The following is a 144,179-nucleotide window of genomic DNA, read 5'->3' as shown; positions in this document are numbered from 1 at the left end:
GGTTCTTCCATCAGCACCCACATGGACAATCTAGACCCCATTCTGAATAAGCCAATCCTCAAGCAGCTCAAGAGCATAGAGACCAACACGGGCCACCTCCTCCACAGTATCTGTTCGGACCGTTGCAGTGTAATGGTAGACAGATTTATTTTACCTAGGAGTCAAACAGAATGTTTCCACAGATAATGTTTACCTTATGCTATGAGGGTTTTTAACATGAACACTTAGCAGCACATACAGTACCAGTCAAAAGTTTGGACACACCTACTCATTCCAGGGTTTTTCTTTATTTCTACTATTTTCTACATCATGTAGGAACCAAAAAAGTGTAAAACAAATCAAAATATATTTTATTTTTGATATTCTTCAAAGTAGCAACCCTTTGCCTTGATGACAGCTTTGCACACTCACACTACTTATTTTTCACCATAATTTGCAAATAAATTCATTAAAAATCCTACAATGTGATTTTCTGGATTTTTTTTCTCTCATTTTGTCTGTCATGGTTGAAGTGTACCTATGATGAAAATTACAGGCCTCTCTCATATTTTTAAGTGGGAAAACTTGCACAATTGGTGGCTGACTAAATACTTTTTTGCCCACTGTATAACACTTTTTCTGTTACTACATGATTCCATGTGTTATTTCGAAGTTTGGAAAAATAGTAAAAATAAAGAAAAACCCTTGAATGAGTAGGTGTGTCCAAACTTTTGACTGGTACTGTATGTGCTGCTTTTAGTGTGTTTTTAGTTGTGTTTTATTGTGTATTTATTGGCGTTCTCTGTATTGGCTGGTGCAATCAACATTTCCCTTCTGGGGGATTAATAAAGTACTATCTTATCTGTAATGGCCTTACGATCTCTCATCATACAATAAAGTATCTACAGCAACAATGGCTAATCACCCAACAACAATATTCTTATAATACATGTTTTGTTTCCCTGTAACACAGGATTTGGTCAAGTAATTATGGATTTTGCAAACTGATGTTTTTATTTTTAACACTATCTTATGTGATGAAACAAAGCACTTGCACTCCTTTACATTCATACCCAAAGTTCGAGCAAACATCTTGTGTCTTTTAACAGGAAGTGAACATCAAGATTATAGGCCTATGGCAGACGATTTGCCTCAGTAACTACTGTAGGGATAATAATATTTAACAATCTACATTTAATACATCTTACTATCTGACTCCATTTAATATAGTAAAACCATGTGCAATAAGATTAAGAAATGGTAATGAGAAGATAATCCAAGGTATTAGTTAGTTCTTCTCAATGAACAACTTTCAAATAGATAACAAACATGGATGCTATGGTATTATTCTCACACATTCCAATAGTCAGTCCGCTGGATACTGTAGAGAGGGAGAGATACATTTTGGCCCCTCAAAAGGGGGAAGGGCTGTTTTAGGGCAAATTCCCATGCAGCCCCAGGTGACAGAGAGCACATAAGTTTGAGGCAGGGCCTACACTTCCACTCTGCTGAAGTCATCTGTCCCTTCATCTGGACGTTCAATAGAAGGCAGCATCTTTCTCTATTTCTGGTGTCCTTTTCTGCACACCCATGGTCCATTTCTGGCCACCTCAAATGCTCTGTCCAAGTCACTGTCCTCAGTAGCATCTTTAAGCGACTGCATCACAAGGGCATTTCTCCTCCTTGTATCCTCCATTCTCACTGGGTTAGCTTCAGGGAAATGTTGAATTAATTCCTTCTTCCTTTCTTCTCCTGGGGAAATCACTGAAAACATTGTATATCCAACACCTAGTGCACCGACCAGCGCTTTGGATACCAGGATAGTGACTCTGCTCATAGTATTACTTGGTCCGTTCGGTTTTGCACATTTGTTTTCTATGTTATCAATCACTGTTGTGTTTTTCCTTCAGCAGTGCACAATGTCCACCCAGAGGTTTTGTAAGTGGCTTTATTTTGGTCTGTTGACAGTCACAATGCATTCTGGGATGGGAACAGAACGGAAGCTGCCTGGCACAAAAAGCATTGACTGTCAGCTGTGTGATCCAAGCAAGAGTAAGAAGAACTAGCAAGAACAAGAATGTGATCGCTGTGATTCCCTTTCAAAATAAAAGTCCTGAGATGAAACTTGTACAAAATGTTACAAATTGTCAAAATTCATACCAAAGATGTAGTAGCAAATGGCATAAGCTTCACAGAGTTGGAATATTCTTAAACATGATCAACAAAGTAATTATTTAATTAATTTTACAATTATTATTTTGGGATTGGTTCTACATGTTCCATATGCATATCAGTGAGAAATAAACATAAGAGGATCTGAACCATGTAGATGTTTTTCAATCTGTAGAGAGGTTGAATGTCGGTAATGTAATTAAAGAGATTCTTCAGTACTTTTGCATACTTTTTAGCCAGTAGTTCTGAAAGTAGTGCTCACAAGCCAAAAAGTGGTCCCCGAAATCGCGTACTATGTTACATGCAGATATGTGCACCACGTCATTGGTCTCTCTGTCTCACTCTGCTGTGTGTGCATCTTGCTAGCTGTCACTCTAATGTCGAGGAGCTAAGCTCATTGGCTATGAACACGAATTGTTAGGGGGCTGGCCCAGGTGGGGAACAATGTTGGGAAAATGTCCAGAAAAATAGTAACTTTCAAAATAGAGATTTCGTGGCTAATTGAGGTAATACAATAATTCTGCTCATAGATTATGCATACATGAACTGCACATTGACACATCCAGCCCAAAGCGGGTGGTTTAATGGACCCATCTTGCACACATAATTTATGGTAATTAGGTTTGACATTTCACTCAAGAGCCTCAAAAACCCTTTTTAACATGGTAACCAGGGTACCATTAATGTGTGGCGGACCTCTCCAAATGCCTTTCTGATAAGCAAAGAGAGACTGAAAGGAAAGGCTGCTTTTCAAGGCTACTTTTCAAGTATGTCCATATTCATGTCCATTCTTTATGTGTGAGAGCAGCCCATCTACATTGTATTGTATTCACTGCAGATTCTACAGTATATGCCACCTAAACCTGCTTTTCCACTGAGCAAGCAAGGTCTTATACGTTATTATGTTTTAGTTCAATAATCACTGACATGCAACGTCCCACCACACGTACACTGACTGTACAAAACATTAAGAACACCAGCTCTTTCCATGACATAGACTGACCAGGTGAAAGCTTTGATCCCCATTAAATCCACTTCAATCAGTGTAGATGAAGGGGAGGAGACAGGTTAAAGAAGGATTTTTAAGCCTTGAGACAATTGAGACATGGATTGTGTATGTGTGCCATTCAAAGGGTGAATAGGCAAGACAAACGATATAAGTGCCTTTGAACGGGGTATGGTAGTATGTGCCAGGTGCACCAGTTTGAGTGTGTCAAGAACTGCAACACTGCAGGGTTTTTCGTGCTCAACAATTTCCATGGTCCACCACCCGAAGGACATCCAGCCAACTGGACACAGCTGTGGGAAGCATTTGCATCAACATTGGGGCTAGTATCCCTGTGGAACGCTTTCAACACCTTGTAGAGTCCATGCCCCGACGAATTGAAGCTGTTCAGAGCACAAAGGTGCAACTCAATATTAGGAAGGTGTTCCTAATGTTTTGTACACTTAGTGTACATAGAGTATACGACACATATGATGTAAAATATACATCTGATGAATCTGTGGACTGTGGAAAGAAGTTCAAGGCATGCTTGATCTAGACTTTTCTGGCACATTGTTCCAGGGGATTTTTATTTTATCTTTTAGATTATTATGATTATTTTTCTCTTTTCTCTGGTGAAGAACCTACTCATTGGATTGGTGAGCCTTAAAGAGTGGTTCTGGCAGCCGTCCTTGAGCTTTATTCTTGTATAACAACTCCACGGCCCTCCCAGAATCTTCTTGACTTTTTCAATCATCATCTTCAGATACTGTTATTGGCACATGAACAATGTGCCAATAACAGTGCTTGTTACTGTTATTGTTAATAACAGTGCTGGCCACCGTGCTTGTGGCTGTACAAATAGGATAACTGTTTTTTGGTTCCAGCAAGAACTCTTTGGGTTCCGTGTAGAACCCTCCGTGGAAAGGATCCAAAAGGATTCTACCTGAAACCAAAAAGGGTTCTTCAAAGGGTTCTCTTGTGAGGACAGCCAAAGAACCCTTTTAGCCCTTACAGAATAACCACATGAACACGTTTTCATGCGATCACATGTGACCTTATATGATAACATGTGACATGCAAAGTGATAACATGAAACTACACATGTGAAAACGTGATCACGTGAAGTGTTCAGAAATCATTTTTTTCATGTGACTTTACACATGTGAAAGCATGTTTTTTTCTGTAGGTTCTAGATATCACCTTTTTTTCTAAGAGTGCATTGTCTATGGAAGAAGCATAACCCATGGGTGAATCATGCCCTGTTCTGTGTTTACCAAAGGAGGCAAGCGGACATAGAGTGTCTATGGAAGAGTAGACCGGTCAAGGGGAGGAGAGCTAGGGCTGGAAATTATACCACTGGGAGAGAGAGGAGAACCACAGGGGGATTTGGTGGGATGGGATAGGAGCAGGAGACCACACCCGTCACCTCTGTCTCGCATCCTCATCTCCTCCTCCAGTTTCTTGGGATCTTTTCAATACCCATTCTATTTTATCTCTCAAAACATTGTATTTTGAGCCTGTGTATATGTGAATGACTGATTGAACAAGTTAAATAGTTCATGTAACATAGTCCTATTTAGGAAGAATAGTTTATCAACTGTGTTTGATGGTAATGTGCAGCTGTTCTCTTTGTCTGCTACTTAAAAAAAAATGCCACAGCTTCTATCATGTTTTAGGGAAGACCCAGATGCAGACAGTGTCAAAGTAACAAAAGTTTTTTACTAGAACAGGGTGCAGGCAAAACGACAGGTCAAGGGCAGGCAGAGGTCAGTAATCCAGATCAGAGTCCAAAGGTGCAGAAAGGCAGGCAGTCTCAGGGTAGGCAAAGGTCAATAATCCAGTGTGGTGGGGCAAGGTACAGGACAGCAGGCAGGCTCAAGGTTAGGGAAGGCAGAATGGACAAAACAGGAAGTAGAAACAGACAGGAGCAAGGGGAAAAACTCTGGTAGGCTTGACGAACAAAAGTAACTGGCAGACAAACAGAGAACACGGGTATAAACACAGGTATGTATGTGTGGGGTACAGAGATTAGGTAGGGGTTCAAAAATCTTTGCCTCCCAGGTGGCGCAGTGGTACTGCATCGCAGCGCTAGCTGTGCCACCAGAGACTCTGGGTTCGCGCCCAGGCTCTGTCGTAGCCGTCTGTGGGGTGACGTACAATTGGCCTAGCATCGTCAGGGCCGGTAGGGATGTCCCTGTCTCATCGCGCACCAGCGACACCCTTTCTTGCTTGGATTTTAATTTCTTCCCATTCTGACTCCGTGTATTAGTCTTTAGGCCTAGTGGAATATATGTAAGAAGAAATTGAAGTTGGAAAAGCCAATTATTGTTATTATATGCCTAACAATATTTGGTTATTCCAGTTCAATTTTGATGACAATATCCTTGATGAATGTTGTGTATATAATGTTATGGTAGCATGATATAACATGTACTTTTTTTCAGGTTTGAATGAGACAAAATATTCCCATAACCGTATTCTTTAAATAAAGTTATTGTTTTATTATTATTATTATATTACTTGTTTATCTCTTTCCTTATCAAAAGTAAGACCAAATGCCATTTGTAATGTAACTTCATCTGCCTGATAGATGAAAAGATAATTAGCATTTTTGTTCAGATATGTAACATTTTAATTAGGTATTAGAGTAATAAAGCAACTGAGGAAAAACTTGACTGAACTAAAATATAAACGCAACATGTCTAGTGTTGGTCCCATGTTTCATGTGCTGAAACAAAAGAACCCAGAAATGTTCTACACACACAAAAAGCTTATTTCGCTCAAATTTGGTGCACACATTTGTTTATGTCCCTGTTAGTGAGCATTTCTCCTTTGCCAAGACAATCCATCCAACTGAAAGGTGTGGCATGTCAATCATTACACCTTGTGCTGGGGACAATAAAAGGCAGTTTTGTCACACAACACAACACACTCTTCACAGATAAATCCCGGTTTCAACTGTAGATGGCATCGTGTGGGCGAGCTGTTTGCTGATGTCACCGTTGTGAACAGAGTGCCCCATGGTGGCGGTGGGGTTATGGTATGGGCAGCATAAGCTATGGACAACAAACGCAATTGCATTTTATCGATGGCAATTTGAATGCACAGAGATACCGCGACTAGCTCCTAAGGCCCATTGTTGTGCCACTCATCCACCGCCATCACCTTGTGTTTCAGAATGATAATGCACGGGCTAATGGCACAAGGATCTGTACACAATTCCTGCAAGCTGAAAATGTCCCACTTCTTCAATGGCCTGCATACTCACCAGACCTGTCACCCATGGAGCATGTTTGGGATGCTCTGTATTGATGTGTATGACAGCAACTTGGCATAGCCATTGAAGAGGAGTGGGACAACATTCCACAGGCCACAATCAACAGCCTGAGCAACTTTATGGGAATGAAATGTTTTGCATTGCATGAGGCAAATGTTGGTCACACCAGATATTGACTCGTTTTCTGATCTACGCCCCTACCTTTTTTTTAAGGTATCTGTGACCAACAGATGTATATCTTAATTCCCAAATTGAATGATAAATTGAATAATTTCCTTATATGAACTGTAACTCTCTACAATCTTTGAAGTTGTTGCATGTTGGGTTTTACATTTTTGTTCAGTGTAAATTGCTACTGTTTATACCACTTGAAAGGAAGAAAAATGCATTTTTTTGTTGACTCCGTAAAGCATGAACTCCGTCAGATTTTTGTCTAACGTCAACTCTGTCAGACTGCTGAAAGACCTGATATGTTAGGGGCAAAAATGGCACTGATGGCTAACCCCCTTAAACATGGGGGGCGGGGAGTAAATATTCGGAAAAAAATATTGTACTCACTGTTCTGGAACATACTTTAACAATTTAAGTATTTGCTTAGCTTGACATAGATGGGCATCTATGATAGGGGTGAGGGCCACAAAAAAAAGGAACTTGTCATGAGGGGCTGCAGTGGATCATGGGTATGTGTACCCACATCCATGCCCCATTTCCCACCTTGCGAGCAAAACAGTTTGAGGCCCCCCTCCTGACAGCAATTCTGCACATTTTGCCACGGGACAGAGAAGATTTAGCAATTTTATAAAAATGTCATGCAATTCTACGCATTTTGCCATGTGGTGGAGAAAAATGTTTGCAGTTTTTAACCATTGTGTTGTCTTAAGGGTCAAAAAAGACCCGCCACTATGTTTAACAACAGAGAAAAGCCCCTAAATTATGATTACTTTTCCTAGAGTGACCACAACATTAGAAAAAGTGAAACATTTACTTTGTTCATATTTCCATGAAAGCTGTACACCACCAGGGTACAAAGATTGTCTTGATCTGGCAGTTATAAAATAATTTACACGCCACAAAAACCACAAAGATACACACATACACACACACAATGAGAAATTCAGATTATATGTGCTACTGATTGAACTCAGACAAAACTAAAATGTTCTTGTGCATGTGCAGCATCTGGCCTCCATGACTCCACACATGACTCAAGTTCACAGACAAAATGTAAAAACATTTCAGACAAAATAAACAACATTTCTGACAAAATAAACAACATTTATGACAAAATAAACATTTCTTGAAAGCATTGTTTACTAATGGGGAATGCAGTCAGATGCTATAAAGGTGCTGCAGATGACAGCCCCCCCCCCAGATCTCTCTTTGCTGAAGCCATGAGTGCATGTTTCAGTGCCCAACAGGTCGTGGATCTGATTTTTTCAGATGTCCCGGAGGAACAAGAGAACAATGATTTAGAAGAGGAGGAGTTATCTGAAGAAGAAGATGGGGAAGAATTACAACCCAGAGCACGATGCATCATCTTCAGATGAAGAAGAAATCCCCCAAGCTGAAAGAGAGACATTTTTGTCAAAGAACAACAAAATAACATGGCCCTTGTCACCATATGACAACCAAGGTCGGACGGCAGCACAAAATGTCATAAGGATGACCCCATGGCCCACAAGACATGCAGTTGCCCATGCCCAGGACATCGCCTCAACATTCTACATGTTCATCACACCAGCCATCAAAAATATAATCCTGGAGATTACAAATTTGGAGGGTTTCTGTAAATATGGAGACAACTAGAAAATGATATATGAGATTGACCTGCGTGCCTACATAGGGCTGCTAATCTTAGCGGGTGTGTATAGGTCTCGAGGCGAGGTTACATGTAGTCTCTGGGATGCAGAGAGTGGAAGGGCAATTTTTCGTGCCACGATGCCACTGAAAGTCTTTCAACACTTTCTCAATAATGCTACGATTTGATAACCATGAGTCAAGACCTGCGAGACATGTGAGAGACAAACTGGCAGCCAAAAGAGAGGTCTCGGAGAAGTGGGTGGAGCGTCTGCCATAGTTCTACAACCCTGGGCCTGAAGTAACAGTGGATTAGCAACTGGTTCCATTCAGAGGTGCATTTTTATTTTCATATCTGTAATGTAAGTGATTTTCACTGTTAATTTTATTATGTATTGCTGTAATATCATTTATTTATGTCATTGTTTTCTGTGACACTGATACTAATTACTGATACTAATTTCTTTTGACAAAATATCACTGTCCTTTCTGGCAGTATATGCCCAGCAAGCCAGCAAGGTATGGCATCAAGATATGGGTGGCCTGTGACACACAATCCAGCTACACTTGGAAGATGCAAGTCTACAAAGGGAAGCCGACCAGTGGAGGCCCAGAGAAGAACCAGGGGATGCGGGTTGTGCTTGATGTGACAGATGGACTGAGGGGGCACAACTCAGCCTGCAGCTCCTGAAGAGGAAGATCACCATGGTTGGCACAGTTAGAAAGAACAAGCCTGAGCTTCCCCCTCCACTCCTCGCAACAAGGGGGAGATAGGCCTTCTCATCAAAGTTTGCATTCACCCCACCACCACTTTAGTTTATTACCTCCCAAAGAATGTGGTCCTCCTGAGGACACTGTACAGAACGTCTGAGATCAGTGATCGTCATCATCCTGGACTACAACCGCAACAAAGAAGGCATGGACAACCTGAACAAGGTGATTGGAACTTACAGCAGGAGGATGACTGCCCGCTGTTCCCTGGTCATCTTCAATTACATCATTGATGTGTCCTCATTCAATGCCTTCATGATAAGGAACAAGATCAACCCTACCTGGATACCTGATAAGCGGAACAAGAGGAGGGTGTTCCTGGAGCAGCTGGGAAAGGCACTTTTAACCCCACACATTCAAAGAAGGGAGCGCCTCCCCTGCACAGAAGCCTCTGCAGCGCTTGTGAAAGCTGTTCAGGGGGCAGAATCTTGAGGCTGCAGGAGGAGATGCCAATTCTGCCCCCAAAGAAGGACTGTAAAACAAATACTATGTGCTGCACATGTGAGAAATACATCTGCAAAGTCCATGCACACACTTGCGTGCTGTCCTACATGTGCTAATTAGAGTTTTTGTTTTGAATCTGTATTATCTTATTTTATTCTTATTTATTGATGTTGTTTACACACCTTGTGGGTGGGGGCAACGGTAAAAGAAATGGGTGAAGACTAATATTTTGTAGTTGAATTCCTCGTTGTACAGTATATAAGAATATATCACTATGTTGCCAAATAAATTCAAGACTGCTGTTGTTTCCCTTCAATAAAATGCATTCAAAACTACTTTCTGAACATTTCTGCTACTTTCTTAGGCTATACAAGTGCTATCTCTTGCTAAAAAATGTATGTTTACACTTATGGAGTACCATTAGCAACCTCTACTTTAGTAAAGAAAACAATTATGACAGGTGTTGTAATAAAAACAAGTGTTGTCCACTGATTAAATGCAGTCTTTCTGCATTGTGAAGAAGGAAAACCCAGATATTCACAAAGTTTGATGAATGACAGGTTGGTTCTTCATCCTAAATTGACTTGGGGTTTAAAATTCAATTAAGCTGCTTTATTTTAGGGATTTAGAGAAAGCTGGTCTTTTACCCTTAGGACAAGGGGAGTATACAGAATGTTAAGATTACACAAGGGTTGATATGATAACTGATGATCAATGGGCCCCACACCGGTTGGTAATTTGAAACATGCTTACTACAAGTTTATATAGCTGGCCGCTAGAATAATTTACCAATCTAAAAAAAATCTGACATGGGCTAACCAAATTTTGAAATCGCATCTTGTGTATTCTATTATTCCAGCCCGACTGGGTTGAAAATAAAATCAATTATTATTATTATTCGTCCTACAAAAGGGGGGATTAGATTGAGATTTTGTGTCACTGATCTACACACACACACACACAATACCCCATAATGTTAAAGTGGAATTTTGTTTGAAGAATTATTTTTCAAATTAAGATTTTTTTTTAAGCTGAAATGTCTTGCGTCAAGTATTCAACCCCTTTCTTATGGCAAACGTTGCACAATCCAGGTGTGTAAAGCTCTTTGTCATGTATACTCCCTCTCTGGCCTCTAGATCACCAGACTGCTGATTATTAAGCACACCTGTCACCATCGTCATGCGCACCAGCGCTTATTGACACTCACCTGGACTCCATCACCTCCTTGATTACCAAATCTATTTATGTCACTTCCTTTTGGTTCCTTCCCCAGGCGTAATTGTTTTTGTTTCATGTTGGTGCTCTGTTCATTTATTAAATGTATTCACTCCCTGAACTTGCTTCACACCTGCCAAAGTGAAGCATAAGGAAATGTTGTTTGTTTTGTTTTGGAGGTGACGTCGGGTCTGGGTTCCGCTGTCGGAGCAACCGAGGATGCCTCAGCCGACTCTTCAGGCTTTCATGCCTTAGCTAGCTTGTCAGGTTTTCAAGCCTCGGCAGGCTCGGCAGGCTCCTGTGCCTTAGCTGGCTTGCTAGGCTCTTGTGCTTCAGGCTGCTCATCAGGTTCATGTGCTTCTACGGAGGCGACCGGTTCGCTCCTGATTCCTGGGAATGTCCCTCTGGTTGGCTTCCTGCGACTGGAGCCGTGGGGGTGCCCGTTAGCGTTACACTCTTTGAGACTTACCCAGAAAGACTCACAGCTGTAATGGCTGCCAAAGGTGATTCTAACATGTATTGACTTAGGGGTGTGAATACATATGTAAATTAGATATTTCTGTATTTAATTTTCAATAAATATGCAGAAATGTCTAAACATTTTCACTTTATCATGTGTGTGTATGTGTGTGTGTAGCTGGGTGAGGAAAAACATACTTAATCCAGTATGAATACTTTCTGGATGCACTGCAAATAGAATAACGTTCCCTGGAGTATTTAATAGTGTTATAATTCTAAACAAAAATAAGTTTGTAGAATTAGAAAAATCTAATGTTAGCATTACATACAATGCCTTTAAACAGTTGTTGGACAAAAAAATAATAATTAAATGAATTTTATGGTGTCTGACGGAGTTTATATAAATCCTGGTGCATTCTAAGAAAATCAAACAAATTAGGTTCTTCTTTTTTAAATGGTCTCATAGTTTAAACATTGGTCTATCAAAATGTACACTGAGTGCACAAATATTAAGAACACCTTCCTAATAGTGAGTTGCACCCCTTTTTGCCATCAGAATAGCCTCAATTTGTTGGATCGTTGACCCTACAAGGTGTCGAAAGCATTCCACAGGGATGCTGGCCCATGTTGACTCCAATGCTTCCCACAGTTGTGAAGTTGGCTGGATAACTTTTTGGGTGGTGGATAATTCTTGATACACACAGGAAACTGTTGGGTGTGAAAAACCCAGCAGTGTTGCAGTTATTGACACACTCAAACCAGTGAGCCTGGCACCTTCCATCATACCCTGTTCAAAGGCGCTTAAATCTGATGTCTTGCCCATTCACATTCTGAATGGCCCACATACACAAGACATGCCTCAATTGTCTCAAGACTTTTTAACTTCTTATGGCTGGGGGCAGTATTGAGTAGCTTGGATGAATAAGGTGCCCAGAGGTGCCCAGAGTAAACTGCCTGCTCCTCAGTCCAAGTTGCTAATATATGCAAATTATTATTAGTATTGTTCTAAAACTGTTTGAATGATGTCTGTGAGTATAACAGAACTCATATGGCAGGCAAAAACCTGAGAAAAAATCCAACCAGGAAGTGGGAAATCTGAGGTTGGTCGATTTTCAACTCAGCTCCTATTGAAGATACAGTGGGATATTGGTCATGTGTCACTTCCTAAGGCTACCACTAGATGCCAACCGTCTTTAGAAACTTGTTTGAGGCTTCTACTGTAAAGGGGGGCTGAATTAGAGGGGAATGAGTCAGAGGTCTGCCAGCAGTCACGAGCTGGTCACACGCATTCACATGAGAGGTATCTCCCATTCCATTTGCTTTTCTTAAGACAAATTAATTTTCCGGTTGGAACATTATTGAAGATTTATGTTAAAAACATTCTAAAGATTGATTCTATACAACGTTTGACATGTTTCTACGGACTGTAACGGAACTTTTTGACATTTCGTCTGCAACTAGTGAACGCGCTTCGTGAGTTTTGATTTGTTCACCAAACTCGCTAACAAAAGTAGCTATTTGTACATAAATGATGGATATTATCGAACAAATCATTTATTGTGGAACTGGGATTCCTGGGAGTGCATTCTGATGAAGATCATCAAAGGTAAGTGAATATTTATAATGTTATTTCTGACTTCTTGATATCTTTTTGGCTTGTTGGGTCTCTGAGCACCGTACTCAGATTATTGCATGGTTTGCTTTTTCCTTAAAGCTTCTTGAAATCTGACACAGCGGTTGCATTAAGGAGAAGATTATCTATACTTCCATGTATAACACTTGTATTTTCATAAACATTTATGATGAGCATTTCTGTAAATTGATGTGGCTCTCTGCAATATCACTGGATGTTTTTGGAACTACTGAACATAACGCACCAATGTTTACTGAGATTTTTTTATATAACTATGAACTTTATCGAACAAAACATACATGTATTGTGTAACATGAAGTCCTATGAGTGTCATCTGATGAAGATCATCAAAGGTTAGTGATTAATTCTCTCTCTATTTCTGATTTTTGTGACTCCACTCTTTGGCTGTAAAAATGACTGTTTTTCTGTGACTTGGCTCTGACCTAACATAATCGTTTGAGGTGCTTTCGCTGTAAAGCCTATTTTAAATCAGACACTGTGGTCGGATTAACAACAAGATTACCTTTAAAATGTTACAAGATATTTGTATGTTTGAGGAATTTTAATTATGAGATTTCTGTTGTTTTGAATTTGGCGACCTGCACTTTCACTGGCTGTTGTCATATCGATCCCGTTAACGGGATTTCAGCCCTAAGACGTTTTTAACCTGTCTCTTCCCATTTATTTACACTGATTTGAAGTGGATTTAACAAGTGACATCAATAAAAGATAATAGCTTTCGCTTGGTGCATTCAGTATAGTTTTGAGGATCAGAGAAGTGAAGATGTTGTTTCTCACCTTTACCACCTGGGGGGCGGCCAGTCAGGTCCAGTACCCAGTTTTACAGGGGGGGTTGAAACCCAGGTCCTCAAGCTTAAATATGAGCTTGGAGGGTACTATGGTGTTGAATGCTGAGTTATAGTCAATGAACAGCATTCTTACATGGGTATTCCTCTTGTCCAGATGGGATAGGGCAGTGTGCAGTGTGATGGCGATTGCATTGTCTGTGGACCTATTGGGACGGTAAGCAAATTTAAGTGGGTCTAGGGTGACAGGTAAGGTGGAGGTGATATGATCCTTGACTAGTCTCTCAAAGCACTTCATGATGACCGAAGTGAATGCTACGGGGCGATAGTCATTTAGTTCAGTTACCTTTGCATTCTTGGGTACAGGAACAATGGTGGCCATCTTGAAGCATGTGGGGACAGCAGCCTGGGATAGGGAGAGACTGAATATGTCTGTAAACACACCAGCCAACTGGTCTGTGCATGCTCTGAGGACGCGACTATGGATGCCGTCTGGGCCAGCAGCCTTGTGAGGGTTAACATATCAAATGTCTTTCTCAAGTCGGCCACGGAGAAGGAGAGCTCACAGACCTTGGTAGGGGGCTGCGTCGGTGGCACTGTATTATCCTCAACGCGGGCAAAGAAGAAAATTAGCTCTCTTACGAGTCGACGTGTGAATTTTGATTTTGACTATTTACATCAGATGCGATCAGGACATTTGGGGGCAGGCCGAACCACATAAACATTCATGGACATTTAGTTAACTAGCTGTTGTTAGCTAGTTTGACCTGGGGGATGAACATTAGGGTTGTTATTTTACTTGAAATGCATATGGTCATTTTCTAAATATTATTAAATGTATTGTTTCTCTAATGATTTAACCACAGATTAAATGGGAATCCTAGTTAGATGCTTGGTGATGCGCACTTGCAGGATGAAATTATTGACTACCATGGGTTCGTGTTATTGTACAGGTAAATTCAGATTTAAAACATTGTTTGTTTTGTTCCTCCTGAACACAACCCTGGATGAACTCATTGAAATGGTCATGTTATAACTCCATAATGCAGCTTATTGACACTTTATGCAAAGTGAAATCCTCTTCATGCTAGCCTGGCTTACAGTACCTGTGTTAAATGCTGAAGGTTAGCCCACTGCTTTCTCTCATTGATCGTTATTGTTGACTATCTTGGACCTGTCAGGACACAGCAGGAAAGGAGAGGTTCAGGACCCTGACGCTCAGCTACTAGCACGGTGCACAAGGAGTTGTACTGGTGAACCCTAGTCTGAGGTGCTGAGCACTCTTGACTAGTCAGGATCGAGGGAAAGATCAACTGAGCAAATTACAGAGAGATCCTAGATGAAAACCTGATCCAGACCGCTCAGGACCTCAGACTGGGTTTCACCATCCAACAGGACAAAGCCCCTAAGCACACAGCCAAGAAAATGCAGGAGTGGCTTCGGGACAAGTCTCTGAATGTCCTTAACTGGCCAAGTTGCATGGTGCACAGCTATTTTTACGTTTCTCCAGAGATGCTTGATCAGGTTCAAGTCCGGGCTCTGGCTGCGCCGCTTAACCTCTCCAGGGTATGTGGGACGCTAGCGTCCCATCTGGCCAACATCCAGTGAGGTTGCAGAGCGCCAAATTAAATTACAAAAATGCTCATTATAAAAATTCAGAAAAAAAACATATTTTACATAGGTTTAAATATTAACTTATTGTTAAACCAACCACAGTGTCATATTTATAAAATGCTTTTCGGCGAAAGCATACCTAGCCCAGAACATACCTAGCCCAGAACATAGCCCAGTTGACAAATTATTACAAACAGTAACCAGCCAAGCAGAAGCGTTACAAAACTCAGAAATAGAGATAAAATGAATCCCTTACCTTTGATGATCTTCATATGGTGGCAATCAGAAGACATTAATTTACTCAATAAATGTTCCTTTTGTTCGATGAAGTCTCTTTATATATATATTATATATATATATATACAAAAACCTCAGTTTTGTTAGTGCGTTTTCTTCAGTAATCCACATGCTCAAACTCAGTCAAAACAATGTATCCGTAAAGTTCACAGAAACATGTCAAACGATGTTTATATTCAATCCTCAGGTTGTTTTTTAGCCTACATGATCTATAATATTTCAACCGGACAATAACGTTGTCAACAAAACCCTGCGCCCGTGCATCGACTACCAGGGCCTCAACGACATCACGGTGAAGAACCGCTACCCGTTACTACTCATCTCCTCAGCCTTCGAGTCGCTCCAGGGGGCCACCGCGTTCTCCAAGCTGGACTTAACAGAACGTATACCACCTGGTGTGGATACGGGAAGGGGACGAGTGAAAGACTGCCTTCAACATGGTCAGCGGTCACTACGAGTATCTGATCATGCCATTTAGCCTTACCAACACCCCTGTTGTGTTCCAGGCTCTGGTGAATGATGTTCTCCGCGACATGTTGAACTGGTTCGTCTTTGTCTACCTCGACTTCCTTGTTTTCTCCTGCTCAGCCCAAGAACATGTGCTCCATGTCCAATAGGTTCTCCAAAGCCTCGTGGAGAACCAGCTTTTTGTGAAAGCAGAGAAGTGCAAATTCCATCACTCCACCATCCCCTTCTTGGGTTACATTATCACTGCAGGGAGTGTACAGATGGATCCCAGGAAGGTGAGATAAGTGGTGGATTGGCCCCAGCCTACGTCCAGAGTGCAACTGTAACATTTCCTGGGATTCGACAACTTCTATTGATGCTTTATCCGGGGTTACAGCACCCTGGCATCCCGCCTGTCTGCATTCACCTCTCCCAAGGTGCCGTTCACGCGGTCCCCAGATGCTGACTGGGCGTTCCGGGATCTCAAACTGTTTCACCACAGCTCCCATCTTGGTTCATCGTGATCCGTCCCGCCAGTTCGTGGTGGAGACCAATGCTTCGGATGTCGGAGATGGGGCTGTCCTGTCCCAGCGTTCTGCCCTGGATACATCCCTGCGCCTTCTTCTCCTATCGCCTCAATGCCACTAGGAGGGAAAAAATGTGGGGAATCATGAGCTTCTCTCTGTGAAGATGGTGTTGGATGAGTGGAGGCACTTGCTGGAGGGGGTGGATCATCCATTAATTGTGTGGACAGACCACAAGAACCTAGAATATCTCCGCACCACTAAGCATCTTAATTTCAGGCATGCTAGGTGGTCCCTGCATTTCACCTGGTTCAACTTCTCCCTCTCATACCGACCGGGATCCAAGAATGTCAAGCCGGAGGCGCTGTCACGCCACTATAGCCCCACGGCTACACCCCTGGTACCCGAGACCATCTTCCCACCTCGTGCCTCGTGACGCTCTCAGCTGGGGAATAGGGAAGCAGTGTTACCAGCCCAACCCCGGGAGGGGGGCCTACAAGCTTGCCTGCCACTCGGGCTCTATCGGACCCTGACCTTTGTGCGACAAAGCTTTTGGTGGCCTGCCATGGTTCCTAACGTCTCCATGTTCATCGCCGCATGCACGATCTGTACCCAAAACAAAACTCCCCGGCAAGCTCCGGCTAATCTCCTTCAACCTCTGCCTGTTCCTCACCATCCCTGGTCTCACATCTGGACTTTGTCATAGATCTCCCCCCGTCTAATGGCAACACTGCCATCCCCACTTCATTCCTCTCCCCGAGCTACCCTCCGCCAAAGAGAAGGCCATGCTCATGGTGCAGCACATCTTCCGGATCCATGGACTCCCAGTGGACATGGTCTCCGACCGGGCTCCTCAGTTCTCGTCACAGTTCCGGAAGGCATTCTGCACACTCACTGGGTCGTCGGCCAGCCTGTCCTCTGGGTTCCACCCCCAGTCCAGCGGCCAGTCGGAGAAAGCCAACCAAGACCTAGAGACAATGCTTGCTGCCTGGTTTCCGCCAACCCCACCACCTGGAGCCAGCAACTAGTGTGGGCCAAATATGCCCGCAACACCCAGCTCCCCCGTATCGTCTCGGGCAGAGGTTATGGCTGTCCACTTGAGATCTGCCCCTCTGGGTGGAGTCCCCAATCTTTCCCCCCTGTTTATCAGCCCTTTCCCCATCTCCAAGATCATTAGCCCATCTGCTGTTCGTCTTCTGTTGCCCCGTACCCTCCGTATACATCCCACTCTTCATGTGTCTAGGATCCAGCCCATATCACACCCCTTTGTCTCCCTTTTCCCCCTCTCCCCCGTCTCATCAACGGCCAACCAGCGTACACTGTGAGGCGTCATCTGAAGGGTTGGCCTCGGGGCAGGGGATTCCAGTACCTGGTTGACTGGGAGGGTTATGGCCCGGAGGAGAGGTGCTGGGTTCCCGCCAGGGACATCCTGGACCCAGGCCTCATCACTGATTTCCAACGCCGGTACCGCGGTCAACCAGGTATGCACCCAGGTAGGACACCAGGTGGCGCCCCTAGAGAGGGGGGGGTACTGTCACACCCTGATCTGTTTTACCTGTCTTTGGGCTTGACTCCACCCCCTTCCAGGTGTCGCCCATCTTCCTCAGTATCCCCAGCGTATTTATACCTGTGTTGTCTGTTGTCAGCTAGCCAGCTGGAGTTTGATGGCTGGCTTGCTAACTAACATTGAACCTATTAGGTTAACTTTAGCTTGCTATGACAATCGGTTTGTATTGCTAGTAATGCTACTCTATCGATTTGGATTATAGTTAATTTTTTAGCTAGATAACTAACGTTAACGTGACATGTCTTAACAAAAGACCCCAAGTTAAAGCTTGCTGTTAGCTAGCTAACATTAGCTGATGTTAGGTGGCTGGCTTGCTAGCTAACATTAACTTATGTGTATGAAGTGTGTGTAATGTTAGTGATGTTTTCTCAGAATTCCATTTCGTATTGCTAGTTATAGCCTAATGTTAGCTAGCTAACTAGCTAACATTGAACCTATTGGTTAACTTTAGCTAGCTATGACAATCAGTTTGTATTGCTAGTTAAAGCTTGCTGTTAGCTAGCCAGCTGAAGTTAGATGGCTGGCTAGCTACGGTAGCTAACATTACCTGTATGAACTGTTTGTAGTGACGTTATCTCAGAATGCCTTTCGCATCTAATGTATAATAATGCTAAAATATTTATATCTGGATTTTTTTGTCTTTCAGCATCAATCAGTAGAACACATCTGACTCTAATCCACCAGTAATACAGTCATCAAAAAGAGAGCTGGCCCTGGCAAGCAAAGGCAGCAGCGCAGTCATGCACCATTTTTTTACCAACTACGGAGTTGGGAAAATACGTGTGGACCTGAATTGTGATAACTGCAGTGGCCAAAACAAGAACAAGTTACTCTTATCTAAACTTTTAGTCTTAATCTTTATTACACTACTCACAGTTTAGCACGTGTCCTCACATGTGAATCCTTAGAGGGTATGAGCAATGCTGAATGTTTTTCCTCCTAATCCTGGACTATCGGACCACCATTTTATTACATTTGCAATCGAAACAAATAATCTGCTCAGACCCCAACCAAGGATCAGCATCAATCAGTAGAACACATCTGACCCTAAACCAAGGATCATCAAAAGCTGTCCTATAAATTCTCAGACAACCCAAAGATTCCTAGACTCCTTCCACCTACCCAAGGACATCAGAGTACAAAAATCAGTTAACCACCTAACTGAGGAACTCAATTTAACCTTGCGTAATAACCTATATGAAGTCGCACCCCTATAAACAAAAAACATTTGTCATAAGAAACTAGCTCCCTGGTATACAGAAAATACCTGAACTTTGAAGAAAGCTTCCAGAAACTTGGAACGAAAATGGCGGTACATCAAACTGGAAATCTTCCAACTAGCTTGGAACGACAGTACAGTATAGAAGAGCCCTCACTGCTGCTCGACTATCCTATTTTTCCAACTTAAATTGAGGAAAATAAAAACAATCTTTCGCAAAGCTAACTAAAAAGCAAAATTCCCCAAGAGAGGATGGCTTTCACTTCAGCAGTGATGAATTCATGAACTTCTTTGATGAAAAGATCATGATCATTAGAAAGCAAATGATGGACTCCTCTTTAAATCTGCAAATTCCTCCAAAGCTCAGTTGTCCTGAGTCTGCTCAACTCTGTCCGGACCTAGGATCAAGGGAGGCACTCAAGTTTTTATATATTATATCTCTTGACACATTGATGAAAATAATCATGGCCTCCGAACCTTCAAGCTGCATACTGGACCCTATTCCAACTAAACTACTGAAAGAGCTGCTTCCTGTGCTTGGACCTCCTATATTGAACATAATAAATGGCTCTCTATCCATCAGATGTGTAACAAACTCACTAAATGTGGCAGTAATAAAGCCTTCCTTGAAAAAGCCAAACCTTGACCCAGAAAATTTAAAATCCTATCGGTCTATATCGAATCTCCCATTCCTCTCACAAATGTTTGAAAAAGCTGTTTTTGATACCATCGATCACCACATTCTTTTGGAAAGATTGGAAACCCAAATTGGTCTACACGGGCAAGTTCTTGCATTGCTTAGATCTTATCTGTCAGAAAGATATCAGTGTGTCTCTGTATATAGTTTGTCCTCTGACAAATCAACTGTAAATGCCGGTGTTCCTCAAGGCTCCGTTTTAGGACCACTATTGTTTTCACTATATATTTTAACTCTTGGTGATGTCATTAGGAAACATAATGTTAACTTTCACTGCTATACGGACGACACACAGCTGTAAATTTCGATGAAACATGGTGAAGCCCCAAAATTGCCCCCCTTGGAAGCCTGTGTTTCAGACATAAGGAAGTGGATGGCGGCAAATGTTCTACTTTTAAATTCGGACAAAACAGATGCTAATTCTAGGTCCCAAGAAACAAAGAGATCTTCTGATGAATCTTACAATTAGTCTTGATGGTTGGCTCAAAGAAAACTGTGAAGGACCTTGGCGTTACCCTGGATCCTGATCTCTCTTTTGACGAACATATCAAGACTGTTTCAAGGACAGCTTTTTTCCATCTACGTAACATTGCAAAACTCAGAAATTTTCTCTCCAAAATGCTCTACTTTCCGGCTAACAGGATAAAGCACTAAATAAACTTCAGTTAGTGCTAAATACAGCTGCTAGAATCTTGACTAGAACAAAAAAAAATGTATCATATTACTCCAGTGCTAGCTTCTCTACACTGGCTTCCTGTTAAGACAAGGGCTGTTTTCAAGGTTTTCCCGCTAACCTACAAAGCAATTCATGGGCTTTCTCCTACATATCGTTCCAATTTGGTCCTGCCGTACCGCCTTACTGTCCCTAGAATTTCTAAGCAAACAGCTGGAGGCAGGGGACTGGAGTCACTGGCTTACTGGTGCTCTTCCGACTCTTTACTGGTGCTCTTAAGAGCACTTTACTGATGCTCTTCCGACTCTTCTTTTGAGTCGCTGACGTGATCTTCCTGTCCGGGTGGACAACCCCCTTGGATTTGTGCTGTGGGGGAGATCTTCGTGGGCTTTACTCGGCCATGTCTCAGGATGGTAAGTTGGTGGTTGAAGATATTACCCTCTAGTGGTGGGGGGGATGTGCTTTGGCAAAGTGGGTGGGGTTATATCCTGCCTGTGTGGCCCTGTACGGGGGTATCGTCGGACAGTGTCTCCCGACCCCTCCTGTCTCAGCCTCCAGTATTTATGCTGCAATGGTTTATGTCTCGGGGGCTAGGGTCAGTCTGTTACATTTGGAGTATTTCTCCTGTCTTATCCGGTGTCCTGTGTGAATTTAAGTATGCTCTAATTATCTCTCTTTTTCTATCTTTCTTTCTTGCTCTCTTTCTCTCTTTCTTTCTTTCTTTCTCTCTCTCTTTCTTTCTTTCTTTCTTTGCTGGTCATCTATGAACATTTTAACATCTTGGCCATGTTCTGTTATAGTCCGGCACAGCCAGAAGAGGACTGGCCACCTTTCATAGCCTGGTTCCTCTCTAGGTTTCTTCCTGGGTTTACGGCCTTTCTAGGGAGTCTTTCCTAGCCACCGTGCATCTACACCTGCATTGCTTGCTGTTTGGGGTTTTAGGCTGGGTTTCTGTACAACACTTTGTGACATCAGCTGATGTAAAAAGGGCTTTATAAATACATTCGATTGATTGATTGATTGAAAGGGTGTAGACAAAGGAGAGCTCTCCAGTGGGTACCAAAACTTTCAAAGGCCCTTTTCTCAAAAGTGAGATTAAAAGTTTATCAACTTTCAAAGCAGAATTACTTTCCCGTTGTTCCTAAAAAAATGCAGTGTACGATATACAATTTTGTAGCTCTGAATCTCTACTTTTATCCAATATAAAAAACCCAATTTCAAATTTTGCTACATAAAACCGATTTGAGCTGGTCAGTCACATATTGTCACGGGTATTGTAAGGGAAGACCCCCCTAAAATGGACAAAAATGAATGCAAACATATTGGCACCGTACAAAACATATACATGATGTCCAATACTACTCAAATGGACGGCATTTCATTCAAAGCTTATGGCAAATGCCAAGTGTCAAACAGCAAAAATCCAAAAGATGGCGAGTGCTCCACAGTAGATTTTCATATTGCAAATGCACATCTAGTCAAGACCCAAGAGTCAATTTGTATAAATTTGCAAAACAAAAAAATGTATCATCCTGTAAAAAAGTGCTTTCTGGACCGTTTTTCGAAATTCTTTCAATTTAAGAACTGTATGAACATACCTTTGTCATATTTTATTGTCACATTTTTTTCTTGTCCATAAGGCATATGTTTTGTCCATTTACAATATGATTTCATAGGAAGTCTAAAGTCGAAGTCAAAAGTCAGTGAACCATTTCCAAATGCCATAAGAAGTGTCCAAATGTAATATGAAAGTATTGAAAGTACCAAATCAGGATGTTATGTCCATTTGCCATGTACGATCATAGGAATTCAGTTTCCAAACCCAAAATTCAGTGAACCATGTCCAAATGGCATTTATACTGCCCAAATGATATATATGTTAAACCATGAATCAGCCTAGATGGTCTATTTGTCATGTATGATGAGGGAGAAGTGGGACTGTTGTCTTTTAATGATTTTTTTTAAAAACATCCGAAATGACCAGGGGCGCCCTCTATTGGATGAGCACGGGTGGTGGGTGCTCCCTTCCCAACCGTTGCTCCCTTCCCAATGTGCTTCTGGTAACCCATTCCAATCACCAGGTGCATGGCTTTCCATTTGCAATATGTTTCAATGGGCATTTACCATCACGAATTTGACACACTCCAAAAATACTGCAGAAATGCAAAATTGACTGGCCCGATGAGCTTGGGATGGCCGGGCACTGATAGTGGTTCCTCTGCATCGCTCGTTGGTGTTGATTTTAGAATGTCAATTTGGTAATGGTCTATCACTGCTTAAACATATTGCAATTAGACAAAGTCAGCCAGCAAGTCACCGTCCATCAGTTAATTAGATATCATTCTGACACCAAACTGATACAAACTGACACCACAACCACTTTTTCCCACTCGTTTAGAAGCCAACTATCACATATTTCAGAGCAGGCCCATAATTCACAGCGCCTTCTGTTTAAACCATAATAAAAACGTAAAACACATAGTTACGTTCTAGCTGCGGGTCCAGTTCTGACATTATGTGTAGGCCTAGCTGAGGCGACCCTGAATCCCAAGTTTCGGCTCAATAGGTCATTTGGAGCCCGAGAAGCTACCTTAATTGGGGCTGAAAATCCAAATTTTCCGTGCGTTGCTACAGGGTCCTTGAGTAAGCTATCGGACAGAAACGTTAGGGTCCGCCTCTATGGGCCGAGGCGGTTTCAAAGCACCCAGTCTTGCGACTCCGGGACTTTTCTAAATGTGATAATTTTCATGATGGTTAAAATGAATTTAAGTTATTGCAAATGTAAGAGGCTGTTTCTCGGTCTGAGAACATTCTAGAGCCACATAACTCACCGTGCACTATCGACTTGAGCTCTAGAACAGGTTCCTAAAGTTTCAGAGCTCTAGGTCTGATGGTTCTTTGATAGTTTGAACAAAGGTAACTATTGCAGGCTCTGTGTGTCTGTTAGCCCCACACGATGTCACTCCGTCCTTGCTGTGTATGTGAGAGAGCTTTTCTTGGAAATCTGATGGGAGGAATGACTGATTTACAGTTCATGAGGGTTACCTAGTCACACATATGAAGTTTTGGAAAGATGTGACTTTTTTAACCCTTCGAAACAGCCCCTGTGACCCCAATTTAAGGCACGTCCGGTTGGCACAGGAAGCTTAAAGTAAACACATATCCTCATTGGGGTAGGCTTTTACAGAATCCTGAGTTTAAAGTCTTAATTTAAGAATTTACTGATTTACACAGGGTTGAATGCAGTGATTTTCACAAACTGCAGTTTTGGTTTATCAAAACACCTTTAGGGTGAATTTAACCACTACCGGTTGCTCCAGGAAGTTTAGAATCAACACAGGTAGACCTCATAGTGGCCCGATGGATTGTCATCGAAGACAGGTTCATAAGGCCTTCATAACCCACATATGCTTCAGGTTAAATTTAGGGGAAAAGGCAATGTATTTCTATGGGGATAGAAGTCATTGCAAACTGTTTGATGTAAACACATTATTTTCACTGTTAAGTGTTAATGCCACACGGTCAAGGTTTGCACAGATCGGGAGGACCTCAGGAATTGTGCTTCTAACACTAACGGTTCTCCCGCTGTCACCCAAAAGCACCTGAAATTTATGGCCAGGCTTCATTTTGGGCCTACTTCTTTTCACGGTCACTGCGCTCAGACCGAAGTGGGGCATCTCGTTGAACTCGGCACAGCCTAGAGATTATGGTAATGCCATTGCAGGATCTGTGTGTCTTTAACTTGTTGCGTCGAGCAAACCCGTATCCGGTAGCGTAATCATAGCCTCAAGCTCATTACCATGCATAGTCAAGCATCTTTTCGTGACAAAATATCTTGTTTAAAACGGGAATGTTTTTTTATCCAAAAATTAAAAGAGCGCCCCCTATATCCAAGAAGTTAAGCCCCGCACTGTGTCACTCCATCCTTTATGTGTGTGTATGTGTACGTTTTTTCTTCGACATCTGTTGGGAGAAATGACTGATTTACAGTTCACGAGGGTTGCCTAATCACACATTTGAAGTTTTGGAACGATCTGACCTTTTTAACCCTTCCAAACAGCCCCTATGACCCCAATTTAAGGTACTTCCGGTTGACACAGGAAGCTGAAAGGGAACACATACACAAATTTGAGTTTTAAGTCTTTACGTTAAGAACTGACTTATTTACAGAGGGTTGAATGAGTGAGTGTTATTTCAGAAAATCACGGAAATCACGTAGAGTTTCAACACCCACCTTAACAGATTCGTCTGAACATGCCGCAAAAATACATTTCTTTGACCATCACCGATTGTACATTGTACGATTTCTCAAAAATTAGGATAGATAAATGGCTGGTCCTTTTTTCCTGACACCGAAGGTTCATGTACTTTGACGTAAGGCGGTCAAATTAGCGCTCTATTTTCATTTTTGACCTTTAACTTCTTGGAACTCTGGGGGCGCTATTTCATTATTGGATAAAAAAACATTCCCGTTTTAAGCGCGATATTTTGTCACGAAAAGATGCTCGACTATGCATATAATTGAAATATAAAAGAAAACACTCTGACGTTTCCAAATCTGCAAATATATTGTCTGTGAGTGCCCCAGAACTGATGCTACAGGCGAAACCATGATGAAATTTCAAACAGGAAGTGGACCCAGATTTTGAAGGCGCTGTGTTTCAATGAGTCCTTATATGGCTGTGTATGGGTCACGAATGAGCTTAAACTTTCTGTCGTTTCCCCATAGTGTCGACAGCATTGTGACGTATTTGTAGGCATATCATTGGAAGATTGACCATTTTACACTACATATACCAGGTGGCCGCTTGGTGTCCTCCGTCGCAATTATTGCGTAATCTCCAGGTGCATGTATTTTTCTGTTTGCTTCCGAGGAGAAACCCAACTGCCACAAATGATTTATCATCGAATAGATATGTGAAAACACCTTGAGGATTGATTCTAAACAACGTTTGCCATGTTTCTGTCGATATTATGGAGTTAATTTGGAAAAAAGTTTGGCGTTGTAATGACTGAATTTTCTGGGGTTTTTCTTAGCCAAACGTGATGAACAAAACGGAGCGATTTCTCCTACACAAATAATATTTTTGGAAAAACTGAACATTTGCGATCTAACTAAAATGTTGCCTGCTGAATGCTAGGCTTAATGCTATGCTAGCTATCAATACTCTTACACAAATGCTTGTGTAGCTATGGTTGAAAAGCATATTTTGAAAATCTGAGATGACAGTGTTGTTAACAAAAGGCTAAGCTTGTGAGTCAATATATTTCTTTCATTTCATTTGCGATTTTCATGAATAGTTAACCTCTTGGATCTCTAGGGGCGCTATTTCATTTTTGGATAAAAAACGTTCCCGTTTTAAGCGCAATATTTTGTCACAAAAAGATGCTCGACTATGCATATTATTGACCGTTTTGGAAAGAAAACACTCTGAAGTTTCAGAATATGCAAAGATATTGTCTGTAAGTGCCCCAGAACTCATTCTACAGGCGAAACCAAGATGATACGTCAACCAGGAAATGAGCAGAATCTCTGAAGCTCTGTTTTCCATTGTCTCCTTATATGGCTGTGATTGCGCAAGGAATGAGCCTACACTTTCTGTCGTTTCCCCAAGGTGTTTGCAGCATTGTGACGTATTTGTAGGCATTTCATTGGAAGATTGACCATAAGAGACTACATTTTCCAAGTGTCCGCCTGGTGTCCCTGCGTCGAAATTGGAGCGTAAAGCCAGGTGCAATTATTTTTCCATTTGAGAGCAAGGAGAAACCAGGCTTCCACGAAGGATATATCATCGAAGAGATATGTGGAAAAACACCTTGAGGATTGATTCTAAACCACGTTTGCCATGTTTCAGTCGATATTATGGAGTTAATTTGGAAAAAAGTTCGCGTTTTGAGGGCTGAATTTTCATTTTTTTTTTTTTTTTTTTTTGGTAGCCAAATGTGATGTACAAAACGGAGCTATTTCTAATACACAAAGAATCTTTTTGGAAAAACTGAGCATCTGCTATCTAACTGAGAGTCTCCTCATTGAAAACATCAGAAGTTCTTCAAAGGTAAGTTATTTTATTTGAAGGCTTTACTTGTTTTTGTGATAGTTGCCTGCTAAATGCTAACGCTAATGCTAACGCTAAATGCTACGCTAGCTAGCTACTGTTACACAAATGATTGTTTTCCTATTGTTGAAAAGCATTTTTTGAAAATCTGAGATGGAAACCGAATGTCTGAGAGACTTCGTTCGATGACTTCCCGGAAGATCTGGCCCCGGTGCACGGCCCGACACCGTCAGCGAATGTTAAACACATTCGGGGACGTCTAGTAAGGGACAGTACATTTGCAATATGGAGATTCTCATCGATCATACAGCAAATGCAGAAAAGTGCCCTTCAGGTATGTTAGGCCTGAGACAAAGTTAATAGTCGACCGTGCCACTATACCCTCCAGACATTGGCTTCGAGGGCATTATCACTTGGTTTTCATGGATTTCATGGATTTCACCATGAGACCAATGGTGACTTTCAAACAGTTAGAGTTTAATGGGTGTTATAGGAAAAATCTGAGGATGGATCAACAACATTGTTGTTACTCCTTCATTACTAACCTAAATGAAAGAGTGAAAAGAAGGAAGCCTTTAGAATGAAAATATTCCAAAACATGCATCCTGTTTGCAACAAGGCACTAAAGTAAAACTTTATGTCCTCAATACAAAGTGTTATGTTTGGGGCAATTCCAACAAAAAACCATCACTGAGTACCACTCCTCGTATTTTCAATCATGGTGGTGTTTGCATCATGTTATGGGTATGCTTGTCATCGACAAGGACTAGGGAGTTTTATAGGATTAAAAGAATAAGAATATAGCTAAGTACAGGCAAAATCCTAGAGGAAAACCTGTCTGTCTACTTTCCAACAGACACTAGGAGACAAATTCACCTTTCAGCAGGACAATAACCTAAAACACAAGGCCAAATATTGACTGGAATTGCTTACCAAGACGACATTGAATGTTCCTGAGTTGTCTAGTTATAGTTTTGACATAAATTGGCTTGAAAATCTATGGCAAGACTTGAAAATGGCTGTCTAGCAATGATCAACAACCAACTTGACAGAACTTGAAGAAGACATGAAATTGTTGATCGACAGTGCTGTAGCAGTATTGTTTAATAATGTGCTATTGAAATCATCAAGAGTGATAGAGTGCTGCATCAGATGACTTGGCCTCCACAATCCCCTGACCTCAACCAAATTAAGATGGTTTGGGATGAGTCAGACTGCAGAGGAAAAGCAGCCAACAAGTGCTCAGCATATGTGGGAACTCATACAAGACTGTTGGAAAAACATTCCTGGTGAAGCTGGTTGAGAGAATGCCAAGAGTGTGCAAAGGATCTCAAATATAACATATTTTGATTTGTTTAACACTTTTTTGGTTACTACATGATTCCATGTGTTAATTCATAGTTTTGATGTCTTCACTATTATTCTACAATGTAGAAAATAGTAAAAATAAAGAAATACCCTTGAATTAGTAGGTGTTCTAAAACTTTTGACCGGTAGTGTATGTCCACAAGCCTACCTCAACATTCAAGACTGAGAACACACTTCTCAAGATGTCACCAAAGCAGGTTCCAGCCTTTCTAGGGAGTTTTTCATAGCCACCGTCATTCTACATCTGCATTGCTTGCTGTTTGGGGTTTTAGGCTGGGTTTCTGTATAGCACTTTGTAACACCGGCTGATGGTAAAAAGGGCTTTATAAATACATTTGATTGATTGATTGATTGATTGATTGATTGAGAAAGGGACCAGTGGAAAATACTACTAAGCTATGTTTTAGGGAATCGTCTCAGAGCCCAGTGTATGATTATGTGCTTATGTTCAGTGTCAGGAGAATTTTCCCAAATAGAACACGATAAGTCCGCTCTGTCAGATGTCAAAGGCTTCCCATGTCCTTCATCCAGCCAATACTAGCAGATGTTATATGGTTGTGCAGCCTTAAAACTGATTCTATAAGACCAAGACACAAGTGGTTTTTGAGCAAAGAACAAAATGCATGTTTCATCATTTTTTGTGACATATAGTAAGATAGGATTAACAAGAGTTAAGTTAAGTATTTATTCAAATAGCTGCAGTTCATTCAAAGTATTTCCACCTCTACGTTGTGATAATAGTTTTGCCTAGGATACAAATCCAGTCTCCTAAAGTTAATATAAATTAAGTCATTGAGAAAAAAATGAAAATGGTTATACAGTATATACAGTATATAGTGAAAAATATAGTTCTCATGTAATCAAACAAATATCATGGTTACAAATAGAAAAATACACACATTGACCCAAAATGTGTCACCATCTACCAGGCGATTGAAATAGTGACTCAGAAGAATACTGTAAGGCATAGCGTGTTTAATGGAAAGAACTATGATCTTTTCGGCAGGTTCAATATATGTTTTCTTGTAAGCTTCTGGCTTAATGTAGGTTATCTTGTTGGTTTCTGGTTTCTGGATGAAAAACCCCTAGCCAGCAGCATTCTAAAGAAACAAGAATCAACACTGTGTCTACTGCACTTTTAAGCAAATGTAAAGCTATGTGGTTACTTGGGCAATGTTAACTGCGAGAAACGAAGCAAAACAGTGTTACCCAGACCATGAGGTGAGACTACCAAAGGAAACGTTTCCAAAACGGGTATTTAGTGTTATAAAATCCTCAGTTCTGTTTTTACTCTGAAATATGCTGCTATATTCTTTAATGATTTCAAGAGCACATTATTATGCATTACTGCTACAGAACTATTGATCTAATAATTACATTTACATCATGGTAACCATTTGTCCTTTCAGATTTCTCTTTCACAACAAGATTTCTCTTTCACAACTCTTAAATTATTAAAATTAACACTGTCTATTGCCCCACAATACATGTTCAAAATGGCAATATGTAACTTTTTTGGGCTACTCAACCAAATTCACATAAAAATGTTACTGAGTTACTGTATCTGTAATTTCATTGAAAGCAAGTCTAAGAAGCAGTATATCTGTTGTATGTGCACTATTTCTATGCTTCCGGTTAAGTTGAGCTTTTGCATCTTTTACTTTCAGTGTTGTACAAACTTCAAACATCTGAAAATACAATACTTTTGGATATGGAAAATATATTTCACAGCGGTTTAGATGGTACAATGATTCTCTACACTATAATTGCTTGTTTTGTCACAAACTGAAATTAGGTGAAGTTTTAGTGCACTTTTAACATTTTCAGAGTTTATGTAACTCTGGCCAACACTGGTTATTATTGCCTTCACTCTACATTGGTGTTAAGTGTTAAATCGATTCCATCTTAGTATTTTATATATTTTTTCCCTACTACCATTTAACATGAGGGTGTAAACACTTCTTATATAAATTATATGTAATTCAAGGGACCAGAGCGGCCCTGGTCCAGATGATGAAGGGTAAAGTTGTCCCTAGATGCTGATCTTGGGTCAGTTTTGAGTTTTCCCCACTAATGGTTAAGGTTATGATTGGCGGAGGGGAAGGCTAGATCAAGAGAAACTTCACCTCGGAGTGGTCTAGACATTGTTTGGCACGGACACTTTGACAGTCTTTATTTCTGAGATGTGGGAGGACTTTTGGATGATGCAGCTGGTGGTGGTAGTCCCTGTGGCGCAGCACTGCCCCTGGGCCAAGTTAGTCAGAGCAATGGCAGCGTGGATCTCTCTCCACTCTGCCTCCTCCCTCCTCTGGCCTCTCTCACTCTTCCCCTCACTGCGAATGACATAAAGGAGAGATTTAGAGATTTAGAGCCTAGACCGTATCATTAATGCACACTACCCAAGATGAAATCATCATTCACAACAGGGAGACTTCCTACTAACAGACAACAGCCATAGAAATGCATCTGCCTAGACTGCCATTATTTGCTCATCCCAATGTGGGTGTGCCACAACGAAAGGTTGCATTATTACATGTTTATGAATAATACTAAATCTTTATGCTGGACTGTGAAGTGAATATGTCTTCTTTCTTATGCATCTAGAGCGCTTATACTCGCTATAAAGAATGGTACACTGGATAGAAGGGGTCCATAAACAAACAAACAAACATACTCTTACCTGTCACATCTAGTTGATGCATAGTTCACTGTGTCTGAAAACATGGATAGAAAAAAGCCAGACTTACATTTATCGTACAGGAAAGGCCAATTAATGATAAAGTGTGGAGTTTTCTGGAACCTATACTTCGCAAATATTTATTTACATACAGTACCAGTCAAAAGTTTGCACACATATAATAGAATAATAGTGAAGACATCATAACTATGAAATAACACATATGGAATGATGTAGTAACCAATGAGTAGGTGTGTCCAAACTTTTGACTGGTACTATGTATGAGTGTTTTTTGGCATTGTGTTCTCTATTCATATTTTTCAGTTTCTGTGTGCATTACAGTATTTGCATGTGTGTATGTGTGTGTGTGTGTGTGTGTGTGTGTGTGTGTGTGTGTGTTTGTGTGTGTGCACATGTGCACTTTAACTGCGCCAGAGGGCCTTAACTCACTGAAGTATTCCAGTCTGGCTGCTCATAAGCACTCCGGCCAAAACAAATGCAATTATGTTTCTCCTGTGCCTTTTCAGATGGAAAAATACAATATCTGTGCAGTGTCATGAACGCAGACACTCTGTTTCCAGGTCTCCAGAGCTTGTTTGCATCCATAAAGTTATTTCACTGTTTTTCAATCCACCCTCTGCCCTCTCCCTTTATGTTTGGCTGAGGACTGCAGATCATCATACATCATAGAAATGTGTATAGGAGTATTGTGTGAATGAGCGACATGTACTGTAATACTCCCTCTATGGATCTTTAGTGGCAGTGTCTCACCTTCTGGGTGTCTTTGGTTCCACTAAACATATTGATTTGAGCTCAAATGTTGGTTTATCAATCTACAAAATTCACTTTGTTTATAGTTTGGGTGTTATCATCATTTTTTATGATTCGGTTTATAAATGAGTAAGAAATAGTGTGTTGGTTTGCATGTTTGCTCACACGTTTTTCATGTGAACACAGCAGTAGGGCTATCTGTTTTGTTGAGACAAGTCAGACGGACCAAAATATATTTCTCTTCAGGGAGCTATGAGCAGGAAAATTAGAGGCCAATTGCGAGCATACAAAATGCCGCTTTCAATATTCGCTGTCTGAAACATCTCAGACTCCTATTTCTATAACAAGGCCCAGGCCAAGAGCAATTATAGGCAGACAATAAATCATTTGACGCCGCTCACATTTTGCTACTGAATGTCTCTACTCTTTTTTGGTGGTTCTGACATTTATGTTTTAAAAAACAACAACAGTACTTTCTGGAAACCTATTACTAAATAAAAATGCACATGTAAATCATTATGGGGAAATTGTACTCTGCTGTGTTTGTCTCTGCGTCATTCATGTTTTACAAGAATTATCCATTCATTTGACTGAAATAGTGTTTTGTACAAGACCTTAAAAATCATGTTAGCATCTCTCAGACCAAGTCTGACCTGGGACATCAACTACAACAAATATTCAATTCCTTGGCTTACTCTGAAAATAACGTTACCATTCTGATCATAGAAGTCATGAACTCATAAAGTAGTGTTGCACAACCCTGGACTTCAAGGGGATGCAGGGCAGAGAGTTTTCACTTGCCCTCAAAAGTTAGTCAGAGCTGGATTGGCACTACAGATCGAAATCAGTTGCTAATTGAGAGAGATTGAAACCAAGCTACCAAGAAGTATAACTGTTCATCTAGGGTATCAGAAAACGAGGAACTTCTGTCTCACCATGAATGTTTTCATTTTGCAACAAACTAGGTAAAAAAAAAAGTGTGCAGTGTCCTCACTCCATATAAAACATGAATCCAGTAAGATGTATTAGTCTCTGGCTCCTTGAAGGGAAAGACCACTTGTTATAGTTTAACAGCATATTTCAACGTCAAGATCCCCAGTGTGTAGACGCTTTCTGAAGACTTTCACTTGGCAGGCAGATTTAGTGTTTGATGACCTGTCGTTATATTGGACATCCAAGAAACAACACTAATTAGCATGTCCCAGATAGGCGTAGTGACTCTTTTACCCCTCCCCAGTGCAGTGTAAAAAAGCGTTAACGTTCTGAGTTCTTTCGAGACTGCATCAAGGTTCAGCACTGCTCTCCACTCCCATTCCAGAGAAGCTCTAAGCACCCTCTAAATACTCCAGGGACACACCAAAAAAATCTGCTGTGTGCCTGTATAGAAATCTGAAATGTTTCTTGATATCTGAATGTAATGTTCAGTTCTACCAATGTTCTGTTGGTAGCCTACCCTAAAAATAGGTATTTTGTGACATAGGCTAATGAGGTAAGAAATGTATGTGATATATACTGTAATGTTTTTATAAACCAATTTGAGAAACTGTACTTGCAACTTTGAGTGTGGATATAATTATTTGAACTTCCAGAAGCAAGTCTGTGGTGCTTTAGTAACAGGGTCTAAGCAAAAATCCACATTGAAACGCCATTTGTACCAGAAACTTTGGCAAAGGTCCTCATGTCTCACCTTGGGGACAATAAAATCTCAGACATTCTGTAATTGACCCTGAGATCTGCTATTTTCCACCATGGCAAGGAAACAACACACTAGAATATGGATCATGGAAATCATTGGACCAATGAAGTAGTCTACTACTTTGTCTTTGGCTAAACAAGATCAAGGATTTTATAAGCAATGTATTTAGATGTCAGCACAAGTTCTTATTAGCTGTTGCTTTGGTTCCAGGACCTTTCTGGAGTTTAGAGTTGTCAACCTGATTTAGGGCAGTGCTCCTAACTTCAGGTCCTGAAGTGCACCCAAGTGTCAAACATATCTCCCTCTAACCTAGTTGTGTCTTGTCAAAGCTTTCAACATTGACCGATAAGACCAACTGAATGAACAGAAGTTCTGCAAACCTAAAGCGGCAAATCTTAAAAGCTGCAATATAACTTTTTGGGCGACAAAACCATATTTACGTAGAAATGTGAGTTATAGATATGTCATTCTCATTGAAAGCAAGTCTATGAAGCGGTAGATCTGTTCTATGTATGCTATATCTGTGCTTTTTGTTTCTCAAAATAATTTTCACTTGGTTAATAATACAAATCGGAATAAAAATGATAAACATCTAAAAGTTAAAATGCCACCAATGCGAGAGCACCAACCTCTGCAATATGGACACATTGGTTCACCATGAGCCATTGGCAGCTAAATAAATGAGACAGCCTAGGCCAATGTAGCAGTAGGCCTATAACTTCTATTGTTAACTAAGTAAAAATACATAAATCTGACAAATAAAAACGTAAAATATCCGGATGAAAATGCAGGTACTTTTATCTCTCTATACTCCGCCTGTCTGTCACCTTTCTATCTGTCTTACTGGATCCAGCCCAATGACTGCATATGAAGGTCCAGCCCTAAGCTTGCAAACTTTATATCAACTAGCCTATTCTGGACCCTAAGAGTTTCCACACCAGTGAGCTCTGGACAGACACAGCTGTTTTTGCGCAAAAGGAAACGTGTTCAGGTAGGCTAATTTATGAGGTTTCCACTGGATATATGGGATACTCAGAGCATGACGTTTTGGTCTTTCAAAGCGAAGCCTGGTGATTATTGAGGGGGAGAGTGTTGGAAAGATTTTTCAAATACTGTGAGGAAATATTGTTCACAATGGATGCATTTTTTTTAAACTAACTTTATTTAAAAAATTACTGAGAAGCTCAGCTTTTTAGCGGTGGTGAGTTAAGACAATCAGAAATCAGACATCCAGTTAGCCTATGTGTGCTAATGCTCGCACGCTAGAACAACATTAAGAGGATAGAAAAAACAGATATGTGCTCATTGCTCACATGGAGCGCTTCAAACAAAATGCAATGAAAACATTGACAAAACTCGTAAATCATGGAATGAAATAAAACAAAACTTGTTTCTCAGAAGTGTAGCAGGTTGTGACGCTTTCACTCCAACTTCACAGTAAATGACTGTAGGCCTAAATAAAACCTCTTTAGGATAGGGGGCAGCATTTTCACTTTTGGATAAATAGCGTGCCCAATTACAACTTCCTGCTACTCATGCCAAGAATATAAGATATGCAAATTATTAGTAGATTTGGATAGAAAACACTGAACTTTCTAAAACTGTTTAAATCATGTCTGTGAGTATAACATAACTTATGTAGCAGGCAAAACCCTGAGGACTAACCATTCAGAATTATTTATTTTTGAGGTCACTGTCTGTTCATTGGGTTCGCATGGGGAAACGATATTTCTTAGGCAATTGTTTGCAGTTCCTACTGCTTCCACTGGATGTCACCAGTCTTTGGAATTTGGTTGAGGTTATTCCTTTGTGCAATGAAGAAATACGGCCATCTTGGAAAAGGGTAACGCTGTTGAGAGTTGGGCAAGACTTGAAAAGTAGCGTTAGTTTCCTCTCGTCCTCTATTGAAAACAGATAGACCCGTCTTCAATTTGATCGATTATTAACTTTTAAAAATACCTAAAGTTGTATTACAAAAGTATTTTTAAATGTTTTGGCAAAGTTTACAGGTAACTTTTGAGATATTTTGTAGTGACTTTGTGCAAATTGGAAGCTGTTTTTTTCTGGATCAAAAGCGCCAAATAAATGGACATTGTGGATATATATGGATGGAATTAATCAAACAAAAGGACCATTTGTGATGTTTATGGGACATATTGGAGTGCCAACAAAAGAAGCTCGTCAAAGGTAAGGCATGATTTCTATTTTATTTCTGCGTTTTGTGTAGCACCTGCAGGGTTGAAATATGCTACTCTCTTTGTTTACTGTTGTGCTGTCATCAGATAGTAGCATCTTATGCTTTCGCCGAAAAGCCTTTTAAAAATCTGACATGTTGGCTGGATTCACAACGAGTGTAGCTTTAATTTAGTATCTTACATGTGTGATTTAATGAAAGTTCGATTTTTATATAATTTTATTTGAATCTGGCGCTCTGCATTTTCCCTGGCTTTTGGTCAAGTGAGATGCGACTGTCCCACTATCCTAGAGAGGTTTAATCCATGCATTAACAGAAATTAATCTAACAAATTACGGGGATTAACGATAAATTTACTACTGGTGACGTGTGATGGGGAATTTATGAAAATAAACATTCAAAGGGAAAACAATTAGCAAAAAACAATATTGTGCAAGAACTGTCAGGAGACAGCTGAGCCATTCTGGAGAGACACTTGCCTATATCTTTGCCACACACACCCCTCCCCTTCTTCTTGTCTCAACATTTCCAATTATACTGAAGACACATTATCTTCACATATTTTAGATGCATTGTGTTTCACTGACAGCCGCATCTCAATAATCAGCTAGACCTATTGCCACTCGCGCTGCCCAAATTGAGGTCCTCTAGGCATAGGCCTACACGCTTGAGGTTTGAAACAATAAAGCTTTAAAATAAGCTAATGAAGTCATGCTCTCTGGTGAAGTATTTTGAATAATTTTATTTCTGTACACAGTAGGCAGGAGTAATTCTATATTTTTGGCAAATGTAATTCCATTTACTCTAGGCTGCAGTGATACTGTTACCAAATCTTTTCCTATGCTTAGGCTACTCCTCAGAGCACCCTCCTATGCACAATATCTTCCCATGGCTATGCCTCCGCCTCAAAATGTGCAAAATTGCATAAAATTTGTTATAAAATTGCTAAATCTTCTCTCCGCCCCATAGCAAAATGTGTAGAAATGCAGCAAACTTGCTGTAAAATAGCTAAATGTTCTCTAAACTCCATGGCAAATTGTGCAGAATTGTACAAAATTAACTGATGTTGCCCATCCCTGGTTTAGACGATACAATGATTCTCTACATAATGACTGCTTGTTTTGTCACGTAAACTAAAATTAGCCAAACTATTCGAATTTTAGCAACCAGGAAATGGTGGAGCTATTTCTGCATATTCTACCATTAACCCTTGAAGTAAGCTAGTGCCATGTCACTGATCCACAACCGAGTCCAGTCGTTGTAAAGCTACAGTACGTTAGCTAGTATGTCTGCATATGACATCTCTTATATCCTGCATATGGCAGCGTTCTGTAGACTTTGTTCAGCATTTCAAGTAAAGTGTCTCCAAAGAATAAGAAATCCCTTACCCATATGGTAGAGAGAGTTTGTCTCTGCCTCAGAGGAAGAAGGCGATACGAGTTCGTCGTCACACTCGTTGGAGCTGAACGACCCTGAGTGGTTTCTCAGGTGGGACTTTGTGACGTCATCAGGGGTTGCCATCACGTGTCGTAGGGTGTCGTTAATGTACCGGTTCAGCAAGCTGCTCTTGTACTTGGGGGGTGGAGCGACATTGTCGTCACTGAAGGCAGGATCAGTCCTGTTCTCCTGTTTGATGACACTCTTAAGTGAGGGCCTGGAGAGCTCTGGTTGGCTAGCTGGAGTTTGTAAGTGACACTCATCATCTGCAACAAACAAAAAAAAATATATAATAATAATGTTGGTCCTCCATCAACTGCCTTTGGTCTCCAAAAGAGGCTGAACATCTCAAACATACATTTTTAAGTTTCAACTGCAGTGTTAAAAGGTCAGCAACTCTATTAGTAAAAAAAATACACAGAGAGTTCATTTCGCATAACATAAATTCAGTGGTGTAAAGTACCTAAGTAAAAATACTTTAAAGTACTACTTACGTATTTTTGGGGGTATCTGTACTTTACTTTACTATTTATATTTCTGGCAACTTTTACTTTTACTTCACTCCATTCTGAAATAAAATATTGTACTTTTTACTCCAAATATTTTCCCTGACACTCAAAAGTACTCGTTACATTTTGAAAGGAAAATTGTTAAATTCACACACTTATCAAGAGAATGTCCCTGGTCATCCCTACTGCATCTGATCTGGCAGACTCACTAAACACAAATTCTTTGTTTGTAAAATATGTCTGAGTGAGTGTGACCCTGGCTATCCATCAATAAAATAAAGAACATTGTGCTGTCTGGTTTGCTTAATATAAGGAATTTGAAATAGTTTATACTTTTACTTTTGATACTTAAGTACATTTTAGCAATTCCATTTACTTTTGATACTTAAGAATTTTTAAAACCAAATACTTTTAGACTTTTACTCAATTAGTATTTTACTGGGTGAGTTTTACTTTTACTTGAGTCATTTTCTATTAAGGTATCTTTACTTTTACTCAAGTATGACAACTTAGTACTTTTTCCACCACTGCATAAATTCACACCCTTCAGTGTTATTGTAGAGTGAATTTTTTGTTGAATGGCTGGTGTTCATTTTCTACTTTTTCAGAGTTACAGAAATGAAAAAAGTGTAACATTAACTCTGTGTGGTATGGGACACTATAGACACTTGGGGAGTGTTAAAACAAACACTTAGAATGTTTGAGGTTACATCCCCAGCTATAACCCTGCTTAGCCTACCCTCAGTCTCTCTTACCCTCAGAGTTGGTGTCTTCACTGCTGACACTCATTCTCTCAGCGTTGCCCTGGATGTATTTATTGTAGAGTTTGATCCGTAGAGCCCAACTTAAGTCTGGCTGACTCACTGTGTTCTTCAACCTCCGCCGGGCATTGGCAAACCAGTTTGAGACCTGCAACATAAGCATAAAAAAAATGAAAAAAGGAACATTAATTTGATGAATTTCAGAACTTCAACTTGTCAGCTAACAAAATGTCTGACTAGCTTCTGCTTTTTTCGTCCATGGTAGTATCCATGTGACCAAACCCATACCTTGCTTTGAGGGGTGTGTGGTTTGCCTCCGCTCACCTGTACTAAAGTCATGTGGGACCCCAGGGCGAGCAGGACCTTCTCTGTCTTGGTGGGGTAGGGGTTTTCCTTGTGTTTGTACAGCCACTGCTTAAGAGGCCTCGCCATGTCCTGAAGCGCCTGGCGCTTGTGGCAAACTTTGACCCCGCCCAGACAAGACCTGTGTGTAAGGTGAAATATGATAGAACTATGCTTAATTTTCTGATGGGAGAGGAGTTGTCATCATTTCCTGGTTTATTACAAGGATAGGGTTGCTATACCTGATATTTCAGGAATAGACTAGGACCAAAAATCATAGCACTAACTTTGCTGAATTAAAAAATGTACTTTCTACGAATGTGATATGTAGTTGTCTCTTAGTTGTCTCTTAAGATTCATGCACTAACTGTAAGTCGCTCTGGATAAAAGTGTCTGCTAAATTACTAAAATGTAAAGGTTATGTAAATGTATTTTTGGTGGGAATCCATAGATGTCACTGTTGGGCTGTGTAAGCAATCTAAAGTTTGCACATACCCAATTATTTTGAACATTCTTTTTGATCATGATCATATCCGTCATCTCCTTGCAATTTGAATAAGTAATGTCTAACATACACAACACTTACAATTTATTTTCCATATGACAACATTTTTGCAGCATTACAGACAATGTTCAATATATTTCATAAAATATAAAGTGTTGTTTTTTTGTGTGAAAAAAAACATATAAATGCAAATATGGGGCTGCACTGGAGATATTTAAGCTGTGCAAAAATACATCTGATCAATTATCACGTTTCCATCCACAGTTTTTATGAGAGTATAGTCATATGGTATATAACAAATCACGACAGCTGTGATGGAAACAGGAGATGTCGGTACAATTTTAGAAATGCTGACAGAGAATTTGTTTGTTCGACATGATGGGATCTTTTTGTGTCTGTAAAATTAGTTCATGTGAGAAATGGTGGTGGAATTTATGCGCACATATTGATATAATAACAAGAAGTAAACTTGGAGTCACTCGATGATGTGGTGTGTGTTCCACTACGACTCAGGAAACCGTGCAGTTTATTAGGCTACAGATTAAATCAATTATGGTGATGGAGCTTGATGCTCCTTTACAATAAATATTTAGGGTCTTATTCTGGTGACAGGACGGTCGATACTTGACTACCATTTGACAAATATAAATATTCTCGCTCTTATCCATAATATTCTCATCAGTATCTGTATCCGCGAGCTGTTGGCTAGAGTGCACGTGCCAAGACCAGTCTTGGCCATTTGCCATTTAACTCGAACAGTTTTTGTGACAGAACTTTCGTTAGAGTTGAACATGCACAGGAAATATGGTGAACTTTATATTTTTATTCGGTACATGAAAACTTAAGCGAAAAAGTACATTTTATGGGCACTACATTTAGTGGAAACCCACCACTGGTAGGAAAATGTGCATAATTGGACGGAAACCTAGGTACAGGTTTTTTTTATATTGCCCTTTGTAAATTGCGATGTATATCACCCAAAAAATTTAAATTGTGCTTACCCATACCTCCTATACTTAACAACAGGGTTGTCTTCTATTGCCTGTTGGCATGGTTGTGAGTCTGTATGCTGTCTATCTGTTACCAAACAGTCCACACCGTTTCTCCTGCGCTCCTCCAAAATATTTAGTTGATTTGACCTCTTCACAACAATGTTGTTCATCTTTTGATTGCTCGTTTTATCCAAACAACATCAGACGCAACTGCAGAAGTTCAAATCCGAATACATGTAGTAGCTTTCCATCCTCACTGTGACATATACAAGCAGAGAAGTAACCCAGAGGTCTCGGTGCGCTCAGGACTCAGGCCACCTGTCCAAAAGACAGCTCATCTGGAGGAGCCCCTTGGAACCAGACCTTTACAAACCAGACACTGATGCCAGTCTTGCCTTTACCAATGAGAGAGTGCTTTTCTGGGTAGTTCAAGTAACCTGCTCTCCTGTGTCTAACTGGCTGGCTATGGCTCTTTCAACATCCAATTAAAGTCAACAGATTTCTCTGCTCTGTGGAAGTAGCTGTTCACTGTATGTAGTACCAAGACTTGGGATGAATACCATGCCACAAGAACGCCAATAGATGAACTAGGGTGTATGGATTGTGCACATCTTGAGCACTTTACCAAGCTTTTTTGACGTTTGTAAGCATTAAGAATGTAGGCTATCATACATTCTTAAGTCGTCTGACACATGCTCCCGATATTTACTTCACAAGGATCACGAAACCTTGTGTTTTTCCTCAACTGCCATGTCTACAGATAATATACTTTTTACGAAGGGATTCTGGAAATGTATAGGTGTAATGACACGGTTTCTAATGTCCACTGAAACCCCTCAGCTCTGTTTTGTATGAGCTCAACTGGGTCTATAACTGGAGATCAACATAAATCATCATAAGAGTGAGAGGTAGTTATGTTAGGCGCTCACGATGAAGACAGTAGAAAAATAACCGTTTTATGGGACACTTGACATTAAGTTGCCCTTACACCTGTGCATTAACACTGTAATTGCACAAGAAACAATTTGTAACATGTTGTTAGATGGTACCAAAGTAGTTACATAGTAATAGAGTTGAGCGGTTGTTGTAAGAGTAATAGGGGATGGTTCCTAATTTCAAATGTAACTAAAGTACCATGTAAGATCAGTGTTACTGTAATATCAGCATTACTACACAGGGGTAAGAGTAACTTAATGTAGTGTTACCAGACATTTGAAAAATATATATACTTTATTTTACAACATCGGTGCACCGACCCCACCCCAAGCATTAGTGCAGAGTGAGTGAGATAGAGAAGAGTGAGTGTAAATATAGTGGTGAGCACACTTATGTGTAAAAAAAAAAAAGGAAGCAGCACTATAATTGATAGTCAGCTGTGTGGTGATGAAAACTCGCTCTAACAGAGACATTTCACTGTTCATAAGTTACTTTATGACAACCTTCAGGCTCTGTGCCCAGCAACATGTTGGGCACTTAACTTTTACAGTAATCCCTCAAATGAAAAATAATCAAATAAAGGCTTCCAAATACTCCCAACACAAGCAAAAAATGTGTTTTTCTCAATCTCAATCTGTATTGCAGACAGCGCATACCTTCCACTGCAGTTTGACGCTAAAATAAAGTTTTGTACCCTATTGAAGACCAGATTACCAAAACACTATACGGTCCCTGTCTCTGCACTAGGCTACTTGTCACACACACTTGGAATGATAGGGCAGCTTGTACCAAAGTACAGGTAGACTTCTCATGACACCCATAATTCAGCAACAACAGGGAAGGTTCGGTTTAAACATCTCAAAGCTGAAAAACACATGCTGCATCTCCCATCATGGTACCATACATTTCACACATGCATTCCTTAGCGGTAGTCCGAGAATATTACATGGCATAACAGCTCATAAAGTCCTGTCCCTTAGCGATACATTAGACTGCTCTTTCTTCATTCAGTAGCTTGGAGACCTGTGGAATAAACACATTGGGAATTGACTTTGTCTCTTTTAGGTAGCTTGGAGCTGTTATGTTCCACAATAAAACGAAGCAGATTGGTTACCGTAATTTTTTTAACTGTCTGTATGCTTTGAGAGCGTTAAGGGCCTATCCTGCCTGACATGGTTACATTATTGAGTCTACAAGGGTCAGAGTCAATTCCATTTCAACTCGTTCAATTCTGAAAATGTAACTAAATGTAACTGTTACTGTAATTTAATTATGCCTATGTGTTTTCATCAATTGAAAGCCCTTAATCTATTTTATGAGAATTTGGAAGATTTCTTGTTTGCATAAAATAGACGCAGACCAGTCTTTCAATAATAGGTCATAGAATTTATTCTCGGAGCGCGCTCCCACTTAATCACGTGCAGCAGTTTATATACAGATCATGACGTCATTTCATTGCTTTAACAGAATCCCCTCCTCTCGACCGGGACAAAGTAAGGTGAATAGTTCATTCTAACTTACTAACACACTCCCAGATAACTTTTGACCCCTCAACATTATCGATCACCACTGAACTGACAGTTTTAATTAACAGAAAGCCTAGGAATGCACTCACTGCCTTATCTAAAAACCCCAGAGCTAAGTTTCTGTAGGGTCAACCATAGACTAACGACCTTATCTGTTTTCACAGTCCACAACCCATTAGTTTTATTCCTAGTTGGAATGGTGTTCATTAACTTTTTATTACTCCTTGTCCGTGTCACACAATCCCTTCTTATGAACTCATATTGTTAATCACTTATAAAACAGAGTATAAGTTTACTTAGTTACAATTCTATTTCAAATGGGATATTGTTTATTCATTTATCCATAATAAATTCAACAGTAATGTGTCCAAGTGCCCTCTATTCTTAGTTAGGATCCTCAAAGAAGCATCGTATACTTTTAGCTTGTAAAATATTTCACGTTTACAAAATAGGAATCGATCATATCACTGTGTATATTTAACTGTACTGAAATCAATGGTTCTAATGACCAGTCTACTTTATAGAGGCATTGTAAAGGCTCATACACCCTTACAACAAGTTATAAAGCATTATACATGGATGCTTAAAGTAAAGTATTGCCCTGGACATTCCTTTGTCCTCTAAAATAGATCATAGGTGAACTGCAAGCCACTGTAAACAAAGAATAGAAGGATTTTCATTGGATCATTACACTCTTTTTAATAGGATTGTTATGATGTCAGAGAGTGCCTGTGGATGCTCAATGTGGTTATAAAATTATATTGCCACGCTCAGATGGATCCATGGCTAGTGTCTAGCAGCAAGGCTGCCACGGACAGTGTCCAAAAGTCTGGTATTAGACGGTCTGCAAGATTAGGAACCATACACCACTATTTCCTCATCAAATAATTTCGCCGTTGAAAACATCCAACAGTAAGCCTGTATCTTTAACTTAGCAATATTTACATGAAATCACATGATTTCCATTGTAATAGTTGCCTTGTAATAGTTGACTTGATGGCAAGACAACACATTTTCTCTTAATATTTTTATTTCAACGCTTCTGGACGATTCAGACATATTTTCATCAAACAATCAACAATCTTATACAATTACTAAATTCCTAACTCCTAAGTGAGCAGGACCAATTACAGTAAGGTCCGTGATTTGGTAATCTCAGTCTAATTCTACTTGTCGAGACTCCACATCCAATAAAGTATGGCTTTTTATGTTCCTAAAAACTCTTACATGCTGACCACACAGCTAGCTTTGCAAAATACATGCTATTAAATCATTGCACCAACACTGCTCGTGCAAGTCAATAAGTGTCTGCGTAGTCAGGTGCTAAAATAGAACTTAGTTATATTTGTGACTCTTGGCGCGATACGAGTCCCACCTCTCCAATCTCCTCATTGGTTTTTAGGAGCATATATCCACCTGGGTGATTGAAAGATGAACTGAAGTCCACACTCCAGCCCAGTTGGTGGTTGTAATGCACCTTAAAGTTGGTTGCCAACCATCATATAAAGTCCAAAGAAGAAGAAGCCTGAAGGAGGAGAGATTACTAAACGCAGCAAAAAAAGAAACAACCCCTTTTCAGGATACTGTCCTTCAAAGATAATTCATAAAAATCCAAATAACTTCACAAATCTTCATTGTAAAGGGTTTAAACACTGTTTCCCATGCTTCTTCAGTGAACCATAAACAATTAATGAACATGCACCTGTGGAACGGTCGTTAAGACACTAACAGCTTACAGACAGAAGGCAATTAAGTTCACAGTTAAAACTTAGGACAAAAAAGAGGCCTTTCTACTGACTCTGAAAAACACCAAAAGAAATATGCCCAGGGTCCCTGCTCAATGTGCTCTGTGTGATTTTGCCTTAGGCATGCTGCCAGGAGGCATAAGGACTGCAGATGTGGCCAGTGAGACGCCTAAGACAGCACTACAGGGAGACAGGATGGACAGCTGATCGTCCTCGCAGTGGCAGACAATGTGTAACAACACAGGATCGGTACATCCGAACATCACACCTGCGGGACAGGTACAGGATGGCAACAACAACTGCCCGAGTTACACCAGGAACGTGCAATCCCTCCATCAGTGCTCAGACTGTAGGCTGAGAGAGGCTGGACTGAAGGCTTTTAGGCCTGTTGTAAGGCAGGTTCTCACCAGACATCACCGGCAACAATGGGCACAAACCCACCGTCGCTGGACCAGACAGGACTGGCAAAAAGTGCTCTTCACTGACGAGTCGCGGTTTTGTCTCACCAGGGGTGATGGTTGGATTCGCATTTATCGTTGAAGGAATGAGCGTTACACTGAGGCCTGCACTCTGGAGCGTGGAGGGTCCGTCATGGTGGAGGGTCCGTCATGGTCTGGGGCGATGTGTCACAGCATCATCGGACTGAGCTGGTTGTCATTTCAGACAATCTCAATGCTGTGAGTAACAGGGCAGACATCCTCCTCCCTCATGTGGTACCCTTCCTGCAGGCTCATCCTGACATGACCCTCTAGCATGACAATGCCACCAGCCATACTGCTCGTTCTGTGCGTGATTTCCTGCAAGAGAGGAATGTCAGTGTTCTGCCATGGCCAGCGAAGAGCCCGGATCTCAATCCCATTGAGTACGTCTGGGACCTGTTGGATCGGAGGGTGAGGGCTAGGGCCATTCCCCCCAGAAATGTCCTGGAACTTGCAGCTGCCTTGGTGGAAGAGTGGGGTAACATCTCAGAGAAATAACTGGCAAATCTGGTGCAGTCCATGAGGAGGAGATGCACTGCAGTACTTAATGCAGCTGGTGGCCACACCAGATACTGACTGTTACTTTTGATTTTGACCCCCCCCCCCCTTTGTTCAAGGACACATTATTCCATTTCTGTTAGTCACATCTGTGGAACTTGTTCAGCTTATGTCTCAGTTGTTGAATCTTGTTATGTTCATACAAATATTTACACATATTAAGTTTGCTGAAAATAAATGCAGTTAATAGTGAGAGGACGTTTCTTTTTTTGCTGCGTTTAGAAACAAACTCGGTTTACCCTTTTATCTGTGGATTAATTGTCGGAGTACAGGACCATTTCTGGTAAAATAACAACCCAATGTTCATATGCTAGGACAAATTAGCTAGCAACAGCAAGCTAGCTAGCTAAATTGCTATAAATGTTTAATGCTTTTCGACCTGTCCCCAAACTAATATTACTTTGATATTTCAACCAGCGTGTCCTGATCGCGTCTGGTGTGGGTGGACAAAATCAAAATGCTCGCGATGGCGCATGCAGACGCAAGTGCGCTCGAGTGGTGTGGTCAGCATGTTAAGTGGCTCGAGAGCCTAAATCACAAAACTGACTACACATGAGGGTGGTTTCGTCTTTAAGACATGATGGACACATTTACACTCTTTCACACCCAATTGACAGCATCATCCAAAAGAGGAAGGAAATCCCCCTGTACTCACAGGAATGCATCCATTAAATGGAATCACTTAAAGATTTACTGGGCCTGTTGTGTGCTGTATGTCATTCTCCTCATTAACCGTGAAATATGGAATTGTTGAATGGAAATGTTTGTCAATGATGTCACTTATGACAATTTTCTGACATTGTCTGTAATTATGAACTGTTGACAAGTGCACACTTTACAACTTTGAAATCATACTTATTAACTTTACACATGAATAGAAACAAATTTGAATGAGTCTATCTTACAACGTAATCCTTTCACATTCAACCACTCCTCCCACAATGTCTGTACAATTCATTTTTTATTACCATTTCAGCAACAAAAGCAATGAATCTGCTTCATCTTGTCCATGTTCCCTTGTTAACCTTTCCCTGTCAAAATATCTTCAATTCGTTTAGTTTCACCAACACTTTTTTAATATATTTTGTTAAGTATTGACTATGCTTGTGTGCACTGTTTCCTTGTTCTAAATGCAACTTGCTGTTAGTGTTGGTGAGTGTCTGGGCTGGGTAATATTTGCTCTGGGATACATTACCGTTAATTGAGGTATTGCAGCTGTCAAAGTAATTACATGCTCGTGTTTGTAACTTGGCAGGGGGAAGGTCTGTGTGACCACAAGCTTTTGGAGGTTTTTTATGTTTCGTCCCTAATTGCCAATGTAGAAATGCGAACTCGTAGAAAAGAAAAGCTGGCACGTAGGCGGCAGGGACCAAATAACACTGTTTTGGACATGTAAGTACTATGGTCAGACAGGAGGCGTAGGGACTTGGATTCCTATAGTTCTTTAAGAGCCGTGCTCTGTGACTAACTTGAAGTTGGGACTAGTTATTTCTCATGAAGGCTGTCTAGACTCTGTCTACATATTACACATATAAATAATGATTATAGTATTTTGGATCTAGTCAAAGTTTGTACATTATTTTCTCTGCCTTGAGTGGTTCCCCTTACACTTCTGTATTCCTTTAGGGGTGTGACCATGTTCCTTGACATTTCCTCTGTTTTGGCAGAAGAGTCCTTTTCCAGTTTAAAAGAGGAAATCTAGGATTCAAACAACAACGAAGTGGTCACCCCACAGGTAAGGGATGGGACTTGAGAAATGTAACCACTCTCAATTTTGACTAAAAACAGTTGACGGCCATGTGTAATCTATCAGTTTTTTTGATGTGCGTCAAAAGATGAAGTAAATTGAACTTATGGAGGAAAAAATGGATGTGCAATTCTCTCTCCCTGCATTTCTTCAGTCACTGTTGCCTGAATCACACTATAGGGCCAAGCCTAGCTATACTAGGTTGGCCTGGTTATGCATCCATCAAAGTGGCTGGAACTGTGCTGTAAAGGAAAATGTGAAAACAAAATATCTGACCCCACACAGTACGGTTTGACACTATAGTGTGAACACAGGTGGCCGGTGGCAGCTTAATTGGGGAGGACCGGCTCATAGTAATGGCTGGAACGGAATAAATGGAATGGTATCGAACACATCAAACACTTGGTTTCCATGTATTTGATATCATTCCATTAATTCCATTCCAGCCATTATTAGTAGCCATCCTCCCCTCAGCAGCCTCCTGTGAGTGTGAATGAGACATGCATAACCAGCCTCCTAGTGTGTTCAGCACACACTCTCTGTGTTCTGTTTGGTGTGACTGGTCCACTCCACAGGAATCCACTGAGGCGCCTCCGTCTCAAGCTTTTCCAGCTCCGCCCTCAGTTTGTTGAATGCCATGGCAAAATCGCCATTGACGACGACCATCTCAAACAGGTGGCCGTACTGGCTATCCATGGCTTCTGCTGAGCTAATCATATCTTCAAAGTCCTCTTCCTGTGAGAAACAGGAAGTACATGTGTGAATTCTGAGTTCATACATTCAACAGCTGAATTCTCACCTGTAGGCCAATTGTAGGTCATGCTTTGGAAAGATGGTAGTACGGGTATTTCCATCCAAAAACATGACCTTTATCACTCATTGTCAGGGGATCCTGCCTTAAGCTGCAAAGGGGTTTATGTTGAAAACATCACATCACGTGGCCAATAATGACCAGCATCACATAAGGCAGGGATGGGCAACTTTGATGGCGGTGCGGGCCACATAAAACATAACCCATCATGTGTACCCACATTTCATGCAATTCTACTCATTTTGCCTTGGGGCGGAGAGAAAAATGAGCAGTCTTGCAGTTAATTTCCTGCAATTCAACACATTCTGCCATAGGATTGAGACAAATGTTTGCCGTTTTTAATATGATAACTTATGATCAAATGGGCCCTACCTCAGTCGATAATTCAACCATGCTTACTACAAGTTTAGATAACTGGCCGCTAGACTGACTTACAAATCAAAAGAAAATTAGCTGACATGGGATAATTGACTGACTGCTGATGAACAACCACATTTTTAAATGACATCTAAGTTGTATATTAATTATGCACCCTTGTTTTCAGTACTCCAGCACCCTCCCCTTGTGAGGATGACAAAATAGCATTTTTCTAAACTGTTTTATGAGATTGGAGAACACATTTTGAGGGACCTTAGACCATTCCCCCATACAGAATCATTCCAGATCCTTGATATCCTTCGTCTGTGCTTACGGACTGTCTTTTTCAATTCAAACCACAGGTATTTAATGGGGTTCAAGTCAGGAGACTGAGATGGCCAATGCAAAATGTTGATTTTGTGGTCAATTAACCATTTCTTTGTGGATTATGATGTGTTCTTGGGGTTATTGTCTTGCGGCCAAGTGTCAGCGTCCTGGCAGAAAAATGTAAAATGTCCTACAATATACAGTCTTTTTTGCTCATCTTTATCAAGGATTCCAATCATTTTGGACTCCACTGTATATGAAGCCCACCCCGCAGCCATTTTATTTGTGACCTTTTGGCCACTGGCTACACTTGTAAGTCAGAGGGTCAACCATGTTTAAACTGAGTTATGTGTAACCTCACACCACCTGATGCTGCCATGTTACAAGACCTGGGACACAAACACGTTTGATCATGTGTGTGTATACAACAAGTGAGAACAGATCATTTTTTTCCAGTATTCCCCTCCACCTCAATGATGATGTGTAGGAAAACTACATTGCAGCAAAAACAAAGAACTGTTTCCATTCAAACATATGTAATCAAAAAATAAAATAAAAAAAACTGGGTAAAACATTTATTATGCATTTAAACAATTTGAGCACCATTTATTAATCATTGTAAATGTTAGTAAGCGAGTTATTTACAACGACTAGGATTTTTTTTTAGAAGGATCTATATTTAACATCTTATGATTGATCTTAGGAATTATTAATGCATGTGCGAATAACTAGCTTTCAAAGTGAAGGGAAACCCGTACATTTACAAATGTAGGAGTAATGATTAATAAATGATGTAAATTATTTATAAATGTCTTATAAATGGTTTGTTACTGAAAGTTGTTATAAACTGTTACCAAAAACAGTTTCACCCAGCCTTGACATTACCGAAAATGTCTTTGTCAGTTTCGTCATATCTTGGGTGGAAATTAATGTAGCTTTCCTCCGGCTAAAACGTAGCTCCTGAATCGATGGTGGCTTCACAAAAACAACACATGGTTTGAACTCGGTTGTGTGTAAGCGCTGTACAGTCTGTGCTATCGAAAAGAGGGAGAAAGAGCCAGGCAGAGGGAGAGAGAGAGACAAATAGAGATGTAAATTCAATTAGAGTTAAGCACACAAATTAGGCCCCATGTCACCATTTTCATGATGTGATCATTAGAAGACCAATAAATCTAATAAATCAAATCATTGGCTCCTTGTCATTTACTGATCTGGGACTGTGATTGGCCTGCTGGCCCGTCACTCACATTAGGCTGCACATCCAGTAGGCACACCTTGTCCTCCCCTATGACCTTGTGCACTGACTCCAGACTGGTCCCGTAGTAGTTCCCTCTGTGCTCCCCATACTCTAAAAACCTGAGACAAAACCGTACAGAAACACTAGTTAAAATTGAGCCAAACAAATATGAACTTAATGGAATACTTTCATACAGTTGAAGTCGGAAGATTACATACACCTTAGCCAAATATATTTAATACAATTCCTGACATTTTATCCTAGTAAAAATGCCCTGTCTTAGGTCAGTTAGGATCACCACTTTATTTTAAGAATGTGAAATGTCAGAATAATAATAGAGAGAATTATTCATTTCAGCTTTTATTTCTTTCATCACATTCCCAGTGGGTCAGAAGTTTACATACACTCAATTAGTATTTGGTAGCATTGCCTTTAAATTGTTTAACTTGGGTCAAACGTTTTGGGTAGCCTTCCACAAGCTTCCCACAATAACTTGGGTGAATTTTGGCTCATTCCTCCTGACAGAGCTGGTGTAACTGAGTCAAGTTTGTAGGCCTCCTTGCTTTGTAGGCCACACTTTTTCAGTTCTGCCTACAAACTTTCTATATGATTGAGGTCAGGGCTTTGTGATGGCTACTCCAATACCTGGACTTTGTTGTCCTTAAGCCATTTTGCCACAATTTTGGAAGTATGCTTGGGGTCATTGTCCATTTGCAACCAAGCTTTAACTTCCTGACTGAGGTCTTGAGATGTTGCTTCAATATATCCACATAATTTTCCGTCCTCATGATGCCATCTATTTTGTGAAGGGCACCAGTCCCTCCTGCAGCAAAGCACTTCCACAACATGATGCTGCCACCCCCTTGTTTCACAGTTGGGATGGTGTTCTTCGGATTGCAAGCCTCCCCCTTTTTCCTCCAAGCATAACAATGGTCATTATGGCCAAACAGTTCTATTTTTGTTTCTCCAAAAAGTAAGATATTTGTCTCCATGTGCAGTTGCAAACCGTAATCTGGCTGTTATATGGCGGTTTTGGAGCAGTGGCTTCTTCCTTGCTGAGCGGCCTTTCAGGTAATGTCGATATAGGACTCGTTTTACTGTGGATATAGATACTTTTGTACCTGTTTCCTCCAGAATCTTCACAAGGTCCTTTGCTGTTGTTCTGGGATTGATTTGCACTTTACGCACCAAAGTACGTTCATCCCTAGGAGACAGAACGGGTCTCCTTCCTGAGTGGTTGGAAGCTGTGTCGTCCCTGTGTTTATACTTGCGTACTATTGTTTGTACAGATGAACATGGTACCTTCAGGCATTTGGAAATTGCTCCCAAGGATGAACCAGACTTGTGAAGGTCTACAAAAAAATATGAGGTTTTGGCTGATTTCTTTTGATTTTCCCATGATGTCAAGCAAAGAGGCACTGAGGCACAGTCAACTTCGTGTATGTAAACTTCTGACTCACTGGAATTGTGATACAGTGAATTATAAGTGAAATAATCTGTCTGTTAAAATAACAATTGTTGGAAAAATGACTTGTGTCATGCACAAAGTAGATGTCCTAAAAGACTTGCCAAAACTATAGTTTGTAAACAAGAAATTTGTGGAGTGGTTGAAAAATGAGTTTTAATGACTCCAACCTAACTGTATGTAAACTTCTGACTTCAAATGTACATGCTAAACAGAGGACACTTACATGGGGAATTGATCCAAAATGCTAATGTCCTTCTTTGTTCATAGACAGCTTTCAAAATAAACCAAATATGTAAAATCGCTGAACTATCCCTTTAACTATTGGAATTTTATTTAATAACATGTCATTCCCAATTAAGAAAAAATCCCAAATTCTCGTTCCTTGTCGCTTGCTACCAGTTTTGGTTGTAATGAACTATCAATCCTTATACATGCCTTATACTTGCCTACATTGATGTCTTTGCATTAAAATACACATAAAAGAAGGATGAGAAAACGGGAATCCATCCCAGGGCATTACTGGAATGCCACGTCTTACCTCCTTTCTTCATCTCCTGTCCTGGTTCAGCATTAGAGATAGTAAATGCCATGAAAACATCGGAATATCAGGCTCACTAATTGTCTTTGAGCAATGGCCTAAACTCACCAAAGGCGAGCATGCAAGGCATGTGTGCGATTTATTTTAGAATGTGTTGTTTTGAATTATAATGACCTAACCGAAATAAGGTGGGCGGGATGTCCGCTTTGACGCATCCCTCAATTAGAACGTGTCTCTATTTTTGCATTTTTATCGCTATACAAATGATGAAGGTAGGTAAGGGTTGAGTGTCACGGCTGTTGAAGTTTGAGGACCAAGGTGCAGCGTGGTGAGCGTACAATTTCTTTATTTTAAGCAAAATGACGCCAAACAAAACAATAAACACTACAAAAACAAACCGTGAAGCTCACAAGCAAAGTGCTCTAAACAGAGACAACCTCCCCCACACACAGGTGGGAAAAGGGTACCTAAGCATGGTTCCCAATCAGAGGTTGTCTCTATAGACAGCTGTCCCTGATTGAGAACCATACCTGGCCAAACACAAAGAAATAGAAAACATAGAACACAAAACATAGAATGCCCACCCCAACTCACGCCCTGACCAAACCAAAACAGAGACATAAAAAGGATCTAAGGTCAGGGTGTGACATTGAGGCTTACCATAAATGCTAAATTAGAACAATTCATCCACTTGAGGAAACACAACATTGCAAAGATGATTGGAGATTTTGACTATCCTGCTAGCATACTGTCACTGCTCTGCCTGTCCAATCCACCTCACTCTGCTTGCTCTGCCAACCTGCTTCTGGTGAGTTTTTTCGTTTAAGAGTCCTGACTGTTCCAAATATCTTAGAATGTTTGCGTTTCAGCTGATCTCCCTTGTTGCATATTAAATGGGAACCACCTGCTTGTTTATTTGTTCAATGACTAGATGCCTGGATGTGTCTTATCCAAGGCTCTAGTGAAATGGAATGCCAACAAATGAAATGCTTGTGTGGTAGCAATGCACTCAACATGCAAATATGCATCGTTGGTTAACACCTTACTCAAAAGGGTATAACTGGGGCCTCCCGAGTGGCGCATCGGTCTCGGGCACTGCATCACAGTGCTAGAGGCATCCCTACAGATCCGGGTTCAATCCTGGGCCCAGCGTTGTCCGGGTTAGGGAAGGATTTGGCCAGCTGGGATGCTCTAGCGATTCCTTGTGGCAGCCGGGCACATTCACAGCTGTACAGTGTTTCCTCCGACACATTGGTGCGGCTGGCTTCCGGGTTAAGCGAGCAGTGTGTCAAGAAGCAGCGCGGCTTACGGAGTCGTGTTTTCAGAGGACGTATCGCTCACGACCTTTGCCTCTCCCATGTCCATATGGGAGTTTCAGTGATAAGACTAACTATCAATTGGATATCACGAGATTGGGGAGAAAAAAAGGGGTAAAAAGTACCACCATTTTGTGTTGAAAAAGGGTATGACTCATTAACAATATACTAATGTAGTAACTGCCTTTAAACATATGGTGATCACTGCCTAATGAACAGCATAATCAGTAAAGGTCACTGGCTACTTTCACTCCCATCAAGAAATACGTACTTGTGGTTGACGATGTCCATTTCAAACGTCTGCCTTGAGACAAAGTGGTACTCTACCCCATCTTTCTCCTGCTTCCTCTTCTCTCTGGTGGTGTCTAAAAAGGGAGTACTTTGTAATTTACATTGTGGAGTAATGTTGTAAAAAAAGCATCACCGTGGGGAAGAAATAGAGCGGAATCAGCTCGCCATACCCCAATTCATCGTGACCATTAGGAGAGCAAAAACAACCCTGACCCTAGATCCTGAATTAGAAGCAGTAGAGGGAAACATGGTTTAGGATCCAGAGTTTTTACAGATCAAAAAGGTCAGGAAAACTTCTGGGCCCTAACGTGGTTTAATAAATCCCCCCTAGAGTTGATGTCCGCGCCTGCAGTGGAAAGTGGCAGACCAGGAGACATCTCAAAAATCTGTCTTTTCACAAAAACGTCTGTAGAGTCCGAACCGTTTGGGCTACAAACTCATATGATCCCTCTATGGGACTCTCACGAACTCGATGGTCTTCTCTGTTTTGCTCTACGAGCCCATCAAGCATCATTTGATTTGATTTGGATTTGGACTCATCTGAAGTCGGTACTGCCTGTCTACCAACTTCTGTCTGTAGCGTACGAAAAGTTTGGGCTACACAGTAATATGACCCCACCAGCAAAAGGTGAGACTCTCACGAACACGTACAGTACCAGTCTAAAGTTTGCACTAACCTATTAATTCAAGGGTTTTTCTTTATTTTTACTATTTACTACATTTTAGAATAATAGTGAATACATTAAAACTATGAAATTACACATATGGAATAATGTACTAAGCAAAAAAGTGCATTTTAGATTTCAGATTCTTCAAAGTAGCCACCCTTTGTTTCAGGACAGCTTTGCACACTCCTGGCATTCTCTCAACCAGCTTCACCTGCAATTATTTCCAACAGTCTTGTTGGTCAAATAGCCCTTACACAGCCTGGAGGTGTGTTTTGCGTCATTGTCCTGTTGAAAAACAAACGGTAGTGGGACTAAGCACAAACCAGATGGGATGGTGTATCGCTGCAGAATGCTGTGGTAGCCATGCTGGTTAAATGTGCCTGGAATTCAAAATAAATCACTGACAGTGTCACCAGCATAGCACCCCCACACCGTCACACCTCCTCCTCCATGCTTCACAGTGGGAACTACACTGAGATCATCTGTTCGCCTACTCTGCGTCTCACCAAAGGACAGATATCCACCGGTCTAATGTCCATTGCTCGTGTTCCTTGGCCCTAGCAAGTCTCTTCTTATTGGTGTCCTTTAGTAGTGGTTTGTTTGCAGAAATTCAACCATGAAGGCCTGATTCATGCAGTTTCCTCTGAACAGTTGATGTTGGCATGTGTCTGTTACTTGAACTCTGTGAAGCATTTATTTGGACTGCAATCAGAGTTGCAGTTAATTCTAATGAACCTATCCTCTGCAGCAGAGGTAACTCTGGGTCTTCCTTTCCTATGTCGGTCCTCATGAGAGACAGTTTCATCATAGCGCTTGATGGTTTTTGCGACTGCACTTGAAGAACCAGATTGACGGAACTTCATGTCTTAAAGTAATGATGGACTGTCATTTCTCTTTGCTGATTTGAGATGTTCTTGCCATAATATGCACTTGGTCTTTTACCAAATAGGGATATCTTCTGTATACCACCCCTACCTTGTCACAACACAACTGATTGGCTCCAACGCATTAAGAAGGAAATCAATTCCACTAATTAACTTTTAACAAGGCACACCTGTTAATTGAAATACATTCCAGGTGTAGCTGGTTGAGAGAATGCCAAAAGTGTGCAAAGCTGTCATCAAGGCAAAGGGTTGCTACTTTGAAGAATCTCAAATATAAAATATATTTTGATTTGTTTAACACTTTTTTGGTTACAACATGATTCCATCTGTTATTTCATAGTTTTGATGTCTTCACTAGAATTCTACAATGTAGAAAATAGTAAAAATAAAGAAAAACCCTTGAATGAGTAGGTGTGTGCAATCTTTTGACTGGTACTGTACATGTCAGCTGTTTTGCTCTAGGCCGCCAACATGACTCACAAGACTCGTCTGAACTCGCCCAGTACTAGTTAATGGAAATTAATGGAAGTACAGTATATGGAAATAGTTTAGTTCCAGAAAAAGGTGTTAAATATGGGTAAAAAAACATAATAATTTCCTGCTCTTTCTTATATCGCTCAGATATAGAGTTGGACAGACACTTCAAAACAAACTTCCTTTTGACTATCTGTTTTGCCATGTATGAATGTTATTCAATGTGTTTCTATGGGCTAATAGCAATAAAGTCAAGTTCAATAAAATAAAAATGTGATATTTATTTTTGCCTACAGAGGTCAAAAAATTCTAAATCAAATAGCAAAATGAGGCACGATATGATCATCTTAAAATAATTCCATATGTTAGCTTAGTATAACCCCTCCCCCCAAATCCAAAAGGCTCAGATTTTTAGGTGTTTTAACTCACGTGGAACAGTGACACCATAGTGGTCAGGGTCAGAGAGCAGGAGTCTCCTCTTCATCTCACTCAGCCCAACTCCACTGGGACCTAAAGGGTTAACCACAACACATTAAAGGTGAGCAGCTTCATTGGGCCATAATAAAGTGTTAATTACCACAACACATTATATCAACAGCACTTAACAACAACAGTCAGCATAATCTGTACAAAAACGCTCTCAAGTCTCTACCTTTCATATTGTCAACCTGCACTTTTCCTCCACAATACCACCCTCTTAAATTGCAAAGTGATCTTTCATTCACATAAAAACATCAGAATGAACCCTCCAGAAGAAATAAGTCCATAATATCAATGTCATGGCACGTCTTTGGACAGGATTACATACACGCACATGCAGCATCTGGGAACATCTTTAGGGATCTGGGTTGCGCTCAGGAAAGTAGTAGAGTGCAACATACTGAGCATTTCTGTCACAGATCCCCCAGGTACTGCTGCTCATTCTGTTCACCAGTTCCAGAGGTCGACATCACCGGCCTTCTAGGCTGCACTGAACTGTGTCATTACGCACACCTGGTTCCAATTCCTCACGGATTGTGTTTGTATAAATGTGCCCTTTGTTCCGGCATAGGGCTGTCGATTATTGTTCCCATGTCTGTTTGTCGTGTGAGTACCTTTGCATTGTGAATTACGGGTCTAGTCCTGTGTTGTTCTATGAGGTTTACCTTAGCTCTTTTGTTTGGGTACATCCCAGTATTTTGTATATGTGTTTGTTTTGGGTGTATTAAAAACCCAGATGTATTCCTGCGCCTGTCTCCAAATCCTTTATACCAGTGTGACAATTTCAGATAGAAATGCCATGAATTTACAGTAGCTGCCATGATAACCTACCTCAACAATGTCAGAGAGGCATGACTGTTTTATGTAACGTATTTCTATCTGATAGTTGTGCTCTACTGAACATTGCAGATAGAAAAACCATGAATAAAGCTGACATGATTTCTTACTGTACATGTTTGAGAGGCATGTCTGTTCTATGTAAATATTTATATCTCAGCTCTCTACAACACTGTGCCCTACTGAATGCTACCCAGGTCGAAGTCACCGAGTGGTGTCTCAAAGTAAGATTCCAGAAATACATGCCATCTCGATCACCCGTTGCATGACTTCAGCACACGCAGTCTTAAGTTTGCAGATCAGTTTAAGGTTTTTATTATGCTTTTCACAACCGCTTAAAAAGGTGGTGGAACCACAAGCATGGAAAATATACTTTACTCCTCCCTCACATATCTGATTCATAGTAACATGATCTTGTCTGTTATGAAAAACTATAGCACCAAGCAATGAGGGAACTAGATTATTTGGCCTCCCTCGGGTGGGAGGAGTTTGCACCAGGTGCATTCATTTTCAAAGGGCGCTCCTCCCTCAACACTTTTGCCCGTTCACATCATGGGCCATAGACCGGAGCATCGCGGTTCAGCTTAATCGAACGCTGCCATTTATTTTGGAAGCTAGAAAGATTTAAAAAGTGAGAGCATGCTTGTGTATGCACGTGTGCATGTATCTGCTCATAAATATCTAAATGAAACAAATGGCAAAACGTCCACCTAATTAGCAAATCTGATCCATCAATAAATGTGTCACTTGTGGATTAGTGGCCAGGCAAGGTCTCCCCACTCATAAGAGATACAGTGCCTTGCGAAAGTATTCGGCCCCCTTGAACTTTGCGACCTTTTGCCACATTTCAGGCTTCAAACATAAAGATATAAAACTGTATTTTTTTGTGAAGAATCAACAACAAGTGGGACACAATCATGAAGTGGAACGACATTTATTGGATATTTCAAACTTTTTTAACAAATCAAAAACTGAAAAATTGGGCGTGCAAAATTATTCAGCCCCTTTACTTTCAGTGCAGCAAACTATCTCCAGAAGTTCAGTGAGGATCTCTGAATGATCCAATGTTGACCTAAATGACTAATGATGATAAATACAATCCACCTGTGTGTAATCAAGTCTCCGTATAAATGCACCTGCACTGTGATAGTCTCAGAGGTCCGTTAAAAGCGCAGAGAGCATCATGAAGAACAAGGAACACACCAGGCAGGTCCGAGATACTGTTGTGAAGAAGTTTAAAGCCGGATTTGGATACAAAAAGATTTCCCAAGCTTTAAACATCCCAAGGAGCACTGTGCAAGCGATAATATTGAAATGGAAGGAGTATCAGACCACTGCAAATCTACCAAGACCTGGCCGTCCCTCTAAACTTTCAGCTCATACAAGGAGAAGACTGATCAGAGATGCAGCCAAGAGGCCCATGATCACTCTGGATGAACTGCAGAGATCTACAGCTGAGGTGGGAGACTCTGTCCATAGGACAACAATCAGTCGTATATTGCACAAATCTGGCCTTTATGGAAGAGTGGCAAGAAGAAAGCCATTTCTTAAAGATATCCATAAAAAGTGTTGTTTAAAGTTTGCCACAAGCCACCTGGGAGACACACCAAACATGTGGAAGAAGGTGCTCTGGTCAGATGAAACCAAAATTGAACTTTTTGGCAACAATGCAAAACGTTATGTTTGGCGTAAAAGAAACACAGCTGAACACACCATCCCCACTGTCAAACATGGTGGTGGCAGCATCATGGTTTGGGCCTGCTTTTCTTCAGCAGGGACAGGGAAGATGGTTAAAATTGATGGGAAGATGGATGGAGCCAAATACAGGACCATTCTGGAAGAAAATCTGATGGAGTCTGCAAAAGACCTGAGACTGGGACGGAGATTTGTCTTCCAACAAGACAATGATCCAAAACATAAAGCAAAATCTACAATGGAATGGTTCAAAAATAAACATATCCAGGTGTTAGAATGGCCAAGTCAAAGTCCAGAACTGAATCCAATCGAGAATCTGTGGAAAGAACTGAAAACTGCTGTTCACAAATGCTCTCCATCCAACCTCACTGAGCTCGAGCTGTTTTGCAAGGAGGAATGGGAAAAATTGTCAGTCTCTCGATGTGCAAAACTGATAGAGACATACCCCAAGCGACTTACAGCTGTAATCGCAGCAAAAGGTGGCGCTACAAAGTATTAACTTAAGGGGGCTGAATAATTTTGCACGCCCAATTTTTCAGTTTTTGATTTGTTAAAAAAGTTTTAAATATCCAATAAATGTCGTTCCACTTCATGATTGTGTCCCACTTGTTGTTGATTCTTCACAAAAAAATACAGTTTTATATCTTTATCTTTGAAGCCTGAAATGTGGCAAAAGGTCGCAAAGTTCAAGGGGGCCAAATACTTTCGCAAGGCACTGTATATATGGCTCATATATCTCTATATCTCCCTCCCCAATGATGACTTTTGGTAATGGTGGATGGAGACTACATGACATCAAACAGAAACCGGCGGTGGAGTTGGTCCAACTCAATTACAGGGTGAAATTGGATTAACATTTTTTTGATTTTCTTTACATCCCTTACTGTATGTCTGGATGATGAGCTTGTCTGTCATTATCTGTGATCCTATTCACAGTCCAGCCCAGACCTGGGTTCAAATAGCATTTGTTTTCTTACAGAAACTGAGCTCGATTGAGCTTGTCTGGCACAATGGAACCAATGGAATAGTCCCAAAAGTGGCGCTCCAGACAGGCTCAAAGTAAATTATTCTGTAGGTGACGCAAAATAATATTCCCTCTTCAGTTACAACCAGAGGTTGCCAATAGAGATTACATTACAAAGAGCTCTCAGCAAAGCCTAGGTCTGAACCCCATAGAGAGAGACATAGTAAAAGATACATACACCAGACTAGATTCCTTGGCCGTAGGAAAGTCCTGAAGGTGAGTTCCAAATATAATCTGTCTGAGAATATTTACATTAGTATGAAAGGAGAGAATTGGAGTGCTTTCTGACAAAGACCATGCATTTGGTTGCCTAGATTTTATTGATTGAGTCATTAAATAGACATTAAATAAACATCTGATCAGAGCCAGAAGTATATATATATACATATATATGAGTGTAATTTAAGAATGATGACAGCCATAGATCAGACAGGAAACAGTTATCCACACCAAGATTATGGCAAGGCCAATGCGAGACTAAAAACCAAGGATGACCGTAAAGGCATTCTAAATAAGTGAAAACATTAAGTAACGTTCCTCAACATTTCCTTATGGTTTATATTTTACATTATGTAAAAAAAATATATTTAAAAATGTTTTAACTTCTTGGTACTTGGTCTGAATTGCTTAGCTACACCAACACATTTAGCAAACCTAGCACTCTCCAAATTTGGAGAGTTGCCCTATTGTTACACAGAACCAGCAACCCATTCTTTAGACCAGGGTTTTCAAACATACAGCCCGGCCCGCGAGTTTTAACAAAAAAATATCTATATATGTGACTAAATGTTTTTGGCAGAAATGCCTTCTGGAACACGTGAGCTTTCCTGTGTCGTATTAACAAACTTGTATGCCATCTGTAAATACAAATACAATTCTTAAATTACGGGCCTAGTTGGTTTAGCCACGGAAAAAGGAAGAAACATTACCCCTAGCCATGAGCTACAACATGAGCTGGTCAGTATGCGCAGGTAATCCTTTCTAGCGCTGATTTTCTTAAAGATATCACATAGTAGAACTGCATAAGTGTTGCTCTCCACTTTCTGGAGGAACAAGTTTTTAAATCAATGGAATTAGAGTATGATAGCTAGGAGATGGAGAAAATTCTGCTATTTGATTGCAAATATGCAGATGGAGTCGAAAAGAGAACACACAGAAGGCTGTTGTATAAAACACCTGTTTACGGATTACATATTTAAACTATGGGCAACCATGGCATCTGTGACAGAGAGGGAGAAGCGTCCATCCATGTATACAGGTAAGATAGTCTAGCTAGCTACATTTTCAGATATTATACATTTCTAATTTGGTCAGAAAATGGTTAGAGTGAGCTGTTCACTCATTTGTGCCTGGAAATAGCTAGCAAGCTATCCAACCTTAGCCAGTTAGCTTGGGTAACTGCTGTTGTTAGGTCAGAATGCTCGGATCAACTCTACTCCTTGGTCAGAGCATTCAGTGTGCGTGTTACGTCTACTCCATTACGCACACCTGGCAATCAATCATTACGCACACCTGCACACCATCCACACACACTCCCCTATATCTGGCACTCCCTTAGGTTCTTTCCCCAGTCAGTATTGTTCCTGTGTTTATGTGATGACGATACTGTTATGTTGTCTCATTCCATGTTTGTTGTTTTATTAAACGTTGCACCCGCTTCTCGACTCTCAGCGTCTCCGTTACAGAATACTGACTCCAACAATGGAAGCAGCAGGAAAACAGAATATCTACCAGATGGTCGACGAGCAGGGATACCTTCTAAGTCAACAACATGACCAGCTGGCACAACTGGGGACGGCTATGGAAGAGGTTCTTCGCAGTGTGCAATGTCTCAAACATACCCGGGAGGCGTTGCCGTCAACTAGCGGAGGATACTCAGTTGAACCAGCACAAAAGCCCATTCAGCAACCCTCTCAGGTCAGCAATGCCTGTTTGTCTCTCCCGGATAAATATGACCGCACCCCATCTAAATGCTGTGGCTTCCTACTTCAGTGCTCCCTCTTCTTTACGCACCAGATGGGAGCCCCCACCATGAGAGGTCCAATTGGAATGGGCCACGGCCGTCTGGGAGAGAGGAGAGGAGGAGCTAGATTCATATGAGGGGTTCATGACTCTGTTCAAATGCATATTCGATCATCCCCCAGAGGGCAGAGAGGGTGGTGAGCACCTACTCCAATTATGTCTCGGACTAGACAGCTGCCGAGTACGCACTCACCTTCCGGACAGTAGCAGAATCCAGTGGATGGAACGAGAGGTCTGCGCGAGGAGGTCCAGAGGGAACTGGCCAGTCAAGATGACAACCTCTCCTTGAATGCACTCATTGTGATGGCCATCATTTTGGATAACCTACTTCGGGAGCATCGGTACTCTCATCGCATCTCTCCCTCAGTGAACACTCTGGATCAGAGCCTGAACCAATGGAGGTAGGGATCATACGCCTCCCCGCAGTGGAGCAACGCAGATGGAGTCAGCTGGGGCTCTGTCTGTATTGTGCTCAAGGAGGGCACCAGCTCCAGCGGTGTACGGCACTTCCTAATCCGGGATCTACAAGAGCAAAGGGATGTTCACGTGATCTTCCACCTCCTGGGGCAGGAGTGAGTATTCCATCTTCATGTGGTTCCATGTCAATTGAGAGTCTTGTGGTTGCCCTTCAGCCCAACATCCCGGAGGTAAACCAAGAACTGCGGGAGGTATTCTCCAAGACCCACGCCACCTGTCTTACTCATCATCACCCTTGGGACTGTGCCATCGGCTTAATGGCAGGGTCTTGCGCTTCCGTGCAGACACATCTACCCTCTGCTGGTGGCTGAGACCCAGGCCATGGAGGATTAGAGAAGAGAAGCTCTAACAAGGTTTCATCCGCACTTCCACTTCTCCTGCATCGACTGGTTTCTTCTTCGTAGCCAAGAAGGATGGAGGGTTACGTCCATGTATTGATTACAGAGGACTCAATGAAATCACCATGAGGTACCGTTACCCTCTCCCGAACAGCTACGACAGGCCCGGTTCTTTACCAAACTGGACCTGTGGAGTGCATACAATCTCATCCGCATCCGGGAGGGGGGTGAGTGGAAGACTGCATTTAGCACGATGTCTGGCCACTACGAGTAATTGGTGATGCCATTTGGCATAGCCAAATGCTCCATCAGTGTTCCAGGCATTCATTAATGAGGTGTTCAGGGACATGCTTGGATACCAGGTGGTCATCTATATCAATGACATCCTGGTCTACTCGGCTACCCTGGATGATCACATCACTCATGTTTGAGCAGTCCTGGAACGCCTCCTGTTTAACCACCTGTTCATCAACGCTGAAAATTGCAATTTCATCAGAGGGCTGTCTCCTTCTTAAGCTACCGAATCAGCCCGCAGGGAGTGACGATTGACGACAAGAAGGTAGATGCGGTCAGGTCATGGCCAGTCCCAACCACCATAAACGGTATACAATGGTTTTTGGGGTTTGCCAACTTCTACCGCCATTTAATCAGGAACTTCAGCTCCGTCGCCGCCCCTCTCACCTCTCTCCTCAAGGGTTCAAGGTTGGTGTGGAGCCCAGCATTCGACAAGGCCTTCCACCTACTCAAGGGACGATTCACCTCCACCCCATTGCTCAAACACCCAGATCCCTTGCAGAAAGGAATTACGACGTCAGTGATCGAGAGCTCCTGGTGGTGAAGTTGGCATTAGAGAAGTGAAGACACTGGCTGGAGGGCGCCAAGGAACCATTTGTCATCCTCACCAACCACCGGAACCTGGAGTACATACGGACAGCGAGGAGGCTGAATCTGCACCAAGCAAGGTGGGCCCTTTCCTTTACAAGTTTCGACTTCACACGACGTATCGCCCAGGTTTAAAAAAAACATGAAGGCCGATGCCCTGTACCGTCTCTACGATTCTAGAGAGGGTCCTGTCCGGAATACACCTATAATCCCATCCTCCCGAGTCGTAGCACCTGTGGTCTGGGACGTAGATGTGGACATTCACCAGGCTCTGGAGATGGAGCCCACACCCACTAACTGTCTTCCGGAACGCATCTACGTTCCCAGGGGATAAGGGATCGGCTGCTTACCTGGGCACACACAGCGGTCGACGCTGGACATCCAGGTATTCTCACACTAACCAATCCATCTCTTAGAGGTACTGGTGGTCCACCTTGGCGCAGGACGTCACTCACGACGTCAAGTCCTGTTCCGTATGTGCCCAAACCAAATCCGCCCGGAACGCTCCAGCAGGGAAACTCCTTCCCCTTCCTGTGCCTCAGCGTCCCTGGTCCCATCTATCCATTGACTTTGGTACTGATCTCCCCTCTGACAGTTTTACCATCATTTTGGTGGTTGTGGATAGATTTTCAAAATTATGTCGTTTAATCCCTCTTTCTGGTCTCCCTACAGCTCTCCAGGTCGCTGGGGCACTATTCCAGCATTATGGCCTTCTGGAGGACATCGTCTCTGACCGTGTCCCCCAATTCACATCACGGGTCTGAAGAGCCTTTATGGAGAAGCTCGGTGTTAAGGTTAGCCTCACATCTGGGTATAGGTGGAGAGGAGGGACCAGGAGCTGAGGAGGTTCCTGAGGAGTCATTGTCAGGACCAGCAGGGAGCATGGGCTCGATTCCTTCCATGGGCGGGGGAGTATTCCCAGAACTCGCTTCGTCACTCATCTACTGGGTTAACCCACAACACACTGGAAGAGGGTCTTCAGCCGGTCCTGGCTCCGTGGACCCCGGACCAGACCGGTTGGTTCAGGCGCGCAGAAGAAGTGTGACTCCAGTGTGCCATCCACCTTCAAAAGGATACCACACGTGTACCACACTGGGGATCATGTCTGGCTCTCTACCAGGAACCTCCCAACCTCCCAACCTCTGCCTGCCCTGCAAGAAGCTGAGCCCCCGGTTTGTGGGGCCATTCAAGGTTTTCAGATTCAGAAAACTTTAATGTCCTCAAAGAGGCAATTCATCTTGCAGCAGTCATAAAACATATAACATCTAAAAATAAAAAATAATTAGCAAAGGATATTTACAAACAAATAGGCAGGGTAAGTGCAATTTCATAGTTCAAGTGCAATTAGTCCAACATTCGTTCAGTTGCAGAATTGCATTCGGAGTACTTGGCCCTATTTTTTTTAACCTTAGGTAGTCTGTACCTGCATCCAGAGGGAAGGAGATGGAATTCAGGGTGGAGTGGATGGGAAGAGTCAACCTCTATTTTATTGGCTGTCCCCAGGTAGAGAGATGACAGTTCTTGCTGCTGTCCTGACTATCTTTCCCAACCAATATTTCTGTGCAAACTTGATATTCCCAAACCAGCAGGTCAAGCTACTGTTTGACATAATGCCCCCAATGAATGATTTATAAAAGAGAACCATGATGGTTAGATAAATGTTATAAAAGTGCAGTTCCTTTTTAGGAAATACAGTCTCTGTTGGCCTTTCTTAAAAATAGTGTCAGTACACTGATCCCAGTGATTGTTTATTAACTTTCAGAGCAGAATTACAACTGCTCAAAAAAATAAAGGGAACACTTAAACAACACAATGTAACTCCAAGTCAATCACACTTCTGTGAAATCAAACTGTCCACTTAGGAAGCAACACTGTTTGACAATAGATTTCACATGCTGTTGTGCAAATGGAATAGACAACAGGTGGAAATTATAGCCAATAAGAAAGACACCCCCAATAAAGGAGTGGTTCTGCAGGTGATAACCACAGACCACTTCTCAGTTCCTATGCTTCCTGGCTGATGTTTTGGTCACTTTTGAATGCTGGCGGTGCTTTCACTCTAGTGGTAACATGAGACAGAGTCTACAACCCACACAAGTGGCTCAGGTAGTGCAGCTCATCCAGGATGGCACATCAATGCGAGCTGTGGCAAGAAGGTTTGCTGTGTCTGTCAGCGTAGTGTCCAGAGCATGGAGGCGCTACCAGGAGACAGGCCAGTACATCAGGAGATGTGGAGGAGGCCATAGGAGGGGCAACAACCCAGCAGCAGGACCGCTACCTCCGCCTTTGTGCAAGGAGAAGCAGGAGGAACACTGCCAGAGCCCTGCAAAATGACCTCCAGCAGGCCACAAATATGCACGTGTCTGCTCAAACGGTCAGAAACAGACTCCATGAGGGTGGTATGAGGGCCCGACGTCCACAGGTGGGGGTTGTGCTTACAGCCCAACACCGTGCAGGACGTTTGGCATTTGCCAGAGAACACCAAGATTGGCCAATTCGCCAATGGCGCCCTGTGCTCTTCACAGATGAAAGCAGGTTCACACTGAGCACATGTGACAGAGTCTGCAACATCCTCCAGCATGACCGGTTTGGCGGTGGGTCAGTCATGGTGTGGGGTGGCATTTCTTTGGGGGGCCGCACAGCCCTCCATGTGCTCGCCAGAGGTAGCCTGACTGCCATTAGGTACCGAGATGAGATCCTCAGACCCCTTGTGAGACCATATGCTGGTGCGGTTGGCCCTGGGTTCCTCCTAATGGAAGACAATGCTAGCTAGACCTCATGTGGCTGGAGTGTGTCAGCAGTTTCTGCAAGAGGAAGGCATTGATGCAATGGACTGGCCCGCCCGTTCCCCAGACCTGAATCCAATTGAGCACATCTGGGACATCATGTCTCGCTCCATCCACCAACGCCACGTTGCACCACAGACTGTCCAGGAGTTGGCGGATGCTTTAGTCCAGGTCTGGGAGGAGATCCCTCAGGAGACCATCCGCCACCTCATCAGGAGCATGCCAAGGCATTGTAGGGAGGTCATACAGGCACGTGGAGGCCACACACACTACTGAGCCTCATTTTGACTTGTTTTAAGGACATTACAAAGTTGGATCAGCCTGTAGTGTGGTTTTTCACTTTAATTTTGAGCTCAACTCCAAATCCAGACCTCCATGGGTTGATAAATTTGATTTCCATTGATAATTTTTGTGTGATTTTGTTGTCAGCACATTCAACTATGTAAAGAAAAAAGTATTTAATAAGAATATTTCATTCATTCAGATCTAGGATGTGTTATTTTAGTGTTCCCTTTATTTTTTTGAGCAGTGTACGTTCCCATTGTTCCTCAACTCTAGTGTATGATATACCATTTTCTAGCTCTGAATCTCTACTTTTATCCACTTTAAAAAATGGCATTTCAAATTTTGCTACATTAGACCGAATATAGCCGGGTGGTCACTGAAATTGGTCTTATGTAGCAAATTTGTCAAATTTTTATTTTTTACAATGGATAAAAGTAGACTCAGAGCTACACAATGGTATATCATACACTACAGTTGAACAATTGGAAAGTAACTTTGCTTTGAAAGTTGGTAGACTAAGAAAATGGCCTTTGAATGTTTTGGTACTACTACTGGAGAGTCCTTTGTCTACACCCATTCTGCATCGTTCACACCATCTTAAGCTTTAACCCCACTCATCCCTTTAAGGGTGTACTAACAGCAGTCAAGCACCCAAGCTAACTTGCTAGCTACTTCCAGACATCTAAGTGAGAGAGAGAACAGCTCACTGAACATAACTCGTCCTAGCAGAGCTGGTTAGGCTTTTATGTTATCCAGAGCGTTGATGACTGCAACTGTGCTGTCAGATTGTCTGTTTGTAAATTCACTGGACGCTTTGGCCGACGAGTAGGGTTGATCCGAATGTTCTGACCTCACAACGGCAGTCAAGCACCCAAGTTAACACTGGCTTGCTTGCTAGCTAATTCCAGACACATAATGAGAGAACTCCCCACTCTGATCATTTTACTCACCCTAGCAGAGCTGGTTAGGCTGTTTTCATGTTATCCAGAGCATTGGTTACTAGAACTGTGCTGCTGGCAACAATTTAACATTTACTGACACTTGCCATATTCAACGGATGTTGAGCGTTCGTAAATTAAGTTGTTCTGCGCTCTCTTGCACACTCAGATGAGGGTGCTCTGAAATTGGAGTAGATCGCCAGACTGAATTTACGAACGCACCGAAAATGGTTACTTGCATAGTGGTGTCTTTTGTTAAAACATGTAGCTAGCTAGCTAAACAATGAAGCATAATCCCAACTCATGACGTTACTACCCTGCATTAATATGCGGGTAGCTAACCAACCAGGTGCAATGTTAGCTAACTAACATTAGGCTATAGCTAGCTAAGCAAATGGCTCTGAGATACGTTTAATAAGGTCATACATGTAACGTTAGCAAGCAAGCCATAATCACAACTCATGACATTACTACCCTGCATGAATCTGCAGGTAGCTAACCACCAGGTTCAATGTTAGCTAGCTAACATTAGGCTATAGCTAGCCAAGCAAATGTCTCTTTCTGTCAAAATTAGAAACGTGTAATACCTGAAAATGTAGGTAGCTAGACTATTTTACCTGTATACATCATTCGTGGTGGACACATCTCCTGTCGGATGCCATGGTTGCCCTCAGTTTGAAGATGTAATCCGGAGACCGGTGTTTTCTCAATCTCCTTAGCTATCATACTCGAATTCCACTGATTTCAAAATGTGGTCCTCCAGAAAGTGGAGAGCAACACTTAAGTTAATACACAATACAATAAAAAAGCAGTGTTAGACAGGATTACCTAGACATACTGACCAGCTCAAATAGACAGAAGCATGCTACAGTGGCAAGAAAAAGTGTGAACCCTTTGGAGTTAGCTGGAATTCTGCATAAATTGGTCATAAAATTGTATCTGATATTTATCTAAGTCAAACAGTGTGCTTAAACTAATAACACACAAATTATTGTATTTTACTTGTCTATATTGAATACATAATTTAAACATTCACAGTGTAGGTTGGAAAAAGTATGTGAACCCCTACGCTAATGACTTCTCCAAAAGCTAATTGGAGTCAAGAGTCAGCTAACCTGGAGTCCAATCAATGAGACTAGATTGTGAGTTTTTTTAATAGGGCAGGGCAGCTCTAGCCAACATCATCAATTGGAGTTTGCTATTCACACGAAGCATTGACTGATGTAAACCATGGCTCGAACAAAAGAGCCCTCAGAAGACTTAAGATTAAGAATAGTTGACTTGCATAAAGCTGGAAAGGGTTCCAAAAGTACCTCTAAAAGCCTTGATGTTCATCAGTCCACGTAAGACAAATTGTCTATAAATGGAGAAAGTTTAGCACTGTTGCTACACTCCATAGGAGCAGCCGTCCTGCAAAGATGACTGCAAGAGCACAGCGCAGCATGCTCAATGAGGTTAAGAAGAATCCTAGAGTGTCAGCTAAAGACTTACATAAATCTTTGGAACATGCTAACATCTCTGTTGACGAGTCTACGACACGTAAAACACTAAACAAGAATGGTGTTCATGGGAGGACACCACGAAATAAGCCAATTGTCCCAAAAAAAACATTGCTGCATGTCTGAAGTTTGCAAAAGTGCACCTGGATGTTCCACAGCGCTACTAGCAAACTATTCTGTGGACAGATGAATCTACAGTTGAATTGTTTGGAAGGAACACACAACACTATGTGTGGAGAAAAAAAGGCACAGCACACCAACATCAAAACCTCATCCCAACTGTAAAATTATGGTTTGGGGCTGCTTTGCTGCCTCAGGGCCTGGGCAGGTTGCTATCATCAACGGAAAAAATAATTCAAGTTTATCGAGACATTTTGCAGGAGAATGTTAGGCGATCTGTCCGCCAATTGAAGCTCAACAGAAGTTGGGTGATGCAACATGACGATGACCCAAAACACAGAAGTAATTCAACAGAATTGCTTCAACAGAAGAAAATACACCTTCTGGAGTGGCCCAGTCAGAGTCCTGACCTCAACCCGATTGAGATGATGTGGCATGACTTCAAAGAGCAGTTCACACCAGATATCCCAAAAATATTGCCTAACTGAAACAGTTTTGTAAAGCGGAATGGTCCAAACTTCCTCCTGACCGCTGTGCAGGTCTGATCCTCAACTACAGACAATGTTTGGTCGAGGTTATTGCTGCCAAAGGAGGGTCAACCAGTTATTAAAACCAGGGGTTCACATACTTTTCTTACCCTGCACTGTGAATGTTTACACGGTGTGTTAAATAAAGACATGAAAACGTAAAATTGTTTGTGTGTTATTAGTTTAAGCAGACTGTTTGGCTATAGTTGTGACCTAGATGAAGATCAGTTGACATTTTCTGACCAATTATCTTCAGAATCCAGGTATTTCCTAAGGGTTCACATACTTTTTCTTGCCACTGTATATGACAGACCAATCCAAACTCATCTCTCAGCATGTCCAGCCCACACTCATTATCTCAGCCAATCATGGCCAGTGGGAAGGTTGCTCACTTTTTCTTTGGCTAAACCAACAATTGTATTCGTTTTTACAGATGTGCCTTAAATACAAGTTTGTATGCCATGAAAGTTCACATGTTCAAGAAGGCATTTCTGGCAAAAATGCATTTTGATTTTAAAAAAAGTTTTACGTTCAAACGGCTCTCCTGTGAAGTAGTGACCCACGATATACGCCTAGTTTCCTGAAACGGGTCATACAAATAAATATATATATATACACAAATAAATATATATATATATATATATATATATATATATATATATATATATATATACAAATAAATATATATATACATACATACACATAAATATATATAAATAAATAAATACATTTATTTGTATGTATATATACATACAAATAAATAAATAAATGTATTTGTATGTATATATACATACAAATAAATACACACTCACACACTAAACAAAACTATAAACGCAACATGCAAAGTATTGGTCTCATGTTTCGAAATAAAAGATCCCAGAAATTGTCCATACGCTCAAAAAGCGTATTTCTCTCCAACACAATGCCACAGATGTCTCAAGTTGAGGGGCCGTGCAATTGGCATGCTGACTGCAGGAATGTCCACCAGAGCTGTTGTCAGATAATTTAATGTTAATTTCTCTACCACAAGTGGCCTCCAACATTGTTTTAGTGAATTTGTCAGTACGTCCAACCAGCCTCACAACCACAGACCACATGTAACCATTGGCTGGGCCTGGCTCCCCAGTGTTTGGGCCTGGCTTCCAAGTGGGTGGGCCTATTACCTCCAAGGCTGACCCATGGATGTGCCCCTGCCAAGTCATGTGAAATCCATAGATTATGGCCTAATGAATTATTTCAATTGACTAATTTCCTTATATGATCTGTAAGTAAGTAAATTTGTTGAAATTGTTGCATGTTTCTTTTATATTTTTGTTCAGTATATATTATTATAAACTATCAAAATAAAGTCGCACTCTCCCATGTATAATCTCCCAGCAATTTAATGGGTATTTACCAACGTTTTGGCATCACTGTGCCTTCCTCAGAGTAATGTCATGAATACTTGAACTAGGTTATGAAGACAAACAGTGCAATTAGTGTAACCAGGGGTGTGTCATAATGATTAAGTTAATTCAAATTAATTTGTGAAACTGTTTAAAAAATTAGTATATGGCATATGAAATATATTACACTATTGTTATTATACAGAAACATAATGGAATATTGTACATCATATTAGCATCAACATACATTATTGTTTCATTCAATTTCACATAATAATTTCGTATTTCGTTTCATTTCTATTACATGTCATCTTTTGGTTCAACCTTAATATATAACAAGCATCATCAACAGGGAGAACATATTAGGTGTACGCTAATAAGCTGTAAAAAATATTTTTGTATTTATAAGTCTTGTTCATAAAGGAACATTTGTTCATAAGGACCTGAGATCAAAGTCAATATTCAGACCACTAGGGGTCAATGTTTTTAGATAGGATATCCAGTAAGCCTCCCTTCGTAGTAGTAGGATCTCAATGTTACCTCCTCTCCTTGGTAGAGCAACATGCTCAATGCCTGTGTATTTGAGGGAGGAGCTTCAACAAAGTGAGCTTCTACTGGATAGTCAATGTTCTTACACCTGATTGAGCTGCGTTTTCAGCTTTGCAATATTTTAATTGTCTTTTCGTTTGTCCTACGTGGGCTTTTCCACATGAACAGGTGATGAGATAGATTACTCCCTTTGTCTTACATGAGATGATACCCCTAACAGGGATCTTTCAACCTGTATGTGGGTGTCTGAAGAAAGACGTTTTTTTTAATAGTGCTGTTGCACTGTGCGGAATTAATTTAATTACCGCTGACTTCCTTCCCAGAGCACAAAGACATCATCTATGTATCTTTACCATATACAGGGGGGCAAAAATAAGTATTTAGTCAGCCACCTATTGTGCAAGTTCTCCCACTTAAAAAGATGAGAGAGGCCTGTAATTTTCATCATAGGTACACTTCAACTATGACAGACAAAATGAGAAAGAAAATCCAGAAAATCACATTGTAGGATTTTTTATGAATTTATTTGCAAATTATGGTGGAAAATAAGTATTTGGTCACCTACAAACAAGCAAGATTTCTGGCTCTCACAGACCTGTAACTTCTTCTTTAAGAGGCTCCTCTGTCCTTCACTCATTACCTATATTAATGGCACCTGTTTGAACTTGTTATCAGTATAAAAGACACCTGTCCACAACCTCAAACAGTCACACTCCAAACTCCACTATGGCCAAGACCAAAGAGCTGTCAAAGGACACCAGAAACTAAATTGTAGACCTGCACCAGGCTGGGAAGACTGAATCTGCAATAGGTAAGCAGCTTGGTTTGAAGAAATCAACTGTGGGAGCAATTATTAGGAAATGGAAGACATACAAGACCACTGATAATCTCCCTCGATCTGGGGCTCCACGCAAGATCTCATCCCGTGGGGTCAAAATGATCACAAGAACGGTGAGCAAAAATCCCAGAACCACACAGGGGGACCTAGTGAATGACCTGCAGAGAGCTGGGACCAAAGTAAAAAAGCCTACCATCAGTAAAACACTACGCCGCCAGGGACTCAAATCCTGCAGTGCCAGACGTGTCCCCCTGCTTAAGCCAGTACATGTCCAGGCCCGTCTGAAGTTTGCTAGAGAGCATTTGGATGATCCAGAAGAAGATTGGGAGAATGTCATATGGTCAGATGAAACCAAAATATAACTTTTTGGTAAAAACTCAGCTCGTTGTGTTTGGAGGACAAAGAATGCTGAGTTGCATCCAAAGAACACCATACCTACTGTGAAGCATGGGGGTGGAAACATCATGCGTTGGGGCTGTTTTTCTGCAAAGGGACCAGGACGACTGATCCGTGTAAAGGAAAGAATGAATGGGGCCATATATCGTGAGATTTTGAGTGAAAACCTCCTTCCATCAGCAAGGGCATTGAAGATGAAACGTGGCTGGGTCTTTCAGCATGACAATGATCCCAAACACACCGCCCGGGCAACGAAGGAGTGGCTTCGTAAGAAGCATTTCAATGTCCTGGAGTGGCCTAGCCAGTCTCCAGATCTCAACCCCATAGAAAATCTTTGGAGGGAGTTGAAAGTCCGTGTTCCCCAGCAACAGCCCCAAAACATCACTGCTCTAGAGGAGATCTGCATGAAGGAATGGGCCAAAATACCAGCAACAGTGTGTGAAAACCTTGTGAAGACTTACAGAAAACGTTTGACCTCTGTCATCGCCAACAAAGGGTATATAACAAAGTATTGAGATAAACTTTTGTTATTGACCAAATACTTATTTCCCACCATAATTTGCAAATAAATTCATAAAAAATCCTACAATGTGATTTTCTGGATTTTTTTCTCTCATTTTGTCTGTCATAGTTGAAGTGTACCTATGATGAAAATTACAGGCCTCTCTCATCTTTTTAAGTGGGAGAACTTGCACAATTGGTGGCTGACTAATTACTTTTTTGCCCCACTGTATGTTCCCCCTGTTGATGATGCTCATTATATATTAAGGTTGAACCAAAAGATTACATGTAATAAAAATGTAATTATTATGTGAAATTGAATGAAACAATTATGTATGTTGATGCTAATATGATGTACAATATTCCATTATGTTTTTATATGATAAAAATAGCGTAATATATTTCATATGCCATATACTATTTTTTAACAGTTTCACTAATTGATTTTAATTCACTTAATCATTATGACACACCCCTCACTACAGTCATTAGTTACACTAATTGCACTGTGTGTCTACATAACCTGGTTCAAGTATTTATGACATTACCCTGAGGAAGGCACAGTAATGCCGAAACGTTGGTAAATACTTATTAAATTGCTGGGAGATTATACGTGGAGTGTGCAACTTCTTTATTTCAATAGTTCATTTGCTGTTAGTCAGCACCTCCACACAAACTATTATTCTGGGTGTGTGTCAGCTCATGTTTTTTTATCCAGTTTTTATTATTAGAAATATATAATTGGTTTGGGGGGGGAGACAAACTCAGTATACTTCAAAACTACTACAACCAAATCGAAACATGTAGAAATTATAATTGACCTACATTCATAGTTTCTTGACTATGTTCCGCTCGCTTATAATCACCGAAATGAAAGCTAGAGACGACCAGGAAGCATTCCAAAAAAAAATGGCAAAACTGATGGATAGAGGACTATTTTTTTCATAACAAATTTTCAGTGCAGCCCTCCGGACCTCGTTGAAGAGCGAATGTGGCTCTCAGGGAAACATTTGTTTGACACCATATAACTATTTTGGAGTGAGCATGTTACAATATCATTCCAATTCCACTGTAACCGCTCACGCCATTTGATGCCTGCTATACCATAGCTGCTTTTAGCAACGTTGGTGTATTTACTCTAGCGTTGCTCCCTATTGGGTTAAATACAAACTGTCCATGGGAAGCCAAAAGTTCAATAAAATTCTGTTGGTGGGCAGGAAGGTTGGTGCTTAAAACGGCGGAAATTTGAGTCAAAATATCTAAAAGGAACGTATTATTAAAAACAGGCTTTCCAAAACATGGTCCTCTCTGCTTACCTCATGTTAAATTAAAAAATCCTGCAGGTGTGCCATATGTGCACAAAAAAAATTAATAACTTGGAGGGGACTTTTATTTTGACATGAGGTAAGCAAAGAGTAAGTTGGTCTTCAACAAACCCACCTTTGGAAATAAGAATGACCTTTAGATCTTTTGTCTCAAATTCGCACTGTTTTAAGAAAAACAGTCCTGCCCACCGGCACAGTAAGTTGAAATTTAATTTAACTTCTGTCTTACCCGGACTGTTCAGTTTTTTTTTCAACCCAATAGGGAGCAACACTACTGTATTTTTATTTTAACCTTTTATTTATCTAGGCAAGTCAGTTAAGAACAAATTCTTATTTACAATGACGGCCTACACCAGCCAAACCCGGACAACGCTGGGGCAATTTTGCACCACCCTATGGGACTCCCAATCATGGCCGGTTGTGATACAGCCTGGATTCGAACCGCTTAGACCGCTGTGCCACTCGGCGTTGCTAAAAGCAGTCAGGAAAGTTCGCATTTGGAAAATGTTCAGACCCCTTGACTTTCTCCACATTTTAGTACATTAAGCCTTGTTCTCAAGTGGATTCAATTATTTGTTTCCCGTATCAATGGAAGGTTTCTAGAAACCTGTTTTGTTTTTTCATTATGGGCTATTGTGTGTAGATTGATGAGGAACACAGTTAATTTAATCCATTCTAGAAGAAGGCTGTAATGTAACAAAATGTGGAAAAACAGAAGGGGTCTGAATATTTTCTGAATGCACTGTATACCCAAGCATGAACAAGCTTTATATGGCTGTGGTGGTCTTTATATGGCTGTGGTGGTCTTCATATGGCTGTGGTGGTCTTCATATGGCTGTGGTGGTCTTCATATTGCTGTACTGGTCTTTAGATGGCTGTACTGGTCTTTAGATGGCTGTACTTCTTGGTATATGCTTGTCTCCTACTCACCAACCAGCAGGACCAGCCGACGTCCCTCTTTATGGTCCCTGCAGTACGGTGCCACCTCCAGGTAGGTGGGTGTCTGTGTGGCTCCTCCCATCTCCTGGCTCTTCCTTTTAGACTCAACATTCCCACTCCTACCGCCCCTCCTGCCCAGCCGGAAACTCCTTCTCAGACCAGCTGCAGGGAAAGAGATACCTGTCACACACCTGTCACTGTGTGCATGTGTGTGGGGGTGGGTGTGTGTGAATGTTAATTTCAATGTCTGTGTGTTCTAACAGTCAAATCAAATATCTCACCAGAGGCAGCACATGCAACAGAGCAAAATAACACAGTGTTAGATGTTACGCAGTTGGCAGCTACAGTACCAGTCAAAAGTTGACACACATACTCATTTAAGAGTTTTTCTTTATTTTTACTATTTCCTACATTGCAGAATAATAGTGAAGACATCAAAACTATGAAATAACATATGGAATCATGTAGTTACCCAAAAAGTGTGTTAAACAAATCAAAATATATTCTACATTTTAGATTCTTCAGTAGCCCCCCTTTGCCTTGATGACAGCTTTGCACACGCTTGGCATCCTCTCAACCAGCTTCATGAGGTAGTCACCTGGAATGTATTTCAATTAACAGGTATGCCTTGTTAAAAGTTTGTGAATTTTCTTTACTTCTTAATGTGTTTGAGCCAATCATTTGTGTTTTGACAAGGTAAGGGTGGTATACAGAAGACAGACCTATTCGGTAAAATACTAAGTTCATATTATGGCAAGAACAGCTCAAATAAGCAAAGAGAAACGACAGCCCATCATTACCTTAAGACATGAAGGTCAGTCAATCCAGAACGTTTCAAGAACTTTGAACATTTCTTCAAGTGCAGTCGCAAAACCCATCAAGCTCTAGGATGAAACTGGCTCTCATGAGGACTGACACAGGAAAGGAAGACCCGGAGTAACCTCTGCTGCAGAGGATACGTTCATTAGAGTTACCAGCTTCAGAAATTGCAGCCCAAATAAATGCTACAGAGTTCAAGTAACACATCAACATCAACTGTTCAGAGGAGACTGCATTCGTCAGGCCTTCGTGGTCAAATTGCTGCAAACAAACCACTACTAAAGGACACCAACAATAAGAAGAGACTTGCTTGGGACAAGAAACAGCAATGGACATTAGACCGGTGGAAATCTGTCCTTTGGTCTGATGAGTCCAAATGTGAATTTTTGGGTTCCAACCACTGTGTTCTTGTGAGACGCAGAGTAGGTGAAGGGATGATCTCGACATGTGTGATTCCCACTGTGATGCATGGAGGTGTGATGGTGCTTTGCTTGTGACACTTGGTGATTTATTTAGAATTCAAGGCACACTTAACCAGCATGGCATCCACAGCATTCTGCAGCGATACGACATCCCATCTGGTTTGTGCTTAGTGTGACTATCATTTGTTTTTCAACAGGACAATGACCCAAAAACACACCTCTAGGCTGTGTATGGGCTATTTGACCAAGACGGAGAGTGATGGAGTGCTGCATCAGATGACCTGGCCTCCACAATCACCCAACCTCAACCCATTTGAGATGGTTTGGGTGAGTTGGACCGCAGAGTGAAGGAAAAACAGCAAACAAGTGCTAAGCATATGTGGGAACTCATTCAAGATTGTTGGAAAAGCATTCCTCATGAAGCTGGTTGAGAGAATGCCAAGAGTGTGCAAAGCTGTCATCAAGGCAAAGGGTGGCTACTTTGAAGAATCTCAAATATATTTTGGTTTGTTTAGCACTTTTTTGGTTACTACATGATTCCATATGTGTTATTTCATAGTTTTGATGTCTTTACTATTATTCTACAATGTATAAAATAATAAATAAAAATAAAAATCCTTGAATGAGTAGGTTTGTCCAAACTTTTGACTGGTACTGTACATGTCTTACATGAACCCTACTGCAAATAGTCACCATATTTAATGTAAGATGAGCAGACTAATGGATGTCTGCAATTACACAAACAGGGAGCAAAATAAACGCGTCTCGAGTGCTGGGTATGATGACATACAGCAATGACGATGAGGAGGAGGAAGAACTGCAGACAGGCAAATGTGTATGAGATTTAAAAGAGCATCACACAGAACTGTCACCAGTCTCACCACCAAAGCTGTTGACAAGCACTGTCGACCATCTCAACAGCTCAACTCCACCACTCTGAGGAGACTAAGGAGAGGACAACATACGATTGATTGAATGTTCTCTCATGCATTCGCTTGAATGAAAACAGAGCCTATGCCATGTGTATGTGGTCTGGCCCGGATTGGCATGTCCTCCATGGTGTAACTGCCTGCTACAGATGTGGGTCTTACATTGCTATGACATCAGTTGCAGTTTAAATCAGTTAGCATAACAGGAATTTTGGGCCTGTTTTCCTTGTTGCATGCTACAATTACTGTCATTTTGTCTGTGTTGACTTCACTTTTAAAGAATGAGTTTTACCGACTTTATCAATCAGCACAGTTGGAAGAGGGTGGCAGAGATTGAATTAAACCAATATCAGATTTGATTCATTTGATTACATTGACAACAGCATATTCATGTAGTTTAAGGAAATAGGATATTGAGTATGCTGAAAACAATCTCCAAGACGCTGTCACCAAGAGTCAGTCTGAAATTATCGACAGAATCTAAAATAGTAAAAATAATTCTGTGTTTCTCTCCTAGCTGCACTGCCAAACACCCTCCATATAGTACTGTACTGTTCTGAACATACTAAAAGCTGCAGTCAGTGCGTGTATTATTTTGCTTCACTTTCAAATTCAAACTTCCTCCTACAGCACTAAACTACTATGAAGTGCACACTACATCCTCCTTCACTCAGAAGTTTACCTATGTCCTTTTCCCTCTAAATAATCTAGAGTACTTCAGTGCACTTCACATGTAGCGCACATGCATGTCATACCACACCAGTTGCTCCTCTCCCGTATCTCCTCTTCCAAATTTTGCTGTTTTTGGCTCTCTCTCTCCCTCGCTCTCTCTCTAACCGTACCTGCTGTCTCGACCTCTGACTGCTCAGCTATGAAAAGCCAACTGACATTTACTCCTGGGGTACTGACCTGTTGCACCCTCTACAACTGCTGTGATTATTATTTGACCCTGCTGGTCATCTATGAACATTTGAACATCTTGAAGAATAATCTTAAATGGCCACATACTCTTGTAATCTGCACCCGACACAGCCAGAAGAGGACAGGCCACCCCTCAGAGCCTGGTTCCTCTCTAGGTTTCTTCTTAGGTTCCTGCCTTTCTAGGGAGTTTTCCCTTGCCACCGTGATTCTACATCTGCATTGCTTGCTGTTTGGGGTTTTAGGCTGGGTTTCTTTATAGCACTTTGTGACATCTGCTGATATAAAAAGGGCTTTATAAATCCATTTGATTGATAGCTAGCGTGCTGTCAGTCGTGTGGCATCCATTAAATAATCAATATCACTTTGGAACTGAGACTCAGAAAAAGTACAGAGCGCTACCACATCCTGTTCTGGAATCTGGACAGACACTACACATGCGCAGCACAAATATATGACATGCTGTAACTTCAGTAGCCAATAATACACAACACCTGACACTTTACTCAGTCAAACCTGAAGCAGGAGTGCAAAATGATATACGAGGATTCCATTGACATCAAATATGCGGGTAGCTATTCAAATATGCAGGTATCTATTATTCTCATGATCTTGCTGCTTGAAACCTAATAATGCACCGGTGACCTTGAACAAGGATCAGACAGCTACCCATTGTGTCTATTATTCTGTCTGGGAAATGCATTTTAAGCTTCGATAAAGCAAAACACACACACATTCTCTCTCACACACACACTATTGCTACACCGGCATCAAACACATCCAAGGGATCTGAAGAAATGGGGAAAATGATCTGGCTGTTTAAAACTCATGGTCTTTCCTTGGCTTCCCCTATAGCTCTGGGGAGCACATTGAATACTGATTGAATAATCTGGTTTGTAAATAGAGCTTTTTTTCAAACCAGAAACGGACTGACCATATGGCAGTTCGGGAAAATGCCAGATGGGCTGGTCCATCTTTAACCTGATGGGTCTTTCTAAAAACGGGCAGGTATGTTAGAAATGCCCGGGTCGATTTATGGTTCTAGTCCGTCTCAAGTTCAACCCCTGCTTGGTTTTTCATTCCGTGTCTGGATCTTATTGGTAGTAAGGTGATGATACATTTCCCTCATCCCTATCCCTGGAAAAGGTAACATCTCACCGATGTGGATTCCTGTAATAGCTCCATAGTCTGCATCCTCCACCACTGTAGAGAGAGGGAGAGAAAAGGATGGATCAAGGAATAGAACATAGTTTTAATTCCTAATCAAATCAGTACAGTACATTACTTTTTTATATTATTATTTTGAACAGAGGGTTTAAATAGTTTTTTTTACATTGTTCGATAGAACAATAAAGTGAAAGAAGACCAACTATGACAAGCAAGCAGTACCTTCCTCCTTTTCTGAGAAGCATGGATACAAAACAAGACAAGTGAATCATGGAGACAGTAGTTAGTTATGTCTCTACACAGATGAAGGAAGGAATACTTATAAAACAGTGGTTCATAAATAGGCCCATAAAGCAAGGGTTGGCATCAGGCAGTCCGCAGGCCAAAATCAGCCCACGAGTGATTTTTTGGGGGGGGCCCAAAGTTTTTAGTAAAAAACATAATACAAATGTTTTGGGTTAAAAAAAAGACTGTAAAATCACCAGGAATTCAGCTTAAAATGTGTTTAATTTAGGAAACCTATTCCCAAGTATTTCCACAAAATAAAAAAAGATGTGATCGTGTCTCAATCAAGCTATAACATTTTTATTTTCAAATACAATCTCATTTGGGCTTAGTTATGTTCAATTTGCGGTGATGAAATTATTATATTTACTTTCCCGGCACCCAACCATTCGCTCTGGCATTTTGAACCATTTAATTCATGTGTCTGAAGGTACAAACTCTGCCTACTCAGCTTGCCCAGAGAGCAAATCAAGTGCACCTATAGACCTAGCACTAACCAATCAGATTGCTTAGATCACAGTGTCAAAATAAATTGATAATGTGATTTACAAACGTCTTAAAACCTTGACTAGAGACAGACTGTCAAGGAATACAGCAAAAAGCTGCTGTTTTTGTGAGTGAGTTCATGTTTAAGTTTTTATTCACTGTCAACACTTTTTATTCAACACTTTCATAAGCCATGAAATGTGCTCCTCCACTCATGCTGCATCCAGCATTGCAGCTTCAATGAATGAGCAGCAAAGTGTATCGATAGGCTTGCATTATTATTATTAACGGCCATGTGTTTGTAATATCAAGTGTTATTTTACTTTCTCTGGTCAAATAAGTAACATACATTTGTGCAAGCGCCCGCATGCTTCCCATCCGAAACAGTTCGGAACAGTTCATGCGAACTATATTGTGATCACATGTTTGTTCGTTTTAGTCTTTGGCAAGGGATTTTTTTTGGTTGTTCGTGCACACAAAATATTTTCTCGAGGCAAGCCGAAGTTCAGGAGCTGAAGTCTACGCCCCTTCGTCGGTCATTGGTCAACAGTAAGGATTCTTCAATTAAGTATTTGTTGTCATTCAAGGATAGAAGACTTGTTTCCATACACATTTTCTCACTTGAGAAATACTGCACCAAACATCTTAGTTAGATGCATCAAAATTAATGACTGATTTCTTGAGTTATCTTAGAATAAGTCTGACTACTTTGAGGAAGTGTATACTGGCTATGGCATCTCAAGATGGACAAACAGTACTATTGCCACTTTTGTGTGTAGCTCTTAAGGGAGTATGCAAGCTCATTTGTTCGGTTCGCCTAGCCACTTTCACTATTAATGGAGAGGAGAGAGCTGAGGGACGGTCCAACAGTGAGAGGCGGACCCTCTGATGCTCTCCCTCTCCGCTGAGACTGGCAATCAGATGCAGACACAATCAGTCCAGTAAAATAAAGAAAGCACATCATTTAAATGTATGCTTACTCAGCTTTGCCTCACAAGTAACACAACAAATGATGATCTACCTATTACCGGTGTGATCATATACCTCAAGTTTTGAAATATAATTTTTAAATGGTATAAGAAGAACAACATTGTCAGGGCAATTCAAGCATATCCAATATGCAGTGATAATGTACTGGGCATATAGCCTACTACAAACATCACTGCTACAGAACTGTTTTTAAGTCATGTTAAAAAATCTGAGTGTCAGATCTCAGCCTTCTTTTTGACTCAGAAAGTGATCTCGGCTCAGAAAACTTTGGGCACCACTGCACTAGATTACAGTGCCTTGCGAAAGTATTCGGCCCCCTTGAACTTTGCGACCTTTTGCCACATTTCAGGCTTCAAACATAAAGATATAAAACTGTACTTTTTTTTAAAGAATCAACAACAAGTGGGACACAATCATGAAGTGGAACGACATTTATTGGATATTTCAAACTTTTTTAACAAATCAAAAACTGAAAAATTGGGCGTGCAAAATTATTCAGCCCCCTTAAGTTAATACTTTGTAGCGCCACCTTTTGCTGCGATTACAGCTGTAAGTCGCTTGGGGTATGTCTCTATCAGTTTTGCACATCGAGAGACAAAATTTTTTTCCCATTCCTCCTTACAAAACAGCTCGAGCTCAGTGAGGTTGGATGGAGAGCATTTGTGAACAGCAGTTTTCAGTTCTTTCCACAGATTCTCGATTGGATTCAGGTCTGGACTTTGACTTGGCCATTCTAACACCTGGATATGTTTATTTTTGAACCATTCCATTGTAGATTTTGCTTTATGTTTTGGATCATTGTCTTGTTGGAAGACAAATCTCCGTCCCAGTCTCAGGTCTTTTGCAGACTCCATCAGGTTTTCTTCCAGAATGGTCCTGTATTTGGCTCCATCCATCTTCCCATCAATTTTAACCATCTTCCCTGTCCCTGCTGAAGAAAAGCAGGCCCAAACCATGATGCTGCCACCACCATGTTTGACAGTGGGCATGGTGTGTTCAGGGTGATGAGCTGTGTTGCTTTTACGCCAAACATAATGTTTTGCATTGTTGCCAAAAAGTTCAATTTTGGTTTCATCTGACCAGAGCACCTTCTTCCACATGTTTGATGTGTCTCCCAGGTGGCTTGTGGCAAACTTTAAACAACACTTTTTATGGATATCTTTAAGAAATGGCTTTCTTCTTGCCACTCTTCCATAAAGGCCAGATTTGTGCAATATACGACTGATTGTTGTCCTATGGACAGAGTCTCCCACCTCAGCTGTAGATCTCTGCAGTTCATCCAGAGTGATCATGGGCCTCTTGGCTGCATCTCTGATCAGTCTTCTCCTTGTATGAGCTGAAAGTTTAGAGGGACGGCCAGGTCTTGGTAGATTTGCAGTGGTCTGATACTCCTTCCATTTCAATATTATCGCTTGCACAGTGCTCCTTGGGATGTTTAAAGCTTGGGAAATCTTTTTGTATCCAAATCCGGCTTTAAACTTCTTCACAACAGTATCTCGGACCTGCCTGGTGTGTTTCTTGTTCTTCATGATGCTCTCTGCGCTTTTGACGGACCTCTGAGACTATCACAGTGCAGGTGCATTTATACGGAGACTTGATTACACACAGGTGGATTGTATTTATCATCATTAGTCATTTAGGTCAACATTGGATCATTCAGAGATCCTCACTGAACTTCTGGAGAGAGTTTGCTGCACTGAAAGTAAAGGGGCTGAATAATTTTGCACGCCCAATTTTTCAGTTTTTGATTTGTTAAAAAAGTTTGAAATATCCAATAAATGTCGTTCCACTTCATGATTGTGTCCCACTTGTTGTTGATTCTTCACAAAAAAATACAGTTTTATATCTTTATGTTTGAAACCTGAAATGTGGCAAAAGGTCGCAAAGTTCAAGGGGGCCGAATACTTTCGCAAGGCACTGTAACTATTCAAGACCCATCAGTTGCTACCATTTGGGAAACACTGACGTAGTACATAGTGCTTGAGTATGTTAATTGATTAACTGAGCTACTCCTTGTGAAAATGTAATAAGTAATATGGTATTGCAGATAGTATTTGAAAGTATTGTGTATTTAACCCAGATCTGGACCTGTATCCAAACAGAATAGAACATTGGTTGTAAGTGCTGAGAATACTCTTATGGGTAAAAATAAAAGCTATGTTTTAAAACAGGTTTTAACAGGATTCCTAGGACCTTTTCTGAGATGCTTTATGGATTGACCTTGGTGCGATCCTAAGGGATTCCCTTTCCACATGTGGCATGTCCCTGACGTGTGACTTTCACCTTGACCTTCATGTATGACCTTAGACCTTCGGCCTTTGTCCTGGGAGAGTGTTAAATGACTGTTTATTCCCTGCAGGTGGGGGTTTATTGGAGAGATCATCACCTGTCACTTTGTTTGGGACTCTCTGAGGTTTAAATAAGGCCTTGGGCCGCTGGAGAGAGACTCTCCTAAAGGAAAGAAAGAGAGAACAGTTATGCCATTGTATAGGAGTACAATTTACCCGAGTGAACAATTTTGGTGCCATAATGGATCAGACTAGGAATAATGTTCCTCAAACCTCAATTTGTCTAGTTTCAATTTATCAAAGGGTTCAGAACTCCAGGTTGACCCCCTTTCACTGATTTTTATTTTATTTTTACTGTTGTTAAAACCTTTCTGGAGCATCATGCTTGACTGAAAATATTCCAATTTAAAAGACCAAAGAAACTGGGGACTTTACTGTGTTCTCATCTTCTAATTGAACATTCATGTACTGTTCTCGTGTTTGAGATGTCATCTCAAAGTGATATAGACGTACAATAGCGGTTTGTTTTGCTGTCAAATAACTTTTCTCGAGTTAAGAAAATGGTTAAGATTGGAGTTGAGAAAACTACATAATAAGACAAACTAACACAAAGCTGATGTGAGGGTAGTTATGAATGTCTGTGCATAGATTGCCCATGGACATGGAGGCCCACCTCTCCTGAAGTTGCCTGGAGGGGATGAGTCCTGCTCGGGAGTTGCTGTCACCATGACGACAGGCTTGCCACCAGGTGTCGTCCTCCTGGTTAACGATCTGAAGGATGTCCCCCCTCTTGAAGCCCAGCCCTGCCTGTCTGCAGGGGATGGCAGGGTCCTCCTCAGGATTGTAGTCAAAGAGCGACCGTACAAATAACTGAGAACCACAACAAAAAACACAAGAGCTTTACTTCATATTTTTTTTTACCAGATATGTGCAATGAAATATGTTAATTTACATGGTCAGCAATAATAGTACGGCGCCCCTGGATCAAATTAGGGTTAGGTAGCCCTTTCACCTTGTCTCGGGCTCAGGTATTGGAACCAGCAATGTTCGGTTACTGGCCCAATGCTCTAACTGCTAGGCTACCTGCCACCAATGATTCAACAATAGCATCTTGAACATCCTAGGAGAAAGTGCTGTGAAGGTGGTGTATGGGTTTCATTCTGAAATGCCAAAGAACCAATATAAGCAGAGCACAATAGCTTTACCATAGTCTCATTGTCTGACAGCTCTTCCTTGATGCCAGGTACCGGTATCACTTTAAACGTCACCTCTCCCTGCGATTGAGCCTGGCACAAAGATAATCACAGAATGTAGACTTGACTGACACACAGACAGGTACACATTAGACCACACAAACACATCAGGGATGTGTGATGCAAGCAAATACATACAATGATCCAAGCTTACAAGCAGCTAGCCTCTTAAATGTAAAGTTCCCATATTTGGGGACCCTATTTGATTTATTTTATTCAATTCAGTCTGGTGTGAGAACGGTAGCTCTCATCTGCAAAAGCAGGGTGTCTGCGGAAAGCTGAGTATCTTGGCTATTGATTTGTGCCTTAAAATATTTGGTGTCTTACTACCATATATGGGCATATGAATGTATAAGGGCAAGCCAAGCCGATGACCTCATTTCAAGATGGCTGCTACCTACATTCCGGTTAGCGTTGTAAAGCATAAACAAAATAAACACAGAATAGTTTGATTCACACCGAAAGCCGGGACTCCACAGACCATGAGGGTCTCATTTGTCTGCCTGTGACCTACCGTTATTGATCACCAGCCCTGAGAGTCCAAATGTTTATTTTACACAACGTTTTCACCAAACAGCAAATATCTTACAAGGTAAGCTTCAATTTGGTCTGTGTTGGAGCTACATAGGGGGTATGGTTGGTCAGAACAATTCTAGCCTATTGCCAATGTTATCTGATGATGTATGACTTCATGTCAAAATCGAATGTCCACTGAGTGACTATATTTTTGCGCATGAAAATTTTGATGAAAACACTTGGATATCTCCTGTATGTCCCCCGACATCACCACAATGTTTGAGAGAGGTTGGTGTTGTAGAAATTTAGTTTTTATAGTGAACAATAACTTTTAGGCACATCCATTGTGCAAAAACAGTGCAATTATCAGTGCAATTATCACATGCAGACACTTTGGAGCGGTTGAAAGGACACCTGAATGTACCCCATATACCCCATTACACCACCACAATGTTTGAGTGAGGTTGATATGGTAGAAATTGTGTTTTTATACTGAACAAATAGCATTTAGTGGCTGTAAATGTGTAATAACACTGGAATTAATAACACTGACACCACTTAAACATCTGCCCGTTTCTATCAATCCCAGTTTTTTTTCTGATATTGTTCACATGTTGTGGAAGCCATCTGATGTGTTTCCAGCTCTGGGCATCAATAATTCACTTATAGCTTGTCAATGAAAGATTACTTTTTAAAAAACTGTTATTTTGTGTGTGCATGATCTTGTGTATTCTGAACTATGTAACTCTTATCTATCTTCTGATCATTTCCTCAAAATCTCCGAGATGTCTTCTTTCCAAATATACCAAGTTTGGGCATGTCAGAATCATGTATTACACATGAATAGCAGTTACTTTTGGGTATGTCTATTTAGGCGGAAATCTACATTTTGACATTACATCTAAGCTAGACACTAGCCTCACTTGGCCAGACTTACAGACTTGAAACAGACCACACACACACACACTCACACCATAATAGGAATGATTTCCTCCGGTGTCTTATCCTCCATTTGGACTCCATTGACTTCCCTTAGCTCATCGCCCTCATGAATCAGACCTGCAAAATATCTTTGATTAAAGAGCACTAAATTCTCTGAAACGTTTTATAAATGTATGATTACACTGCTATTACATGTTGTATATGTAAAGGACATCACTCTGCTTGCTTAGTACCATTTCCTCCTGATTCGGCCCATACCTGGCAAGAACTCGGGACCTCTGACTTGCAAGCACACGTGACCACCCTCCTGAAGTGTCTTACCAATTTGCGCCACTCAAAAAGCTAGCTATTTGCTGCCGCAAGTGGGGACACTTCAGGCTGGGGAGTAAGCTTCACACATCCCAATGTAATATAGTACCGATATAATTTAATTGTTCATCAATTCATTTTTAAATTATTTGTACCACTTCTGTCTGCAGCACCCCCTCTCATGATCCTTGCTACAACTATAGCTCCAGTGGATTCATCTCTCTTTATGGTGGCCCCCTGAAAGAGAGAGAGAGAAAACAGCTGGATAAACAAAAGGGAGCATGAAGAAAAAAAGGAGGGATGAGAAAGTGAGTGAGGGCCAAATGGATAGACGGATGGTACAACAAGGTCTTCGATGATGTTAATAACAGAGAAAACAATCATGTCTGCTCACCGTTTGCTGCTCCCAATTAGCATTTTTCTAATAAAGCCATGAACATTGATGCTGTTACCCCAGGCCTTAAATGTCACTTAATTTGCAACTGTAATTTGTTTAGAGACAGAACCATTTTGGGAGTGTGTGATGGACATAATCACATAACTGGAGAGGTTATCAGACTTTCTTTTTTTTTTACCAGATGTTATCAATGGGAGGAAAAACACATTGGAAACACGACATTTCATGCCATTGCCAACAACCAGGTCACGTCAAGGTGGAGAACTATGCATTACGGCTCAGACAAATGGCGGCATATTGCATCAATAAAACACATCCCGAAACATCTATACGTGTAAGTTTGGTATAATGGTATGTTTTCTATTATTGGCCGGAAATACCAACCAACCACGATTGTTCACACACACACACAGAGAGAGAGAGACCCACACACAACAATGCTCAAACTCTGCAATGTGTCACTATAGATACAGTGCCTTGCGAAAGTATTCGGCCCCCTTGAACTTTGCGACCTTTTGCCACATTTCAGGCTTCAAATATAAAGATATAAAACTGTATTTTTTTTGTGAAGAATCAACAACAAGTGGGACACAATCATGAAGTGGAACGACATTTATTGGATATTTCAAACTTTTTTAACAAATCAAAAACTGAAAAATTGGCCGTGCAAAATTATTCAGCCCCTTTACTTTCAGTGCAGCAAACTCTCTCCAGAAGTTCAGTGAGGATCTCTGAATGATCAAATGTTGACCTAAATGACTAATGATGATAAATACAATCCACCTGTGTGTAATCAAGTCTCCGTATAAATGCACCTGCACTGTGATAGTCTCAGAGGTCCGTTAAAAGCGCAGACAGCATCATGAAGAACAAGGAACACACCAGGCAGGTCCGAGATACTGTTGTGAAGAAGTTTAAAGCCGGATTTGGATACAAAAAGATTTCCCAAGCTTTAAACATCCCAAGGAGCACTGTGCAAGCGATAATATTGAAATGGAAGGAGTATCAGACCACTGCAAATCTAACAAGACCTGGCCGTCCCTCTAAACTTTCAGCTCATACAAGGAGAAGACTGATCAGAGATGCAGCCAAGAGGCCCATAATCACTCTGGATGAACTGCAGAGATCTACAGCTGAGGTGGGAGACTCTGTCCATAGGACAACAATTAGTCGTATATTGCACAAATCTGGCCTTTATGGAAGAGTGGCAAGAAGAAAGCCATTTCTTAAAGATATCCATAAAAAGTGTCGGTTAAAGTTTGCCACAAGCCACCTGGGAGACACATCAAACATGCAGAAGGTGCTCTGGTCAGATGAAACCAAAATTGAACTTTTTGGCAACAATGCAAAACGTTATGTTTGGCATAAAAGCAACACAGCTCATCACCCTGAACACACTATCCCCACTGTCAAACATGGTGGTGGCAGCATCATGGTTTGGGCCTGCTTTTCTTCAGCAGGGACAGGGAAGATGGTTAAAATTGATGGGAAGATGGATGGAGCCAAATACAGGACCATTCTGGAAGAAAACCTGATGGAGTCTGCAAAAGACCTGAGACTGGGACGGAGATTTGTCTTCCAACAAGACAATGATCCAAAACATAAAGCAAAATCTACAATGGAATGGTTCAAAAATAAACATATCCAGGTGTTAGAATGGCCAAGTCAAAGTCCAGACCTGAATCCAATCGAGAATCTGTGGAAAGAACTGAAAACTGCTGTTCACAAATGCTCTCCATCCAACCTCACTGAGATCGAGCTGTTTTGCAAGGAGGAATGGGAAAAGATTTCAGTCTCTCGATGTGCAAAACTGATAGAGACATACCCCAAGCGACTTACAGCTGTAATCGCAGCAAAAGGTGGCGCTACAAAGTATTAACTTAAGGGGGCTGAATAATTTTCCACGGCCAATTTTTACATTTTTGATTTGTTAAAAAAGTTTGAAATATCCAATAAATGTCGTTCCACTTCATGATTGTGTCCCACTTGTTGTTGATTCTTCACAACAAAATACAGTTTTATATCTTTATGTTTGAAGCCTGAAATGTGGCAAAAGGTCGCAAAGTTCAAGGGGGCCGAATACTTTCGCAAGGCACTGTATATGGCAGCAAAGATATGGAAGAATTGACTCTCCTAAGCTTTAGTATGGAAAGACTTTGCAGCCCCCAGGTTTATCTGTAACCCTGTTCCTTATGCTGTCTTTCCAACTTGAGGCTTTTGTCCTGGTTACACCTTTACATGTGTGGCTTCCATGGACTAGGTTGTGTGACTACAATTTACCTTAGCACCCAGAAACTTTCAGCTGCTTAGGCTATAAATAGACTACAATAGACAATAGGAATATTCTTAAAAGCTATTTTCTATGGCTTTAACCCTCAGCAAATGTCCCATATTGTTGCCGCATGAGCCAACCTGGCCTCAGGGCAATTCGTATGATTTGGTTTGCTTATTTGACCCCTTTTTATATGTAGACAAAACCTGCAATCTTTACCATACAAACTTCTTTATACCGCCTTTTCTTTCTATCTGAAAGGTGTAGGGGGTAAGAATCGCGGTACAGTAAAACACGCCAAGGGACGTAGACATGATTGCAGTATATTCTTGAAAGCGATAATCGAGAAGTAGCATTGGCACACACTAGGCTCTTATGCGCTGCGACTCCGACGTCCTGACGCACAATGATCACTTGGGTGTACCATTCCTGCCCATGTTACCAACCCCTCCCACCCTCCTCATTGCCGGTTACAGACGGGGATGTGTATAAGGGGGTATACTGGCAAGAAAGTGGTAAAAATGGGACTGTTTGAAACGGGGTCATATAAACATTTGCAGATTTTTTTTTTTTTACAGGTAACATACTGTGAATTCTGTCTGAAATACTGTAGGTATTTGTGTCCTTCCATTAAGTATGATATGATAGGTTACTTTAGATAACATTACGAATGGACTAGCGGTCATACAATAGCATACGAATGGACTAGCGGTCGTACAATAGCATACGAATGGACTAGCGGTCGTACAATAGCATACAAATTGGAGACGTATAGACGGGTGCAACAAAACCGATGCATGCGCAACTTTGAGGCAAAAAAACTGTCAACTCCAAAGGATTATTGACAACGTGAACTATATTTCGTCGCCAAAGATTTATTGAAAACATATATATATTTACACAATAAGCACTTGAATTGGAGGCCAGGCTGCTTGTTGCTTCAAATCAAATCAAAGTGTATTTGTAACGTGCGCCAAATACAACATTTACAGTGAAATGCTTACTTACAGGCTCTAACCAATAGTGCAAAAACAGGTATTAGGTGAACAATAGGTAAGTAAAGACATAAAACAACAGTAAAAAGACAGGCTATATACAGTAGTGAGGCTATATACAGTAGCGAGGCTACATACAGACACTGGTTAGTCAGGCTGATTGAGGTAGTATGTATATATATGGTAGATATGGTTAAAGTGACTATGCATATATGATGAACAGAGAGCAGCAGTAGCGTAAAAGAGGGGTGGCAGGTGGTGGGTGGCGGGACACAATGCAGATATTCCGGTTAGCCAATGTGCGGGAGCACTGGTTGGTCAGCCCAATTGAGGTAGTATGTATAGTTAAAGTGACTATGCATATATGATAAACAAAGAGTAGCAGCAGCATGAAAAAGAGGGGTTGGGGGGGGGGGGGGGGGGGGGGTACCGCTTGCCATGTGGTAGTAGAGAGAACAGTCTATGACTGGGGTGGCTGGGGTCTACACCGCCCGGTGTAGAGGTCCTGGATGGCAGGCAGCATAGCCCCAGTGATGTACTGGGCCACACGCACTACCCTCTGTTGTGCCTTGCGGTCAGAGGCTGAGTAATTGCCGTACCAGGCAGTGATGCAACCAGTCAGGATGCTCTTGATGTTGCAGCTGTAGAACCTTTTGAGGATCTCAGGACCCATGCCAAATCTTTTTAGTTTCCTGAGGGGGAATAGCTTTGTCGTGCCCTCTTCACGACTGTCTTGGTGTGTTTGGACCATTCTAGTTTGTTGTTGATGTGGACACCAAGGAATTTTAAGCTCTCAACCTGCTCCACTGCAGCCCCGTTGAGGAGAATGGGGGCGTGCTCGGTCCATTTCCTGTAGTCCACAATCATCTCCTTAGTCTTGGTTATGTTGAGGGATAGGTTGTTATCCTGGCACCACCCGGCCAGGTCTCTGACCTCCTCCCTATAGGCTGTTTCATCGTTGTCGGTGATCAGGCCTACCACTGTTGTGTCGTCTGCAAACTCAATGATGGTGTTGGAGTCGTGCCTGGCCATGCAGTTGTGGGTGAACAGGGAGTACAGGAGGGGAGTGAGCACGCACCCTTGGGGAGCTCCAGTGTTGAGGATCAGCGTGGCAGATGTGTTGTTACCTACCCTTACCACCTGGGGGCGGCCCGTCAGGAAGTCCAGGATCCAGTTGCAGAGGGAGGTGTTTAGTCCCAGGATCCTTACCTAAGTGATGAGCTTGAACGCTGCGCTGTAGTCAATGAATAGCATTCTCACATAAGTGTTCCTTTTGTTCAGGTGAGAAAGGGCAGTGTGGAGTGCAATAGAGATGGCATCATCTGTGGATCTGTTTGGGCCGTATGCAAATTTGAGTGGGTCTAGGGTTTCTGGGTTAATGGTGTTGATGTGAGCCATTACCAACCTTTCAAAGCACTTCATGGCTATGGACATGAGTGCTACGGGTCTGTAGTCATTTAGGCAGGTTGCCTTTGTGTTCTTGGGCACAACAACTATGGTGGTCTGCTTGAAACATGTTGGTTGCTTGCTGTTTGTGGTTTTAGGCTGGGTTTCTGTACAGCACTTTGAGATATCAGCTGATGTTCGAAGGGCTATATAAATCTATTTGATTACAGGCTTAAATCAGGGACATGTTGAAAATGTCAGTGATGACACCTGCCAGTTGGTCAGCACATGAACGGAGCACACGTCCTGGTAATCCGTCTAGCCCCGCAGCCTTGTGTATGTTGACCTGTTTTAAAGTCTTTCTCAGGTCGGCTTCGGAGAGCGTGATCACACAGTCGTCCAGAACAGCTGATGCTCTCATGCATGCCTCAGTGTTGCTTACCTCGAAGCGTGCATAGAAGTGGTTTAGCTCGTCTCGTAGGCTTGTGTCACTGGGCAGCTAGCGGCTGTGCTTCCCTTTGTAGTCTGTAATAGTTTGCAAGCCCTGCCACATAAGAAGAGCGTCGGCGCCTGTGTAGTATGATTCGATCTTAGCCCTGTATTGACGCTTTGCCTGTTTGATGGTTCGTCGCAGGGCATAGCAGGATTTCTTGTAAGCTTCCGGGTTAGAGTCCCGCACCTTGAAAGCGGCAGCTTTACCCTTTAGCTCAGTGCGAATGTTGCCTGTAATCCATGGCTTCTGGTTGGGGTATGTACGTACAGTCACTGTTGGGACAGCGTCCTCGATGCACTTATTGATGAAGCCAGTGACTGCTGTGGTGTACTCCTCAATGCCATCGGAAGAATCCCGGAACATGTTCCAGTCTATGTTAGCAAAACAGTCCTGTAGTTTGGCATCTGTTCATCTGACCACTTTTTTTATAGACCGAGTCACTGGTGTTTCCTGCAAATTTTTGCTTGTAAGCAGGAATCATGAGGATAGAGTTGTGTTCAGATTTACCAAATGGAGGGCGAGGGAGAGCTTTGTTCGCGTCTCTGTGTGGAGTACAGGTGATCTAGATGTATTTTCCCTCTGGTTGCACATTTAACATGTTGATAAAAATTTGGTAAGTTTCCCTTCATTAAAGTCTCTGGCCACTAGGAGCGCCGCCTCTGGGTGAGCGGTTTCCCGTTTGCTTATACAGCTGACTGAGTGCGGTCTTAGTGCCAGCATCTTAGTGCCAGCATCTGTCTGTGGTGGTAAATAAACAGCCACAAAAAGTATAGCTAGAAACTCTCTAGGCAAGTAGTGTGGCCTGCAATTTATCACAATATACTCTACTTTAGGCGAGCAAAATCTAGAGACTTCCTTAGATTTTGTGCACCAGCTGTTGCTTACAAATATGCATAGACGACCGCTGCGCCCCCCCCCCCCCGTGCTATTCTATCTTGCCTGGTGCAGCGTATATCCCGCTAGCTGTTAGCATTTGTGGCTAATGTTAGCAGATAATGTAGTGAGAATTCACGTATCGGTTAGGAGAATAAGGAAGGTTAGAAAACGGTTAGGTCAAATCATACAGTTGTCCCCGACAAGATTCAAACACGCAAACTTTGTGTTGCCAGACAGTCACATTATACTCGAATGTCATCCTTATAATGACAATCCATCATTATAATCTTCACCCATCATCCCTGACCATCATCCTTTTATTTAATTTGTAACGTAATACATTTATTTTTATACATCATACTAAATGGAGGTGCACAAATATCCAACGTATGACACTGATTTCAGGCTGCATGAGCACAATCCTAACTAGAGATCTCAATTAAGGATTCTTCCCTACGACCATGATCCACTCACCAGTGGCTCCTGGCTTTTGAACAGGCTTATAATCTTCACAGAGTCCTCATCCTCTTCTTCGATGTTATCAGGTAGGGGTGGCAGCTCAGGGTCATAACCTTTCTGTGCTACTATGTCGTGAACAGAGAGAAGGCCCTGGACAGAGAACGTTAGAAAACAGCAAGAGTAGCTTTTCATATACAGCGAGGTCTGAATTTATTGACACCCTTGATAAAGATGAGCAAAAAGAACTGTATAAAATAAAAAAGTCAAATATTGAGCTATAATGCATGTTAAAAAAATTGTGAATTCATATTATTTTATACTAATACAGTTGCTCAGAGAAATAGATTTTGTTTAACAAGTAATATTTGTATTTCTCAAAAATGTAGGGGTCAAAATGATTGACACCCTTGTTTTCAATACCTCATTATGCGAGGTTAACGGCACTGAGCCTTTTTCTATAATGCATTCTTATTTCGAAGTCAAAACCACCACTGGTGTGCATCTATTTTCATGTCATCTGACCAAAGCACGAGACGGTCTGACATTGTTTACTTTCATATCCTTTATGGGAGACTCACCTTGATGTGCGGGTTGGAGAGCAGGCTGATCAACTCTGAACATTCAGCACTAGCCACTTGAGTCCACAGCTCCTCAGCCAACTATGACACACAGACACACGCACACAGTATGCAGCCTCTAATATAACAATGAGGATGGCGTGTTGTGGTTAGATGTCTAGGGGGATACTGTTGTAACTTATTGCTTCAAGACAGTTGCAATGTTTCCCCATAGATGCATCCAAGGCAGATAAGAACAGCCTCCAGGGGGGGGGGGGGGGGGTGTATCTAGAACCCTTTACACAGAGGGTTCTACCTGGAACCAAAAAGGGTTCTCCTATAGCAGTGGTTCCTAAACTTTTTATAGTCCCGTACCCCTTCAAACATTCAACCTCCAGCTGCGTACCCCCTCTAGCACCAGGGTCAGCGCACTCTCAAATGTTGTTTTTTTGCCATCATTGCCATCATTGTCCTCATTGTAAGCCTGTTTATGATACATTTATTAAACATAAGAATGAGTGTGAGTTTGTCACTTCCCACGAGCCGGGTTGTGACAAAGAGCTCTTTTAGGACCAGGGCACAAATAATAATAATATAAATAATTTTGCTCGTTATTCAGCCATCGTTCATATAAAAGCTTATTTGTTCATCAAAAATTGTGAATAACTCACCACAGGTTAATGATAAGGGTGTGCTTGAAAGGATGCACATAACTCTACAATGTCGGGTTGTATTGGAAAGAGCCTCAATCTTAAATCATTTTCCACACACAGTCTGTGCCTATACTTAGATGTCATGCTAGTGAGGGCCGAGAACCCACTCTCACACAGGTCCATGGTTGCAAAGGGCATCAGTGTCTAAACAGTGCGATTTTCCAAGGCAAGAAACTTTGAATATAGTTGCGGAGAGTCCCTGTAATCCTAGATTCAGAACATTCAGGTGAGAAAAAACATCACGAGATAGGCCAGTCTTGTGAGAAACTCTTCGTCATGCAAGCGGTCAGACAAGTGAAAATGGTCAGTAAAGAAAACTAAGCTAGACACTTTTTTTTTTTTTAACGTGTCAATACTTTGCCCCTTGATAACCAGCACTTCTGTACATTGTAAAAGCGTTACATGATTGCTGCCCATAATGATTGCTGCCGTATAGTGCAGAAAATACGAGAGTGCAGGGGCCTTGCTTTAACAAAGCTAACCATTTAGTTAACCATTTTCACTGTTGTGTCCAAAACATCTTTCAAGCTGTCAGGCATCCCCTTGGCAGCAAGAGCCCCTCGGTGGATGCTGCAGTGTACCCAAGTGGCATCGGGAGCAACTGCTTGCACGCGCGTTACCACTCCACTATGTCTCCCTGTCATGGCTTTTGCGCCATCAGTACAGACACCAACACATCTTGACCAGGAAAGTCCATTTGATGTCACAAAGCTGTCCAGTACTATAAAAATATCCTCTCATGTCCTGGTTTCTAGTGGTTTTCAACAGAGGATGTCTTCCTTAGTTGACCCCCCATAAACGTAACGGACATATACCAAGAGCTGTGCCAGGCCCGCAGTCTGTTGACTCATCCAGCTGTAACGCATAGAATTCACTTGCTTGTATGCGAAGCAGTAATTGTTTCAAAACAACTCCTGCCATGTCATTGATGCATTGTGAAACAGTGTTGTTTGATGAAGACATTGTCTGTATAGTTTTTTGGGCCTTTTCCCCCAGCATTGTCCCAGCCATATCCGCGGCAGCAGGAATAATTAAGTCCTCCACAATAGTATGGGGCTTGCCTGTCCTAGCCACTCAGTATCTCACTATAGACGCTTCTAGCCCTTTCTTATTAAATGGTAACGGATGCTTTCATACATGTCTTTGTTACTCGAAGGTCATCTTAATTCTCGCTCAAAAAACTCCTTTGGCTTATTTTTGAAATTGTCATGTTTCGTTTCTAAATGTCTGTGCATGAGTGAAGGTTTCCCGCGAGAGAGTAACAGTTAATGTGATTGGATGTTAATTATTTGACATTGTGTTATTTCGCTGAACACTAGGTGGTTTAATTTTATTTTTGGCAGTGAAACGAGGCAGTTCAGGTGAGGAGAAAAACCCAAATGTATAGCCAATCACCCAAATGTATAGCCAGTTAGAAAATATAAATGTACTGTTTGAAAATGTGAAGAAATATTTTTTTTTTCCAAATGTGATTTTCCAAATCACATTTTTAAGTTGGCATAGCCCTGAAGGCATTGCGCGTATCCCAGTTAGGGAATGCCTGTCCTATAGGGACAACCGAAGAACCCTTTGGTTTTGGAACCCTTTTCTAAGAATGTGCTTCAAGATGTAATGTGCACGCACACACACCAAATAATCCATAAATCTGCCTGAAGGTCATTACTTTCCGCTGTGAGCAAACAGAAGCCATTTTGAAGAAAAACAGCTCTTTGGTTTGGCCCCTTCAGTAGACATTGATGATTTAAACCAGGCCTGGAGTGGCTTTCAGACAGGACCTTGAGTAAGGGGACTGGGAGGTGGAACAAGGACAGGGCATAAGGAAAGAGGAAAAGGGGCGGGGTGTATTGGAACTATAGTGAAATTAAATGAGGAGTCACTGACCGCAACTGTATCTTTTCCACCGGTTTACTGAACTCTGCATGTTAGACACAAGTAAGGATGCCCACATTGGACATACTACAGAACAGTGGGGTAGGGGAGTGAGATAAGGAGAGATACTTAAAGGGGAGGGGTAAAGTAGAGAATTATGGGAGAGTGGGAAATCTCAGTGTCACTTTATAGAGTTGACATTAATGGTAGTTCTCAAGGCTGAAACATTCCACTTGGGGTGAAATTATTTTAACACCTTAATGCTGAAAACTGTCCCATGATGTCACTCTGTATAAAGGAGATAAAATAATATTACTGTAAAACAAGGCTTTGCCTCAGTTGCATAGTCCATGGATGTCATGAATAATATTCACTTTACTATTACAAAGTGTGATTGTTGACCAAAAAAAGACAGTTTAATTTGAATCTATACAAAACACTAACGTCAAAGTGCCAGAACAATACACAGAAAAAAACACAAAATTCATAACTACAATATAGTGTCAGCCCCTTTGTTCTGAACTGAGCTACAGGACAGGAAATAAACTGCTCAGGGATGTTATCATGAGGCCATTGGTGATTTTAAGACAGCTACAGAGTTCAATGGTTGTATTGGGAGAAAACTGAGGATGGATCAACAACATTGTCATAACTCCACAATGACAGAGTGAAAATACAAATCTATAGAATAAAAACATATTCCAAAACATGCATCTTTTATGATACAAGGCATTAAAGTAATACTGCAAGAAAATGCTAAATTAATGAATAAATAAATGAATGCTAAACCTTATGTTTGGGGAAAATGCAGCACAACACGTCACTGAGTAACTGCCTCCTTTTTTTCAAGCATGGTGGCGGCTGCAGCAGGGTATGGGTATGCTTTACATCGGCAAATACCGGCGAGGTTTTCAGGATAAAAAGAAACGGGACGGAGCTAAGCACAGGCAAAATCCTAGAGGAAAACCTGCTTTACACCAGAGATTGGGAGAGGGATTTACCTTTCAGCAGGACAATAACCTACAACTCAAGGCCAAATCTACACTGGAGTGGCTTACCAAGAAGACAGTGAATGTTCCTGAGTGGCCAAATTACAGTTTTGAACTAAATCTGCTTGAAAATCTATGGCAAGAAATGAACATTTCTGTCTAGCCATGATCCCCAACATCTTGGCAGATATGGCACAATCCAGGTGACCTACCCAAGAAGACTTACTGTATTTGATGCCAAAAGGTGTCTAACATGTATTGACTCAAGGAGCTGAATACGTATGCAACAACTATGTTTTAGTAATTGCTTTGTTATTAACCTTAAATACAATTTGACATTGCAGAGTTTGTGTAGTTGACAATTAAATCAATTTTAAAATCACACTTTGTAACACAACAAAATGTGAAGAAATCCAAGGAGTCTGAATACTTTAGCAAGGCACTGTATGTAGGGACACTTGTGCAAAATATCTCTTCCTTTATCTATATTTATATCCAGCCATCCATTCATCCATCCATCCTAAGGATGAGTGCAAAGAGAAAGACTTACGTTACAGGCCAGACTCTTTGCGTTATCCCGGACCGGGACAGGATTCCTTGATCCAAACCGCCTCAACCTCGCATGGATCTGAGAAAGAGAACGAGTCAGGCTATGACACTGGGGGTTACTATTACAGTGCATCACCGGTGATGTACATCTGTTGTATTCATTAGTGCACACCACAGCCAAACGTTCTGAGGAAACAAGGCGACTATAATTTGGCCACTCAGGAACATTCACTAGGCGGCTTCCACCCGATTACGTAACCCTGCACGTTAGAGGCTGCTGCCCCATATACATAGACTTGAAATCACTGGCCACTTGAATGGCACACTAGTCACTTTAATCATATTTACATACTGCTTTACTCATCTCATTTGTATATACTGTATTCTAGTCTATGCCACTCTGACATTGCTCATCCTAATTTTTATCATCCTTAATTCCATTATTTTACTTTTAGGTTGTGTGCATTGTTAGATATTACTGCACTGTTGGAATTAAAGACAAACACATTTTGCTACACCCGCAATAACATCTGCATGTGTATGTGACAAATAAAATTAGATTTTGAAAAGTTCAGGTAGTCCCTCCCTGTTTCGGACCGTTTCCGGTTAGTTCCTAGTGAATACTACCCAGTACATTTCCATAGCTACACACTATGACATACTGTAATTGTACATGATAAACTCTCAGATATCATTACTATAACAGAACTGTAGCATTGCCATTACATCACAGTAGTTAAAGCCAGTTTCACCTTGACCAGTAGATGGAATCTCCTTTCCATGATCATGCTTTTAAGAAATGTAAAGTCCTCATTTCTGTCCATTATAGATTTCATCCCAGAGATCACCAAGGACATCAGTTCAAACACACCTGAAGTAGAGGAGAAAGGAGTTAACAAACATGTGCACGCACACACAGACTGTACCAATCAAAAGTTGACACACCAACTCATTCAAGGTTTTTATTTTTTACATTGTAGAATAATAGTGAAGACAAAACTATGAAATAACACATATGGAATCATACAGTAACCAAAAAAGTGAAACAAATCAAAATATATGTAATATTTTAGATTATTCAAAGTAGCCACCCTTTGCCTTGATGCCAGCTTTGCACACTCTTGGCATTCTCTCAACCAGCTTCATGAGGAATGCTTTTTCAACAGCCTTGAAGGAGTTCCCACATATGCTGAGCACTTGTTGGCTGCTTTTCCTTCACTCTGTGATCCAACTCATCCCAAACCATCTGAAATGGGTTGAGGTCGGGTGATTGTGAAGGCCAGGTCATCTGACGCAGCACTCCATCACGCTCTTTCTTTGTCAAACTCATTCCAACGCCCGCCCAGTCAGCAGAGAAATAACTGTGGCAACCTTGGACCTCTCGGTGGTGGGAGCTCCCATCTTGTGCGTAAAGGAGCACTGAAGTAGAAAGCCCCAGCATTTAGATGGGGTGCCATTATATTTATCCGGGACGAACAAGCAGGCGTCGCCGACCTGAGCAGATTGCTGAATGGGCTGTTGTGCTGACACTACAACCAGTCGACCCAGTGTGTTCTTTGCGATGTTGCACACTGCGAAGAACCTCTTCCATAGCTGTCCCCAGTTGTACTAGCTGGTCATGGTGTTGACTTAGGTTTCCCTGCTCGTCGACCGTCTGGGAGATGTTCTGTTTTCCTGCTGCTTATGTTGTGAGTCAGTATTCTGTAACGGAGATGCTGCGAGTCGAGAAGCAGGTGCAGGGGAAACGTTTAATAAAACAACAAACCGAGACAACATAACAGTAGCGTCTAAGCATAAACACAGAAACAATACTGACTGCGGAAAGAACCAAAAGGGAGTGAGATACAGTATAGGGGAGGTAATCAGGAATGTGATGGAGTCCAGGTGAGTATCATGATGATGTGCAGGTGCGTGTAATGATTGATGCCAGGTGTGGGTAATGATGAATCCAGGACCAATGGTTAGTATACCGGCGACGTCGATCGCCGGAGGGGAATAGACATGATACACACACACAGACGCAGTCCACCTACTCCTCTCCCTCCATTTACAAGAGGGTCATAAATTGCCAGTCAGAGGGCAAAGTCAGGGGTCATGTGGGATGAGTCAGAGGTGTCAAAGGTCAAACCAAGGGTGTGGTGAAAACATCAAATAGGGGAGCCCATATAAGGTATTCCCAAACAGACTCTCCCACATCTACATTTCAGTATGCCCAAATAGTCTTCAATGTCTTCCTTTCCTTTATTCCATTTCCTTCACAAACACTGATCTGGCCTGACTTTTTGGGAGAATACTCATAATGTGCAGGTCGCTCCATCAGACAAACACACACCTTCAAACTTACCTCCTGGTCCAAAAGAAAGACTCAGCATACTCCTTGTCTGTGGAAACCCATATCGAAAAGAATCATGATTTTTTTGGAAGTAATCTAATACGGATCTGGTATGTTTTTCCTTATATCTCAGTTGTGTATTTGTATATATTTGTGTTATCCCTATACACTGAATTGCCCTACAGAGCATTCAGAAAGTATTCAGACCCCTTTACTTTTTCCACATATTGTTACGTTACAGCCTTCTTATGAAATTATGTAATAGTTTTTTTTACCCTAATCAATCTACACCCAATACCCCATAATGAGAAAGCAAACACAAAATTTGTTTAAAACTGAAATATCACATTTTCATAAGTATTCAGGCCCTTTACTCAGTACTTTGTTGAAGCACCTTTGGCAGTGATCACAGCCTCAAGTCTTCCTGGGTATGACACTACAAGCTTGGCACACCTGTATTTGGGGGGTTTCTCCCATTCTGCTCTGCAGATCCTCTCAAGCTCTGTCAGGTTGATGGGGAACGTCGCTGCACAGCTATTTTCAGCTTTCTCCAGAGATGCTCGATCGGGTTCAAGTCCGGGCTCTGGCTGGGCCACTTAAGGACATTCAGAGACTTGTATTGTCTAGGCTGTGTGCTTAGGGTCATTGTCCTGTTGGAAGATGAACCTTCACCCCAGTCTGAGGTACTGTGTGCTCTGGAGCAGGTTTTTCCATTAAGGATCTCTCTGTACTTTGCTCCGTTCATATTTCCTTCGATCCTGACTAGTGTCCCAGTCCCTGCTGCTGAAAAGTATCCTCACAGCATTTTGCTGCCACCCCCGTGCTTCATTGTAGGGATGGTGCCAGGTCTCCTCCAGAAGTGTATCTTGGTATTCAGGCTGGCCACTCTACCATAAAGGCCTGATTGGTGGAATGCTGCAGAGATGGTTGTCCTTCTGGAAGGTTCTCCGATCTCCACAGAGGAACTAGAGAGCCCTGTCAGAGTGACCACAGGGTTCTTGGTCACCTCCCTGACCAAGGTCCTTCTCCCCCGATTGCTCAGTTTGGCCAGGCGGCCAGCTCTAGGAAGGGTCTTGGTGGTTTCAAACATCTTCCATTTAGGAATTATGTAGGCCACTGTGTTCTTAGAGACCTTCAATGCTGCAGAAATTCTTTGGCACCCTTCCCCAGATCTGTGCCTCATCACAATCCTGTCTCGGAGCTCTACGGACAATTCCTTCGACCTCATGTCTTGGTTTTTACTCTGACATGCACTGTCAATTGTGGGAACCTATATAGACAGGCCTTCCAAATTATATTCAATAAATTGAATTTACCACAGGTGGACTCCAATCAAGTTGTAGAAACATCTCAATGATGATCAATGGAAACAGGATGCACCTGAGCTCAATTTTGAGTCTCATAGCAAAGGCTCTGAAAACTTATGTAAATATATATATTTTTTTTTTCTACGTTTGCAAAAATGTATAGAAACCTGTTTTGGCTTTGTCATTTTAGAGTATTGTGTGTAAAAAAAATGTTTTTAATAAGGCTGCAATGTAACAAAATGTGGCAAAAGTCTAGGGGTCTGAATTCTTTCCGAATGCACTGTATATGTTTAGGGCTAAATTAAATATATTCTTACTGAAGAAATATGAAAACCATATGCGTAACCATGGTAGCAATTGAAAGGGAACGGTTTGGAGACAATGGGAAAAAATATTAGACCAAAGGTGAGTACACAGCAGTTCACCTGACAAGACTGAATCCAAACATTACACTGTTGATTTATGTACATTTTATATTTACTGTACTTTGACGTATTTGTTGATAACGAAATCTGAAAAATATACTCTGCATACATTCAGTAACATGATGACTATTCCTGGAAAATGAGGGGTAGTCAAAACATATATATATATTTTTTACAAGGGTTTGAGTAAGAGGACTAACTGGTGTCTGCAAGTGGCCACAGATCTCTGCAAAATACGACATTACAGTGTTAGGCTTTCACAAGGCAATTCAGAGAAACAGATCATAATTGGGGATCGCATAGAAAGGAGTCATGAGTGCATTCAAGTGTGTGTGCTGCAGCAAATTTTCGACACAATAAACAAACATATGCTCATTCTGTTCAGAACAACCTATATGACGACATGTAATCTTGTAACTGTACATCAAACATAGTGTCAGAAATGTTGACACTGTATATGACACAAGTTTTATGATTTGGAAATGTGAAGAGCATATTTGGGTGTTTGGCTTTCTTTTATGACATCCAAGTGGTATTTATTATAATCCTCCGCATATTATCTTTCAAAATATATTGAGCCATCTTAATTTACAGCATTTCCCTCACTCAGACAACAAAACATTTGCAAAAGTTGCCTTATTACCGGGAGGGATCGGGGCAACTTCTTGTCGCTCAGTGCTCAAGTTCAGATCAGCTGTCAGTCAAAACCCACACAGTGCTGTGAAGCGCAGAGCCAGGGCTCTGACGTCATGTATAGTATACTGTACAGCCACTACATAGGAGCTTATAAGTGCCCAAATCTGCCATTTTCAGTACGTACACTGTATACGTGTTTAAATGTAAAGGTATACCTTATATGACATACACTATTGAATGATTGTGGTGCAATTCCTACAAAGATATGATATGACATATTTGAGACAAAATATATTAATTAAATGAGTAATTTATGAATATTATAAGAAGGTGGGGGGACTCACAACTTACTATTGAGAGTAGGAATAGTAGAATACACCAGCGAAATTTGGTTGTTCATCAGCTGTTTCTCTCTGTTGACACAGTCACTCAATTAGCCATTTCAGGTAACAATGTTTTGTGTTGTTATCTGACATATATTTACAAATATATACTGTATATGGGGGATTAGAAATGATGCAGACAATTACTTTGATGGAAGCTACAATCTCTCTGCAATATTAAAGCTGATCTACCCCCAAAAACAGGTTTTGCTTTAAAAGTGCAAAACATTATCTCTACCCCATGGAAAATTAGTATAATTGCATGAAATTTGTTATAATATTGCTAAATGTTCTCTCCGCCCCATGGCAAAATGTGTGGAATTGCAGGATATTAACCTTAAAATGTTTCTCTCCACCATCAAGAGGGCAGCCACAAAAATGTTTTGTCACAAGGTGGGTGGCCCCCCAACCAAATCTTGCATAGGGCACCAAAAGGCTATATTATAAGAAAGGTTGATGTACTGAGTATGTTCTGGGAATGCATTCTTTATATGTTTCACATTGTTTTTTATAAATCAACACATAAAAAGAAACATGACAATATCTCGAAGAAAAATAAATTATTTGCATATACATTTAGATTTTTAGGTATGAGTTTCCATGGTTAAGGCTGGGCAGCACCTCCTACTGGACAGTTGATTTATCTACAGCTATGCCTTTGATCTCCCATCCAGGGTTTTAACCAAGCCCAGTATTTTGACATGCACACTGTGTATTCTACTATTCTGACTCTCAACAGTAAGTTGAGACCCATACTGTGCCTGGAGCCACCTCTGCCTTAGATGGCTTAGCTTACATGGCTCTTGTATGTTTTTCATACAATACATGCAAGAGCTTGCTATTACTATGATCCAAGTGCTTGAAATGTGTATGTCTCATGTATGTGAGACCTTAGAAGGCATATAAAATACATTCAACATTTCTGTTATGTCTAAATGGTAACCACCCATGTAAGTAAGATATTACAAGAGTCTTCTATGAATCTTGTAAGTGTATTTTCTGCCATATTTATTATTTGCAAGTTCCAGGTAGAATTTTGTTAAATTATCTTTTCCATAATTGGGAAATAGCACTGCAATGTGAGAATGTATATTTCTGCATACTGTAGTGAGATTGGCCTGTATTCACTCATCCATTCATTCTCTATCAAGGCAGGCCCTTTTTTTAATTATCAATTGGCTGCCTCACAAACGTATTAAATATGTACTGGTTTGCCAACTTGGACTGTTGCAGTGGCTGGCACGACATCCTAAACAAAGGACAACAGAATTATGATCTCACCTAGTATAAGAGACTAAAATTACTGGAGCATACACTGAAACAGTTCTGCATGTCTTGTTCTCAGTATTTCATTCTAGTGTCCAACAATCTTAAAGGCCCAGTGCAGTCAAAAACGTTATTTCCTGTATTTTATATATATTTCCACACTATGAGGTTGAAATAATACTGTGAAATTGACGATAATGCCCTTTTGGTGTAAGTGTTGTTTGAAAAGACCGCCTGAAACTTCAGTCTGTTTTGGTGGGAAGGAGTTTTGGCCTGACTTATGACATCACCAGGCAGTAAATTAGCTAATGGACCAATACAAAAGACAGCTCCAAACCAGCTAGTTTTCAGTTTCCCCTCCCCACTCAGACCACTCCCAGACAGTCCTAAAAAAAATATTGTTTGAGAAATTGCTCTTGCTAAGAAGCTATTTTGTTTCTTTTTTAATTCAAACTTTTTTGATTGAAACCAATCACAGTAAGGTGCCCAGAAATGATTTGATATTGAGATAAAAAAAAATGGCTGCATTGGGCCTTTAATGGAGTAGAAAAAGAAAAGAAAACCGCTATGGTCCGAAAACATGTTCTGCTATATGGTATTACTGCCACCAAGTGGATAAGATAGGTCAAATGTTTGCAATTTAGCAGATTTGACATGTCCGTTTTTGAAGATCTATTATGTAGTTCAGTGTAAGACCTGACTGATTTCAGATAGAAATGTGAGTTAAATGTTATGTGAGTTAAATGTGAGCCCAATGCAGCCATTTTCTGTGACTCTCATTGAAACCAAATCTTTCAATAGTCCACATTCTTTATACACCCCACCTAGTGCCATGTTATTGAAGTGTAAGTTCTCCCAACCAATTATACAAGTATATGCTCTCTCACCACAGAATCATAGCTTTTCTGTCCTTCATGTGACATCATTGATTGATGTACACAGATTGAATGTACACTGAAACCGATCAAGCAAATGCATCTGTGGGATACGTGAAAGCAAGTATATGGCTGCGATCTATATTCCTAAGCAGTTGACTAGCAAGCAACTGAGTCAGTTTGTGACTTTTGTTGACAATAAAAATATGAATATTGTACTGTGTGAGTGGAAAATGACTCAATACTTTAAAGAGAACGGAAACAACTAAAAATGGTGCTTGATAAATCAGATGAACTGTGTTGAATCTGCACACTGTTGAATCTGCACATCTGCACACTGTTAGATTCAACAGTGTGCAGATGTGCAGATTCAACACAGTTCATCTGATTTATCAAGCATCATTTGTGTTTGTGACCAAAAAGAACAGATGGCTTTTCCCTCCCTAACAAGTTTGTTTATTTGTTTTTACAAACCATCCTCTACAGCTATTGGATCAAAATAAAGTAAATAATGTAAATAGTGATGGTGTCAATATGCAATTCAGCAAGCTCAGCACAGTACAAATTAGGTAACACTCACCAGAGAGAAAATTACTCCATGGATGTTTCTCCTTCTAAAACGTGAGATGTTGGGTCCATTTGAACATCCACATGTGAACAAAATAAGAGACAAACATAGAGTAAAAGCAGTAAGAGCCAGTCTGATCCAGACAGTATTGGTCCATGTGACCTGTCACCAGCTCTGACCCAAATTTACCAGGCAAGCGTAAAGGTTCAATAAAACTTTGGTTCAAATGTCCCCCTCGCCCTACACGTTTCCCCATCAGTTCTATATCACAAGGTCGGTTAATTTGGATCTGAGTGGACCAGAACAGGCATTGGAAAGCAGAGGCCAAACAAAGGCATGGTCTGATGTCTCCTTGCCATTATATAGATGAACAGACAGACATACTAGACAGACAGCAATACATAAAAACAGCATTGGTCCTGATTGGTAGGCTGTCCAGATCAGGGTCAATCCCTGCAAAATATGGGAAGTGTTCTTACTGGCCCAGAAGGGCCACCGTCTATTTAGGCTTTTGTCTCAGCCTAGTGCTGTGAAATTCAACAAACTATCACTTTGATTAGATTGGGCAATGCTTTGCAAAGCCCATGGATGAACTAAGAACACTAGGGGAAGGGGATAGTGATTGATTTATAATTGAATGTTGCATTGGGCACTGTGAGAGTTTTTTTTTAGACTATCGAAATAGGCTACTGGGGTAGGAGAAAGCGCATATGCATACCACTTTTATAAATACTTTTGTGAACCTTGCTTTCATCATCTCCTTTTCTTAGCCATGTGCATTAGCAGTTAGGTGAGCTGTGTTGTTATTTCAACCACTGTATTTCCTCTGTGTCCACCTTTCTTGGTGAGCAAGTTATTTGTAAGACTGCGTTGCAAACCCTTTATAAATTATGATTTGCGACATGGGAGTATCCCGGAAATAGCTAAGACATTGGAGGCGGGGCAGTTCGCATTGCTTCGTCTGTTTCCTTGCACTGCACTGGAGAGATTGTGCAGTTTAGGCGAGCAAAAAATGTACCAAAGGCCGTTTTCAACATAGCGTAGCTAGCCACTGTAAAAATTTAGTTGCTAGCGTCCCTAGCTGGCTAACTAAATACAGAGACGTCGCCAAGATTAAGTTACCAAAGACGAGAATACTATTTTGTTGTCCATAGTTCACCCCCTCGCGCGCACACACACATCAACACGGCATTGATGGTAATGCATGCAAGGAAACAACCGAGACTCAGCGATGGGTAAACGACAATACATTTTACTGCCACTTCTCATTGACGGCTCCACCAGTCCTTTAAAACAATGCTGCCAACTATCATGTCTAGCTAGTTACAGCTAACTCGATTTTCGCTAGCTAGCTACTTGTAGCATATTTTGCAGCGCGAGCAGAGACGGCATCAACATTTTAGATGCGTGCCCTATAACTTGGCTAACTTTATTTTCCTATATTTCAGGTGCAACGACCGAAGGGATTCCCAACCCTATCAGGTAAATGGTGAATACAGGCTAATTAGCTAGCTGCCTGGTTAACAAGTATGTTATCTAGCTAACTTAGTTAGCTACTATAACTGGTTAAAATAGCAACCTAACTAACGTTAGCTAACTTAACTCGTAAGCTAGGCAGGCCTCAGCCTGGCTTTGCAACTCCCAAGCCATGGCTCAGTTTTGTGCAAAATTACGTTACTGAAGATACGTTGGCCTACATCTAACGTTAGCTATTTACACTAGCGAACTACGTTAATGTGTTTAGAAACAACTGATGGTTAACTAGCCAGCTAACTTAACTAACTGCTGACTGTTTTCCCGTGACGTAGCTAGCCAACGCTAACCATGTTTACCTTTACGAGAGAGCTTGAAATTGCAGGCCTTGATACCCAGCAGGATAACGAATGTAGCATTACCATATCGTATATAACCTACTAAATAGCCAATTTGCTAGCTAGTGTAGCTGGATAATTATCTTCTGATCGGTAACGCTAACGTTAGTAAGAGCTAACTATAGCTAGGTCTTTATCAATAAAACATCACAAGGTGGAGAGCGCTGAAACCATTGACAACTACATTACATTTTTAAGGGATTGTTAAATAAATATTAACTATTTGGTTGTAATAACCCTTTGAAGAGCGTAGTCAGAAATACACATTTCCGATTGCGCCCATTTAGCGCGAATCTAAGTTATACAGCAAGTAACCGCATGTTTTAAACGATCAGCAAATATCAATTGATCATGTACTTTTAGATACGTGAGGGTAGCCTCACGATATCTCATATTGGCCACCATTAATTTGATATATGTGAACGATAGCTACCTGACAAGCCTTTGCGCTTTGCCTGTCAAGCAGCAGAAGGGCGCATTTGCGGATGTAGGCCCTACTGTTGGCTGATAATGTTTATTGTGCAAGCTACGGGTAGAAACGTTGTACAGTTGGCTAAACAGTGTGGTAAGTAGACCTAGTAACGTGAGTGTACTTTTTTCTCTCTCCAACCAACGTAGCTCTGTTACCTAGCGAAGTTAGATAACGCTATCCCATTTTCAACATTGCTTTAAAGAGTGTTTAATCGCAATTGCTGACAGACATGATGGACCACATCAAATTGGCTAGCAAATCACATATCACGTCAATATGGCTAGTTTAACAAGCTAACTTTGAGGGGATAAACAAGATGGCGATATCCAAATACTGTTTGATCTATGGTGGTGATGACAGTAGTCCGACTGACAACTTTTTACAAGGATGAGGAGTTGCAGATGTCAAACTCTTTCCAAAATCCCAATCGCTGATGAAGCAAGCGAAATGACAAGTCGGTTGTTTAGCTAGCGACGTGACAAATGGATAGGCTACACTCACGTATTTGAAAATACATTATGCATTGATGTTTAGCTACTGACCATAAAAAAAAAGCATTGTTACTTGCAATATAACTCTTACAGAGCTAAATGTGGAAATGTGTAGTCCTGACTATGCTCTTCAAGAGGTGATGATATTAACCCCCCCCCCAGCAGCCAAATCGAACGCTCTTCATCATGTTGTGGCGTTTTATTGATAACGACCTATACCGAAAGTTAGTTTGCTAGTCTGAATACTGCACAAGGATTAACCCACCGTAAGATGCTTTATAAAAGTCCAACAATTACAGAACCGTAATGACAAATGCAGGCAAAAATAATTGGGTTAAGGTTAGGGAATAAAAAAAACATTACAAACGGTTGTGCATACATAGGCAGGAATGAGAATTACAGCACAATGTCAAGAGTGGGAAATAGGCCTACAGTATAATGTCAGGTGTTTATCAAACAGAAGAGGTGGCTTTCTAATGATATGTTGACTAACACAAGTCTATTTGTATTGCAGACTCACAAATCCCAGCCAAAGAGTCAATCTACCACCCTTCACGGTCACGATAAAATGCGAGATGGGTTATCAGATCCTACACCGCCCTACAAAATGCTCCGGCGCTCTGATGAAAGTCCGGTCAATAAGTACAGCGACGGGCACAGCAAAACAAAAACATTTCACACACTCCGAGGCAAAGATGGTGGTAAGCCCAAAGAGAACCGAGCTACACACAAATGCAGATGTTCCCTTCTCTGTATGCTTGTCAACAGTACTGTGTGCACAGAGAAGCTTGCACGTTTGTTCAGCCAGATGAGAGCTTAACCTGGTCCTAGGTATGTTTGTGCTGTTTAGCCAATTCCTGTGGTCTTCGTTATGCCAAGCAACCTTTTGGAGTTGGCTTTATCTGGGACTAGGCTAGCGAGATCCTACATCAAATTAAAAATAATCTGTTATCTTGTTCTGCTGCTTAAAATATATATACACTGTTGATTGGGCTATTAAAATCACTTGGACTTCTTCTGCACACGTCACCTGCTCAAAACATGCATAGATACTCACGTACAACAATACATTGACCACTGGAACTATTTAAATCACTGTCAAGTCTAGCCTAAGGCCCAATTCCTGACTGAAGATATACACACACAACTGTTGGTCAAGTCTATACACAGACATCAATGCAACATTAGCATAGGAAGTTATGTAGCTGGTGTTCCACAAGTGCTAGTATATGGTAGCCTGGCTACCAGTTTATAGCTAGTTAACTTGTTACTGTCTTGCCAAATGAGCAAGCGCTGTAGAATGCTAAAACTGACATGCACCTAGGCGATATTAGTATTCTCTTGTGCACTAAAGTATACATTTTCGACATACTGTACCCGGGTACTTCATAAAATGGATAGCCACTGTAAATTCCATGTTACTGCACAAATATTTTGTTCAATGAATGGGTAGCCTCACTTGTCATGTCTATCATTGCTAATTCTGTTTTATTTCTCATAAGTGTTCTCATGTTGTTTATTTTATAGGTACCAGCTGCTCTCCGCAAGAGAATGTGCACAACCACAGCTCCCACTCAAATCAAAGCAAGGCGTCAGACACAGTAAGACTTCTTTCTTCTTGAACAAATTATTTCTGAAAGTAGGCATTCACCAGGCTATGGCTATAATAATACATCATGGGCCCCTGAGCCACAGGACAAACTCATATACAAGTCATAGGCAAGTTCTATAGCTGCGCTAATGAGAGCATCTTCACTGGCTGCATCAGTGTTTCGTATGGCAACTGCTTGGCATCTGACAGCAAGGCGCTACAGAGGATAGTGCGGACAAGCACCCTGCCACCCAGGACCTCTATACCAGGCGGTGTCAGAGGAAGGCCCTAAAAATTGTCAGACTCCAGCCACCCAAGTCATAGTGTACTCTGCTACTGCACGGCAAGCGATACCAGTGCACCAAGTCTGAAACCAACAGGACCCTGAACAGCTACCCCCCAAGCCATAACACTGCTAAATATTTAACCAAAAAGCTACCTGGGTTATCTGCATTGAGGCCACCCCCCTTTTTGTACTACAACTCTTTTGACTCGACATCAAATCAAATTTTATTGGTCACATACACATGGTTAGCAGATGTTAATGCGAGTGTAGCAAAATGCTTGTGCTTCTAGTTCCGACAGTGCAGTAATGTCTAACAAGTATTCTAACAATTTCACAACAGCTACCTTATACACACAAGTCTAAAGAGATGAATAAGAATATGTACATATGGATGAGCGATGGCCATGAGGCATAGGCAAGATGCAGTAGATGGTATAGAGTACAGTATATACATATGAGATGAGTAATGTAAGGAATGTAAACAGTGAGTGGCATTGTTTGATGTGGCTAGTGATACATGTATTACATCAATTATTAAAGTGGCTAGAGATTTGAGTCTGTATGTTGGCAGCAGCCACTCAATGTTAGTGATGGCTGTTTAACAGTCGGCTGGCCTTGAGATAGAAGCTGTTTTTCAGTCTCTAGGTCCCAGTTTTGATGCACCTGAACTGAACTCGTTGTCTGGATGATAGCGGGGTGAACATGCAGTGGCTCGGGTGGTTGTTGTCCTTGATGATCTTTTTGGCCTTCCTGTGACATCAGGAGATGTAGGTGTCCTGGATGGCAAGTAGTTTGCCCCCGGTGATGTGTTGTGCAGACCTTACTACCCTCTGGAGAGCCTTACAGTTGTGGGCGGAGCAGTTGCTGTACCAGGCAGTGATACAGCCCGACAGGATGCTCTCAATTGTGTATCTGTAAAAGTTTGAGTGTTTTTGGTGACAAGCCAAATTTCTTCAAATCAAATTTATTTATATAGCCCTTCGTACATCAGCTGATATCTCAGTGCTGTACAGAAACCCAGCCTAAAACCCCAAACAGCAAGCAATGCAGGTGTAGAAGCACGGTGGCTAGGAAAAACTCACTAGAAAGGCCAAAACCTAGGAATAAACCTAGAGAGGAACCAGGCTATGTGGGGTGGCCAGTCCTCTTCTGGCTGTGCCGGGTGGAGATTATAACAGAACATGGCCAAGATGTTCAAATGTTCATAAATGACCAGCATGGTCGAATAATAATAAGGCAGAACAGTTGAAACTGGAGCAGCAGCACGGTCAGGTGGACTGGGGACAGCAAGGAGTCATCATGTCAGGTAGTCCTTCAGTCTCCTGAGGTTGAAGAGGTGCTGTTGCGCCGCCTTCACCACACTGTCTGTGTGGGTGGACCAATTCAGTTTGTCCGTGATGTGTACGCAGAGGAACTTAACTTTCCACATTTTCCACTGCTGTCCCGTCGATGTGGATAGGGGGGTGCTCCCTCTACTGTTTCCTGAAATCCTCGATCATCTCCTTTTGTTGAAGTTGACTGTGAGGTTATTTTACTTACACCACACTCCGAGGGCCCTCACCTCCTCCCTGTAGGCATTCTCGTCGTTGTTGGTAATCAAGCCTACCACTGTAGTGTCGTCTGCAAACTTGATGATTGAGTTGGAAGTGTGCATGGCCACACAGTCGTGGGTGAACAGGGAGTACAGGAGAGTGCTGAGAACGCACCCTTGTGGGGCCCCAGCGGGGTGGCTATTCTGTTTCTTACCCTCGCCGCCTGGGGGCGTCCCGTCAGAAAGTCCAGGACCCAGTTGCACAGGGCTGGGTCGAGACCCAATGTCTCGAGCTTAGTGGCGAGTTTGGAGGGTACTATGGTGTTAAATGTTGAGCTACTGCTTATTATCTATCCTGTTGCCTATTCATTTTACCCCTTCCAGTATGCACATCGACTCGGTACTGGTACCCCATGGACAAGTTATCGTAACTCATTGTGTATTTATTCCTTGTTATCTTTCTAGTTTTTTCTATCTCTGCATTGTTGGGAAGGGCCCATATGTAGGCATTTCACTGTTAGTCTACACCTGTTTACAAAGTCACAAATAAAATTTGATTTGACGTAGACATTTGAATGTGTAGTCGAGTTTCGTTTGACAAATGACCTCAATTGGCTCTGTCCGGATGAGAGACAATTGAGGTCATTTGTCACACGAAACTGGACTACACATTCAAATGTCTATGTCAAATCAAATGAAAAAATCAAATCAAATGATGAGATTTTGGTTGGTTGTTCTCTGGTGTTCATCTCCATCAAGACGTTGATGGTGATGATAATCAGTCTTTCAAAAGAAGATTCTTTCCACAGCTCACCACATACATACATACATACATACATACATACACTTCTGCAGAGAAACAATGGGGTAGATTTACTTTTGCATCGAGATATCAGCCCCTCGAACCGAAGGGTTAGCTCCGCATGCATTTCAAGTCTTTCAACACTGTCAAGAAAACACCTATAAATGACCTAAATGAATGCCTCGGAGCCTGGCCCACTAGCCGAGTATTACTGCTAGCCTTGTTGAGTATGTTCTCTGTGTAGACAGGAAAGGCAGTGTAACGGGGATAAGCAGAGAGTATCAGCAAATAGGCATACACCCTGACAAACACATTTGACAGAGGCAGACTAGCCTAAATAGTGTGCAGGTTTAGGTAACTTGCTCTTAACAACAGTGCAAAGTCTAGGCCTATATGCTCACATCCTGTGTTTATTTATTGTACTGTATTTACTTGATGCCTTCTAACATTGCTTTTAGTATGTTGTCAAAGAAAAATGTATTGACCATTCTCCAAATTAGACTAAAATGTGTTTTCCAGATAAACCACATTGTTTCTTACATTTGAATCGGTTAGGCCCAATACTTTAAGCAAGGATCCCCACACAGGATTTTACATGTGAATCTGATCACTAGCCACTAGCCTTTCCCCTGATTTTCCATGTAGTGCTGATCACATCCCCGAATGTAGGCCTACTTGATCTTAAAGCTAGAATCCTTAGTTGGTGATACTGCCATGTCCGTTTGGGATATTACAACAACAATGAAGTTACTGCAAACAATGAACACTGATTTTATTCCATTGCATGCACGTTAGATCTTTACTGCAAAAAAATAATAAAATAAATAAAAACAATAAAAACAATTGGAAAAGTGCTAGGGAGTACAGTAGTGCTGTTTCCCCACATGCGGATTCGAACTTTGTTTGCACTCTGCAAAACCTACCCTAGAGTGTTAGTTAACCTATTTGTCGTGCCTTCTTCCCTCAGCCTCATGAGCCTGCAGACGACTGGTCCGAGCACATCAGCTCCTCCGGCAAGAAGTACTACTACAACTGCAGGACTGAGGTCTCTCAATGGGAGAAGCCCAAAGACTGGCTGGAGAGGTAAGGACTTGAATCATGGAAAAAGTGTCACTCCTAAGCGCCATACTCTTCTCTTTTCCCTCAACCTTTCCGTTTCTACCCTAAAACTCAATACAGAATCCATAGCCGCGTGGCTGCCGTAGTCCGACTGCCCATTCTAACATATTTATGAGCCTAATTTCATTGATTGAATTATTGTAGGGCCCTATAACATCCCTGATACGGAAAACGCAGATGGAATCTCTGAATCCAGACATTAAAACGGAATTCAACAATTTTAAATGTATTCAATTTGCCCAACATTTTCACAAGACAAGAATCAAAATGCATCAGTTATTAATATTTTCTTTCAACCTTCTGTAGAGCAACGTGGGAATTCCCCTGTATTTGTGCGTGCATCTGTCTACTTTGTGTATGCCCAGCTGTTAGCGATGATGCTAATGACAACGGTCAACGATGGAAAGGCTTTCTCAAAACCCTTTTCAATTAAATTTTCACTACAAAGTATCCTATGCCTACCTGGCAGAATGATATCATGATTATTGTAATCAATCCAGTGGCAATTTGTTTAGCAAACTATGCAATCACATGTGTGCTACAGAAACACGGCTAACCTAAGTCTCTGCAAACTTGATTTAAAGGGTTTTTCCAGATTTCAAAAGTGGTGTCCTGATGTGGTTTAAGCATTGTTGTGGACTTGGATTTTGTTTTTCTATTAAAGTGATTTTGGGAGCGAAAACCCGAAGAGAAAAAAAACTGAACAATTCTAAATGGGAAAAACCAAACAGGCAACGAATAAAACTGAGTTTTTGGGCCCTACTATATATAGCATGCTAAAATGTCCCAAAACGGAGATTGGTAGATTACACATTCTGACAGAAGTCTGGACATGAAATTACATTCCCAATCTGTATTCAACCAGCAATTACACTCCGCTTAATTTAACTTAAACCTGACAGTGACCTTGCGTTTGTGTTTCATTGTGTCCAGAGAGCAGAGGCAGAAAGACCCATCTAAGAGGGAGTCCAACACTTTCCCGAAAGACCGGGACTACAGACGAGAGTCTGTCGACACAGCCACCACAAGTGAGTATAAAAACTACAGAGGTAGAGCGTATGGGAGGTGTAGTCTAGGTTTCAGATGCAGCAGTAACATCTGGATTTTTACTTGCCTGCCTATTTAAAGAGTACCTTTTTGTTGTGATATTATGACTATACTTGTATATGAAATCATCTACAGTCTTACAATATGGCCAATGTGTCAATAGTGAGAAGTGACTTGTTTTCCTTGTGTCCTCTCCTTCCTCTGCACTGATCTGAAAAGACTTGACAACTATGCATTATGGCGATCACCTTTTCAATGTGTGAAAAAAGTTGAGGTGGAAAGGAAGTCACTATGAACTATAGAGGTGCATCCTATGTGTCAAGCCAGTGTCCGCAGCCCTAACTTGTTGTTCTTTTTGCCCCACAGAGAGCACTTCAGGGGACAAGTCCTCCAAATCTGCACCTTCTCAGTCCTCTTCCTCCACCAATCCGGGCCTGAACCAAGCATCTGGCTCTAACCCCACCCCTTCATCTTCCTCCTCCACGGTCCCGGTGTCCCCCTCTGTCCAAACCCAGGCCTCGGGCCTGCTCCAAGACCCCGCCCTCCTGCGGCAGCTCCTCCCAGCGCTGCAAGCCACTCTGCAGATGAACAACGGCAGCATGGACATGGCCAAGATCAATGAGGGTGAGTTGGCCAATTCCACATTTCTCCTGCTTGATCTTTACTGTACCTGAGTTCAAATGGCTCACTGGTTGAAAAGGGCTTAATTGGCACGAGCCCCAAGTCGCAAAATAGGACTTTAAGCTCAAAGGGCAAATCTGAGTGTCATGTTTTCTATGTAAATGTTCATGGAGCATCAGTATTGTAAAACATGGGAGTTACACCCCCCCCCCCCCCCCCCCCCCCCCCCCCCCCACACACACCGCTGTACTGAAATGTGAAACACATTTGGATTTTCTGATATCTGGAGTTATTATATGACCACAAAACCAACGTGGATTTGATCTTCATTCTGATCCCATTTGGTTTCTAGTTTCTCTTACTCCGACCAGATATTGAATCGGCTTAATTCACCATATAGGGAGTAGCTTAATCGAGGCGAAGGGTTGGTGGGTTCTATTGTTGTGGATGAGTGATCCTGAGAAAAGGGATTCTTGCCTACCAACTGGGTTGTAAATATAAAATCATCAAATTAAACCACCCATTCAATGACAGTTTTGTATAGCCTATATCATGTCTGCTCACCTCTGTTTCACTGTGTCACTCAACAACCCCTCTCCTCTCTTGCTCTTTGTTAATGTATGTGTATGGACCCATCTGTGTATGTGTTACATACATACATACATACATACATACACAAGTTTGTTGCCTGTTTGCTTGTGTGTACGTATCTGTATTTTTCTCATTTTCCTGTGTGTTTTTTCCCTCCTCCAGTCCTCGCGGCTGCTGTCACCCAAGCTTCCTTGCAGTCTATGCTTCATAAACTCCTCACTGCTGGACCGTCTGCTTTCAACATCACTTCTCTGCTTTCCCAAGCTGCTCAACAATCCTCCAACCAAGGTATGGCCGCTGTTATGTCACCTTTCTGGTGATCTTTTTGATGCCTTTCTTTTTTGTTAGATAGACTGGTTTTACAGATTTTTCAGTGTCTTGTGGTTGGTAAATAGAGCTATGCTTACATTGCACTCTGACATGTTATTCAGAAAGAAATACATTGTAAGCATTTTCCTATTAAATGTTTTCATGGAAGCTGTTATTGTTAAAATCTGTAACTGGAAATGTTACTTATCTCTCAAGAAGGTGTATGGGCGTCCTTCAGTTCAGGGCAACATCTGATTTGGTTTTCTGTTGAATAATTTAAAAAAATGTTGCTCTTGACGTATTTAACCAGGCTAGTCCTCAAAGCAACAATAGCCACGGAATTTCACAAAGTTTTGGATGCATAAGAAAAATAAAACCTTTAAAATGATGGTCCTTATAGGCAAATGTATAATTTATATACTGAACAAAAATATAAACGCAACATGTAAAGTGTTGGTCTCATGTTTCATGATCAGAAATAAAATATCCTACAAATTGAGTGGACCCCAGTCCATAGCTTTTATTGAAATTAAATGATTTCCTTATATGAACTGTAAAATCTTTGAAATTGTTGCATGTTGCGTTTATATTTTTGTTCCGTATAGTAATAACTTTTGTATGTGAGATTAAGGTTGCTATCATTAAAAATATTTCCTCCTTTGTCCTATTCCCCTCCTGGACATGAACCAATAGCGGCCCAGCAGGCGAGTCAGTCACCCATATCGCTAATGTCGGACACCTCCTCACCCCGCTCATATGTGTCACCCAGGAACGGCACGCCCCAGACCAACCTCCATAACCAGAAACCCCCACTCAGCATGCCTCCTGCCTCCTCCCAACCAAAGGTCAGCACCTTCGCGGAAACTCTAAACTTGTCAAATAATATTATGATTGGGGGTGTATTGTTTTTTTCATTTTTTTCATTTTAACCCTGTGACCTGTTTCTTTCTCCCCACGTCACCATTCTTTTATCTCCATTCACCTCTGCTCTCTTCTCTCCTACCCTGTTTCTTGCTTTAATTTTCTTAATTGTTTCCTTATCTTACACACTCCCTTTTTAATGGCTTACTCTCTCCATCCCTCCCTCTCCCCTCTGTGCCTCTGTAGGTTACCCCAGTGAAACCAGGACCAGTTTCTCAACAGGCTTCAGCAGAGAAACATCCAGAGGACCCCCGAACTCTCCGACAGCGGAGGTAGTTTGAAATGTAGAGGCACTTGTGTATATCTGGAAGGCTTGAATGTATAAAAGTGCTTTTGTAGTAGCCACCTATCCAAACCTTTCCAATCAACACAGGTGTGTAGGTGGTAGACTGGAGGTTGTTTCTGGATGGAGCCTTACTCTCCTTATAACGACTCTGCTTTCTCTCTTGTCCAGCAGTCAGGGGAGTCCGCCATCAGGACCTAACGGCAACGCCACCGGCGGCCATTCGGTTCTCAACGTCGCCTCAGCCCAGTCCAGCACTCCCGGCTCCTTCACTCCCTCGCTGGCCTCTCACTTTGATGAGAACCTCATCAGGCACGTCCAGAACTGGCCCGCCGAGCACATCGAGAAGCAGGTAGGAGCTCCGCTGTTAAGTGCGATAACGGGATGATCAACATATGAGAACACCGAGTTAGTAGTTTGTATGTTAATATCTGTCAACTGTATGACTACGATTTTAATGGGTTCAATATTCATCATGAAAATAATACCATACTATGTGGATATAACGGGAATACACAGAAGGTCATGTTAGTTGTTAAATTAAGATTTGTGATAGCAATTTAGTAGTCATGCATTGATGTTAGTAGGATATATGCATGTCATAGAGTTGTGTGTATATATTATTACATAACGGCAGTTTTAAATAGCACTACCATACAATCACATTTCGTACCTACAGTTGAAGTCGGAAGTTTACATACACTTAAGTTGGAGTCATTAAAACTAGTTTTTCAACCACTCCACAACTGTCTTGTTAACAAACTATAGTTTTGGCAAGTTGGTTAGGACGTCTACTTTGTGCATGACATAAGTCATTTTCCCAACAATAGTTTACAGACAGATTATTTCATAATTCACTATCACAATTCCTGTCGGTCAGAAGTTTACATACACTAAGTTGACTGTGCCTTTAAACAGCTTGGAAAATTTCAGAAAATGATGTAATGGCTTTAGAAGCTTCTGATAGGCTAATTGACATCATTTGAGTCAATTGGAGGTGTACCTGTGGATGTATTTCAAGGGCTACCTTTGAACTCAGTGCCTCTTTGCTTGACATCATGGGAAAATCAAAGAAATCAGCCAAGACCTCAGAAAAATTGTAGACTTCCACAAGTCTGGTTCATCCTTGGGAGCAATTTCCAAATGCCTGAAGGTACCACATTCATCTGTACAAACAATTGTACACAAGTATAAACACCATGGGACCACACAGCTGTCATTCCGCTCAGGAAGAAGACTCGTTCTGTCTCCTAGAGATGAATGTACTTTGGTGCGTAAAGTGCATATCAATCCCAGAACAACAGCAAAGGACCTTGTGAAGATGCTGGAGGAAACGGGTACAAAAGTATCTATATCCACAGTAATAACCTGAAAGGCCGCTCAGCAAGGAAGAAGCCACTGCTCCAAAACCGCCATTAAAAAAAAGACTACGGTTTGCCAAAAAATATAACTGCATATGGGACAAAGATCTTACTTTTTGGAGAAATGTCCTCTGGTCTGATGAAACAAAAATAGAACTGTTTGGCCATATGTTTGGAGGCTTGCAAGCCAAAGAACACCATCCCAACTGTGAAGCACGGGTGTGGCAGCATCATGTTGTGAGGGTGCTTTTCTGCAGGAGGGACTGGTGCACTTCACAAAATAGATGGCTTCATGAGGTAGGAAAATTATGTGGATATATTGAAGCAACATCTCAAGACATCAGTCAGGAAGTTGATCACAAATGGGTCTTCCAAATGGACAATGACCCCAAGCATACTTCCAAAGTTGTGGCAAAATGGCTTAAGGACAACAAAGTCAAGGTATTGGAGTGGCCATCACAAAGCCCTGACCTCAATCTCATAGAAAATGTGTGGGCAGAACTGAAAAGGCGTGTGCAAGGAGGAAGGCATACACAAACCTGCCTCAGTTGCACCAACTCTGCCAGGAAGAATGGGCCAAAATTTACCCACCTTATTCTGGGAAGCTTGTTTAAGGTTACCCAAAACGTTTGACCCAAGTTCAACAATTTTAAAGGCAATGCTACCAAATACTAATTGATTGTATGTAGACTTCTGACCCACTGGGAATGTGGCTATTATTCTGACATTTCACATTCTTAAAATACAGTGGTGATCCTAACTGACCTAAAACAGGGAATTTTTACTGGGATTAAATATCAGGAATTGTGAAACTGAGTTTAAATGTATTTAGCTAAGGTGTATGTAAACTTCCGACTTCAACTGTAGATGGCTCAGGTAATTTCCTATTTGGAGTTGATTGAATACAAAAAAGCCAAACTCTCGCTTTTCAATTATGAACCATTTCAGTTACACCTGCTCATGGAGACCTGATGGATAGAAAAGGGACATTATAGTATATACACTACTCAAAAAAATAAAGGGAACACTTAAACAACACAATAACTCCAAGTCAATTACACTTCTGTGAAATCAAACTGTCCACTTAGGAAGCAACACTGATTGTCAATAAATGTCACATGCTGTTGTGCCAATGGAATAGACAACTGGTGGAAATTATAGGCAATTAGCAAGACACCCCCAATAAAGGAGTGGTTCTGCAGGTGATAACCACAGACCACTTCTCAGTTCCTATGCTTCCTTCCTGGCTGATGTTTTGGTCACTTTTGAATGCTGGCGGTGCTTTCACTGTAGTGGTAGCATGAGACGGAGTCTACAACCCACACAAGTGGCTCAGGTAGTGCAGCTCATCCAGGATGGCACATCAATGCGAGCTGTGGCAAGAAGGTTTGCTGTGTCTGTCAGCGTAGTGTCCAGAGCATGGAGGCGCTACCAGGAGACAGGCCAGTACATCAGGAGACGTGGAGGAGGCCGTAGGAGGGCAACAACCCAGCAGCAGGACCGCTACCTCCACCTTTGTGCAAGGAGGAGGAGTAGGAGCACTGCCAGAGCCCTGCAAAATGCATGTGTCTGCTCAAACGGTCAGAAACAGACTCCATGAGGGTGGTATGAGGGCCCGACGTCCACAGGTGGGGTTGTGCTTACAGCCCAACACCGTGCAGGACGTTTGGCATTTGCCAGAGAACACCAAGATTGGCCAATTCGCCACTGGCGCCCTCTGCTCTTCACAGATGAAAGCAGGTTCACACTGAGCACATGTGACAGACGTGACAGTCTGGAGACGCCGTGGAGAATGTTCTGCTGCCTGCAACATCCTCCAGCATGACCGGTTTGGCGGTGGGTCAGTCATGGTGTGGGGTGGCATTTCTTTGGGGGGCCACACAGCCAGAGGTAGCCTGACTGCCATTAGGGACCGAGATGAGATCCTCAGACCCCTTGTGAGACCATATGCTGGTGCGGTTGGCCCTGGGTTCCTCTTAATGCAAGACAATGCTAGACCTCATGTGGCTGGGAGTGTGTCAGCAGTTCCTGCAAGAGGAAGGCATTGATGCTATGCACTGGCCTGCCCGTTCCCCAGACCTGAATCCAATTGAGCACACCTGGGACATCATGTCTCGCTCCATCCACCAACGCCACGTTGCACCACAGACTGTACAGGAGTTGGCGGATGCTTTAGTCCAGGTCTGGGAGGAGATCCCTCAGGAGACCATCTGCCACCTCATCAGGAGCATGCCCAGGCGTTGTAGGGAGGTCATACAGGCACTTGGAGGCCACACACACTACTGAGCCTCATTTTGACTTGTTTTAAGGACATTACATCAAAGTTGGATCAGCCTGTAGTGTGGTTTTCCACTTTAATTTTGAGTGTGACTCCAAATCCAGACCTCCATGGGTTGATACATTTGATTTCCATTGATAATTTTTGTGTGATTTTGTTGTCGGCACATACAACTATGTAAAGAAAAAAGTATTTAATAAGAATATTTCATTCAGATCTAGGATATGTTATTTTAGTGTTCCCTTTATTTTTTTTGAGCAGTGTATTTAGCCATCACTTCAACTACAAAGAGCTGAACTACCAAAAAATGCTGGGGCTGGCTAGTCAGAAGCAGCAGATAAGCTGCCTGCCTTAGGGTACTCAGACAACAAGGGTTCACTTGCTTTCACTTCTTTTGCACACATTGATAGCAGGTTATGGAACCAATAGGCAGGCCTACGACCCTACACATAGTGAGTGTCGGCTTTTCGGTAGTCTGACTAACCGGTACTGAAACACATTTCTGATTTTGGGATTTCCTTCTGAAGAAGCTTATTTTTTTCTTTCTGATATTTGCACTCCTTGCTAAAGGTTCATTTGTGTTTTGGTGCACTCTCTCAACCAGCTCCGCCTTTCTCTTTCAGGCAGCACGGTTACGGGAAGATGCCCACAACATGGGCAGTCTCTACATGTCTGAGATCTGCACTGAACTCAAAAACCTCAGATCATTAGTCAGAGTGTGTGAGATCCAGGCTACGCTGAGGGAACAGAGGTGAGAACAGGACAAGCGAGCACACACATCATAATTGTCTTGTGCAGCGATTGTGTCTATATGTCACACGATAAATTGCTTATTTTCTTAAAACTGTCCTTTTCTTTCTCCCAGAATACTGTTCCTTAGACAGCAGAGCAAAGAACTGGACAAGCTGAAGAACCAGAACTCTTACATGGTCTGAGAACCTGTGTGGGAGACGAAGGACGGTGAACTGCTTAAGACTGCAGTCGAAGCCCTCAACGAGGTCCTCTGTGCCCTGGTCTGAACACTTCTGAAACGTCATGAACCAAAGGGCAAATGAGGAATACGGAAAAGAGTCTGGGCCTGTTGAAGACGACATGGGCCAAGCAATGAAGCGTACCATTGCCGAAGCCCCTGAAAGTGTAGATTTTATTAGGCGTCCAAGATTTAAATTTTCTATGAAATTGCAGGCTGAAAGAATACGAAGCCTAGTTGAGCATTTCATGGACACCCAAACCGGTCGATTCTGAGGAACCTACAGGTCATAACTTTTTCTTACCTGAGAAACAGCTGCCGCCTTTTGGAATCGTGGACTGTTTGTTGCACTGGAGAAACTGAGAATATCTGGCTTTTCCTCTGGAATAGCCAGTTTCGGTTGGGAATGCATACATTATGCATAATGCATTAACTGAAGTTTCTAGCGTGAACTCAGATTGGCTTGAGATGTATGAATCAACTGATTCATGAACACGTCTAAAGCATAGACTTGAAGGAGTGCAAAGAAGATTCTTGAATGAGCCAACTTTGATTCCTTCCAGACTCATATAGTTAGGAATCATGAATTTAGCAGTCCCAGGATCATGGGTTCATTATTAGCGGAGTACTTTTTTTTTATGTGATCTGACAAAGATGCATAGCTGCTTGATGGAAGTTGTCTGTCTGTCCATGCTCTCTCCCCACTTTCCTGCTGGATGGAAATAGTCTGTAGACTTCCTAACTTCCCACCCCAACATGACTATGACCCCCCTCTAACGTTGGGCCAGGTGACTCAGAACATGCTGCCCCATGGAGTAACCTTCTGGTAACCTCCCAGTCCATATCACTAAACCCTCAACAGAATCCTACAATAAAGGGCAACGTTCTCATCCTCCACACCCTCTGAATATCCTCCTACGCGCACCTCCATCTAAACCCCCATTTGATCTGTACTTGATTATTTTCCCAGTTTCTCTTCCGAACTTTGATGTTTTGTAAGCTTGTCTGTTTTGTCTAGCTTGAGTCTGCAGAATAATTCATTCCTTATCATGTGCAGTTTCTTGCAAAATTGTGAAAGGGTCTTTAGTTTTATGTGGTTATGTAAACCTAAATTATTGCACATTATACATTTTGTCCTTGTGAACAGGATGGGATCATTTTTTCATGGGACTCACCTTTGTCTTGACTATACTAGCTAAGCCAGTACAGCAGTAGTTAAATGGATTCCGTAGTTAACGTTTGCAACATTTAGTTTTACCGAAGTTAAACTTTTTTTAGGCCTCACTAAATAAAGTAACTATTTTACAATGAAACGTTCACATGACAATGCTGTCTCACTCTTCCACATCCACAAATTTAGCTTCGCCTTCCTTCTCCTAAGACCCCTCTGATCGATCAGTGGCATGCTGAAATTTGGGAAGGCACCGGCCAAAGTGTTGGTCTGTAGAACAGGAGTGACGTACACACTTATCAGATAGTGGGGGACCAGAGGTTTTTGTGAGGATGGGGCGAAAATAGCTTTGTATATTATTTCTTTAAAAGTATATCAGAATAAAATAAATTATTCTACCACAAATCTCTTGATATTCTCATTTTATTTATCACCGTTATACTGATGTTTGCAAGAAGGCAAATGCATTATTCCAGAGTGGTTCAAAACAAAATGCCTCCAACTGCAAAACATGCCAAAGATAACACAAAAATCCCCAATCCTTTAAACCCTCCATGACAAAGCAAAATCTTTCTTCTTTCTGTCTGTTGTAAACATGCTCGTCATTTAATGATTGCTGCATGAATTCAGAAATGTTGGTCGTACTTAACCTGCAAACATAAAAGTACAGTTGTGCTAATTCAAACATAATGCTCAGTTGCTCCCTTCATGCGACACTAGATGGCAATATACAGCTGGAAATGGCAATGATCATTCTGTTCTGTGGCTCGTCTTTTACATTTGTCTCCTCGATTCCCTTGTAGGCATTTAATTAACATTTGGCATATTTCTCAACAATGGTTACTGAATACTTTCCTGTCATTACCTCTCTTTCACTGCTGATTGCTATCTGTTCATGCTGTCTGATCTCATCAAGTTTTGCATTGTGATATTCCTCCGAATTTTGATGGGTGGTTTTAATCTAGGTTGAAGATATCTTCAACCTATGTTTCAATCAGGAAATATGAATCCAATCAGTGGACCTTAGCCACTGGATACACATGCATGAATAGTGGCCCTTATTATTGATTTGATGGTGCCTAAAGCAATGAATCAGAGATTATCTTTCATAAGCATTTACATTCTTCACTAGCAATTTTTTAAATTTTTTTACTATTTATGGTATGGAGCTATTTTTAGAGCACCGTGATTTGAAGGTTGAGGTATAAAATACATATTTACATTTCTGTCTCATCGTCATAAGTGGGTCGTAACATTGAACAGGAGATGGGTAGGTATTAAGTTTCCATTGGGGCCTTCATAGGCCGGTTTTATGGCCAGCATTCTGTCATTGACTTGGTCTTTTTTTTCTCTTCTTATCAACCAAGTGTCTTAACTAGCAAACCAACACGTATGCAACCCTCATGCCGATCATGTAAACACTTGTTGTATCAAGTCCCTGAACAAGGCACTTGTCTACTCTAGAAATTCCTCAGCACACATCTATTGGTACGATTGACAGTACTCATGTGGTTCCCTGACCATTTCAGTGGCCAAGAGCAGCATGATACAATTTCATTACTATTTAGTCTTAGCCCCTCCAGAATGAAGAGCTTAGTTATAATTGGTTCATGAGCAAGTGACGCAATGTACATTTAGGTCACCCATTGGCTCTGGAGGTGGGTTCCCTGAGTCACATCTAGAAGCCACTGCTCACATTACAACAATTTGCACTGATCTCCAGTTTTTATTTAAGCCTCAATGTTGGCATAGAGACAAGCACAGTGAAACTTCTTTCAGCAAGTTTTTACTAGAATACAGATTTATTCAGTTTGGGGATTGCATCCCACCACAAGTAACTTTGTCCAATGATAAAGATAAAAGCCTTAGTCATCAAACCATAAGTAGGCTATACTACTGACAAACCCTAACTGACTGTTTGGCTAAATGGGAGCCAGCAAATGTCCAAAGGGGGCCTGCCTGCCACACTCCTGAAGTGTTTTTTGGCACATTTGCTCAAACCTACCCACGCCCCTATCGTAGCAGCAAAGCAAAACTCACTTGCTGATCTTGTTTACAAACCACTGCTATGTGAAATGGCTATCTGACAAAGAAAGCATATCTGATGACATTTTACATTTGCTATAACACATTTTATTATTTCACAGACACTGCCCAAATATGTGACACTGCCATGAAGCCATCCAGGCAATAAGCTTTTTGTTAGTGCACAACTTATTACATTGAATACTAAATGTCTCTAATGCTAGAATCCACCTAACAATTGAAACTGTTATAGATCATAGAACTAACACATTTAAAACATTTGGTGCACTCTTTTAAAACATACTAATTTAAGAAGCTACTTATTACCCCTCCCCCCACTGTCCCCAGTCAGAGGGCAATGTATGCATATAGAGCAGTCAGGAAAAATTCACTACAGCCCACCCAGCTCGAAATATCACCCTTCAGGTCCTGCACAACCTCAGTGTCTACTAACTCCAACAGAGCGACGTCTCCTTTCCTCCAACTCTCCCATGTCGGGATACAAAAGAAACCCGGAGAAGGTGGAGTCGTTGGTGTTGTCAGCATACACCCCCCCAAAATCCTCATCTCCGTAGATCTGCAGCCAAACCTCGTCCCCAGACTGCAGCCTCAGTATGAGGGCCCCCGAGGCCTGGTCCACGTTGCCCTCGTGGTACTGGTCGTAGGTGAACATGACGGGCTTGTCGTTCTTGAACAAGCTCACCCGAGCATCTTTGGTGTAGACTGTGAGGTGGTATGTGAAGAAGTAGACCCCGGGGAGGAGGCAGTGGAACTTTCCGCTCACGTCATCGTAGTGGTGCTGCTCGTTGTGGAAGAATTTATTGAAACGGATGGGCACGTTGGTGGCGGGGACGGGATCTGTCAGGCCCACGCTGAAGGAGGAATGATACAACAGGGCGCTCTCGCCCTGTGCCCCTTTCAGACCGGGGTTGCCCGGGAAACCGCGTGGTCCCGGAGCGCCGTTGCCGCCCTTTTCGCCAGGCTCTCCCTTCTCACCTGGTTCACCTGTACACACAAAGACATCGCCAGAGTCAGGGAGAACTTAGAGGCCTGTACTGGTGTTCGTTTGACTGTGCCTCATGCGGGTTACTGTGATTAGATTTACTGTGAACTTTGGATGATGTAGCAACAGCAAAGAAGAGTTGGTCTTCTTACCTGTATCTCCTTTCTCACCTCGAGGGCCGTCGTGCCCGTCTCTACCGTCTCTCCCTAGGTGCCCACTGTGCCCTGGAGTGCCTGGCACTCCTCCCATCCACATGGCACAAGGCTGCCGGTTGTCAGTCATGCCGGCTTCTGTCCCAGGACCCTCGGGCTCTTCCACTTCCACCGCCGCCTCTTCATTGTCTGCAGCTGCCTCTTCATCTTCTACAGCTGCCTCTTCATCTTCTACAGCTGCATCCTCGGCTGGTTCATCTGCCTCTTCTCCATCTTCCTCCTGAGCCACGCTAAAGCTCCCAGCCAGCATCAGGCCCAGCAGCAGCAGGCTCCACATTAGCTTCATGGCACTTTCTATATAACCCCACAACCTGTATAACCTTTGACACTGATGGAACAATAAACACACATCAGTATCACACAGGTTAGTGCTATCAAGGCTGTATCACAACCGCCCATGATTGGGAGTCCCATAGGGAGGCACAAAATTGGTCCAGCGTCGTCCGGGTTTGGCCGGTGTAGACCGTCATTGTAAATAAGAATTTGTTCATAACTGACTTGCCTAGTTAAATAAAGCAAGCGTTCTCTCACTTTGGGTCAAGGCTAGGCCCCATGCCCAAGGCATGCAATGTCCCTGAGAGTGAGGGTTTGCAAATGGATATTGGATAAGGAGAAACCTCTGACAAGTTCCACCTTTTAGTATTTAGTTAAAACTGCATGACATATTGAGGTCACTTGGTGGTGAGTCCATCTGCAAAGTGCTTGCTTTGAGCAAAGGACATGTATAGTGTTGAAGAAGCTTTACTGGATCTTTTTTTGGCAATATTACTGTAATCTGACCCATATTTGACCTCTGACCATTTTTTGACAGGCATTATTATGACAACATGGAATACTTCTAAGGCATGGTAAGACCCCAAGACTTTTTTATGCCTGCTACATGTACCCTAGAAAAACATTTTTTGGGGGGTCTGGACATGTGCTAAATGCTGTGAAACATATAATTCCAGAGCGCCCCGGCAGCTATTGATTGTAAGGCACACGCTGTACAGCCATGACTGGTTTTGTGCTAGGTACTTAACGTCTAAATGAAAGACGCTATTGCAGTTAAGAGGCGAATGAACAAAAAGCTAGACATATAATGCTCTTGGCGGCCAAAATCATTGCCATCTTACCAGCAAAGATACAATACAACTTCAAATAAAATACCTCAAAAGTTGTATGAAATAGGATTCAATTACAAAATAGGCTCATATCAATTTGGATCCAAAATGTTTACAGGGAATAGGTAAACAGTGTTCCCCTGGACGGTTGACCACCTCTCCCTAGCGATAACATCATCTGATCACATGCTTTGCCAATACCTGTAAACCTGCCACAAAGGTCAGAGGTTACAGTCCCTTACCTTGTCTATGTTTTTCCCCCTTGGAGAGGCGAGTGTTCAGTGGCGTCCCCTAAGAAAACCACCCTCACTCAGAGGCTGCAGTGTGTCACAGTCCAGTTGTCCTGGTGCCAGTGTCCTTGGGGGACATGTGTAACTTATTACTGATTGCCTGTCACACTATATTTATCTCTGTCCTACTTTATTTATGGGCCTGCTGATCCAAAAGGGCAGTGGGGATTAGAGTGCCCCCTCCTTCCCTCCCCCTAACCCTGGCTGTCCACTCTGACTCTCTGCCAGCCTGGTCACAGTGTCACTTAGAGGGGGGGGGGCTTAAGGTGACCGATTTCTCTCCAGAAACAGCATAATCTCTTTTTTTTTTACCTGGTGAAACCTTTGAGCAACGAGGGCTAATGTTTTTTTTGCCGTTCCAAATATGTGTGGCACAAAACTCCCTGACGTGAATCATCTCGTTCCCAAGACAACCGATCCACAAAGCTATCTTTACTTGTTTGCCTTGTCATGTAGACATGGTGTTGTCAGACACACTTAACACATTTGTGGTGGAAATGTTCATCTGAAAACATTTGTATCATTGTCCGCTATCAACTGGACATGTTAACGCCAGTTATTTGAAAAACCTGAAATGTCTGTTTATTTATTCTCTGTGACATCAGTGTATTAGTAAGTGTAAACCGAGTCTATAGGGCTTTATAATAATGTGGATACAAATCTCAAATTTATGACAGTCATGAGGACCTTAGAACTGATTACTCAGTCATCTGATTCACACCTGGAAGAAGAAGCCTCAACAAATACAAGTTAGAGAAATGTTACTTTGCCCCTTACAGCAACCGTATCAGATACACTCCCCTACAAATGTATTTGAACAGTGAAGCTAAAACTTTTAATTTGGCTCTATAATTTGTGCAGAATGTCACTTTTTATTTGAGGTTATTCCCATATCTGTTTTAACATTTAGAAATTAATGCACTATGAGTCTCCCCATAGAGTGCCACGGTATTAATCATAATGCCCATAAAACCTAGCGGTCAAACAAGGAAATAATTGCAATCGTTTTTCCACCATTCATTTTTCCCATAGAGGATTTTAAAACACTTAAAATAAGGGCTGTGTTTTGTGTAGGCCTGGTGGGACGTTTTGATGACCATGTAAATCTCTCTAGGACAGGGTCACTTTTATCAATATATTTGCTTGTATTTACCCCTCCGAAATGAAATGCTAATTAGTTGCTAATTTTAAGTGTTTCTAAAATTCACAATGGGGAAAAATGAATGATGGAAAAACGATTGGAACCATTTCCTTGTTTGACCACTAGGTTTTATGGGAATTATGACACCACCACTGTGGTGCTCTATTTCAAGGTGCCTTAAGTATTTGGACAAATTCACTTGGTGTATTACATTTAGTCAACTATTTTCTGCCATGTTCCTACAGTAGCAAGCAATATCTACATCAAGCTTGTGACTCTACAAACTTGTTGGATGCATTTGCAGTTTGTTTTGGTTGTGTTTGGGATGTGCCCAATATAAATAAATGCTAAATAACGTATGGTGTCATTTTGGAGTCCCCTTTATTGTAAATAAGAATGTAATATGTTTCTAAACACTTATACATTAATGTGGATGCTACTATGGTTACGGATAAACATGAATGGATTGTTAATAATGAGTGAGAAAGTTACAGATTCACAAAGAACATGCTAACCTCTCACCATTACAAATAACACTAGAGGATGGCATTTCTTGGGGGGTATGATATTTATGCGTCTAACTTTCTCACTCATCGTTATTCCCGATTAATTCAGGGCTATCTGAAACATTTAAATTCATCATTTACAATAAAAGTCACTCCAAAATGACACAATACATTATGACACACTACATTATTTACCATTCACCTTCTGTACTGTCGCCTTATAAAACATTTGGGGCTCTATTTTTGGCTGGCGCTAAGGAGGCGCAGGTGTGAAACGCAAGTTAGTTTGCAATTTCGTAATGTAAAAACTGACACACTGGTATTTTCCAGCCCTTTAACGGCAGGTTCGGCAATTTACCTGTATCATCAGCTCACTTGCGCCAAGGTAATGGCATGGATTTTGAGAGCGGAAGCACAGCCTATCCTGCCATGACGCACAGTGCCCATGGAAGAGAGATGTGCCTTCTATGCCATTGAATCTCATATTTAGAAATGTATTGGTTCCCCCCCATTCCGTTTAATTTGATTAAAAACCAAGCATAGCCTACCCTCCCCTTAATCAAGGCTGGTTTAGTAGTATCGCATAAGGTGCTTATTTTTACCCTGGCCATTAGCCAAGTAGCCTATGAATAAAGGTGTTTTAAATGGTCTACTTAGTGCCTTGAAATATTTGAGTTTTTTGCATTCATGCGTTTTCATTATTCACATAACTGCTATCCGTCCCCGTTTTCAAAGAGCGCCCCTTGTCCGATTACCAAAGGCTCCTCCAAACTATTCAGTCCTCCCTCTAATGGCATATCAACTGCAGATTTTTTAAATAATCTGCCTCGCACATAGGCAACAATACAATTGACAGAAGCCTAGTATCCGGGTTCCTTGGGACGTCCTTACCCCATTTGAAGTTGATATTTAAAATGGTTAGGGTTTAGGGTAGGGACGTCCCAAAGATCCGGGTGTTGCACTAACCCAGCCGAATAAGAGTTGATGACAACACAAAGACCGTCAATAACCACCACAACTTGAGACAAACACATTCAGTATTAAGCCATTGGGCTCATTAATTGGCCAGTGAATGGCCAAGCTTTCATCAGACCTACAACTTGTTTATTCATCAAAACCCAGTCCTTTCGCGGCACTGCCAGCTACTGCACTTATAATTCCGGCTGTGAAAATAGCAAAAATATTTCCGGACCTATAGAGCCAGTGCTTAGATCTACCATTCGGTTAGGTTTGTTAAAATAGAGCCCTTGATCTCAAATCCAAAATGCTTGACTATAGAGCTAAATAAAATGTTTAGCTTCACTGTCCAAATAAATACATAGGGAAGTGTAGATGGCCGTCCAGGACAAAGACTATGAGGCACCGTCATAAACCTTATCTGCCAATTACAATCAGAGAACTCTCATATTTGCTATTCATCCAACGCAAATATTCTCTGATACACCATTCAAATCACAACCTCTCCTTTGTGGGTAAGGAGCTGCTCCAATTGCAAATAAATGCACCCTCACTGTCTGAATCGTTCATTTATTTATATTCATTTCTCAAACCAACCTTAGCCTCAGTAGAAAAGTAATCTATGAACATGTTGATTGCTCCTTTTCTAACTGACTGTTGATAAATGAGCAAAACTTTTACTTTCCTCTAAATTCTGACTCGCTAAAAATAATAGCTCAGCACAATTCACTGAGGAGCGCTAAAGTATTGGTGAAGAACAAGTTTCACTCAAAGTTTTATCTTAATCATTCATCTAAAACATCACCATCATGGTTTATATACCGGAAAGTTTGAAAACCAATTGACAATTCCCTGGGTACAGAGATGGGTGGGATTGATTCCTATTTCATTTCCCCCAAGTAGGCAATGTAAGTGAATTTAAATAATACAATAAGCAATTTACTGATGTAGAGGAGGAGGGGCGTGCTGAGGAGTATTTCTGTCTGTAATAAAGCATTTGTATGGAGAAAAACTCATTCTGATTGGCTGAGCCTGGCTCCCCAGTAGGTGGACCTGACTCCCAAGTGGGTGGGCCTATGCCCTCCAAGGGCTGTGCTCCTGCCCAGTCATGTGAAATTCCATATATTAGTGCCTAATTTATTTATTTAAATTGACTGATTCCTTCTATGAACTGTAACTCAGTAAAATCTTTGAAATTGTTGCATGTTACATTTATATTTTTGTTCAGTATATATATGCTAACCATAGTAAAATTGCACTAACACAAAATTACCACAGGGGTATGCTCTCCGCTAACGTGAGAGTCATGATTTCATAACCTGGAAAACTCCCAAAGAAATAGTTTTATTCAGGTCTACAGTTCAAAATCAGCTTGCTAATAAAGTCAGACAGCTAACATTAACGTTACAGCATCAGATGAGCTGACATTAGTAACCTAACCAATTCGCTATAACTGGTATTTGACTCCTTGCCGTTCCTCAAGTTATAACGCGTTAGGTGCTTACTGGACCCTGGCAATCTGTGTGAAATGTTAACTAGTTCATTAGATAACGAACTAACCACTATCTGTTAAGCAATGTTTCCCTCTACAGTATGTGGTTAATTTTTAGAACGAGAGGATTAAGTGAAAATGAGGTGTTGCTTGTTAAGCAAGTGGATTCAGGGATCAAGTGTAGCTGGAGCTGGGCCTGGCTTTAGCTGGATGCCACTATAGAGGTGAATGGAACACCACACACTTTCCCTCTTTCTCACTTTTGCTTGGCACATTGTAGAACACATGTCCACAGGCAGAAAGTGTACAATGTAATAATGTGCAGTGTAGCCCAAATATATTGTTTTTGTTGTGTTGAACTTGACTTTTTCTCAAGCCTTGAGTGTCATTTGCAGTAAAGTCTAGGCAGCAAATAACATTGGATTGCTTTCTTTACATTTTTTTAGCTGTGAGTTAGGTTCACATTAACCACTTGTTATTTTACACACATAGACTGATCATGTAGATCATATTATTTGTTGTTTAATTAGTTAGAACCTGCATTCCCCCTAGCAGGGATTTTTTTTTGCATGTTTCAGTGCCATCAGCAGTTTGCGTCCCTGATTGTAAGTCCTCATCTTATATGACCACAAATACACCTGAACTATTATGGTGATCTTCGTTAAAAAAGTGAAGCAATGTCTGCTTTCATTAACTTCTGGTGTAAAACCGTGGTGGAATTACACTTCTTGCCTTGGGCAGGAGTGTGTGTGAAAGTCATTTAGAAAACCCTGAGCTGACAACATTCAACAGAGGTGTTTTAATGAAATTGAAAATGCCATGACGTTGCGGCCTACAGTCAGAACTTACAGTGCCTTCAGAAAATGTTCACACCCCTTCACTTTTTCCACATTTTGTTGTGTTACAGCCTGAATTGAAAATGTATTAAATATATATTTTTCTCACCCATCTATGCACAATACCCAATAATGACAAAGTGAAAACATGTTTTTAGAAATGTACTATACATAAGAATTCACACCTTTTGCTATGACACTCCAAATTGAGCTCAGGTGCATCCAACTTCCTCGACAACTCGATTGGAGTCCACCTGTGGCCAATTCAATTGTTTGGACATGATTTAGAAAGAAACACACCTGTCTATCTAAGGTCCCACAGTTGACAGAGCAGAGCAGAATCTATACCATGAAGTTCAAGAAACTGTCTGTAGATCTCTGAGATAGAATTGTTGTGAGGCATGTATCTGGGGAAGGGTATAAAACAATTTCTAGAGTATTGAAAGTTTCCAAGAGGTCTTCATCATTAGGAAATTGAAAAAATATGGAACTACCAAGACTGCCTATAACTGGCCGTCCGACCAAGCTGAGCAACCGGTTAAAAAGGACCTTGGTCAGAGAGGTGACCAATGACCACTGACAGAACTACAGTGTTCCTTGGCTGAGATAGGAGAACGTGCCAGAAGGACAACGGCCTCTACAGCACTTCATTAATCTGAGCTTTATAGGAGAGTGGCCAGATGGATGCCATTCCTGAGAAAAAGGCACATGACAGCACACCTGGAATTTGCAAAAAGACATATGACCGATTCTGTGGTCTGATGAGACAAAAATGTAACTATTTGGCCTGAATGCAAAGTGCTTTGTCTGGAGAAAATCAGTCACAGCTCATCACCTGTCTTAACACCATCCCTACTGTGATGAATGCATCATACTATGTGGATGCATTTCAGTGGCAGGGGCTGGGAGACGGGTAATGGTAGATGGAGCAATGAATGGAGCCAAATACAAGCAAGTCTTTGATGAGAACCTGCTTCAGAGTGCAAACATCCTTAGACTGGGGCGAAGACTTACATTCCAACAGGACAATGAGCCTATGCATACAGCCAAAGCAACGCTGGAATGGCTTCAGAACAAGAATGTGAAAGTCCTTGAGTGGTCCAGCCAAAGCGCAGGCTTGAATCCCATTGAAAATCTGTGGAAAGACATGAAAATTGCTGTTCACTGCCGCTCCCCATCTAACTTAACAGAGCTTGAGAAAATCCCCCAAATCTAGACGTGCAAAGCTGATACAGACATACCTCTTTGAGGTGACTCAACGCTGTAATCGCAAAAGGTGAATAATTACGGAAATAATATTTTTGTATTTAATTTAATACATTTGCTAACATTTCTATAAACATGTTTTCACTGTCATTATTAGGGATTTCTCTTATGAATTGAATTTGCTTCACTTTTTTTCCCTTTATCTAACTAGGCAAGTCAGTTAAGAACAAATTCTAATTTTCAATGACAGCCTAGGAACAGTGGGTTAACTGCCTGTTCAGGGGCAGAATGACAGATTTGTACCTTGTCAGCTCAGGGGTTTAAACTTGCAACCTTCTGGTTACTAGTCCATCACTCTAACCACTAGGCTACCCTGCCGCATTTGACCGTTTGATCTTTTGCAGAAGCATCCGCTACTCTTCCTGGGGTCCACAAAAAAAATCCACAAAACATGACAAGTAACAAAATGCTGATACACTGATAGACAAGGACAGTCACACAAATAAAAAATATAACGATGCACAAACAATACAACAAAGTGTCTGTGTCCCATCTCGGTCCCCGCTGTTCCATAAGATGTTCGATTTTTTTGTAATATGTAATTTTTTAAAATAAGTTTGCTTGAGTAATTTGAGATGGAAGGGTGTGATCTGTATAATCCGTGTGATCATGGCTCTGTATAATACTGTGCGTTGACGTGACTTCGTTTTGGACTGAAGAGACCCCTAGTGGCATGTCTTGTGGGGTATGTATGGGTGTCTTGAGCTGAATTGTATTTTATTATGCAGACAATATGGAATTTGTCACAGTAATATTGCAAAAAATTTGAAGAGAAGTAGTGCACTATAGAGCGTTTTGGTGGCATTCATTGAAACATTTGGCCTTTTTTTTGGCTTTCTTTTGCAAATTTCAATGAACTAATGGACTTGTTTCCTAAAACTTGTCAATACTAAACATCCTATTAAGGTGTGGGAGTCCTGATTGGTGGAGTGCTGCAGAGATGGTTGTCCTTCTGGAAGGTTCTCCCCATCTTCAAATAGGAACTATGGAGCTCTGTCAGAATGACCATCGGGTTCTTGGTTACCTCCCTGACCAAGGCCCTTCTCCCCCGATTGCTCAGTTTGGCCATGCGGCCAGCTCTAGGAAGAGTCTTGGTGGTTCCAATCTTCTTCCATTTAAGAATGATGAAGACCACTGTGTTCTTGGGGACCTTCAATGCTGCAGAAATGTTTCGGTACCCTTCCTCAGATCTGTGCCTCGACACAATCCTGTCTCTGAGCTCTACGGACAATTCCATTGACCTCGTGGCTTGGTTTTTTCTCTGACATGCACAGTCAACTGTGGGATCTTTTATATAGACCAGTGTGTTCCTTCCCAAAATCATGTCCAATCAAATGAATTTACCACAGGTGGACTCCAATCAAGTTGTAGAAACTGCTCAAGGATTATCAATGTTAACAGGATTCATCTAAGCCCAATTTTAATTCTCATAGCAAAGGGTCTGAATACAATTTTTTTTTAAAAAACCTGTTTTCGCTTTGTCATTATGGGGTATTGGGTGTAGATTGAGGATTTTATTTATTTAATGAGTTTTAGAATAAGGCTCTAATGTAACAACGTGAAAATAGGGATGCGGTCGGAATTGTTTCTGAATGCACTGTTTGAGCCTATCTGATCATTGTCCTTATTACTGCCAGAGAAACATTTCTGAATCTCCGAAAATAACCACAAGATGATGATATAATGTGTCCTTACTACAAAAGCCTACTTTCTGTGAACAGTTTGGAATTGAATGAATTCATAATGATTAACGAAAATGCAGTCGATGATCCTCTGATTTTATGGGAAGCCATTCAAGGTTTTATAATAAACAATGCAACGACATTTTTATCTGGGCTGAATATATCACAATTAAAGAAGATATCAGAATTTGAAAAGTTGTTAATGATGTTAGAGCATTCTCAACAAAAAAAAATCCTCAGGTTTTCGCTTGCAATATCAGTTCTGTTATACTCACAGACAGTATTTTGACAGTTTTGGAAACTTTAGAGTGTTTTCTATCATAATCTGACCATTATATGCATATTCTAGATTCTGGGCCTGAGAAATAGGCACAAAAAAAAACGTTTCTGTGGACATTACGGATACTACTTGGAATTTTCGTCTGCGATGTCGTGACCGCTCGAGCCTGTGGATTTCTGAAAATAACGCGCCAAACAAATGGAGGTATTTTGGATATAAAAATAATCTTTATGGAACAAAAGGAACAGTTATTGTGTAACTGGGAGTCTCGTGAGTGCAAACATCCGAAGATCATCAAAGGTAAGCGATTTAATCTATTGCTTTTCTGACTTTCGTGACCAATCTACTTGGCTGCTAGGTGTTTGTAATATTTTGTCTACTGAGAGAGATGTTGTTACATAAATGCTTGTTATGCTTTAGCCGAAAATCTGTATTGAAATATGACACACCAGGTGGATTAACATCAAGCTACGCTGTGTTTTGCTATATTGCACTTGTGATTTCATGAAAATTTAATATTTTTGTTAATTTAATTTGAATTTGGTGCGCTGCAATTCAGAGGGTGTTGAAAATGATCCCGCTAACAGGATGGGTGTGTCAAGAAGTTAACCGGAAGAATATCTATTGTCAAAATTAATATATGGCCATGGCTGAATTTCTGTAGTTAATTTCTACCCTTGTCTCCCCCTTCTGGCTATTGCGATAAAATCCATAGCGCGGTCTCAAAATGTACAGTGTATGGCAAGGTAAGTGAACCCCGAAAAATTAACAAACTTGCAAAGAGGGAAAGACATGGGACTCTTCCTACCAATCTTTAAATTACATTTCCAGGCATTAGCATTTCGTCCCATCCTAAATTGTTTTAAACATGATTCTTCCACTCCCTGTCTGAGTATGGAGAGAAAATTGGTATCTCCAATTTCCCTGGAAGAGGTGGTCTTCTCTGATATTTCCCTCAAACAATGTAAACTAAACTTTGGTCCTATTATTGCTCACACAATTTCTATTTGACACAAAATATAAAAACACTAACTGAGAATCAAAATGACATTTCCATTAGAGGTCGACCGATTATGATTGTTCAATGCCGATACCGATTATTGGAGGACAAAAAAAGCCAATTTTATATATATATATATATATATATACACATATACACAGTGGGGCAAAAAAGTATTTAGTCAGCCACCAATTGTGCAAGTTCCCCCACTTAAAAAGATGAGAGGCCTGTAATTTTCATCACAGGTACACTTCAACTATGACAGACAAAATGAGAAAACAAATCCTGAAAATCACATTGTAGGATTTTTAATGAATTTATTTGCAAATTATGGTGGAAAATAAGTATTTGGTCAATAACAAAAGTTTATCTCAATACTTTGTTATATACCCTTTGTTGGCAATGACATAGGTCAAATGTTTTCTGTAAGTCTTCACAAGGTTTTCACACACTGTTGCTGGTATTTTGGCCCATTCCTCCATGCAGATCTCCTCTAGAGCAGTGATGTTTGGGGGCTGTTGCTGGGCAACACGGACTTTCAACTCCCTCCAAAGATTTTCTATGGGGTTGAGATCTGGAGACTGGCTAGGCCACTCCAGGACCTTGAAATGCTTCTTACGAAGCCACTCCTTCGTTGCCCTTCGTTCCACTCTACATTTTGTTTGTAGAGTGGATGTCACGATCGTCGTTGGAATGAGGTGAGGACCAAAGCGCAGCGTGGTAAGTATTCATCATATATTTATTAAACCGAGAACACTAAACAAAATAACAAAGGAGAAACGAAATCATAGAAAAAAGAACATAGACAACCCACCCAACTCACGCCCTGACCATACCAAAACAAAGACATAACAAAAGAACTAAGGTCAGAACGTGACAGTACACCCCCCAAAGGTGCGGACTTCGGCCGCAAAACCTGAACCAATAGGGGAGGGTCTGGGTGGGTGTCTGTCTGCGGTGGTGGCTCTGGCGCGGGATGTGGACCCCACTCCACCATAGTCTTTGCCTCTTTACCCGCCTCCATGGCCTCTTTAGAGCGGCGACCCTCGCCGCCGACCTCGGACTGGGGACCCTAGCAACAGGTCCCGAATGGACGGGAGATTCTGGCAGCACCGGACAGGCGGGAGACTCCGGCAGCTCCGGAGTGAAGGGCGATTCCGGCAGCGCCGGAGTGACGGGCGATTCCGGAAGCACCGGAGTGAAGGGCGATTCCTGCAGCACCGGAGTAACGGTGACAGATGGTGACAGCTCCTGACAGACCGGCGGCTCTGGCATCTGGCAGCTCAGGACACACGGGAGACTCTGGCAGCTCAGGACAGACGGGAGACTCTGGCAGCTCAGGACAGACGGGAGACTGGCAGCTCAGGACAGACGGGAGACTCTGGCAGCTCAGGACAAACGGGAGACTCTGGCAGCTCAGTACAGATGGGAGACTCTGGCAGCTCAGGAAAGACGGGAGACTCTGGCAGCTCAGGACAGACGGGAGACTCTGACAGCGCTGAGCAGGCGGGAGCACCTGTAGGGAGGAGACGGAGAGACAGCCTGGTGCGGGGGGATGCCACCGGAGGGCTGGTGCGTGGAGGAGGCACCGGGTAGACCGGACCGTGGAGGCGCACTGGCCCAACCCTACCTGGCTGGATGCTCCCCGTAGCCAGGCCAATGCGGCGAGGTGGAATCGACCGCACTGGGCTGTGCTGGCGAACCAGGGACACCATGCGTAGGGCTGGTGCCATGTACCCCGGCCCGAGGAGACGCACTGGAACCAAATGCGCTGAACCGGCTTCATGGCACCTGGCTCGATGCCCACTCTAGCCCGGCCGATACGAGGCGCTGCTATGTACCGCACTTCGCTATGCCTGCGCACCGGGGACCCCCCAATACATTTTTGGGGCTGCCTCTCTCGTTCCAGCTGTGCTGCCGTGGTGGCTCCTCATACCACTGCAGCTCAGCTTTAGCTGCCTCCAGCTCTGCCTTGGGGCGGCGATATTCCCCAGCCTGTGCCCAGGGTCCCTTGCCGTCCAAAATCTCCTCCCATGTCCAGGAGTCTTGCGATTTCGGCCGCTGCCCGTTACCACGCTGCTTGGTCCTTCGTCGTTGGAATGAGGTGAGGACCAAAGCGCAGCGTGGTAAGTGTTCATCAACTGTTTATTAAACCGAGAACACTAAACAAAATAGCAAAGGAGAAATTAAATGAAACAGTTCTGAAAGGTGACATACACATAACAGAAAATAATGACCCACAACTCAAAGGTGAACCCAGGCTACCTAAGTATGATTCTCAATCAGGGACAACGATTGACAGCTGCCTCTGATTGAGAACCATAACAGGCCAAACACAGAAATCCCAAATCATAGAAAAAAGAACATAGACAACCCACCCAACTCATGCCCTGACCATACTAAAACAAAGACATAACAAAAGAACTAAGGTCAGAACGGTACCTTATCCTAGTGAGATTTACACGGTTATTACAGGAATTATAACGCGTCGACTATTCCGTTCCGTATTTTATCTAACGGGTGGCATCCATGAGTCTAAATATTCCTGTTACATTGCACAACTTTCAATGTTATGTCATAATTACGTACAATTCTGGCAAATTAGTTCGCAAAGAGCCAGGCGGCCCAAACTGTTGCATACACCCTGACTCTGCGTGCAATGAATGCAAGAGGTGACACAATTTCACCTGGTTAATATTGCCTGCTAACCTGGATTTCTTTTAGCTAAATATGCAGGTTTAAAAATATATACTTGTGTATTGATTTCAAGAAAGGCATTGAAAGGCATGTCACGTAACAGGCAGGCTCCTCGTGGAGTGCAATGTAATCAGGTGGTTAGAGAGCTGGACGAGTTACAGTATCTGTAAGGTTGCAAGATTGGATCCCCCGAGGTGACCTGGTAAAAATCTGTCGTTCTGCAGAATGAGGCAGAACGTTCCTAGGCCTTCATTGAAAATAAGAATGTGTTCTTAACTGACTTGCCTAGTTAAATAAAGGTGTATTTTATTTTATTTTAAATAAATAAAAAAATTGGCAAAATCGGCGCCCAAAAATACCGATTTTGAAAACTTTAAATCGGCCCTAATTAATCGGCCATTCCGATTAATCGGTCGACCTCTACTTTCCATACACCAATATTTCACAATAATGCCTTGCGGTCTGGAGTGCAGCCTTTTTCATCCCCTCAATGGTCCAAATGTGTAATCTATACCCTTGCCGATATCATAGACAGTAATAGTTTGAGAACATTCCTAGATTTGAAAGACACATACACATTACCAGGCAACTAAACTAGATGCCCTCAATCTCACACAAATTATCAAAGAACCCACCAGGTACAACCCTAAATCCGTAAACATGGGCACCCTCATAAATATTATCCTGACCAACTTGCCCTCCAAATAGACCTCTGCTGTTTTCAATCAGGATCTCAGCGATCACTCCCTCATTGCCTGCATCCACTATGGGTCCGCAGTCAAACTACCACGCCTCATCACTGTCAAACGCTCCCTAAAACACTTCTGCGAGCAGGCCTTTCTAATCGACCTGGCCCGGGTATCCTGGAAGGATATTGACCTCATCCCGACAGTCGAGGATGCCTGGTCGTTCTTTAAAAGTAACTTCCTCACCATCTTAAATAAGCATGCCCCTTTCAAAAAATGTAGAAATAAGAACAGATATAGCCCTTGGTTCACTCCAGACCTGACTGCCTTCTTCAAAGGGGGTGACACTCTAAACCCAAACTGTTGTAGACCTATATCCATCCTGCCCTGCCTTTCTAAAGTCTTCGAAAGCCAAGTTAATAAACAGATCACTGACCATTTCGAATCCCACCATACCTTCTCCGCTGTGCAATCCGGTTTTCGAGCTGGTCACGGGTGCACCTCAGCCACGCTCAAGATACTAAACGATATCATAACCGCCATTGATAAAAGAAAGTACTGTGCAGCCATCTTCATTGACCTGGCCAAGGCTTTCGACTCTGCCAATCACAGTATTCTTATTGGCAGACTCAACAGCCTTGGTTTCTCAAATGACTGCCTCGCCTGTTTCACCAACTACTTCTTAGACAGAGTTCAGTGTGTCAAATCGGAGGGCCTGTTATCCGGACCTCTGGCAGTCTCTATGGGGGTACCACAGGGTTCAATTCTCAGGCCGACTCTTTTCTCTGTATATATCAACGATGTCGCTCTTGCTGAGGGTGATTCACCGATCCACCTCTACACAGACGACACCATTCTGTATACATCTGGCCCTTCTTTGGACACTGTGTTAACTAACCTCCAAACAAGCTTAAATGCCATACAACACTCCTTCCGTGGCCTCCAACTGCTCTTAACCTTTTAGGGTTTCTGCCCATATCAGATATGTCTATGTTCTGTGATTTAAAAAAAAAATTCTTACAACCTCATGCTAATCATTAGCCTACGTTAGCTCAACCTCCCCGCAGACGTGTCACTGATCCTTTAGAAGTTTAGGATGCCTGTGAAAAAAAAGGTACTCTGATGAAGCGACGAGCACCTTTTCCTTCTGAAAGAGATCCATTGCTGACCACAGAGTGCATCTGATTGGATTGCTGGAATATGGAGGCTGATTGCGCTCCTTCTCATATGCGAGGAAGTTCGCTGGCGAGCTTTGTGTGTTTTCAGTGTCCCACCTCAACAACATCCGGTGAAATTGCAGAGCGCGAAATTCAAAATTCAAAAATCGTAATATTAAACATTCATGAAAATACAAGTGTCTTACATCGTTTAAAAGCTTAACTTCTTGTTAATCCAACCGCGGTGTCAGATTTCAAAAAGGCAAAAGCATACCATGTGATTATCTGAGGACAGTGCCCCGCATACACCAGCATTAAAAACATTTTTCAAACCAGCAGAGGCGTCACAAAAATCAGAAATAGCAATAAAATAAATCCCTTACCTTTGAAGATCTTCCTATGTTTGCAATCCCAAGGGTCCCAACTACACAACAAATGGTCGTTTTGTTTGATAAAGTCCTTCTTTATAACCCAAAAAAGTCTGTTTAGTTGGTGCATTTGATTCAGTAATCCACCGTTCCACTCGTTCAACATGCAGACAAAGGAATCCCAAAAGTTACCGGTAAACTTCGTCCAAACAAGTAAAACAACGTTTCTAATCATTCCTCAGGTACCCTAATATGTAAATAAACAATACAATTTAAGACGGAATGTAGTCTGTTCAATACCGGAGATAAATAACGAAGTGCTCGCCTTCATTCACAAACGCCACAAGACTAGAGTCCTAATGAGAGACACCTTGAAAAACTACAACTACTTGCTCATTTTTCAAAAAACAAGCCTGAAACCCTTTCTAAAGACTGTTGACATCTACTGGAAGCCATAGGAACTGCAATCTGGGAGGAATTCCTTTGAATATCCCATAGACAAGCATTGAAATGGCCTGTGACCTCAAAAAAAAAAATTCAGGATGGATTCTCCTCGGGTTTTCGCTTGCCATATGAGTTCTGCTATACTCACAGACATTATTTTAAAAGTTTTAAAAACTTCAGAATGTTTTCTATCCAATGCTACCAATTATATATCCTTGCTTCTGGGCCTGAGTAACATGCAGTTTACTTTGGGCAGTGCCCCCTAGCCCTAAGAGACTAACTCCTAAAGCTAACAGACAGGCTCCAATTCAATCAGATAGAATCAAATAAAGGAGTACCACAGTGCGTTTACTCAAAGGTCGGAGGCCAAGTTAAAGCCAACACATCCTGCAAGCTGTGCCTTTCGCAGACATTGTCATTGGATACTGACGTAAAACCAAACCTCCTTAAAATATTTTCTTTACTTGTTGTGTCTGGGTTTCTATGAAGTTACACTGGTGCTTGTGACTCAGGGTGGCTGCTGTAGTGGAGGTCAAAGGAGGGTGATGTGCGATGCGTGTTTCTGAGCTATTTTCTAACCCTGAAAGATCTTATGCAACATTTACTCAAATGAAAAACTTTTTGCCATCAATAACATAATTATTAAGATTATTAAGAGTAAGGCATCCACTAATTTGGTGCATTAAGAGAGCACGCAGCATTCTGCACTCAGTCTGCTGCAGCCTCACATACTAAGGTGACTTAAAGGTTCAATGCAGCCGTTTTTATCTCAATATGAAATCACTTCTGGGTAACAATTGGGTAACTTACCGAGATTGTTTTCCATTAAAATGGTCAAAAAGAAACAAAAATAGCTTTCTCAAACAAGAAGTTAGCTAGGACTGTCTGGAAGTTGTCTGAGTGGGGAGAGGGAAAACTGAAAACTAGCTGTTATTGGCAGACAGGTTTTGGAACTATCTTTCTTATTTGTCTATTAATTAACTCATTTACCACCCGGTGATGTCACCAGGCAGGCCAAAACTCCAAAACGTTTGAAATGTCTCTTACAGTGAAAGGGAATTTTCACAATTTCACACTAATATTCCAAACCTGTAGTGTGGCATTATACACTGCTCAAAAAAATAAAGGGAACACTAAAATAACACATCCTAGATCTGAATGAATGAAATATTCGTATTAAATACTTTTTTCTTTACATAGTTGAATGTGCTGACAACAAAATCACACAAAAATGATCAATGGAAATCAAATTTATCAACCCATGGAGGTCTGGATTTGGAGTCACACTCAAAATTAAAGTGGAAAACCACACTACAGGCTGATCCAACTTTGATGTAATGTCCTTAATTAAAACAAGTCAAAATGAGGCTCAGTAGTGTGTGTGGCCTCCACGTGCCTGTATGACCTCCCTACAACGCCTGGGCATGCTCCTGATGAGGTGGCGGATGGTCTCTTGAGGGATCTCCTCCCTGACCTGGACTAAAGCATCCGCCAACTCCTAGACAGTGGTGCGGTGCAACGTGGCGTTGGTGGATGGAGCGAGATATGATGTCCCA

General features: G+C 41.6%; 4 protein-coding genes across 5 annotated transcripts; 1 reads left to right on the top strand and 3 right to left on the bottom strand.

Moving 5' to 3' along the window:
- Window positions 1-30,140: 30,140 nt before the first annotated feature.
- Window positions 30,141-40,057, bottom strand: LOC139387544 (homeobox protein Mohawk-like). The gene is made up of 6 exons (XM_071133848.1): window positions 39,897-40,057; window positions 38,373-38,532; window positions 38,043-38,196; window positions 36,730-37,044; window positions 30,684-30,717; window positions 30,141-30,336 (listed from the first exon to the last, which is right to left on the bottom strand). Exons 1-6 carry the CDS (start codon window positions 40,055-40,057, stop codon window positions 30,141-30,143), a joined length of 1,020 nt encoding a protein of 339 aa, XP_070989949.1.
- A 7,315-nt stretch (window positions 40,058-47,372) lies between these two features.
- On the bottom strand, window positions 47,373-105,967 carry LOC139386983 (MAGUK p55 subfamily member 7-like). The gene is made up of 18 exons (XM_071132904.1): window positions 105,776-105,967; window positions 98,724-98,842; window positions 97,973-98,050; window positions 93,873-93,953; window positions 93,310-93,444; window positions 86,572-86,653; window positions 86,139-86,224; window positions 84,602-84,682; window positions 84,070-84,266; window positions 83,502-83,559; window positions 83,411-83,431; window positions 79,339-79,375; window positions 75,084-75,254; window positions 55,679-55,759; window positions 53,204-53,297; window positions 49,621-49,729; window positions 49,259-49,402; window positions 47,373-47,613 (listed from the first exon to the last, which is right to left on the bottom strand). The coding sequence occupies exons 2-18, from the start codon at window positions 98,826-98,828 to the stop codon at window positions 47,404-47,406; spliced, it is 1,770 nt and encodes a 589-aa protein (XP_070989005.1). The 5' UTR covers window positions 98,829-98,842; window positions 105,776-105,967; the 3' UTR covers window positions 47,373-47,403.
- A 731-nt stretch (window positions 105,968-106,698) lies between these two features.
- On the top strand, window positions 106,699-124,163 carry LOC139386585 (WW domain-containing adapter protein with coiled-coil-like). Of its 2 annotated transcripts, none has more exons than XM_071132253.1 (13): window positions 106,699-106,998; window positions 107,212-107,245; window positions 109,112-109,298; window positions 110,125-110,198; window positions 113,775-113,890; window positions 114,860-114,954; window positions 115,340-115,597; window positions 116,348-116,473; window positions 117,188-117,339; window positions 117,602-117,687; window positions 117,873-118,050; window positions 121,961-122,088; window positions 122,203-124,163. In XM_071132253.1, exons 1-13 carry the CDS (start codon window positions 106,958-106,960, stop codon window positions 122,270-122,272), a joined length of 1,545 nt encoding a protein of 514 aa, XP_070988354.1. In that variant the 5' UTR covers window positions 106,699-106,957; the 3' UTR covers window positions 122,273-124,163. The 2 variants fall into 2 exon arrangements, with proteins under 2 accessions (XP_070988354.1, XP_070988353.1); XM_071132252.1 differs by having other exon boundaries at window positions 106,713-106,998; window positions 117,870-118,050; window positions 122,203-124,010.
- Window positions 124,164-125,588: 1,425 nt separating this feature from the next.
- Window positions 125,589-128,273, bottom strand: LOC139386584 (adiponectin, C1Q and collagen domain containing, b). The gene is made up of 3 exons (XM_071132251.1): window positions 128,064-128,273; window positions 126,659-127,046; window positions 125,589-126,508 (listed from the first exon to the last, which is right to left on the bottom strand). Exons 2-3 carry the CDS (start codon window positions 127,002-127,004, stop codon window positions 125,943-125,945), a joined length of 912 nt encoding a protein of 303 aa, XP_070988352.1. The 5' UTR covers window positions 127,005-127,046; window positions 128,064-128,273; the 3' UTR covers window positions 125,589-125,942.
- Between the last annotated feature and the right edge of the window lie 15,906 nt (window positions 128,274-144,179).

The sequence above is a fragment of the Oncorhynchus clarkii genome, chromosome 28 (genome assembly GCF_045791955.1).
Source record: "Oncorhynchus clarkii lewisi isolate Uvic-CL-2024 chromosome 28, UVic_Ocla_1.0, whole genome shotgun sequence".
Lineage (NCBI taxonomy): Eukaryota > Metazoa > Chordata > Actinopteri > Salmoniformes > Salmonidae > Oncorhynchus > Oncorhynchus clarkii.
Note: the sequence above shows the minus strand (reverse complement) of the source record. Positions and strands in the feature narration are given on the sequence as shown.

Bases quoted from the DNA above. Each gene is read 5' to 3' on its own strand.
- LOC139387544 (XM_071133848.1), bottom strand. From the start codon at position 40,057: ATGAACAACATTGTTGTGAAGAGGTCAAATCAACTAAATATTTTGGAG. The intron at 37,045-38,042 runs GTAAGAGAGACT...TGTTTGTTGCAG, and splicing joins TGAAGACACCAACTCTGAGG to ATGATGAGTGTCACTTACAA. The intron at 30,718-36,729 runs GTAAGGGATTTC...CCATGTTTTCAG, and splicing joins AAACTCTCTCTACCATATGG to ACACAGTGAACTATGCATCA.
- LOC139386983 (XM_071132904.1), bottom strand. From the start codon at position 98,828: ATGTCCTTGGTGATCTCTGGGATGAAATCTATAATGGACAGAAATGAG. The intron at 93,954-97,972 runs GTAAGTCTTTCT...TGTGTGTCATAG, and splicing joins CAAAGAGTCTGGCCTGTAAC to TTGGCTGAGGAGCTGTGGAC. The intron at 86,654-93,309 runs GTGAGTGGATCA...TCTCTCTTTCAG, and splicing joins TCAAAAGCCAGGAGCCACTG to GGGGCCACCATAAAGAGAGA.
- LOC139386585 (XM_071132252.1), top strand. From the start codon at position 106,958: ATGGTAATGCATGCAAGGAAACAACCGAGACTCAGCGATGG. The intron at 107,246-109,111 runs GTAAATGGTGAA...TTTGTATTGCAG, and splicing joins GGGATTCCCAACCCTATCAG to ACTCACAAATCCCAGCCAAA. The intron at 122,089-122,202 runs GTGAGAACAGGA...TCTTTCTCCCAG, and splicing joins GCTACGCTGAGGGAACAGAG to AATACTGTTCCTTAGACAGC.
- LOC139386584 (XM_071132251.1), bottom strand. From the start codon at position 127,004: ATGAAGCTAATGTGGAGCCTGCTGCTGCTGGGCCTGATGCTGGCTGGG. The intron at 126,509-126,658 runs GTAAGAAGACCA...TTGTGTGTACAG, and splicing joins AGGTGAGAAAGGAGATACAG to GTGAACCAGGTGAGAAGGGA.